Below are 144,179 nucleotides of genomic sequence, written 5' to 3'. Positions count from 1 at the left end.
AGTTGCACTAAAACAGGAAACCTATGCCCATAATCTTGAAATTTGTCTCCATTTTGGTTTAAAAGTGCCATAATAAAACACAAGCTCTAATGTCTGGTGGAAATGCATAAATAATTACAGAACACTGCATTGTTTCTGTGGACAATTCTCACAACAGTAAAAACTACTTATTTGTTATTTGTAGATATAGAGTAACAGTTTCAAAAGCTCTGGCTGCTAAGGGCAGGTCTACAATTAAAATGCTGCACTGGTGTAGCTGTGCCGTTATAGCACTTCTGTGAAGATGTTACTCTGCAGATTGAAAAAAGCTGCTCCCATTGGCATAGTTAATCCACCTTCACAAGAAGCGGTAGCTATGTGAGAAGCACTCCCATCGACACAGTCCTGGGGGGTTAGGTCAGTACAACTGCATTGCCAGGGGTGTGGATTTTTCACATTCCTAAACAATGTAGCTATACAGATGTAAGTTTATAGTGTAGACTGGGCCTATGTCACTTAAGTCTCATTTTCAAAGGTGACCTAGGCATTTAGGAGCTTAAGACCATGGGGTCTGAACAATAACTAGAGGTTTAAAACAATAGACTAAAGTCAGCTTTGAAAGTGAGATATAGGCTCCTAAGTCACTTAGGGGGACTACTGAACACTACCCTAAGACAAAATACTGAAATAAATATAATGAACAATTACCAATATGATATCAAAGACAAATAATGCTGGGCAAATGGCATGATGTCTTTAAGAACTAGTAAGTTGATGTAACTTTTTGGTGAGCAATCCTATTTACATGTTTTACATCTTTGGTCATCAGAACAACTTAAAGTTGGACCCTCAAAGAGACCAATTGCTGCACTTTTTATTTTTAATATAGAAGAAGCTTAAACATGATGCGTGAGATGTAATGCAACACAGAAAGCACAGTAATCAGTTAAAAATTTACCAATCTTATATCATGAGTATATGATATTTATTAATTCATTAGCATATTTTATGCAAATATTTTGATAAGTTGTTTCTCTCCTACAGTAGTTCTTTGTTCCTCAACACACAACTATCATTTTGAAAGATCTGAAATCATAGTTTTTATAGATTCTAGTCTACTAAATGTGTAATTTATTTTAAAATAATATATAATATTGTAAATTCAGCAAATCTGTCTGTCTCACAAAGGAGCATCCTTTTGAAACATGCACACAACTCCCTGCTGACACTATTGGAGGCTTTGCACAAGTAAATGAGGGCAGAATTTTGCCCACAATGATATTTTGATTCTCTATTAAAAATAGAACAGTAGTCCATGGCGCACAGAATATATGCACGAAAGGTAAGATTATCCCCACCACTATGGCCTTTTTTTGCCGCTATGAGAGCATAAAAGAGCCAGTAGCACCCTGGATTTGTCCAAGGGAGACCTTTCTCAGGTATGGGCTTCATCCAAAGCAGCTTGGCACAAGAGGCTGGTCTGGGGATGGGAGGGATGAATCAAGAAGGGGGAAAGCTGCAGCACAGCAGGGATTCCTTAGGCAGTTGGGGACAGGTTGCTGGCAGTCAAAGTTACTTTGAGGGTCACGTCAGCTCTGACAGCAGCTTAGATTAGAATCAGGAGATTAGCTGAACTTCCCCTCATGCTGGGTTGACAGTTTTGTGCTTCTGGACATACACTTCTACCTGGATATAATGCGACCCGATATAACATGAATTCGGATATAACGCAGTAAAGTAGTGCTCTGAGGTGGAGGGGGGGGAGGCTGCACACTTTGTGAATCAAAGCAAGTTCAATATAACGCGGTTAGATTTTTTGGTTCCTGAGGACAGCATTATATTGAGGTAAAGGTGTACCTCACAAAACCTCATCCAAAATGTCTACTCAAATAATTTGAAGCAGCAATAGTCAACCATGGTTTCTTATACTGTATGGGGCTTTCTTCCAAACTTTCACAATGGTGTGATAGTGGCCTAAGGAAAACTAAGAATTTAAAATAAAAACTGAATATCACAGTTAAGAGAGGCAGATAAGAGATCCACAGATACATTTTTTTGTGTCTCTGGGACACCATTCCATAGCTAAGTGCCACTGATTTAAAAGGTGAAGGTGGGGTAGATTTTGCCTACCTTATTTTGAATCAAATATAACATGATCTTTACCAGGACTGTAAAATGGCTCTGTGCACACGTTTACGAGTCATGTTTCACCTACTTACATCCAGATATTGCCTTCACAGAGTAATTACAGTTTATTACCTCAATAATACCAACATCTGTGAAGCAGGTGGCATGAAAAATCAATTATTTGATGTATATTTATTTAAATGATCCTTTATAAAGCACATACCAAAACCAAATCTATACACAAATACAAGCAACTAAAATCAGGTATCAAAAAACTGATAGCGCAGACCAAAAAAGCAGACACCTTCAAAACATTGCCCCAGATAACACCGATATAACACTGCCAGAATTAAAAGATCTGAAACAACAGGTAAGTCTTGTGCATCTTAAACTTTGTTTCTACTATGAAAAGTGGCCATGACTCTGTAAAAATAGCAATTTTATTCCATGGAGCTGTTCCTTTTCTGAGTTGTACCTGCTGACTTTAGTGACAAAAAGCTTTTACTGCTTTTTATGCAGAATGGACCTGCAGAATGAACACAGCTAAGAGAGAAAGATTAGAATCTATTCCTTCTTGTTCATCTTCAATAGAATTCTTTAAAATTCCAACCACCTATGCTTGTATATAACAACCATCATCTTGGTAGTCAGGGAAGCTTGAACCCAGAAGCTCCATAGCACGAACTTCAGCTAATGCTGCAATCATACTTATATGTTTGGAGGACTGTGGCATTATCCCCTGCTTGTAGCAAACCCATATCCTGCATGGATTAGGCACAGAAGGGAACATGTAACACACATTGAACAGCAGTTATATATGCAAACTAACTGATAGTAATGAGATTGCACTAGGAATTTTCATTGGCTATTTCCAGCCAGAATCCTTAGTGATGCAAAGTGGCCAGAATGACTCCAGCCCATCAGTTTATTTGTAACCGTAGAACAGGGCTTGGACTCAAGTTTTACCATGAAATCACACCAGGACAGTCCTTAAGGTAAAGTAGAGCAGAGTCAGGATCTCCTTTGGGAATATGTTTAGAGTAAACCTGGTTAAACTGTAGAAGTCCGGCATAGTCTTGTTTCTCTGCTAATGCTGACTGCCAGGTCAGCCAGATTGCTCAGGCTCCCCCCTACCTCAAACAACTGTCCCTAATGCTGCCTCACCAGGAATCTACACTGTAAGATTTCCAGGTAGAACTGAAGATTCCTTAGGCCTTAGCCTATACATTCTTAAATAGTTTGGGTCTGGCGGCCTGGGAGATTGCTTCACTCCCCATTTGATGCTGTCACAGTTCAGTTCAGTCAAAATGCTTGATACGGAGGTCCCCCAATACAAAAGAGAGGTAGCTGCTGGCAGGGCACTTTCCATAAGAGACCCTCTGTCATAAGCTTAGTCCCAGATTTGGACCTTAGCGTCCAAAATATGGGGGTTAGCATGAAAACCTCCAAGCTTAGTTACCAGCTTGGACCTGGTACTTGCTGCCACCACCCAAAAAATTAGAGTGTTTTGGGGCACTCTGGTCCCCCTGAAAAACCTTCCCTGGGGACCCCAAGACCCAAATCCCTTGAGTCTCACAACAAAGGGAAATAATCCTTTTTCCCTTCCCCCCTGCAGGTGCTCCTGGAGAGATACACAGACACAAGCTCTGTGAAACTACACAGAGTGACTCCCCCTTTCTGTTCCCAGTCCTGGAAACAAAAAGTACTTTCCTATTCACCCAGAGGGAATGCAAAATCAGGCTAGCAAATCCAACGCACACAGATTTCCCCTGATTTCTTCCTCCCACCAATTCCCTGGTGAGTACAGACTCAATTTCCCTGAAGTAAAGAAAAACTCCAACAGGTCTTAAAACAAAGCTTTATATAAAAAGAAAGAAAAAATACATACAAATGGTCTCTCTGTATTAAGGTGACAACACAGGGTCGATTGCTTAAAAGAATATTGAATAAACAGCCTTATTCAAAAAGAATACAAATCAAAGCACTCCAGCACTTATATCCATGCAAATACAAAAGAAAAGAAACCATATAACTTACTATCTGATCTCTTTGTCCTTACACTTAGAAACAGAAGATTAGAAAACAGAACTACTTCTCCAAAGCTCAGAGAAAGCAGGCAGACAGCAAAAAAAAACTTCAGACACAAACTTCCCTCCACCCAGAGTTGAAAAAATCCGGTTTCCTGATTGGTCCTCTGGTCAGGTGCTTCAGGTGGAAGAGACATTAACCCTTAGCTATCTGTTTATGACACGCCCCCCAAATTGCAGACAGTGGGGAAGCTCACTGGCGGCGATTTCCTTCTAGAACTTGAAAATAAACAGATTAATACAACACATGCACCTTTACATATACTCCTAAGTATATAACTAACAGACTTCTACATTTTAAGAACACTTTTTAACTACTGAATTCTGGGAAACTCTCATGGGAGAGTGCATCAGCTACTTTGTTAGAAGCTCCTGTGATGTGCTGAATTTCAAAATCAAAATCTTGGAGAGCTAAACTCCAACGAAGAAGTTTCTTGTTGTTCCCCTTGGCAGTATGAAGCCACTTTAGTGCAGCATGGTCAGTTTGTAGTTTGAACCGCCGTCCCCAAACATATGGGCGTAGCTTTTCCAGGGCGTACACAATGGCATAGCATTCCTTTTCACTGACTGACCAGTGACTTTCCCTCTCAGACAGTTTCTTGCTGAGAAACACGACAGGATGGAAGTTGTGATCTGTTGCTTCCTGCATGAGCACTGCTCCTATACCACGCTCAGATGCATCTGTGGTTACTAGGAATGGCTTGTCAAAGTCCGGGGTCCTGAGCACAGGGTCAGACATGAGCATCGCCTTAAGCTGGGTAAAGGCCTTTTGACACTCATCAGTCCACTTAACGGCATTTGGCTGGGTCTTTTTGGTCAGGTCGGTCAATGGGGCAGCGATTTGGCTGTAGTGTGGTACAAATCGCCTGTAGTATCCGGCCAAGCCTAAGAAGGATTGGACCTGTTTCTTTGACCTTGGGACAGGCCACTTTTGGATAGCATCCACTTTGGCCTGTAGGGGGTTTATGGTTCCTCGACCCACCTGGTGCCCCAGGTAAGTCACTCTGTTTTGGCCTATTTGACACTTTTTGGCCTTAACAGTTAGTCCTGCCTGCCTGATGCGCTCAAAGACCTTTTCCAGGTGTAGTAGGTGTTCGGGCCAGGAGTCTGAAAAAATGGCCACATCATCGAGGTAGGCAACTGCAAATTCTCCCAGTCCAGCTAGTAGACCATCTACCAGCCTCTGGAAGGTGGCGGGTGCATTTCGAAGGCCGAAAGGAAGGACATTGAATTCATACACCCCCACATGGGTGACGAATGCTGACCTCTCCTTGGCAGGTTCATCTAGCGGTACTTGCCAGTACCCCTTGGTTAAGTCTATTGTAGAGATGAACTGGGCACGTCCCAACTTCTCCAATAGCTCATCAGTGCGTGGCATTGGATAGTTGTCCGGACGAGTTACCGCATTTAGCTTACGGTAGTCCACGCAAAAGCGTATTTCCCCATCTGGTTTGGGTACCAGAACCACTGGAGATGCCCATGCACTGGTAGATGAGCGGATTATACCCATCTGTAGCATGTTCTGGATCTCCCGTTCTATAGCAGCTTGGGCATGAGGAGACACCCGGTAGGGTGGGGTTCTGATTGGGTGAGCATTACCTGTATCAATGGAGTGGTATGCCCGTTCAGTCCGTCCTGGGGTGGCTGAGAACAATGGGGCGAAGCTAGTGCACAGCTCCTTGATTTGTCGCCGCTGCAGACGTTCCAGGGTGGTTGAGAGGTTCACCTCTTCCACGCCACCGTCTTTTTTCCCATCGTAGTAGACACCGTCAGGCCACTCAGCCTCATCTCCCTGGACTGTAAACTGACAAACCTGTAAGTCTCTGGAATAGAAAGGCTTGAGAGAATTAACATGGTACACTTTAGGCTTTAGTGAGGAATTGGGAAATGCTATGAGGTAGTTTACAGTTCCCAGGCGCTCTTGGACCGTGAATGGCCCTTCCCATGATGCTTCCATCTTATGGGCCTGTTGCGCCTTCAAGACCATAACCTGGTCTCCTACCTTGAAGGAACGTTCTCTGGCATGTCTGTCATACCAGGCCTTTTGCTCTTCCTGAGCATTCTTTAGGTTCTCTCTAGCAAGGGCTAAAGAGCGTTGGAGGGTGCTTTGTAGGTTGCTTACAAAGTCCAGAATGTTAGTTCCTGGAGAAGGCGTAAACCCCTCCCATTGCTGCTTCACCAACTGTAATGGTCCCTTAACCTCGTGACCATACACAAGTTCAAATGGTGAAAACCCTAAACTGGGATGTGGTACAGCCCTGTAGGCAAACAGCAACTGCTGCAACACTAGGTCCCAATTATTGGAGAATTCGTTGATGAATTTTCGTATCATGGCCCCCAAAGTTCCATTGAACCTTTCCACCAGGCCATTGGTTTGATGGTGGTACGGGGTGGCAACCAAGTGATTCACCCCATGAGTTTCCCACAGTTTTTCCATGGTCCCTGCCAGGAAATTAGACCCTGAATCTGTAAGGATGTCGGAGGGCCAACCTACCCTGGCAAAGATGTCTGTTAGGGCCAGGCACACAGTGTTAGCCCTGGTGTTGCCTAGAGCTACTGCTTCTGGCCATCGGGTAGCAAAGTCCACTAAAGTCAGTACGTACTGCTTTCCTCTGGGCATCTTTTTTGGGAAAGGGCCCAGAATATCCACAGCTACTCGCTGAAATGGGACCTCAATTATGGGGAGTGGCTGGAGAGGGGCCTTGACCTGGTCTTGAGGCTTTCCCACTCTTTGGCATACCTCACAAGACCGGACATACTTGGCAATGTCCTTGCCCATCCCCTCCCAGTGGAAGGACTTCCCCAACCGGTCCTTGGTTCTGTTCACCCCAGCATGGCCACTGGGATGATCATGGGCTAAGCTTAAGAGCTTCCCCCGGTACTTAGTTGGAACCACCAACTGTTTTTGCGGCTGCCATTCTTCCCGGTGTCCACCAGAAAGAATTTCCTTGTATAAAAGTCCTTGGTCTATAACAAACCGGGATCGATTAGAAGAGCTGAGAGGCGGTGGGGTGCTCTGTGCCGCCGCCCAAGCTTTCTGAAGACTGTCATCTGCTTCCTGCTCAGTCTGGAACTGTTCCCTTGAGGCTGGGGTCACCAGTTCTTCCTCAGACTGTGGACTTGGGCTTGGTCCCTCTGGAAGCGATGTAGGTGATGGGGTTGTTTCCGTTGCTGGTGAACCGCTCTCCGCTGGTGCACCTGAGGGTATTTCAGGCTCTGGCTGAGCCTTTTGGGTATGGCTGTCTGTTGTTTCTGCCAGTTCTGGCTCGCTGGCGCCCACTGGCGTTGAGTTTGAAGATGGGGTTGCAATTGCTGGTGCTGGGTGTTGTTCCAGTTCCGGGCCTGGGACTGGAGATGCTGTGGCTGTTTCAGTGGTAGGCATGGAATCCAGGTCCACTACCTCTGTCTGGGTCTCTGGTAACACAGACGGGGCCTCTGTGGACGGCTCAGGAACAGGAATGGGTCTGGAAGCTTGCCTGGTTTGGCTACGGGTAACCATTCCCACTCTCTTGGCCCGCCTCACCTGGTTGGCCAAGTCTTCAGTCAAAATGCTTGATACGGAGGTCCCCCAATACAAAAGAGAGGTAGCTGCTGGCAGGGCACTTTCCATAAGAGACCCTCCACTTTGGAACTTGCCCCTCTGTCTGCCACAACCTGGATGTGTTAACCTTCTGGTTATGTTGCAAAGCCCATTGGTTTCCCCAGGTTTTTGGGAAGGGGTTGGGCTTGGGTTGGAGGGATCTATTATGTTTGCTACGGGCTGGTTTGTTTTATTTATACTATATTTGCTTGTGGATATTTATCTGTTCTTTGAAGTGGGAGAAGCAATTCATGGTATTAGATTGCATGATTGATATTGTTAATGCTACTTTGTCTAAAAAGCACCCAGAGCACCTATAGAGGTGGGCACCTATTGAGACTTCTAGCAATCAAAAATAAATAAAATATTAATTTCTAAAAAGACACACACCCAAGTACCGACCCATACACAGAGATGCAATTTGTTGCACCTCTTATAAAATCATGTAACTGCATTTCATTTTAAAAACTGGCTTTAATTGATTTTCATATTTCAAGCTTCCTCCATAAGGATCTATTTTTATTTTATTGCATTGGCTTCTACTTTATTGTTTCATTCAACGCTAGTCTACTGAGATCTCTTTATACATGGTATTTTCTTCTTAGCCATATTTTATTGAAATGTCAACTAGTACTGGAGTTCTTCTTTCCATGGATTTTTGAAACTTAGAGATATCTTGGTTCTTACATGATACTTTAATAATGTTGCCAATCCTCTGATAAGTTGTTCACATCAGATATTTAGCCCCAATACCTAATGCTTGAGAATCCACACTGATTCTCTTCACGTTCTGCCTCTGCATTCCAAGATTTATGAATATTAAGCTGTGCTTGCCCCAAAGCAAAAGTATACTCGCTAAGATATTTGCTGAGATCAGGAGTCTCTATGCCCCATTTTTAAAACAAAGGCATTAATAAGAAAGCACTATAAAATGTACAACATTCAAAAAATAAGGAAAACAGGAATTCAGTATTTTTTAATCAAGTGGGGGGAAAAATCAGTTCAAAGCACCCTATTCTGAGCTAACCTGAATAATGCAAAAGAGCAATATTTATGAGATTGGTACAAACTTATCTCTGCTAAGAAATGTGAGTAAATCCTTGAGCTCTACAGCTATGACCCTTGCTTTTAAAACCATGGTCATCTACCATAAAAAGGCATCCTTCACTATAATTTTAACCCTTTCAGACACCAGAGGAATAACAATATATGGTTGCATCTAACAACATGGAAATCTTATATAACATGTTGCTTAATGCCTTTAAGAAAACAGCACAAAAAATCTCCTCCTCTTAACTATCCAGCAAGACAAAATAGCCAATAGTCATTGTTTTCACACCAGTGTCAGAAAAGTCTCCAAACTAGACCGTATACATATTTCTGCAAACTAGATAGCAATACCTCCTACGTAGAGGATTTGCAGAAACAGTGATGGACAGTAATTATTGTGTCTTATCCAGACCTATGTCAGAACCATAGTCTTCATTATGTGTGATCTGGAGACACTTGTGACCAGTCTCTGAAAACAAATGGCATAATGAAAGTTAGGAGTTAAGTGACCTAGCCACAAGTTTGGCACATCAGGACCAATTAAATGAAATTAGATTTACTCCTTCTCTCTTTTGGGGGTGTGTGGGGGCGGGGGTCTAATTTCTTCTTAACCATGAGGGAAAAGTACAGAAAATACATAGTCATCTCAGAACACGTAAGAATATTAAGGCATGCTAATCAGACATGGTTTCCACTCAGGACATTGAGCCCATGTATCTAAACTTTTACCTTGGTTCATATTTACTTCTTAGTCCACTAAATCTCAGTGATAAATCAATCTCTGAGCTCTCACCCATCAACTCCTGTACTCCAGCTTGGCAAGAGGTGCAGGCAGAGTTGACGGGGGAGCAGTGGCAGTTGACTCACCATAGCAAAGACATTGCAGTAAGTAGATCTAAGTACGTCAACTTCAGCTATGTTATTCATGTAGCTGAAGTAGTGTAACTTAGATCGATCCCCCCCCACCCCACCCCCAGTGTAGACCAGGCCAAAGTTTCAGCACTAAATTCACCCATGGGGTTGCCAGTACAGCTTCAAAGTTTTAAATACATGTACATACACAATTAAAAAAATTAAAAGTAATAGTATACCAGTAACAGATTTTTTTCCCAAAATGAATACCTTTCTCCAGATCCTTTCCAAAAGTACTCACTATATCTGGAGAGTTGGCCCATTCTTATTTGATTGTGGAAATAAGCATTCTGTATTGCAAACAAGTTGCAAAAAAACCCAATCATATGCAGGAAAGAATATAAATAGCTGCTGGCAGAGTTAACAGTGGATTACAGGCTTACTAAAAGGTGGAATACACACGTAATCACAAAACCATTGCATTGAGACAAGCACAGAACCAAACCAATACTAATCATTTATGGAGACATATATTAAGATATTCAAGGTTCAATTTATAAACTGTGACTGCATAACATGACTTCTGCCCCTCTGTTTGTAATTACATCACTTTCAGTTATATGTATTAAATGGTCCCCAAGCTGCTCTTTAGAAAATAATAAATTGCTTAATTTTAAAAGCAGCCCCATATGGTTAAGATAATTCAAGAGATACAACTGAGTAATATAATTCATAATTTTTTATTTAAACCTTTATATTAAACTAAAAATAGAGATCTACAGTGTTTATTACAGTAAATACTCTTATTAAAAATAACAGCGCATGAGGAATTCCCAGCAGGCTCTGCATAAGTCGTCAATGAAATATCTCATTGTAATTATTTTTCAGCAGTTTCCTCCTACTGTGATGCACAATGTTATTAGTAAGGTGCCACAAGTACTCCTGTTCTTTTTGCGGATATAGACTAATATGGCTGCTACCCTGAAATTGTTATTATATATACTCCAGAACACTGCAACAAAACAAGATGTTGGTACTTCTCAGTCTTCTGATGAAGGAGTTTCAATGTAACTTTTATTTGCTTATAATTAAATGGGGAGGGGGCGGACGGAGAGGCACCCTATTGAAAACCAGCTCCATCCTCAGGAAGCTGGTGGAATCCACAAACCTTTTTTCCTAGATGTACAACGGCCTCATTGAATATCAGCATGAAAGCTGATCCAAGTGAGGTTTCAGCACAAAGGCCTTCTTACTAAGTGGCAGAGTGAGGAAAACGCCTTGGGTTGTCCCACACTACACAAGGCTACTCTAGATAAACTGAGGATGAAATACTGACACATTACACAGATTGCCTGATAGTATTGGGGGCCACATTTTCTTTAACCTGCAGCTGGTGAGGAGAATGTAATCTCTTTTTAAAAGATACCAGTTAGCCATGCTTTTATCACTCTCCAGGCTGGATTACTGTGGAGTGCCCTGGATGATGGTGTGCAGTACAAAGAGAGACTCTCTCGTCCTGACAGTCCTCCAGCTGGTATCTCTTAGGGGATAGCAGAAGACAACCCTTAACTTTGGAATTCATTTCCCCCACCCTCTTTGCCCAACAGAGCGTGTGTGGTGACCAACTGGCCTCTGGTTTTATTCATACTCTTTCATTTGTTTGGAGAAGCAGTTTTGTTGCATTTGCTAATTAACAAAGGTTTGTTTAGCTGACATCTTGTTATTCATATTACTGTATTATTTGTATTGCAATAGCACCTAGGGATCCTGATGATTGTCCAGAAGCCCATTGCGCTAGGTGCTGTACAAACTCAGAACAAAAAGGCAGCGCCTTCCCCAAGGAGTCTGCAATATACCTTAGGTTGTGTTTTCTATTATGACCATTGTAAATACAACTAGAGGCTCGGATATGTATCTTATACATGGAAAAAATGAAAGATGCACCAGTCTGAATAGTCAAAAGTGAACTTTACCTGCTTCCAGACCAAAAGCTACATTTTGCTCCAGAATAGAATTGAACATGTGAAAAACAAGCGGAACATAATTTGAAAATAATCACTTAGATTTGGTTTCTGCCACTCTTACCTTGTTGTACCTTATTCCTTGAGTAGTCTCACTGAAATGAATGGGGCTACTTAAGAAGTATAGGTACTACGCATTGTGATTAACGGTGGCAGAATCTAGTCTTCAATTTGAACAGGCTGCCTTTGAGAAACTGACCTTTGCCAATATAACAGGAGCCTTCTGAATCTGCAAAGATCTATAAGAACAACTAACAGTCACTGCATGCTAACTCTATAATATAATGCAAGTGCTAAGGAAGGGTGAATATTACTGATATTACTGATATCAGTAAACTAATTTTCTCATTATCCGTGATATAATAGATCCTAAATGAATTACTAATGTAATAGAACCACTTTTGTAAGGTGTAGGCGGGGGAGGGGGAACCCTAAGGCACTTCAAAAATTATAGTGGTTTTTATTTTGTACTATCAAGGAAAGAAGGAATAAAACACTGGAGGAAATATATTCATTAACGTCCCTGGAGAAAATATATTAATTATCAACAAAGGCTCAGCCAAAATGCTAAGACAACTTACGCAGTGCATTAGACAAAATATGCCAACTAATCAAAACCCAAGATACACAAGATTAGGCTTGTGCAGATTGTCTCCCTGACATGCAGCGTTCTAGACAAGCAAAGTGAACATGCTACCAGACAAGCAAGTGAACATATTACACAAGAACCTAAGAAAACTACAAAACGATCAAAGAAGTCTTCAATATCATAATGTAAAAATATAATGGGAAGGTAGACAGGATGATATAAAGAAACAGATCTCTTTGATATGCAAGAATATGAAAAAATGACAGGCTCATAGAATTTTCAGATAAGGATTTAAGATTGTCGTGCTTTCCACAAGAGCAGCCTAGGAAGTGAACATGAAATGCCCAGCTTTTAAAATGAGATTAGTATACTTTTGACAAACTATATTATTCCAATATTGTAAAATTCAGCCAGTGCCAGAAAGGAAGGTATCACAGAACTCAGTGATGTAACATCTAATTAAATACAACGCTAGAGAGAGCAATGCAGTTAAAGGAAGAGTCAGAGTGAGGGTCTGCCCTCACTGCATGAATTGCAGAGAGACCCTGCTGTGAAATAATAGGACCAGGCTCTGCTGATTTCCCCACCAGCCCTCCAGAAAGAAGGAAGCTGCAAAAAAAAAAAAGTAGGGGCTTTTGGCAAGTCTGTGCTGAGGAGTCATTACTCAGTTTAACTGGAAATGGAGCATCACTATCCCAAAGGCAAGAGCGCTTTCAGAAACGCAGGCTGCAGCACTAAATACACATTGGAAGACTGGCTGCAGGAAACCTCTTGTAACATTAAGATTTCAGCTGCAGGAAGCCTTATATTTTTATTTGTTTTAAAGCTGGCTGTGAGAAGTCATTTATTCTTTTTCCAAACATTGGTCACGTGAGGAACTGCTTTAGCCCTGCAGCTGGAAAAAGAAGGAAGGGCCAGTTATCATCTACCTGTGCTTGACTGGTCAGTGTATTGTAATTAGAATAGAGGCAGCAACTCTGCAAAGTAGACACTGGACATCATCTGCAGCAGCCAAAACATTTGGAAAATGGAGGGAAGAGAGCAAAAGAGATTAACAATAGAAATAAGATAATCAGACAATCAAACATCCTCTGGGAAAGGACAGGAAGAGTGAGATTACAAACCCTTTGTTGGCATGCTCACTGCTTCTTGTTTGGCGTGGATCATTGGTACTTTAGAGGTACAATAGACAAATAATTCTATATATAATTTATCTAAACTATGTGCAAGAAGGGGCTCCCTAAGGCCCTGGCTAAAATTGTCAGTAAAAGTTTGGGATGATCTCTTGTTTCTGATAGAGTTCACCCTACTTGAATACAGCTATGTCACTCCTGCCAGAGGTGTAATATTCATAGGGTTCTAATAATATTTCTGAAGAGTAAATCTTTACAGTAGGAACTGACAAATTACATCAAAGGGCAGGTATACTTAAAAACTTTGCACAAGGACTGCCCAGTTCCATCATGTTGACAAGCACCTTCTCTCCCAGTACATGAGGATTAGAACAGGTTAGTGCGGAGATTTTTTGCAAAAGCCTCTTTTTAAAACATGTTGATAGCTCATCTCTTGGGACTTGACCCCTATTGACTTCAGTGGGCATTGACTCAGGCCCTATATATGTAAATACGTCAAGAGACAAAAGGAAGATAAAGGGCAAACATATTTACTGAATGAAAAAAAAACCCTAACATTTTTAAACAGGGAGTGTGTGTGTGTGTGTGTGTGTGTGTGTGTGTGTGTTAGTTAAATTTCAGCACTTCCGATGATACGGCAAATGGGGAGAAGGAAAACAAGGGAATTTACAAATTTGGTCAAGAGTGAAATTTTTCTCTGACAGTTTTTTCTATTTTATGTTATTTTTATTTTTGTTTGTTTTGGTTTTTGTCTGACAAATCTGTCATTGAATAAATCATGAATTTTCATGAATGTCACCAGTTTTAAACATAGCCATTCCCAGAGAGGAAGATTACCCTTTTGACCTCCAAAACTTGGCTGTGTTTGTTTGTTTGGAGGCAGTTGCTGAAAAGTGCAAAACAACCCAAAAAAAATTGATTGAATGTCTCGCTCTTTGCGTACTGCTCAAAAATGTGTTTTTTTTTCACCTGGTCGGCTGGTGGTGTGAATATTTTTTGCACAGCTCTGTAAGATTCCCCCTGCACTAGGAACAGAACAACAAGTTAAGAAAATGGTCAGAGGAGTGCCTGGGGAAGAAAGCACTGCACTATGTAAAAATTCCCAGAAAACTCAAACACCTCTATTGTCATTTTCAAAACAAGAAAGCTAAAAAAGGTGACAAAAGGGACCTGAGACAATACAGATTATAAGTAGTATGGAAAGATTTTATCATGACATTTTGACATCAAACAACAGAAATAATAGATTTCAAGTCCAATCAAGAGAATAATCTGTCCTTTAATCAAAATTCTCTATAATAGACCATCTCTATATATGATGAACAAAGCTGCTAAATATGCACACGTAATCTACCACTGTGTATGGAACTCATTGACTATAAGAGAGCTTTTGATTTAAATAAAAATAGATTTGTTATGAGTGGTTCAGCACCAACGCACATACCAAAAAAAAAAGTTATATCCAGCCTTTGAGAAATAAACATGAAAATGAGCCTTCCGCATACACTTAGACCAGTAAAGGGAATAATTGCCAAAACAAAGAATGAGAGACAAGACAGAGCCATCTCTTTTGAATGTATTCAGCATCAGATAGACAATAAATACTTAACTTGAACTAGTTCAGTGCTGCATATCTTGCCAATTGACAACATAATAAAATATAAGAATTGATAGAATATCTAATATGTGAGAGCCAAGAGAACCGAAAACCTAATTTGAGAAAAATTAATCTTATGCTCACAATAGGTAGCAGAAAATAGCAACATCACAAAACAAATATACCTGAAAATGGACAGAAACTAGAAGACATCAAGGACCAGGCTTAATGAGTTTGAAAATCATTCTAAAAGTCTGGACATCATAGACACCCAATTAGGTCCTGTTCCTGCTGCTGCATAGCAGCCATTGGGCAAAATTCTGAGCTCAATTACACCAGTGTAAATCAAAGTTGGGGGGCTGATGCTCTAGGTTTTGGGTAGCAAGCCAGGTGCAGAATTTATTCCACTGACTTCAGTGGGGATGGGATCAGGTCCTATCACTTGTTCTGAAGTAAAATTAAGAGTTTCAAAGTTTGGTGCTTTTCTTAAAAACCCAGTTACTGGAATCAAGAGTTTTCAGGAGAATCTCTCTTTTTTTTTTTTTTAAATTAAGGTTCTAGCCCCCTTGGTTGAAGGGAAAAACTTGAAAATGTGAAAGCAAATGTTATGCGTCAAATACCAGTGGAGCACTCTGGCATTCAAAGTTCAGATAGCTATAATGAAACCTTCTAGATTATGTTTTCAATTATCTCTGTGACTGACAATATTCTGAGATCTAATAATGTGTGAAGAGGCAGGCCTACATGTAGTTTCATTGTTATATGTCTGGACCCCAGGTGGAAGCCTAGCTGGTGGTATCCTGCTGTGAGATTTAGCTTGGGAAAAGGAAACTGGGCTACATTTAGGACTGGAATTACATTGTCCCTGGGACAGATGATATGGTTTACATTTTGTTGCATTGTTTGGGAGCTGCACATCAGCATAGATTTGACTCTTTCCCCAATGCTTTGGCTTCTGAGCTATCACAGTAGGAGTGATATGTGGGCCTTCCACATGCTCAGTTCTGAGCTTCCCTGGGTGCATTAGCTCTTCTTCCATTAATTTCCTAATGTGGAACGGGATTTCCTCTGTGTGACAAAACCACAGGGTGAACTCTGTTATCTGTGTAATTCAATTTGATGTCCTTTGAGTTTTCCAGTGCTCTGGAATAGGGCAGCATACATTTGGAGTAGCTGATTCAACTTGTCAGATAGCACACTGTGTAACATGTGTATCAATCTTAATTCAGCTGTAGAAGAATAGGGTGTATTTCTTGTCAGTCACTCTGTATATTGGGCTATTCACAAGAGCACTGCTGAAATAGATGTCATCTGTGAATGCTCTAGACAAGGATATTTATTTTGATGTATTAAAAAGGACCCATGCGAACCCTGGTACAAATATTAAAACTTACAATCAAGAAATAATGTTCTTTATGCAAATAACTTCAGGGGCTGTGGACTTCTGTAAGGATAATTCATAATTCAGGAGTGTTCCAGGATTCTTCCCTAACATTGAACACCTAGGAATAAGGATTTCAACCATTTCCAGACGCCAAAGAAACTCCATCACATCCTGAGACTCAATGACCGGGCCTCAGAGGGTTGAGAGTCTTGAATAGTCATCATGCTGCGGTTAGCAAGATCTAAATGGCTTTAGAATTTATTCTTCTTGCTGATGTGACTTGGGGGAGGAAGGTAGGAGGCAGGAGGTAGCAGCTGGAGGACCAAGCAGAGGAAATACAATTTGCATCCCACCAAATGCAGAAACCTCCTATCCTATGGTGCATAACAAGCAATTGCCACTGTGTTGTAGGCTTCCACACATGATGTTCAGACCCAGTTTAACAAAAGAGGAATATCTATAATGGAGCAAACCCCTTCCTTTAATTACTAAATATATTCTTATTATTAGCCACAACCAGGGCCGGCTCCAGGCACCAGCTTAGCAAGCAGGTGCTTGAGGCGGCCACTCAGGAGAGGGGCCGCACGTAGACTCATAGACTCATAGACTTTAGGGTCAGAAGGGACCAATATGATCATCTAGTCTGACCTCCTGCACAAAGCAGGCCACAGAACCCTACCCATCCACTTCTATAACAAACCCCTAACCTATGTCCGAGTTACTGAAGTCTTCAAATTGTGGTTTGAAGACCTCAAGCTGCAGAGAATCCACCAGCAAGTGACCCATGCCCCACGCTGCAGGGGAAGGTGAAAGACCTCCAGGGCCTCTGCCAATCTGCCCTGGAGGAAAATTCCCTCCCGACCCCAAATATGGTGATCAGCTAAACCCTGAGCATGTGGGCAAGACTCACCAGCCAGCACTCAGGAAAGAATTCTCTGCAGTAACTCAGATCCCATCCCATTTAACATCCCATCATAGACCACTGGGCATACTTACCTGCTGATAATCAAAGATCAATTGCCAAAATTAAGCTATCCGATCATACCATCCCTTCCATAAACTTATCAAGCTTAGTCTTAAAGCCAGATATGTCTTTTGCCCCCACTACTCCCCTTGGAAGGCTGTTCCAGAACTTCACTCCTCTAATGGTTAGAAACCTTCATCTAATTTCAAGTCTAAACTTCCTAGTGTCCAGTTTATACCCATCTGTTCTTGTGTCTAGATTGGTACTAAGCTTAAATAATTCCTCTCCCTCCCTAATATTAATCCCTCTGATCTATTTATAAAGAGCAAGCATATTCCCCCCTCAATCTTCTTTTGGCTAAACTAAACAAGCCAAGCTCTTTGAATCTGCTTTCATAAGACAGGTTTTCCATTCCTCGGATCATCCTAGTAGCCCATCTCTGAACCTGTTCCAGTTTGAATTCATCCTTCTTAAACATGGGAGACCAGAACCGCACACAGTATTCCAGATGAGGTCTCACCAGAGCCTTATATAATGGTACTAACACCTCCTTATCTTTGCTGGAAATACCTCACCTGATGCATCCTAAAACTGCATTAGCTTTTTTAATGGCCATATCACGTTGGCGGCTCATAGTCATCCTGTGATCAACCAATACTCCAAGGTCCTTCTCCTCCTCTGTTGCTTCCAACTGATGTGTCCCTAATTTATAACTAAAATTCTTATTATTAATCCTTAAATGCATGACCTTGCACTTTTCACTATTAAATTTCATCCTATTACTATTACTCCAGTTTACAAGGTCATCCAGATCTTCCTGTATGATATCCCGGTCCTTCTCTGTGTTAGCAATACCTCCCAGCTTTGTGTCATCCGCAAACTTTATTAGCACATTCCCACTTTTTGTGCCAAGTTCAGTAATAAAAAGGTTAAATAAGATTGGTCCCAAAACTGATCCTTGAGGAACTCCACTAGTAACCTCCCTTCCAGCCTGACAGTTCACCCTTCAGTATGACACGTTGGAGTCTCCTCTTTAACCAGTTCCTTATCCATCTTTCAATTCTCATATTGATCCCCATCTTTTCCAATTTAACTAATAATTCCCCATGTGGAACCGTGTCAAATGCCTTACTGAAATCGAGGTAAATTAGATCTACTGCATTTCCTTTGTCTAAATAATCTGTCACCTTCTCAAAGAAGGCAATCAGGTTGGTTTGGCACGATCTACCTTTTGTAAAACCATGTTGTAATTTGTCCCAATTACCATTGACCTCAATGTCAATGTACTTTCTCCTTCAAATTTTTTTCCAAGACCTTACATACTACAGATGTCAAACTAACAGGCCTATAGTTACTCGGATCACTTTTTTTCCCTTTCTTAAAGATAGGAACTATGTTAGCAATTCTCCAGTCATACGGTACAACCCCTGAGTTTACCGATTCATTAAAAATTCTTGCTAATGGGCTTGCAATTTCATGTGCCAAATCCTTTAATATTCTTGGATGAAGATTGTCTGGGCCCTCCGATTTTGTCCCAGTAAGCTGTTCAAGTTTGGCTTCTACCTCAGATGTGGTAATATCCACCTCCATATCCTCATTCCCATTTGTCATCCTTCCATTATCCCTAAGCTCCTTATTAGCCTTATTAAAGACTGAGGCAAAGTATTTATTTAGATATTGGGCCATGCCTAGGTTATCCTTAACCTCCATTCCATCCTCAGTGTTTAGCGGTCCCACTTCTTCTTTCTTTGTTTTCTTCTTATTTATATGGCTATAGAACCTTTTACTATTGGTTTTAATTTCCTTTGCAAGGTCCAACTCTACATGGCTTTTAGCCTTTCTCACTTTATCCCTACATGTTCTGACCTCACAAAGATAGTTTTCCTTGCTAACCCCACCCTTCTTCCGCTCCTTGTAGGCTTTCTGCTTTTTCTTAATCACCTCTCTGAGATGCTTGCTCATCCAGCTTGGTCTACAACTCCTGCTTATTTGGTGGCAATTTGGTGGCGGGTCCTTCACTCCCGCTTGGAGCGAAGGATCTCCCGCTGAATTGCTGCAGATCGTGATCACAGCTTTTTTTTTTTTTTGGCCGCTTGGGGCGGCAAAACCCCAGCCAGCCCTGGCCACAACACACACCCACACACACCAAATAAAAAAACATTTCCCACAGATGAGAAATCTAAAGAGAATCAAATATCTGGATGATGCCCTGGCATTCAGGATTTAACTGAAAGATGTGTAGCCATTAAGGTGGGTAGACAAATAGTTGGCCTAACTATACAGCTGAATACATCCACATACTTTAAAAAAAACCAACAAAACATTATATACAGAATGTTTTATACAAGGTATATTAACAAATACATTAATATGAATGTGATACATGCACAGATCATGCTTCTTGTCTATTTGGAAAATGCCCAGCACACCACTGACTCCTACTGAAAAGAAGAAAAATAAGCTCACCTGAGAAAACAGTGAGACATCCTACATTTTTTCAAATCACATCCCATTTTGATGACTCTTCAAACACAGATGCAGAAAACACACTCTCTTTTCCTCAGATGCCATTTTCAAAACTTCAAGGTCTCAGAGAATTACAGTTACGTGTGTAGACAGCAACATGCCGTTCAGACACTCATATTATGCCTCATATGTATCTGAGCTTAGAACTGGGCCCAACTAGCATATTAACCCAAACAGTGCAGCCTGGTAGCACCTCATACATAATTAGTTCTATATCAAGCATCTATGTATTACACTCCCCATGGAGGACCACTGATAAACAGAGCATATGCACTTCATATGCTAATTTCTATAAAAGGCTCAACAATGGATTGCACTTTAAAAAGTCCTTATGCTTTCGTGTAATGGAATGCCCTTTGTGTGCTAGCATCCTTGATGCGGTGCTGATAGCCTAGTTGTATCACCCAGTCAACAATATCTTTCCTTTCACCATACTGATTAAATGAGTGACATTTGCTATTGGGGAATTCCCCAAGGAACAACAGGAGCTCATATGCACCTAGCCACAATACTAGTAATGATATGATTCTGAGGGAATCTGAAACCCTACCTCAACAAATTTATTTTTGTTTTTCAAACTATATTCAAACCAATACTTCGGCATTGTAATGTGATTCTTGACAGGGCTAGGGTAAATTCATCATGCTAAACTGAAATGTTTCTGGCAGATGTCTACTTTGCAACAATCAGACTGTGTGTACTATAATATGGGACAACCACAGTGCTACTTCTAGCTGTAAAATTACAAGTATAATACTTTATTATTCCTAAGTCTCAATATAATTATGATATGCATTTTTAATTAGGTAACTTTTTTTGCAGAAAAGCATTTCTGTACTTTATTTATATACAGTATATGCAAAAGAGATTTGGTTTTAAAAGTAAATATTGAGGGAAAATGTACTATTACAAAGACACTAAAGATTTTTTTATACTTACCAAAATTATTTTTCTCACTCAGTTTACACCCCTGAGAAATTTGAAATAGATTTTTTTCTCTCCAATCCTTATCAAACTTTCTACTTCACTACCTCTCACTGCTCATTTGTGACTGGACCATTACTCTTGAATGACAGAATCCAGAAGCTGCTCTGGAAACAGACTGTGACTCTGAGAGGTTCTGAGTATTGGGCTCCTGATGCTCCAGGGAGGAAGTACATTGTGCTGAACCAGCAGCAGAAGCACCAGTCGATGGGTAACATACATTGTGCCAAGTCACAATCTGTTTCCCTGGCTGATCCTGAGATAGTAAAACTCTGTGCTGTTCCTTGATAGGGTCAAATCATAAAGCGACAGTCTAGCCCTAAATGAATATGTACACTGAGACACCTTAAATTTGAAATGTTTAGAGAAGTCTGCGGATTTTGTAAATAAGAACATTGACAAAAAATGTCATGCTCTTTAATTTTTCCAAATAGCTTCTTGACTGCATCATTCAAGGGTAGCCACCCAGCCCCAAAGACTGTCCCAAGCCCCTTCCACCACCATATTCCCTGCTTCTTCCAGTCCTGTGCTGCACCCTGAGGTATGAGTAGCTCACAAGAGATCAAGGCAGTGTCTTTTGCATAGGCACACAGGACTAGTGACCAGCTAGTCCCTAGTTTTGTTCTTTTACACTTTTTGAGTATATTTGTTAAGGTTGTGATTGAAGCCATGCTGACACCTCCTGAGACTGAAATCCCAGTGACCCTCTCTTTAATACATCAGGCTGCATTTTGTCTTGTGAACTTTCAGTAAACCCCTATAGTATGGATGAACTTTCACATTTTATTTCACTGACAGAGGACTATTTAGCCATTCCTCTTCTCCCCCCCCCACTCCCATTTTATTAACTTTTGTATATTGAGTAAATTCACTTTTTATCTATGATGTTTGTTTTACAGGTAGTTCATCTAATTTAGAGTATTTTCTCAGGGACTTCAATTTAGCATTGCCCTTAAATCATCGTTTTATGTGTTTTACATTTTTGCAATAGAAATTAATCTTAATTTGCATTATTAGTCCAGAACCATATCCTACACCCATCCTATTTGATATTAGTATTGAAAACATCTGCCTCTGTCCTGTAATCCCAGGGAGCCCCTTAAAGACACATGTCTGTGATTTGGTGAACTTACACCTACCTTAAACCTACATTCCAGGTGTAATTTAAATGGATTAAAAATTTGCAAAAAAAAGTTACCTAGGTTTTATAGGTTCTTCAAGATGAGTTGCTCATGTCCATTCCATTCTAGGTGTGCATACACCCATGTGCGCAGCCGTCAGGAGATTTGTGCCCTAGCGGTATCCCTAGGATCAGCTGTGGCACCCTCAAGTGCCGTGCTCATGCGTAGATATATTAGGCACCTCTCAGTTCCTTCTTGCTGACAACTCCAACAGAAGGGTGGGTAATGGAATGGACATGAGCAAAACATCTCAAAGAACAACAGTTACGAAAGGTAGGTATCAGTTTTTTCTTCTTCGAGTGCTTGCTCATGCCGATTCTATTCTAGGTGACTCGCAAGCAGTATACCGGGAGGCAGGCTCGGAGTTCACGGTCGTGCGGCTTATGACACTGCTCTACCAAAGCCAGCATCTTCTCGGGCCTGCTGGGTAAGTGTGTAATGTGACGTAAACATGAGGATAGACAACCAGGTAATGGCCCTGCAGATATCCTGAATCAGCACTTGAGCCAGGAAGGCTGCCGATGAAACCTGTGCCCTAATTGAATGGGCAGTCACAGTCGCTGGTGGAGGCACCTTTGCCAGGCCATAGCAGTAATGGATGCAGGCTGTGATCCAGGATGAAATCCTCTGCGCAGACACTGGGCGACCTTTCATCCTGTCCTCCACTGCAACGAACACCTGTGTTGATCTGCGAAATGGCTTAGTCCTGTCGATGTAGGAGGAAAGTGCTCTCCTGATGTCCAGGGCACGCAATTTGTGCTTCTCTTCCAATTCATGAGACTTCAGAAAGAAGACCGGTAAATATACATCTTGGCTGGTATGAAATTGTGAAACTACTTTGGGCAAGAACACTGAGTGTGGCTGCAGCTGAACCTTGTCCTTGTAGAACATCATACAGGGCGGCTCTGAAGTAAGCACCCTGATCTCAGACGGGCGGATGTTATCGTGACCAAGAAAGAAACTTTCCAGGAGAGGAGGAGAAGATAACAGGAAGCTAGAGGCTCAAAAGGGAAGACCCATGAGCCATGACAGCATGAGGTTCAGGTCCCAGGGAGGGATGGGATTCCTGTCGTGTGGGTAGAGATGCTCCAGACCTTTCAAAAATTAGATCATCATGTTGTGAGCAAAGACTGACCTGCCCTGGAGCAGAGGGTGGAAGGCAGAAATAGTGGCTAAATAGACTTTGATCGATGACAAGGACTACCCTCAGAACTTGAGGTGCAGAAGATAGTCCAGGATCACTTGCAGCAAAGACTGTTCAGCCCAAATGCCACGGTCTGAGGACCAGCACATGAACCTCCTCTCACTTGGACAGGTAGGTCACTCTGCTAGAGGACTTTCTGCTACCCAATAAGACCTGTTGGACATAGGCCAAGCATTTCCATTCCTCCTCATTCAGCCATGCAGCAGCCATACTGTCAAGTGCAATGCCATCAGGTTTGGGTGCAGAAGACTGCCAGGGTTCTGGGACAGGCAGAGACCACTCTAACCGCTGAAGAATAAATGTTGCATTTGGACCTAGAAAGGACCTAGAAAGAGCGTGACATCTGTCTGAGGGCCCTTCTCCTGGAGGCTGCTCTCTGCCCAGCTTCTGAGCCTTCCCAGCCGGACTCTACCCCTTATACCTCAGCCTTGATGAGTAGCGCACCCCTGGCACTGGGCTCTGCCTGGCACCACTCTCAGTCACTGGTGCCCCAAAAGAAGGCTAAGAAGCATAGCTCCCAAGCTCCAGGGAAGAAATGCCATGGGATTTGAAGGGAGCACCTTGCTGTTGCAGTACCCTCTTCCGCCAGGGTGCCAAACTCGCGGGCCAAATCCTGAGGCAGGGACTCCTTTAACTTATGAGGGAGTCCCGTAAATTAAAATTATATCTGCCCAAGAGAAGCTGGTGGTTTGCCATCCGGAACTGAAGGCTGGCTGTTGAATAAATTTTCTTCCCAAAAAGGTCTAGCCTCTTGGCCTCTTTATTTTTGGGGGTTGAACTGGTCTGCCCCTGCTTGTCCTTTTAATTGGCTGCAGAGATGACCAACGAGTGTGAAGGCATGTGGGTATACAAAAGTACTCGAACCCCTTGGCTGGGATGAAGTACTTTTTTTCAGACCTCTTGTGGGTGGGCAGGATGGATGACAGGGTTTGCCAGAGGGCCTTGGCAGTTTTCAAGACCCCATCATGCACTGGTAGTGCAACATGGGCACTGGTAGACACCAAGAGTACACTGAACAGGGTGTCTGCCTGCTCGGCCATCTCCTCTATCTCTAGGCCCAAGTCTTTGGCCACCCCTCGAAGCAGAACCTGGTGATCTTTAAAATTGTCTGGCAAACTGGCACTCAAAGGTCCCGCCACCACCTCATCTGGGCATGAGGATGATAACTGTGCTGCCAAGGGAGGCCCCAGGCATCATCCCCTGCGGGGGAAGGGAGTTTCGGGTTGGGCACTTGTTCCTCTACCCTGACCACCAAGTGTGCTTCACACACCAGTCCCAGTGCTGCTAGTGTGGTCAGCTGTTGCTCCAAGACCATAAGGGGCATCAGCATCACAGGCGTGCCCAACACACTCCAATAGGGCCACTGTGGTGGCTACTGGCTGTGTTGCCAAGGTCGTATCGCAGAAGTCGACGTAGCCTCAGGTGCCCAATCGTGCAGTGATACCTTGGTGAGGAGTTGAACTCCTCTCCTTGCCGGAGGAATCCCCTTCTGGTGACAATGGTAGGGCTGTTGATGTCTCTGTCTGATGGCTAACCATTGACACTGGAGACCAGTGCTTTGAATAGGATGACTAGGGTCAAGGGAACTGGTACTGCAATGGAGATCATTCCCACGGTGCAGAAGACAGGGATCTGCACAGACACAATGACCGGCGGGAGGATGAATGGTACCGGTGATACAGTGACCAGCGCCTCCCCATAGCCGACTTGCATCAATTGGGTGGAGACTGCAATCACGGTGCAGGTGGTCTTGGGTGAGCCACAGAGAACCTAGGCTGCAAAGCCAGAGATCTTCAGCACAGAGTCAGAGAGTGCTGCCTTGGCTCTGGGGATCAGCGGTGCTCAACTGCCCTCTGAGGATTCCTGATGGCTGGCTTACCCTCATAAGGAGCCTTTGATGCTTGATGCAGCATACGTAGTGCTGGCGGCACTGGTAGAGGTCTCTGATTTCTAGACACTGGGAAAGCCTGGGAAGGCATTGGCCCTGCCACAAGTCTGAGTCCTCTAGTGCTTCCGGGAGTGGGTGGCAGATCCCTTGGGGATTAGAGGCCCGGACTGGGGACACAGGTCCATGTGGCTCTGGTGGTGGGGAGGGTGGCCCGAACTGGGTCCTTTGCCTGAAACCTCATGGCCTTTCTTCCATGGTGCCAGGGAGCCATGCTTCTTGGCCTTCTTTTTGGGCATCAGTGATGGAGAGCGGTGCTGGGCAGAGCCCAGTAGCAGGGGTGCGCTACGCACTGAGGCTGAGGTACGAGGTAGAGTCTAGCCGGGAAAGTCTGGAAACCGGGTGGAGAGCAGCCTCCATGAGGAGGGCCCTCAGATGGATGTCATGCTCTTTCTACGTTCTGAGTTGAAAGTTTTTGCAAATGCAAAACTTCTCCTTCACATGTGACTCCTCCAAGCACTTCAGGCAGCTGTTATGGGGGTCAGTAACAGGTATAGCCCTATTTTAATCAGAGCAGGGCTTAAACCCTGGAGAAAAGGGCATGCCGCGCCTGGGGCAAAGTCCCTGTTGGGATTCTAACTTCTAACTATACTTAACAACACCAATTACTAACTACTGTAAACAAACTATTCACAATGCTCAAAGTCAGAAGAGACAAAAACTGCTAGTAAGGAAAAGCACTTGACTAACCACCACGGGCGGTAAGAAGGAACTGAGAGGGCATAGGGCTGCAGGTGCCTAATATACCAACACATGAGCGCGGCATTCCAGCGGGTATCGCAGCCAACTCTATGGATACTGGTAAGGAAAAAATTTCCAACAGCCACACAAGTGAGCACACAACCACCTAGAATGGAATTGACATGAGCAAGCACTTGAAGAAGAACTCATATTCCCTGTGCCCTTATCATTTACTGTTAGAATGGAAACAGGAAAGTACAAAGACATTGTAGAAACCATTAGAGTAAATCAGGTAAGAAATAATTCACATTTTGGACATAATCTATCTCTAGACCTTGATATTGTAGCACCCTTGTATTCAGCCCAATAACTTGTGTTTCACTAAAGCAGGGGTAGACAACCTGCGGCACGTGAGCTGATTTTCAGTGGCACTCACACTGCGCGGGTCCTGGCCACCAGTCTGGGGGGCTCTGCATTTTAATTAAATTTTAAATGAAGCTTCTTAAACATTTTAAAAACCTTATTTACTTTACATACAACAATAGTTTAATTATATATTATAGACTTATAGAAAGAGGTCTTCTAAAAACGTTAAAATGTATTACTGGCATGCAAAACCTTAAATTAGAGGGAATAAATGAAGACTCGGCACACCACTTCTGAAAGGTTGCCAACCCCTGCACTAAAGCATAATGTGTGTATGGCGAAAACATGGGAGAAACATACTTCCTTTGAATGAGCCCAGCTTAACTGACCTCCCTCATAATAAATTATCAGTGTTCCAATCTTTTTGTCATCCACAGATTTTTATCACATCTTTAATAATGATCTAGATCAGGGGTCGGCAACCTTTCAGCAGTGGTGTGCCGAGTCTTCATTTATACACTCTAATTTAAGACTTCGTGTGCCAGTAATACATTTTAATGTTTTTTAGAAGGTCTCTCTATGTCTATATTATATAACCAAACTACTATTATATGTAAAGTAAACAAGGTTTTCAAAATATTTCAGAAGCTTTATTTAAAATTAAATTAAAATGCAGATCTAATCATTTTAGTGTGATCCTTGCCCTTGCTTTTCCTTGCTGAGTTTTCCAATGTCTGGCAAGTATTTGGATACTTTAAGCTGCACACAGGCTTCTGAGTGATCAGTTGTTAACCAGCTCCAAGAGGGACAGAGGACAGATTTCACATGTGAAAATACCTGTTCACACAGGTATGTAGATCCAAACGCTGAAAGCATTGCAAATGCAATTTTCTTTAAAACAGTTAAATTTCACTGGCAGGGACATTCAGCAGATCAGAATAAAGGCCCCATGATCTCTCTTGGTAGCTTCAAGTGCGCTCCACAGATCCACAAACTTTGAGGTCCACAATTCTGAACTTTTTAACTGAACGAGTTGCATTTCAAAATCTTCAATACCAATCCGCTGAAATACAGACAAATCCAAGTCGCTTTCATTGAACTTTTCAGGTTTAATTAGAAAAGAAAAAGCATTGGGCCAAATTGCTGGAAATCTTGAAATCTGTCAGAAAATTCTGATTCCTGTTCTTGCATGTACTTTCCAATCTCATCGACATTGACAGTGCAATGTGTCAATAGCTCTTTCATGAGTTGGAAGTAGCGGAAAGTAGAAGTCTGAATATCCCTGGAAAAAACTGCTAATTTCACAACAAATGCTTTCCAGGCTTCATAAAGATCCAGAACTGTTTGCCCTGCACCCTGGAGACAGAGGTTGAGTTCATTTAGGTGAGCGGTGATATCAGTTAGAAACATGCGCTTACACAGCCATTTGTCATCATCCAGCTCAGGGTAGTTTTGTTCTTTTTCTGACAAAAAGGCCTTGATTGCATCAAAACAGTTTACAAAGCACACCAAAACCTTGCCACGACTTAGCCATCGAATGTTACTGTGAAGTGAGATGTCATTATAAGCACTGTCCATCTCTTCTAGCAATGCTTGAAATTGTCTGTGAGTCAAAGCCGATCGAGCAACAAGGACATTCACAATTAGCACCACTGTATTCATCATATTATTAAGCTCTGCATTAGAAATTCTGGCAAACAAGTTTTCTTGTTGGATGATACAGTGAAATTTGACTGTCAGATGGCCAATTTGATCTTCAAGTAATTTTACAAATCCCTTCTGTTTTCCGACCATGGCAGGAGCACCATCTGTTGCAGCACAAAATATTTTTCTGATATCAACTCCTCGTTCTTCAAAATGGTTTACAAAACTTTCCAGTATATATTCCCCCTTCGTTGTGCCATGCAGGGGTTTTAAGCAATAAAGTTCCTCTTGGATTTCATCGGAAGCACAATATCTTGCAACAACTGCCAAACGTGGAACATTGTTTATATCCATGCTCTAATCAACTGCAACACTAAACACTGCTGTGTCTTTCAATGCAGTCATCTGCTTTTCCTTAATGTTTTCTGCCATTTCACTTATGCGTCTCTCAACTGTTCTGGCAGAGATGGGCAGTTCTTTTATTCTAGATATGATTGTATCTTTATTTGGCAAATCATTGAACAAAATCTCCGAACTGCTGAGAAAAACTTCTTTTATATATTCCCCATCTGTAAACGGCTTTCCAGTTTTTACATTGCACGGTGCAATCTTATAACTTCCTTCTGTAACTTGATTTGTACTTACTCTTAAGCTTTTTAAAAACACTGCTTTGCTTCTCAGAGGCTGCTACTGCCTTTTTGATTGATTCAGTCGTCTGCTTCATCAAGAAAGGTTTTCTCGTGCTTCGTTTCAAAATGTCGAACACTTGGTGTGCGACAAACAACACTTTCATAACAGAAAGCACAACTTCTTTTCAATAACTCCAAGTGCATCTGTCCAAGCAGGCTGAAATGATTGGACATCTAGCTTCACTTTCTTAGGAACTGCCATTTTGTCAAATGTTCCCTTCAACTCTCAGTGGGAAAAAAAACGGCGATAGAAAGCAGGCACAAAGTCAAACACAATGTGGTCTGATATAAGCAATTTTAAGATGGGGGTGCTGAGCTGCACCCCCTCTTGCCTTGTGTGCAACTCTCACTGTCCCAGGCTCGGAACAGTGGGCCACAGCAGGGAGGCTGCAAAGCGGTGATCCAAGGCCAGGAGCAGAGCCCAGGGTGGCCTGCTGAGACTTCAGGCCAGAAAGTAGGCTGAGCAAGGCCAGAGATCCAGACTGCAGCTGGCAGGAGGTCAGCGACTGGAACCCAAGATCAGAAGCTGAGGTGGGTGGAGCTGGCGGCTGGTAGGGCTGAGAAGGGCTGGAGGCCTGGACCCTGTCTGGCAGGGGCCCTGCACAAGGTGAGTGGGGCTGTGGTGGGGGGGACCCCAGCTGGCAAGGGGCCAGCAGCCGGAACCCCAGAGCAGCAACTGAGCAGCTCACCCTGCCCCGCTCTGGGGTTTTGGCCACTGGCTCCTGCCAGCCAGGGTCTCAGCCCCCTGCCAGCCTGGGGTTCCTTCACCCAGGCCGGCAGTGGGTGCTGAGTGGGACTGACGGTGGGACCCCGGCTGGCAGGAGCTGGTGGCGGAAAGCCCCAGAGCGATGGGGGGCTGAGCGACTCAGCCTGCCCCACATGCCATCAAAAAATTGGCTCACGTGTCACCTTTGGCATGCCTGCCGTAGGTTGCTGACCCCTAATCTAGATGATGGCATGGATTACACCCTCAGCAAGTTCACGGATGACACTAAGCTAGAGGGAGAGGTAGATATGCTGGAGGATAGGGATAGGGTCCAGAGCGACCTAGACAAATTGGAGGATTGGACCCAAAAAATCTGATGAGGTTCAATAAGGAGAAGTGCAGAGTCCTGCTCTTAGGACCAAAGATTCGCATGCACCACTACAGTTTGGGGACTGACTGGCTAAGCAGCAGTTCTGCAGAAAAGGACCTGGAGTTTACAGTGGATGAGAAGCTGGATATGAGTCAGCAGTGTGCCCTTGTTGCCAAGAAGGCTAATGGGATTTTGGGCTGCATTAGTAGGAGCACTGCCAGCAGACTGAGGGAAGTGATTATTCCCCTCTATTCAGCACTGGTGAGGCCAAATCTGGAGTATTGCGTCCAGTTTTGGGCCTCCCACTACAGAAAGGATGTGGACAAATTGGAGAGAGTCCAGCAGAGGGCAACAAAGATGATTAGGGGTCTGGGGCACATGACTTACAAAAAGAGGCTAAGGGAATTGGGTTTGTTTAATCTGCAGAAGAAGAGTGAAGGTGGATTTGATAGAAGCCTTCAACTACCTGAAGGGGGGGTCCAAAGAGGATGGAGCTAGGCTGTTCTCAGTGGTGGCAGATGACAGAAGCAGCAGCAACGGTCTCAAGTTGCAGTGGGGGAAGTCTACGTTGGATATTAGGAAACACTATTTCATTAGGAGGGTGGTGAAGCACTGGCATGGGTTACCTAGGGAAGTGGTGGAATCTCCATCCTTAGAAGTTTTTAATGCCCAACTTGACAAAGCCCTGGCTGGGATGATTTAGATGGTGTTGGTCCTGCTTTGAACAGGGAGTTGGACTAGATGACCTCCTGAGGTCTTGTCCAACCCTAATCTTCTATGATTCTATGATCAACAGTGATTTCATATTTGCTTCCAGATCTGTCATGAATATATATGTTGACTAGCAAACAGCTTAAAATGATGCCTGCAGAACCCCACTAGAAACACACCTTGCCATGATGATTCTCCATTGACAGCTACTTTTTGAGATCTGTCAATTATCCAGTAACTTAATCCGTTTAATGTGTGCTTAGTTGATATTATATAGTGCTAACATATTAATCTGAAAGTCATGCACTAAGTCAAATGCCTTACAAAAGTCTAAGAATATATCATCTACAGTTACCTTTATCAACCAAATTTGTAGTCTCACCAAAGAATGGAATCAAGTTTGTTTGACAAGACCTATTGTTTATAAAACCATAACGATTTTTAAAATTAATTACATTCCTATCCTTTAATTCTTCATCAATCTCATATCAGTTTTTCCATTATTTTGCCCGAAATTGATGTCAGGCTCACCTGAGGCATTCCACTTGCCCTTTTTGAATATTGGCACAATACTGGCACTCTAATCTTTTTGGAACAGTAAGTTCTACAATAGAAACATACCTCACAATCGTAAATTTAATTATCAAATTGGCCAAACTGTTGCAGCCACATCATAAGGCTGAAATTTATACTGACACACTTACTTAGCAATTACTTTTATGCACAAATGGGTATAAGGCAGTAGAAAACAATGCAATAAAAAAAGGGTAAAGACATTTGGAGAATAGGTGAAGGTTGGTCTGTAAGGAAGAAAATATAGAAGAGGTAAAAACAGTGAGAAGCTTAAGGGCTGGGCAGGAATAGAAAAATGGGAATGGGCCAAAAAAAATGTGTACATACACTTTCTGTCCCTACTCCCATTAGATAATATAGGTCTCCACCCCCAGAAAGCCTGCAGTGTGATTTGTGTTTGAGAGCTGTATACATAAATCAGTAATAAGGTGGAGTCTTCGGACTACTTCCAGCCCTTCCAAAAGTAAGAGTGCAACAGAATTACTGTTTTAGTTTCATTGCAATAAAGGCCTATTCAATTTTCCAAATGAGTGTTCCTGTACCTGTATACTTTGCCCTGCCCTCTCTTCCATTCAAAATGCAACAGTTCCAAATCCCAACACCAAGCATGTCCTCTCCATGAGGTCTATTTACTTCAGCTTTGTTCCAATAGACCAAGTTTTGACACTTAGGATGGTGGAACATTTATGACTCACGGTATGTTACATCTACGGTATGTGTTTATTTTCATACCATTGTATATTATTTTTACAGTATTTGGGGATTTAATCTTTTCTATTCTAACCTCATTTAAGCTTACTCTTCTGCTCCATATAGTAATAAAAGTAATAAATAACGCAACTTAGAAATGTAGCATGTTTAAGCACGTACCAAACAATTTGTGTAATGTTTTGATACATACCCGATAGTATAATTTGTCCTTATTTTTATGTTTCTATTTTAGAAACTTGAGTAGTTCTGGTTTTACATACTGTATTAAAAAAATTGATACAACTCTTAAAGGATAGTAAAATAAAAACATTATTTCAACAAACAAAAAAATACATATTTACCAAAGGCCTCGTCTAACAAGTCTTGCAATTTAAAAATCATGTTGGTGCATTATAAATCACCTGTAAATAAATAAATAAATAAAATAAGTGAAGACATTCTAGATTTTAGTAAATATTTATAGAGCCAAACAATATGAAGTATACGTAACAATCACATTTCTAGTGAAAATGTGTGCAAGTGGGTTTATTTTGAAAGGAAAATTCCTACTCCCAGTGTCATACCCAATTAAATTCTCCAGGTAATGACCCCATTTGCATAGAGAGCTGAACCCACAAGTGGGAATTTTAATGGGCACACCACCTGAGTACATTAATTGAGAGTGACACTACTTGAACTAGTTTTGTGCTTACCCCACTGAAAATTCTACTCATATTATTTTTAATGTCAAGCTACAAGTCAAATTTCAAGATGATGGATTTGTTCTTTTTTAAGCATTGAATTTGAATAAAAGAACGCTTTAAATCTGTTATGTATTGCATAGCTTTGCTTTAACTAATCTGTAGTTCTGATTCTCACAATTGCTTCATTTTTTCAGTGACTGGAATTTAATTTTCTTCATTAATTTGTGAATAATTAGATACAAAATAATGTCTTCAGCAGCTAAATTGCTTTTGGATTGCTGTTTAATGTACTTTTACTGGAATATGTGCTACAGTTAAGCTGGCATAATAGTTTACTAAAATGTAATTGCGTAAATATGACTAATTATTCTTTCTGATGTAACAAGATTGAATATAAAAATTTCAGTCAGAGATGACGTCCCTTTTCTCAAACGTAACTTCACCAAAGCATAGCTGCCAAAAAGTGATCACTGATGCAAAGAGATTAGTTGTCATTTATGGTGGTTTCTTTGCATGGTGGTTCTCTTTATCCTTCAGACAATGTTCATAATGACCTTGAAGTTATTGTGGATTCTAAGCCATCACTTAAAGCCTTCATTAATTATGTAATCAAGATGTCTTACCACCACATCAAGAAACAGACAAATGGAGAGTTATGTTTTCTAGACAGGCTAGCAAAACCTTGTCGTTTAATCATATCTCACCTCTTACAGTTCTGCTTGCAGGTCTTCCACTTACCAGTCCTAAACAGCTGTAATTGTTACAGAATTCAGCAGCTAGACTACATCATTCCACTGTATTATCTACCAAGTTTAGAAAAATGTGCAGGCCATACAGTAGAAACAACTGTTTCAAGACTGTCAACTTTATATTATAAATGATATAAAAATTATATAGAGCTTGGTTCAGATTATGAGATCTGTTGGTTCTTTAAGTGAAAATATATTGATCAAGCAGAGATTGACCAGGATTTTTATAAAGTACTAATTATTATTTGGCACTTATGTGAAGTAATTTATATGAAAAATATCAAAGATAATGATGGATTAACATATTTTGAATTCAAATACACTATTACAGTTGAAACCTCTTAAATGAAGTAATTTTTTCCCTTCCATGTGACAACTTCACTATGGCCCAGATTCAGGAAGCAGTAGTCCATTATTCCATGGTTAATCCCACTGATTTCAAAAGCAGCAAAGAATCCTGTGGCACCTTATAGACTAGCAGACGTTTTGGAGCATGAGCTTTCGTGGGTGAATACCCACTTCCTCAGATGCATGTAATGGAAATTTCCAGGGGCAGGTATACATATGCTAGCAAGCAAGCTAGAGATAACGAGGTCGGTTCAATCAGGGAGGATGAGGCCCTGTTCTAGCAGTTGAGGTGTGAAAACCAAGAGAGGAGAAACTGGTTCTGTAATTGGCAAGCCATTCACAGTCTTTGTTCAATCCTGAGCTGATGGTGTCAAATTTGCAGATGAACTGAAGCTCAGCAGTTTCTCTTTGAAGTCTGGTCCTGAAGTTTTTTTGCTGCAGGATGGCCACCTTAAGGTCTGCTATAGTGTGGCCAGGGAGGCTGAAGTGCTCTCCTACAGGTTTTTGTATATTGCCATTCCTAATGTCTGATTTGTGTCCATTTATCCTTTTCCGTAGAGACTGTCCAGTTTGGCCAATGTACATTGCAGAGGGGCATTGCTGGCATATGATGGCGTATATTACATTGGTGGATGTGCAGGTGAATGAACCAGTGATGGCCAGTCCTTGCCCACAGACAACCTGCCAACCTGAAACATATTCTCACCAGTAACTGCACACCGCACCATAATAACTCTAGCTCAGGAACCAATCCATGCAACAAACCTCGATGCCAACTCTGCCCACATATCTACACCAGCGACACCATCACAGGACCTAACCAGATCAGCCACACCATCACTGGTTCATTCACCTGCACATCCACCAATGTAATATACGCCATCATATGCCAGCAATGCCCCTCTGCTATGTACATTGGCCAAACTGGACAGTCTCTACGGAAAAGGATAAATGGACACAAATCAGACATTAGGAATGGCAATATACAAAAACCTGTAGGAGAGCACTTCAACCTCCCTGGCCACACTATAGCAGACCTTAAGGTGGCCATCCTGCAGCAAAAAAACTTCAGGACCAGACTTCAAAGAGAAACTGCTGAGCTTCAGTTCATCTGCAAATTTGACACCATCAGCTCAGGATTGAACAAAGACTGTGAATGGCTTGCCAATTACAGAACCAGTTTCTCCTCTCTTGGTTTTCACACCTCAACTGCTAGAACAGGGCCTCATCCTCCCTGATTGAACCGACCTCGTTATCTCTAGCTTGCTTGCTAGCATATATATACCTGCCCCTGGAAATTTCCATTACATGCATCTGAGGAAGTGGGTATTCACCCACGAAAGCTCATGCTCCAAAACGTCTGCTAGTCTATAAGGTGCCACAGGATTCTTTGCTGCTTTTACAGATCCAGACTAATACGGCTACCCCTCTGATACCTGATTTCAAAGAAACCACTCATGCAGTGGGATACTACTCAGCAGGAGTAAGAGAGGCCAAATGCGGTCATAGAAAGAACTCCATTATGAATCCAATGCTGCAATTCTACTCAAGTGAGTGTAGTATTTCAAGTGCATATATTTTTAGAGACCTATGCATTGGTAGCATTATCTATTACTGTATATGGGTGATACATTTTCTCCTTTACATGTTCTACATGTAAAAATAGCTGAGTTACAGTTGCTGTAGGAAACCCAATAATAACTGGAGATCTCCAAATATATTACCTTCAGAAGTCTATTTTCTTGGAATTGGATATAGTACAAATATGGACAATATAAGAATGTAATCTACCATAGGACAAATACCTTGACATGTCAAAAGGGTCCAAGACATCTACAAAGGAAGAATGTGTCCTTCCCTGTTCTCTTCTTTGGAGTAAAAATATTTAAAATAGACGGAGATCAGGTTAAACAAGCAAAGGCAGGCATTGGGGAATGTTTGATGTATGAAATCATGCTATTTTTGTTTCGTTTTGTGTATGGTTGATTCCAGCATTTTTAAATATAGTTTTAATATGCAGTGAAACACTTTATAATTAGGTAGTGTCAAAAGTTTGCTAAACATTTGAAAAAGACCCACAGAAGGAACTGTGCGCTGCATTTATCATTTAAATAGAATACATACGGATGAAGAATGGGAAATATCAAAATCCAGGAAGATGAGTTGGAATGTTTAGCACATATTTTGTTCCATGTATTTAAGCTTGCTTTTGTTTTGTTATATTTAAAGTTGCATTGGTTTGCTTTAACTAAAGTTGCATACATATTTTCATTTTTATCCACTGTTTTTAATCATTTAACTCTGAAAATTTGATTATTTGGACTACAATTTTACAGACTTGGTCTCTGCTCAAAGGTAAGTTTCTTTGGAAAGTTTAATCTTTCTTTGGAAAGTTCAGACATTTTGGAGTACACACAAGTTCCTTTTTTTTTTTTTAAATCCAGTTCTAACACCAAAACACACAAGGGTACAAAGTTGAAATGTGGCCTTTCTTAATGAGTTTTCTGGTGGAAACTCCTTAATGAATTTGTCCAAGTTAGTAGGTGTTGAAAATTACACTCTCTGCAACCTCAGTACATTTTGCCCAGTCTCTCATTTGGGGCCTGATCTAAAACTCAATGAAGTAAAGAAAAATCTTTGGATCAGGTAATAAATTCTCTAACGATGCAACTGAAAAGACCATAGTGTATTTGAATGCATGGCTGATAGAGCATGGCTAACTTAGCTACAGAATGAAAACTTTAATGGAGGTGCATAACGAGGGAGTCAAAGACTTCACAGAAATGCCATACACTCTGAAGTAGTGCAGGAGAGGGGCTCTAAAAAGATTTGCTAAGGTTAATAGGATGCTCCTGGAAACCTAATAAGATGCCTGGGCCTCTATTTTCTATATTTTCTTTTGAAAAAAGAAGGGGGGAATGAGAATGGTAAAGTTGCATGGTTAAGCACTCAAAAGTCAGAAAATGCTAAAGTCTGGCTGCACAATAAAACTTCACTCTGCTTCTTTCTACATATAAATATAATCTCATTACATGATCACATGCTATTTCTCAACTAATATACATTTTTCCTCAATAATTTAAGTTCCAATCTGAACGTTTATTCTGCCTATGCTGGACAAACAGTCCATTAAATTGTTTTTTTCACTCAGCATATTACAGACTAAATAATCACATACAGAAAAGAAACGGTTACCTACCTTATGTAACTGTTGTTGTTCGAGATGTATTGCTCAGGTCCATTCCATTCTAGGTATGTGCGCGCCCATATGCACAGTGAGAGATTTTTGTCTTAGCGGTATCTGTAGGGTCAGCTGAGGCGCTCCCTTGAGTGCCGTGCCCATGCACTGGTATGTTAGACGCAGCTGACCCTATACCCTCTCAGTTCCTTTTTGCCAGCAACTTGGACAGAGGGGTAATGGAATGGACATGAGCAACACATCTCAAAGAACAAGTTACAAAAGGTAGGTAACTGTTTTCTTCTTCAAGTGCTTCCTCATGTTGATTTTATTCTAGGTGACTCACAAGCAGTATCCTCGGAGATGGGCTCAAAAGTTCAGAATCTAGAGAGACTTGCACTTTTGCTCTACCGAAGCCAGCATCATCCAGATCCTTCTGGGTAAGTGCGTAATGGAATGTGAACGTATTGACGGACAACTAGGGGCACCCTACAGATATCCTGGATAGGCACTTAGGCTAGGAAAGCTGCCGAAGTGGCTTGCACCTGGTTGAGTGGGCGGTGACAATCGCTGGAGGTGGCATCTTCGCTTGATCATAGCAGCAGCAGATGCAAGCAGTGATCCAAGAAAAGTTCTTTGAGCGGACATTGGATGACCTTTCATCCTATCAGCCACTGCAATGAACAATTGTGTCGACTTGTGAAATGACTTGGTCCTTTCAATGTAGAAGTCTAGCACCCTCCTGACATCTACGAAATGCAACCTACACTCCTTCTCTGACTTATGCGGCTTTGAAAAAAAGACAGGTAAGTACACGTCCTGGCCCATATGAAACTGTGAGACTACCTTGGGTAGGAAAGCTGGGTGAGGCCGCAGCTGGACCTTGTCTTTGTAAAAGACCATATAGGGTGGTTCCGCAGTAAGCACCCTAATCTCAGAGATACGGCGAGATGTTGTTATTGCAACCAAGAATGTGACCTTTCAGGAAAGAAGAAGGAGAGAGCAGGAAACCAGAGGCTTGAAGCGGGGCCCTGTGAGCTGTGACAGCACAAGACTCCCATGGAGGGACGAGTTCCCTGATGTGTGGGTAGAGGTGCTCGAGGTCCTTGAGGAACCTGGCAGTCATGTCCTGGGTGAACACCGTCCTACCCTTGAGCGGCAGATGGAAGGCCAAGATCGTGGCCAAGTAGATCTTGGTAGATGAAAGGGATAGGCCTTAGAGCTTGAGATGCAGAAGGTAGTTCAGGATTAACTGCAGCGAGGCCCACTCAGGTCGAATGCCTTTATCCGGGGTCCAACAAGCAAACCATTTCAATTTGGCCAGGTAGGTCACTCTGGTGGGCAGCAGAAAGCCTCCCAACAGGACCTGTTGGACACCAACTGAGCACTCCTGCTTCTCTGCATTTAACTATGCAGCAGCCAAGCAGCTAGGTGCAGCACCGCCAGATTCAGATGCAGAAGACTGCCGTGGTTTGGGGGCAGCAGGTCCGGCCTGAGTGGTAGCTGTAATGCAGCAGACACCGAGAGGTCCAGCAAGCATGCTGAACCAGTGCTGGTGCAGCCAAACTGGCACTATGAGGATCACCTTCACCTGTCCTGCTTGATCTTCATGAGGACCCTGTGAATTAACGGCACTGGGGGGGAGGCGTAAAACAGAGCCCCTAACCACAGGAGTAGAAAAGCATCCAACAGGGAGCCTCTGTCGATCCCTTGAATCGAGCAGAAAATGTGGCATTTCCTGTTCTGCCTGGGTGTGAACAGGTCCACCTGGGGAGTCTCTCACCTCTGGAAGATGATGCTGATCACTTCCAGATGAAGAGACCACTCATGGAGAGATGAGAAGGTCCTGCTGAGGCGATCTGCTAAAGCGTTCCTGGCCCCAGTGGGTGGCTACGAGATGAATGTCGTGTTGTACACAGAAGTCCCAGAGCCTGAGGGCTTCTTGGCAAAGGGCAGACGATCTGGCTCTGCCTTGCTTGTTGATATAGAAGATAGCTGCTGTATTGTCTGTCAGGACCTGGACCACCCTGCTTTCTATGTGAGGTAGGAAGGCTTGGCAGGCCAGGCGAACTGCTCTGAGCTTCCTGACATTGATGTATAGGAAGCGATTGTGACATAACCAACGGCCTTGCATGCTGAGATCGCCCAGGTGTGCTTCCCACTCCGGGTCTGCGGCATTGGCGACAAGGGTCACCTACGGAGACGGAGCCGTGAAGGAACTCCCTCCAACACCAACGCAGGATTCTACCATCAGGTGAGTGATGACAGTATGTGGTTCAGGACCCTGACCATCTGGTCCATGCTGTGTCTGTGGGGGATGTAGACTGGCGCCAGCCACACCTGCAGGGGCTTGAGACAGAGCTGTGTGTGTCAGACCATTGGGCTGCCATGTGGCCCAATAATCACAGGCACATGTGAGCGGTGGTGAGAAAGTGATCTTGTATGCATGAGATGAGGTCTGTCATGGTTTGGAACTGAGCCTCCGGGAGAGGCTCTGACCTGAGTAGAGTCAAGGATCACTCCAATGAACTCTGTGTTGCATTGGACTTAAGGTCAACTTTTTCTTATTTGTTAATAGCTCCAAGTCGCAACAGGTGGAGCAAACTCTTGGGGCTAACAAGAGACCAAATGGCAGTTCTATGAACTGGAAGTGGTGCTGGCCCAGCACAAAACGGAGGAAGCTCCTATGCCCTGGGAAAATTGAAATATGGAAGTATGTGTCCTTCAAGTCGAGGGCAGCATACTAGTGTCCCGGATCCAAGGAGGAGATGATGGAGGCTAGGGAGACCATGTGAAAATTCAACTTCTTGAGAGATTTGTTGAGGCGACACAGGTCCAAAATGGGTCTGAGGACCCCTTTTGCTTTTGGGATTAGGAAGTAGCGGGAGAAGAACCCTTTTCTTTTCATAACCCGAGGGACCTCCTCCACCACCCCCAGGTGCAGGATGTGACCTGAAGATATTACTTCGAGCACCCAATGGCCTGAGGTCAGCCGAGACCAGGATGACCAGAAGAGGCACAGTCAGTTGAGGAAAGAGTGGGATGGTGGATCCTGGGAAGTGACTGGGGCAACATCCTCGAGCACACCCTCAGAATGCTTTCTTCTGGCTTCCTTGGCTCCTGAAAGGGCCAGGCTGAACAGACATACTGGAAGATGACAGGTGTCGTCGCTTAGACCCCTTGTCTCTATCCTTTCTCCTGTAGGTGCTCAGCCAGGGAGTCCCCCAGGACCTAGACTGGGGAGGTGGAGGATAGGACAGCTTCCTGTGCTGCTGAGGAGTATGAAGGCCCAAGGAATGGAGGTGACATGGGAGTCTTTAAGGCCAAAGAGCCTTGAGTCTGTGAGCACGGAGAAGAGCCCAGCCCCCTCAGATGGGAGTGCCTTAAAGGTGGCCTGCATCTCCTGGGATAACCTGGAAGGGTGCAGCCAGGAGCTGTGCCTCATGTCCACCACCAAGATGACCACCCTAGTCACTGAGTCTGTAGCATCCCAGGCCATCTGGAGGCCTCCTCTCACCACCGCTGTGCCTTAAGTCCACCAAAGGGCAAACTTCTGGGCTCGGTCCTGTGAGAGGGCCCTCTTGAATTTGTTAAGGGAGCTCCACCGATTAAAATGGTACCTTCCTAACAGGGCATGGTGGTTAGACACCCGAAATTCCAGGCTGGACGTCGAATAAACATTTTCTGCCAAACAAATCCAGTCTCTTGGCCCTGCCTGTCCCTTTCATTAACAGCAGACACGACCAGTGACGCTGCTGGAGGGTGCGTGTACAGATATTCGAACCCTCTTGCAGGAAAAGACGGTTACTCACCTTTGTAACTGTTGTTCTTCGAGATGTGTTGCTCATATCCATTCCAATTAGGTGTGCACGCGCCGCGTGCATGTTCGTTGGAGACTTTTTGCCCTAACAACACTCGGTGGGCCGGCAGGTCGCCCCCTGGAGTGGCGCTGGTATGGTGTCTGATATATACCCCTGCTGGCCCGCCCGCTCCTCAGTTCCTTCTTGCCGGCTAGTCCGACAGTGGGGAAGGAGGGCGGGTGTGGAATGGATATGAGCAACACATCTCGAAGAACAACAGTTACAAAGGTGAGTAACCATTTTTTCTTCTTCGAGTGCTTGCTCATATCCATTCCAATTAGGTGATTCCCAAGCCTTACCTAGGCGGTGGGGTCGGAGCGAGATGTTGCAGAATGTAAAACCGCTGCGCCGAAGGTGGCATCATCTCTAGCCCGCTGGATCAGTGCATAGTGTGATGCAAAGGTGTGTACAGAAGACCAGGTGGCTGTGTGGCAGATTTCCTGTATGGGGACATGGGCCAAAAACGCAGCAGATGAAGCTTGAGCCCGGGTAGAATGGGCGGTAAGAGGTCCCGTCGGAACATGGGCCAAGTCGTAACATGCCCGAATGCAGGATGTCACCCAGGCTGCGACACGCTGGGAGGAGATTGCCATGCCCTTCATGCGTTCCGCCACTGCCACAAACAATTGAGGTGAATGGCGGAAGGGTTTGGTCCTCTCAATGTAGAAGGTGAGAGCCCTTCGGACACCTAAAGAATGGAGCTGTTGCTCTCGTCTGGAGGAATGCGGCTTTGGGCAAAAGACTGGCAGGAAGACGTCCTGGTTAACATGAAAGGCGGAGACGACCTTAGGGAGGAACGCCGGGTGTGGTCACAGCTGTACCTTGTCCTTATGGAATACAGTATATGGAGGGTCCACAGTCAGTGCCCAAAGCTCCGAGACTCGTCTAGCCGAGGTGATAGCGACTAGGAAGGCCACTTTTCAGGACAGGTACAGCAGCGAGCATGTGGCTAAAGGTTCGAAGGGGGGTGCCATGAGCCTGGTTAAGACAACGTTTAGATTCCAGGTAGGGGTAGGCCGTTTAACCTGAGGGTATAGTCGCTCCAAGCCCTTGATGAATCTTGACACCATAGGGTGGGAAAAAACTGACTTGCCAGTCTTGCCCGGATGGAAGATGGATATAGCCGCGAGGTGCCCTCATAGAGAAGAGATCGCCAATCCCTGCTGCTTGAGAGACCACACGTAGTCCAGAATAGTGGGGACTAATACGGAATGTGGAGAATGGCCGTGCTGGTTGCACCAGTGGGAGAAGCGCTTCCATTTCGCGAGGTAGGTTGAACGCGTGGAAGGCTTCCTGCTGCCCAGCAATACTTGCTGTACTGCTGCGGAGCAGCACAACTCCGACTGGCTTAACCAGCCAGGAGCCATGCAGTCAGATGGAGGGACTGCAGGTCCGGATAGTGCATCCTGCCGAAGTCTTGTGTGATCAGATCTGGCCAAAGAGGCAGGGGAATTGGGTCCGCCAGGGACAGGTCGAGCAGCATGGTGTACCAGGGCTGCCGCGGCCAAGCCAGAGCGACCAGGATGAGGCGGTCTCTGTCTCTCCGGAGCTTGATCAGGACTATGTGGACGAGAGGAAAGGGTGGAAAGGCGTAACAAAGATGTCCTGTCCACGGGATCAGGAACGCGTCCAACAGGGAGCCCGGGGAGCAACCCTGTAGAGAGCAGAACACCTGGCATTTCCTGTTCAACCCGGAGGCAAACAGGTCTATGCGGGGAAACCCTCACCTCGGGAAAATCGAATAAAGGATGTCCGTACAGATGGACCATTCGTGGGACAGAAAGGATCTGCTCAGGTGATCCGCGAGGGTGTTCCGTACTCCCGGGAGAAAGAAGGCCACTAGATGTATAGAGTGGGCTATACATAAGTCCCACAGGCGTATTGCTTCCTGACACAGCGGTGAGGACCGAGTCCCGCCCTGCTTGTTGATGTAATACATGGCTGTTGTGTTGTCTGTGAACACCACAACACAACGGCCGTGTAAATGGCGTTGAAACGCTTGGCATGCCAATCGGACTGCCCGCAGCTCACGCACATTGATGTGGAGCGTTAGCTCCCTTGGCGACCAGAGACCCTGTGTGCGCAAGGTCCCCAGGTGGGCACCCCAGCCCAGCGAGGACGCGTCCGTTGTCAGGGACACAGAGGGCCGGGGGGTGTTTGTGTGTGAAACGGTAGGCCCACACACACTTGGGAGGACGTCGTCCACCAGCCGAGGGAGCCTAGAACATTCGGTGGAATCGTTATGATTGTGTCTATGGCGGGCATCCCTGCCTGGCTGATAGACCAACGCGAGCCAGGTCTGCAGCAAGCGCATGCACAGTCTTGCATGCCTCATGACGAAGGTGCATGCCGCCATGTGCCCCAGGAGAGTGAGGCAAGTTCGAGCAGAAGTGGTTGGAAAGGCTTGTAGACTTTTGACCAGGGAAACTATGGCTTGGAACCGGTGCAGGGGTAAACTGGCTGTAGCAAGGTTGGAGTCCAGCATTGCCCCCGATGAACTCTAACCTCTGTGTAGGCACCAGAGTGGACTTGTCTGGGTTGATGGTCAAGCCTAGACTCACAAACAGCTCCCTGATGATGGCGATGTGGCCAATCACCTGCACCTCTGAAGTGTTTCGGATAAGCCAGTCGTCGAGGTAAGGGAAGACGTGAATATGACAACGGCGCAGGGAAACAGCGATGACCGCCATACATTTGGTGAATACCCGAGGGGCCGAGGAGAGACCAAAGGGGAGGACAGTGAATTGGTAGTGATCCTGATTTACCACAAAGCGCAGATACCTCCTGTGCAGAGGAAAAATTGCAATGTGGAAGTATGCGTCCTTCATGTAGAGAGCGGCGTACCAATCTCCGGGATCCAGGGAAGGAATGATGGTTCCTAAGGATACCATGCGGAACTTGAACTTTTTGATGAATTTGTTCAGTCCTCGCAGGTCCAGGATGGGTCAGAGGCCCCCTTTTGACTTGGAGATTAAGAAATACCTGGAATAAAACCCCTTGCCCCTTAACTCCTCCGGCACCTCCTCTATAGCTCTGATGAATAGGAGCTTGCGAACCTCTTGGATGATAAGTTGCTCATGAGAGGGGTCCCTGAAGAGGGACGAGGAGGGAGGATGGGAGGGGGGTGGAGAAATAAACTGAAGACGGTATCCAAACTCCACCGTGGTAGGACCCAATGGTCCAAGGTCAGTTGGGACCATGCCGGCAGGAAAGGTGGAGGCGGTTGAGAAAATGAAGAGGATCCAGGGAGGGGATTGGTATACTGCTCTCGGGCGCGCCCTCAAAAGTTTGCTTTGGGCCCTTGCGGTGGTTTGGCAGACCCAGAATTGTTACCCCCTTGAGAACCCGACTGACGTCTGTGGTTCGGGCGGCCTCATCTCCGGGTAAAATCCTGTCTGGGTCGAGGCGGGGGGTAAGGGCGCTGAGGTTGTGGGCGGAATGGCCATCTCTGAGTCTGGGGTGTGTGCATTCCCAGTGAACGCATGATAACCTGGTTATCCTTCAGACTCTGTAGTCTGGGATCTGTTTTCTCAGAGAAAAGACCCTGCTCGTCGAATGGCAGGTCTTGGATTGTATACTGCAACTTGGGCGGTAGTCCGGAAGCCTGAAGCCACGATATGCGACGCATAGCTACACTAGATGACAGCGTTCTGGCTGCCGAATCTGCGGCATCTAAGGATGCTTGCAGTGTGGTCTGGCGACCCTCTTCCCCTCTTCCAGGAGAGCTGAAAATTCCTGACGTGAGTCCTGGGGAACTAATTCAGTGAACTTGCCGACAGCCTCCCAGGTGTTGTAGCTGTATCGGCTCAAGAGGGCCTGTTGGTTCGCCACACGGAGCTGAAGGCCTCCCGCAGAGTAAATCTTGTGGCCCAGCAAGTCCATGCGCCTGGCTTCTCTGGATTTTGGTGCCGGAGCTTGCTGGCCGTGGTGCTCCCTTTAGTTGACTGATTGTACCACCAACGAGCAGGGGACGGGGTGTACGTAGAGGTACTCATACCCCTTGGATGGCACTTTCCACTCCGCAGGCTATGGGTGGGATGGAGGACGGGGACTGCCATATGGTGTCTGCCTTTGCCTGGATGGATTTGATGAAGGGGAGGGCCACCCTGGTCGGTGCTTCTGCAGAGAGTATGCTGACCACTGGGTCCTCCACTTCAGGAAGTTCCTCTACAGGAAGGTTTATATTTTGGGCAACGTGCCGCAGAAGGTCCTGATGTGCCCGGAGATCAATCGGCGGGGGCCCCAATGATGATGTGCCCGCTACCGCCTCATCCGGGGAAGAGGAAGAAGATAACCCAGGGAGGAGTGGTTCTTGTACGGAAGCCTCATCCTGAGGGACCTCTGTCTCTGGGACATCCTGCTGTGCCAGGGGATGTGCAGGGTCTTCCTCTGTACCCGAGGGGGGAGGCCGGCTGACTGTGGCCTCTGGTGCACGGTGCTCCGAACAGTTGGAGCATGCTGGGCCCAATGGCTCGCCCTGGGCTTGGTGGTAGGCCCAAGACGTCCAAAAGGACCATTGCAGTGGTCCATGGTCCAGGTGGGCCTGTGCATCAGAACCCCCGTAGGAGGCGCTGTCCGCGTGTGGAGAGGCAGACGAGTGACATGAAGGCCATGGAGGAGTTGACGATGACTGTGCCAGGCCTCTGCGCCCATAGATCTCACCTCTGCGCGGTGCCGGTGAGCGGTACCGGGAGTCGTGGTGGTATTTCGATCGGGACCGGGACCTGCTACCAGCTCGGTGCTGGGAGGTCGACCGGTGCCATGTGCTGTCGTGCTGGGAATGGCTGTGGTAGGAGCATCGGTGCCGCGATCTGGACCGGTGCCGAGAGTAGCACGACGGCGACCAGGATCTCGAGCAGTGCCGCGAGTATGACCGGTGCCGCGGGGAACGGTACCGGGACTGCGAGCGGCGCCGAGATCTTGAGCGACGACGCTGAGAGTAGTCTCTATATCTGGAGCGAGACCAACGGTGGTCGGTAGTGCCAGGCAAACGCAGCCGCACCATGGTGGGCTTGCCCATCGACTGAATAACCCGCACCGGCGGTGCCGGGGGTTGGGGCAATTCGGGCTCAGTGAGAGCGATGAGGTCGTGTGCCACGGAGAAGGTCTCCGGTGTAGAGGGCGCGACAAGCTCAACCGCAGGTCGTGCTGGGGACCTGAGAGGCACCGGACTCAACGGCTCCTGAGGAGCTGGAATCGACGGTGCAGAGATACTCGGTGCCGCAGCAGATGACAGTGCTGGGCGGTCCGGTTTCGAAGTATGCTCCAACTGCGGTGCAGTTGCAGGGGCCGCAGGAGCCTTGTGTTTCTTGCTCCTTAAGGAGAGGGAGCGGTGCTGGCTGGGGTGTTGGGCTGGTGAAGGGCGGGGAAGCAAAGCCCTTGTCGGTGCCGGGCGGTCCGGAGCGGAGGAAACGCTTGGTCCCAGTGCCGGAGTCGGTGCCGACGATGGGGGAGTCAGCGCTGCCTCCATCAAGAGCTGCTTTAAGCGACTGTCCCGCTCTTTCTTTGTCCGGGGTTTAAACGCCTTGCAGATCCGGCACTTGTCCGCAAGGTGGGACTCGCCTAGGCACCTCAGACAGGAGTCGTGCGGATCTCCTGTGGGCATCAGCCGATGACAGGCCGCACAAGGTTTGAAGCCCGGTGAACCGGGCATGGGCCCCGGTACCGGGGGGAGGAAAAGGGGCGAACCCCTGATCCTCTATAACTATATACAGAACTATAAATTACTAATTTTAAACACTAACTAAAACTACAATAAAAGAACTATATACACGATACTACACAGGAGTGAAACACTAGGGAAGTGGAGAACAGTTAGCCGTGCTCCACAGTTCCAACGACCGACACAGGCGGTAAGAAGGAACTGACGAGTGGGCGGGCCAGCAGGGGTATATATCAGGCGCCATACCGGCGCCACTCTAGGGGGCAACCTGCCGGCCCACCGAGTGTTGCTAGGGTAAAAAGTCTCCGACAAACGTGCACATGGCGCGCCCACACCTAATTGGAATGGATATGAGCAAGCACTCGAAGAAGAACATAGTACTTCTTTTTCGCTGTCTTAGAAATAGGCAGCATAGAAGAGGGGGTCTGCCATAGCGATTTGCCAATCTTAAGGACCCCTGGGTGGATGGGCACTAGAGGAGGATATAATATTAGAGAGATTGTTGGATTCCTCCATGAACTCTTCAATTTTTAAGTTAAAATTGGAAGCCACACTTTAAAGGAGGGCCTGGTGCTCCTGGAAGTTGTCTGGGGGGACTCCCACCGCTTCGTCTGAAGGTGATGATGATTGCACTGCCGCAGAAGGAGCAGGTTCATCTTGCCTCTCTGGGGATGGCTCCTTGGGTGTTGGAGCCTGCTGTGCTGTCCCCGCGTTGTATTTGGTGCCATGATCTGACAGCGGTGCCAGAGGCAGTTTGTCCGAGGCAGCCAAGGAGGAATGGTGGGAATATGGGACTAGCATTATGGGCACACCCCACAGGATCCAGCATGGCCATTGAGTGGGCCACTGTCCCTGCTGACATGCTGCAGCTGCAGATGCTGCACTGGTCTCGCGGATCGGCAGTGAATCACCCCTCCTCGGTGATGGGCTGAACTCCGGGTCCGACTTCAACCACTGCCCTTCCAGTGACCAGAGTGGGGCTATCAAGACCTCAGATTGCCAACTGACCCTGGTCGGCGATCAGTGAGATGAGGGCAAGGATCGGTGCCTACTAGGGAGGGGAGACTGGTATCGTGATGGGGAGCAATCCTGCCCCGGTGTGGGACTGATTTCTGAGAGACTGTCTAGGCGAACATGACCGGCGCCGCAGCAATCTTTGGTGTACTATGGGTACCGCATGGGCAGTCGGCTTCCCCTGCTGCTGCCGTGGCCATCAGACCCCCAATTGTGGGGTTTTGAGGGGAAGTTTTTGCTTTATTATGCCCCATGCAGGATCTGGGGCAGCTGAGGAGACGGTATGTGCTATCGCCTCCTCAGCCGCTCCGGAACCTGCATGGGACATAGCAAAAGCTTTGTCTGGAGAAGAGAAACACATGCTTTTCTCCAGGCGGCTTGGGGTCTGTGGAGGTGATAGGAGTGAAGTGGAGATGAAGCTGCAGCTGGCCCTGGAGGATTCCTCCAGGCAGGTGGGTGCGGAGGTGCCCGTCAGCTTACTTGTTCCTTAGCCGCTAGGTCCACTTCAGGCAACAAGTGCCGTAGGAGAAGCCAGGATCCCCTGCTGCTCCCAGGAGTTGGAGTTGAATCCCTGGCCAGACTGGGGGGTCTAACCACATCAGCACCCCCAGGAAGCCCTGAGGCAGGTCACATAGCTTAACATAGGTCCTTTGCCTGAAGCCCCTTTCTCCTCTGGTGCTGGAGCGCTCTTCTTCTTGTGCTGCTTCTTAGACATTGGCAAGGAGGAACAGTGCTGAGAAGAGCGCGCCACACTGATGCTGAGGTATTCGGTATGGGGTATGAGTGGGAGGGCTCTAACACAGGACGAAGTGCAGCCTCCATGTGGAGGGCCCTCAAGAGGATGTCCTGCTCCTTTTGGGGTCTACGAAAAATTTTTTGCAGATTCAGCACTTGTCCTTTCTATGGGACTCTCCCAAGCACTTCAAAAAGCTGTCGTGGGGGTCACTAATAGACATCAGCCTGTTGCACGATGATCATGGTTTGAAGCGGGGTAACAGGGCATGCCCCACTCTGAGGTGAAGTCCCAACAGGGACCCAACTATCAAAACAAATCTGACCCTTAACTTAATGGCTAAGTACCTACAAATTATATACAAAGAAGAGAGACAATGGGCTGTAAAGAACCACTAATGCGCTTGCAATGCAAGACGAGGCACTCCGACCAACCATCACAGGCGGTAATAAGAAACTGAGAGGGCACGGGGTAAGCTGTACCTAATATACCAGTGCGTGGACTCAAGGGGGTGCCACAGCTGACTCTATGGATATTGCTAAGGTAAAAATATCTGACGACTGTGAACGTGGATGTGCACACACCTAGAATGGAATCTACATGACTCAAAGAATAGTGATATTTGCTAACATATATAGGCCACCTGAGGTCTAGACTTTTCAAACATTTAAGCAGGTGTGCAACACCACTGATATCAAAAGGCAGAGCCTCAACTGTATAAATGGTCATAGTTCCAGTGCTATAACAATTTACGCCAGCCTGTTCCCAGAAGTCTATGCAGTAACTATCCTATCTTCTGCAATGTACCTCCATTAGGTATGTAACTTAGATATGCTGTCTGTTTAGTGCACATAAAGTAGCTTTTTAGTTAGGTGAAACTCAAGGATGAAGTAGCTGAGGAAGACTGCATCGTTGGTTGAAAACAAATTGTAATAGTATTTGGCTGCTGACTACACGCTTCAGAGGGTCATGTAAAAAAGATGCCCAATTATCCCAGACTATTACAGTAATGAAATCAGTGAATGCATTCCAGAATAAAAATAAATAAAATGCTACATGTGTACTAAAAGTTATAGAAAAATATTGTGTACTATTTTGTATTTCAGTAAAGCGATAATTAATTTTAGACTGTACTGTAATGCATAGGCACAAGGGGGCAAAATTAGTTTGCCTGCAGATAATTTAAACACAAAGGTAATCATCATACTAAAAAGACAGCCCATATACAGGCTCTCATCCTGTAATCAAATCCTACATCTGCCCCTATCTTGCAGAGCGGAGATGGTACTCCTCTCAAACTGTGGTGGAAATAGTTCACCATGGCAAAAGCTGATAAGGGAGGAAAGACTATTCTATCAGCTAGTCAGTGCCAAATATCACTGTCAAAGATTTGGTGAATGCTCATGACAAAGCTCCTAGATGAATCGGTAGATCTCTGTACAGGTAGTCAACTTCATCTTCTAGAAAGCTGAGTGCTCTGAACAAGTCCAAGTTGGTGCAGGAGAACTTCTATGGCTACTTTAAGGAAACTTTTCCATTTCCTAATGTCCAGATTGGGCCAAAATCATCCTGCTACCTTTGGAATTGGAAAGTATTTGCAGCATACAAATACCAGGCGGCTTAGTTAGGAGGGGATAATGATTACTCTCTACATAATGAATCCTCATTTTTTTTGTAGGGCCCCTCAGGTCACTATTTTCTTGAGTCAAGCTGAACTCAGCTGCTCTGAAGAGTATTCCAAATGCCTGCGTCACTGTTGGTTCGGAGATAGAATTCTCTGATTTGCCTTCTCTCACTCCTAACAAGAACATATGATGACAATTTTGACAGGGTTTTCCAAATGTCTAAACAAGTTCTAAGCACAGGCAGAGAGCTCTTTGCCATCTTTGGGACTGAGAGAAGCAAGAAATTTCAGATTAACAGAAGTTTTGCAGAAAGTTGTAAGGTATCTGATAAGAGCTTGTAATGGATTTGCCTCAGTGTAACCATAGTGTTGGTCTCCAAACACACACACACACACTCTCTCTCTCTCTCTCTCTCTATTGTTGTGAATATTATTTGGGCATCACATAATAAAATAGTTAGACCTACAATGAAAAAGCTTTTCCCTTTAGAAATGTATTCTTTTCTTAAAAGATGGCTATTCCCTTTGAGTTTAACTAACCGTTCTTACTATAAATTACTAGTGTTAAAATACAGTTATTATGCACACAGAAGTTCTTAAATGTGCATCAGGTCTCCTCTTGACTGAAGAAATTGCTCTCTAGATGTTATTGTTTATAGCCATCTACTATTATATATGAATAGCTGGAGTAAACCTCAAGCAGCTGCTATTTGTAAAGGTTTTTATTACTGTTTTTATATGAACAATTATTTTCTACTAGAAATTTAGCTATTGTCCCAAATGCAAAATTTCATTCATTGGAACTAAAATATTAGTAGCATTTGGTAGTCAGTCTTTAGAATTATTTTTGATTTTCTAAGGCCTCATGTATACAGGAGGTTGTATCACTTTTAAAAAAATGATTTAGTAAAACCATTGTAAAAGGCCACACAGACACTCTTCATTCAGTTTGAGAGGTTTATTTAGCTTAACCCTGTTCCCACTCAATTTGAGCGAAACTGAAATAACCTTAGTTTAAACCACAGTAGGTGCCACGCAGCCTTTCACACTGGTTTAGTTAAACTGGTTTAAAAAAAAAAATCACACCTTAAATTAAAGCGATGCTTCTTTCTTGAGTGGATGAACCCTAAGCTTTTGCAGTCTCGTGAGTCCATTAATCTTACTGCCACTTAAATAATTTTGTGAACCAACTACTCCATGTTTAGTGTAGCTTTTTCGTAATTTGAAAGGGATATGTCAGTGAATATATTAAAAATACAATAATTCATCCTTAGTGTAATCAATGGAGTTACACAAGGGATAAATTTGTCCCACTAGAGTTTAATTTACACAAAATGTATTTTAAATATATTCCATATTACGAAGTCCCAAGTTATTTCTTCGGAAATTTTAAAGTCTAAATCTGCTATGTTGTGCAAAACTGAACATAGTGATACAGGTTCACTCACACTGAGAGTCACCCAAAGATCACAAGCTGTAGCAGGAACTCTGGCATAAAGCAATGTCTGTATGCAGAAACTTCCACATGATGTTAAAATGCAAAACAGTAATATGACAGTAACATAATAACAAAGTAGTCCAAAGTTTTAAAATAAAGTTCTTTTATTTCAAAATAGTGTTTTACAATTACACAGATCCAGTTAATATAAAATACAAATAGTAACTTACCAATTTGTAAAAAACAGGGCCAGTTTGCAGAATTATAAACTATAAAACTGAAACACTGTGAATGTCCACCAGAAATTTTACAAACTTGACAAGTACTGATTTTTTATTTAAACTACATTTTCACATTGTCTACTTTTAGTTCTGCTTGTTTTTATTACACAAGATGCTCATAAGAATGCCTACAGAGCGGACATAACAAAAGAGAATTTTAAGAATATAAATATAAAAAAGAAGTTATTTAAACTACTCACTAATATTCTCTGCTGCAGAGATAAATATTACAAAAGTGCTAATATTTCTATGACAGAGTAGCAGAATAGATTTAAATGTTAAATCATACAGTTAAAATTTTCAGAATTAAATCTGCAATAATCTGATGATAGTTCCAAGTCATTGGCAGGCTTTATATGTCCTATAACCTGCCAGTATTTCCACTTCCTAATATTTCACAAATCAAGTGGGCACAAGAGAAGTATTAAAATTAGGTATATATAAATATCCAGATTCTGATTATATATAAATTATAAACAGAGCTCTTCTTGGTTTTGGTTTAACAATATGGGAACTATACTCTTCAGAAAAAAGAATGAAAAGTAAAGTATCCTACAAGCAGAAACATTTGTGTATATAACAATCTAAGTGAACAAGCAAACCTTAAACTATGAAAAAGTAGTTTGCATAGACCATAATTGTTTGCCCATCTATAGCAGCCTGTGGCATAGTAATTTATTTTCAAGAGCAATACTAAACAATTCTTAAAATTTAATATTTACTAAAAGCTTAATAATGCAGATGTTCAGTTTTCCAGAAACCTATAAACCAAAATGTGACTCCTCTGGTACAAGGAGAAGACATAGGAAGCCCTTCTCCCCTGACTCACAAGCGCATTGAAAACAAGGGACAGCCATAGCTTATTTGGCTCTGCTAAGCAACACGGGACGGGACAGCTAACACAGTCTTCAGTGGTATGTGGTCCCAGAGAACATTTCCCCAACACCACTGTGGTGATATCCACCAACGTTGTGCTGGGGGAAGGTGCACCAAGTCCCACTGCTCACTGTGATGCCCCCAGTTTCCCCAGAGGCGTTATATCTTACAAAGGCAAAACACCTCCAGGCACTGCCACTCAGCCAGAATGCCTCTTCCCCCCGTCCCAGTGTGGTTCAGACTCTAAGGAGTCATAAATAAGCCCCATGGGCCTGATTCTAAGCTCAGTGATTTTATCAATTTAACTATATAGTTTTTTAGTATAGTGTCCATTACCATAATAGCTGAGCACTTCCTTAATGAAGTTACACCACTGGAAAATGCTGACAGTGGAGAAACACCTGGTTCACCTTAATGTGAGATCAGAATCTGGATCTATCTATGCAGCAAAAACAGATGGGAATAGTTACTGTAGTTACTGTCAAAAATGGATAAAGATACCTGCTGAATAAATTTGCATTGAACTGGAATATACCACAATCCTGGAGAGGTCAAGGCAGAAGGAAACACCTCCCTGGTTCAACAGAATTGTGAAAGATACAGCTATTTTAAGGTTATCATTTTCCATAGAATATTAGGGTTGGAAGGGACCTCAGAAGATCATCTAGTCCAACCCCCTCTTCAAAACAGGACCAATTCCCAATTAAATCCCCAAATGGCCCCCTGAAGGACTGAACTCACAACCCTGGGTTTAGAAAGCCAATGCTCAAACCACTGAGCTCTCTCTCCCTACCCCCTGTGGGGAGAACTCACAGTAGTAAGCACTACTAGTCAGTGTTCGCAGAACCAGGTCCTAGGTAAGAACAATGTGTTGACAGCGAATTTCACATTTCCATGCTCTTTCAGGTTTGTCACATTTGCATAAATTGAAAAGAACTGTTTTAGGGTCAATTCACTTTAAGGAAATGTGATATTACCCATCAAGGACTGTTGTAGTGAGACCTAAATCAACTAGGACCAACAAACTACAAACAGGAAATATGGAGTCTAGATAGCAAAGTTAAACATGTGAGATCAAGACGTACAGGTAGTTTACATTACAGAACAAATGAGGCAGAGGTATTGAGGGGAGGAACTAGCAGATGCTAAGGTAAATGGGCACCATTATTTCCCAACATCTGGAAATTGCGTAATCAAACTGGGTCAGAATCTGTTCTCAATTATACTGAGAAAATATAGATTTACATGGTGTAATTAAGAGAAAAATTTGGCCCATTGAATCCTATGTGTTTTTTAAAGACATTACTATAGTTCCTTCTGTTTTAAAGAGACACTGTTAGCTTAAAAGTAACTATTTGAAAATTCTTTACATACTGTTTATAAGTAACACTTAAAAGAACCAATATTTGAGAATAAGATATTTACTTTCTGCAAATGATAGTACTTCCCGCCTAGTTGGTTTCACTATTTTCTCTGACTGCTCATTCCCCCTATTTGTGTGGTCTTTCCTACAGCAGAGGAAGGGGGTGGCAGAGGAGGGGGGAGAACATTAAATTAGGAAATATGGTTGTAAAGCCACAAAAACTGGTTGGTTTAGAATCTGAAATTATTTTTGATGATATTCCTTTAAAAAACTAGAGTGATTTTGACTATCTAGTCCAACTGAGAAATGGTATGTTTCATGTTTACCTAGGCTTTCAAAACCTTGTTCTAAAATTGATCATTTCAAGTAACATTAATACTGAAGGGAAATACAGGTCCCATATAAAAAGTTTCTTCTGGTTTGGAAGACAGTGGGTGAAATCCTGACCCTTTTAAAGTCAATGACAAAACTCTCATTGACTTAATATGCCTGGTATTTCACCTATTACCAGTATTCACCCTTATAAGTACAGGGAATCTCTCTCAAACCAATGGAATATTTCAAAAGAGAAGAAACATTTCAATGTGACCACTGCACCAAGACCAATTGTAGATTCCCATTGCATATTTTAATTTCACTTTAAAATATAATAGGCCAGGGTTACTTCAAACCATAAAAGGTTGAAATAAAGACATTTTGCTTTCAAGACTTCCTGCAAAGTGTGTTAGGTATGGAAGACAATTCAAGCATTTAAGCATTAAAGTAGGTGAGGGGGAAATATTTAGACTACTTTGCAGTCTTTTCTCTGGCCAAAACCTTTGCTATTTTAACCAAGAAAGGCCTGTTGCATCAGGCCTTTAAGTTGATTGCAGCCAACTGTCCCATTTGCAAAGCCAAAAGAGGGTTGGAAAGTAACTAAAATTTCACATACTAAATCATAAAACATTTGTTAGCGTACAGGTTTTTTGTTTTCTCTAAAGAATCTTTAAACACAGCAAGTTAACAGTGCAAATACTAGGTTACTGTGTGAGACTCTTACCTTATTTATCTTCAAAAGTATTTTAAAAAGCTCTCCAGTTTTTAAACAGAATTTAAAAAAAAAAAGAGATACAAATATTTCATGTTGGGAAACAAATCCCACAGCATTCCATACAGATTTCCAAGCAGTCTGATGATTCGCAACAAGTGTCCATTATGCCACAATCCATGTCACATGGGCAGTTACAGTCATCCCCCATTTCATCCCCACAGCAACAACAGCAAGTCTCCGATGTACAGATGCCACAGGAAGCTTGTCCCAGAACAATATTACAGAGGGTGAGAAACTCACAAAACAAGCAAGCCAGGATACAGTGAACACAGCAATCTTCGGAAGTACCAGTTTAGTAGTGCGCCGCATATTAAAAAAAAAAAAAAGAAAGAAAAAAAGGACAAATCAGTATTTCATTTTATGTGCAAATATGTCACATAATAATTACTAGCACTGCTTTAAAATCGGCAAAGCTTCCCCTCCCTTGCAACATGAAGTTCAAATTTTGTGTCCTCCTCTTCAAGGTCACAATACAGCCAGCTTAAATCTTGGATCTCATCTTCTACGTCTCCCTCCATTAGTCAATTATGCTAGCCTCGATGCCAGACTGCATGTCCTTTCTCTACTCTTGATTTCATATTATCCTCTGCATCTCTCTATCATCTCCTCATTCAAATTTGTCTTCAGACTCACTTCTTCCACAACACCCATAAATTACCAGATTATGAAAGAAATATCCAGGTTATCTAAAGTGACTGCTTCCTTTTGGTCCACCTTTGCACCTGTCTTCTAGATTATAAACTCACCATATTTTATATCTGTGCCCGATGTGGTACCAACCATAGAGCTGGCATATGAACATGTTAGTTTCTTGTTGCAGGATCAGTTTGTGTGGCAAAGGTACAACACAATTTCTGTATTGTTTACTTTTACTGTTCATACTATATTGGGAACCTTTGTTACTTGTAATTTATAGTTGTGTGACTAAGGACGGGAGAACTGGTGCTGGGGGAAAGAATGGAATTAAGAACCATACCTCAACCCACATTTCAAGTCAAATCAAACCCACCTATTTTGAGAATTACCTTCATGAGACATAATTCATAAGAGAAACAAAATCTCAAGAGACAAAATAAAAAACAGAACACTGAGACTTTATGAATTGAAAGTTGGTCACAGCTGCCTATAATTTATGCATAAATTATGTGCTTGCTTGTTTTGTTGATATTTATGGAAAAAAGTAGTTATAGCAAAGGAGATGCCATCACAGCATGAAGATCTTGTTTTCTCTGTGATATCAGGCTAATCTCAAAAACAGCCATATCAACATGCCAGATATACATCTACATTTTCAACAATGAAAAAAAAATCTGTTCTGATCCCACATTTTAAATTATTCCTCTGCACAATTCTCTTATTAGTCTTAGATTTAATTAATTTTTAAAGCTAACTGGAAATTAGAACTAAACCTGAACTGAAATACCCTGCTGTCATAGGCACTGGTAAGTCACACATGGTAAATGAGAAAGTGCACTCGAGTAGTACCCCACACATTATCAGTTGGAGAGATGGCACCCAAACAATGAATACATGGAATTAAATCAAATAATTGTCATTGATATTTTGCTCTAATTCTATGATAAAGGATGGGGAAACACACAAAGATTGGAAGAATAGCAAAGCATTGAGCAATGAGAAGAAAATTATAGTATTGAGGCATACATTTATCAGATTTTCATCAAAAACAATGCAAAGGAAACCCAGTTACATACAGTATGTTCTGAAATGCTCAGCAGAACCCCCTCCCCAGATATAGCTGCATATATCATGCACACAAGTTTAATTTTGTGTTCCTCATTCAGCAACAGATATTATTTGGGGAGGAGGATATTTAAATTGTGAGAGACAGGAATACTTAGAACACAAATGAAAATTTTAAAGTTGCAAGACTTTTTCCAGCAAAAGGTCACTATAGGGTAACATCTTTAAAGCTGTGGAATATTTGTTGTAAGGAACGAATGGTTCACTTGGACACAAAACAAATCTGATCAGAGTGGGTAATCAGTTTTGAAAATTAGACAGACTAAAATCTAAATTAGATTAACAATATTTATAACTCAATCGAGAAAATAATAGTCCAAGTGGTTTTTCTACTGGTACACTTGTAAGTTAGTTTGTCCTTTCAAAAACATTTGATGCCAAACTGCTTAGCTACTGATAAACAGTTATTGCAAGGTGATTTTCATGCTAACCTACAAATGTAACCAGAGGCAATAGTGATGACAATATAGTGCTCAAGAATACAGTTACAATTTTAGATGCTTGCTTATAGGCCATGTCACATTTTGAAAGGCTTTATGTAAAAACTTGACCAAAACTATATCTGTGAAGTCCAGATGTGGTAAAATAAATGAGCTTACTAACTTATTTATAGTAGGCAGCGTCCAAACCGATGTACTAACTTTGGACGAAATCTTAAGTCAGTGTACGTACTAAAGATACATCTACACTGTAAGTAAAGGTGTGATTGTAAGCACATCCATGCTATCTTTAATTTAGCCCAACTCAGAAACCTGAGTATCTACCCAGAGTTCCTGGCGGGCTTGTACTGGCGCAGCTAACCCATGCCAAAGCCCATACTGCCAATCACATCTTCATTTGCAGCATAGATATACCCTGAGTGATTGTGATCAAGCAAGACTTATGGGTCTTTACACACATTTAATACCTGAGAAATTAAAATGATAAATGTATATTTTTGAAATTAAAGGCCAATCAGAATTTTTGGTATGAAACAGCAAAGCTGCAGTTCTCATGTTTACAAAATAAATGAATGAGGTGATTTTCATTGAGCCAGCTGACCCAGGAAAGCCAGGAAAGTGTTGACAAGAGGATTATCAGTTGCAGTAGGCAAGAACATTGTCATCTGCATACATAAATATCTTAGGTTAGGTGCAGTACTTAAGCCAAGAAATGAATTTATATAAATAATGAATAGAAGTGGCCCAGAATAAACCCTCAAGATGCAGTAAAGCCAGAGAGCAAGAAAAACAAAACAACTTTCTCAGAAATTCCTTATCATTGTGTGGGAAGGAGAACTGGAAGAGGCAAATGATGATATGCTTCAGCAATTTTTTTTTTAAACCAACAACAATGCTTATGTCTGTTAAAGTGGCTTCTTTATAAGAAAAAAACCCTATACCTATATCAGTGACCTTCCTCCAAAACTCAGCAGATATGTGAAATGAAGTTGGGAAATATTAGCTGAGTGAAGATGACCCAAAGCCACACTGATGGTGATTAATTAGCTTGTTGTCATGGAGATGTTAGATTTGTTCAGGTACAATTTCCTCTCTGATTTTTGATGTAAAGGAACTAGAGGTAGAAGACAACAGTCATAGGAGTCTAAGGAGTGTCCACATTTGAGAAACTGGAGTTATTTTTTACTATTCTCTACCCTCAAGACAGGCAGATAGACAGAGGTTAATAATGAAAGAAAACTGGTGTGTAGAACACAGAATTTGTTAACAAAGCATCAACAAAATCAAAATCTAATGATTTTGAGTAGACTGCAGGACATTTCACAATTGTCACACAGAGAGATAAAGACCAAAATAAAGAAACACATACACTGATCTTCATCACTGCCTCCTTTTCCAGCGATGTGTAAATCAGAGACAGAAGCAGGCAGACACACAAACTCATGATATAGCACTACATTGATATACTGGCTTTTAAAGCAAGAGGCAAAACTCACTAGAGTCTACTTTTCAGTTCTCAGTGTAGTGAAAGACAGTCCGTGGAACCTGCGAAGCTTTCCATTATGTAGATATTTACTGAAGCAGACCAATTGCGTTGGTCTAAATAAAGCTACTTCACTCTTGGCTAATTATCAAAGGCCAAAGCTATCCATGTATGCTCAATTACACAAAGAAATGATGCACTATTAATTTTGGCTGATGGTTCTATTATGGGTGTCACTATGGATGTTTTTTCTTTCAGCTCTTCTTCACAGGAGTGAAGCAGAAACTTATGCACATACTGTTTATTCTGATTTACGCTGCCCTGATAGCAAACTCACACATTCTCCACTCAGAAGATATTTTGTTTCCTATGGGGTTTATTTAGCCTACATAGATTTCAGAGAATGAAAAGAAAAAAGGCATAACATCTGTGTTACTTTCCTTATCCTTTCAGTGACCAGTGACTCATCTGTATGATGAACAAAAATTTTGGGCCATGTTTCAAGGGCAAAGTTGAAACATTAATGAAACCTTTTTCCCTCTGTGCTACTGATTTTACATCTGGACTCTGAACAGCTGTTGGACTAGAAGATTAAACAATATGTTGTGATGGGCAAGTTATCGTCACCACATCCACCTAACGTCAGATTTTTGGTGACTCTCAGTAGTTTCTCCAAAATCCCTACACTTTGGTTGGTGCCAAAGGTACTACAGACCTGGAGGTTATGTTGAACAGAACACACTAGTAAGAGTGGGGTTCCAGCTGTATTAATTTAGATGGAATATGGGGATCAGAGGTATTAACATAACCAAGTCACTGTCCAACATTAAACAACTTTAAACAAGGTTCAGGATTTGGTACACAGAGACCTCAGCCTGCTTAGTACCATGGCAAGCAAAGTATTAGAAATCCTTTCAACCTTTTATGAAAGATACAAAAAAGGAAGGAAAAGCAGTTAAAGCATTTGAATGTAAAGCATTGAATAAAGTTTTCATTTTAGCAACTTTCTTTGCTCCCTCTCCCTTTAGCTGGGGAGCATTTTTAGAAGGGAAAATTCTCTTGTCAGTCTCTTAGATAGCATTACAGATAACCATACTTTGGGAGACAAGAGAAGTTTGTAGAGATAGTTTGTAGCGAGCTGTTGTTAAAGTCTGATCTGTTTCATAGAAGACAAAAGACAAACACTTGCAAAAGGAGAGAGAAAAAACCCGGAAAGATAGAAATGCAGCTTCTGTCTCTGGTGTTGTCTCCCACGTGCAACCTCACTGTTGGAAAAAAGAGACGGATTGGAAAGAGAAGAAATAAAGTAGGAAAGAAAAAAGGGGAGGCACAAGAAAGAGACAAGTCTCACATTCAAAGTGATATCTAGGATTTAGCCAAAGCCATTGGAGGCAGTGATGTCGCCAGGCTCCCCACTCTCTGGCCCAGTCTGGCAGGACAATTTTCTGAATCAGGATGACAAAGATTTGGGGCCCCAGAGACAGTAGAGTAGCAGCCATGATGGCGAAGCTCATTCCAATAGCCACATTTTTCCACCCAGTCTCTTTCTTTAAGGACCCACAATTTTGGTTCACTGATGTGACTCACACACAGTTCTTGTTTACCAGGCATGATCTTAACACAGTCCTTCAGTTATATCAGTAGGACTTTTTGTTGGGACTAATTCAGTCTGTCTCGCTTTTGTAGTTTTCTCATCAATGTTTGTTGTTATAGATTATTGTGACATCTTATGAATTTACATTCACTTCTTACAGCTGAGCTCATAATTAGGGTAAATTTGTAGGCACAATTATTGCAACATCCCATCTAAGCATGTCATGAGACAATATTTCTTAACTTCTTTAAAATGGAGACCGACAGAGAAGTAGAGGAGACATTTCATGTTGTATTTTCTAATGGCAATAAGAAACCTTGGGTTTATGAGCACGTGCAACAGATCAATGTGGTGCAGAAACCACACACATGCCCAACTGTAGTATTAGCAGACGTAGCCTAGTTTTTCATCTCCAAAACTATTAAGTATCTCTGTCACTTGGCCTAGATGAACTCTCTCTTAGCAGATAGTAGAGGGTCCCTTATCTTCTTTGGAAGCCAGTTACTTAAAGGCAACAGGAAACACACCACAGTATATTGCACAGGATTCAGTCATAAAGGTAATTTCATGTTTTCCAAAATCCCTTTGCAGACAGTTACGTTCCTACTCCTTTCATAAGATTCAGAAACTTTTTCCCAGGCTCCAAAACCAAATCCTTATAGATTACTTAACTAGAACATCTTGGATAAGCACAAATATTTTTGATATTACTTGTATGAAAGATTGTTTCCAATGGAGTTTATTTCCACTTACATAAAAAAACATAGCAGGTGCTTCAGATGAGTCAGAAGTGGAACACATTAAGCCAACATCTGGAACATGAGTTTCATTTTATATTCCCAAAGATGAGTGAAGATTATGGAAAAAGAATAAAGTCAGCAACCTGGAGGTGGAGGGTATCTTTTTGCAACTTTTTAAACACCTATTCTTTTCTGTTGCAGAGACAGACAGTCTTCTTCATACTGTAATACAAAAGTAGGGCTGCTGGACCTAAAACTGTCTCCTAATAATCCACAGAAGCCGAAGGTTTGAACTAAAGCCACTGTTCACCTCAGTGACATGCTAACTTCAATAATCTATTTCTTTGTGCAGAAAAACTCTCCCTTCATTCATCCATTTTTAAAAATCGGACATTTCCTAACATAGTGTAGGCTGGAGAAACTGGGGTCTGCACTGTCACAATAGCATTACTTAGTTCTTCATCTTCCAGTTTCCCATCCCACATACCAGTGACCCTTTCCCATAAACCAAGATATATTTGCCTTAAAGTTAATGGTGAAGGATTTTTGATAAAGGATTTTCCTCTATTTTTGATCAGGGTAGAAATTGCTCTATAACAGACTGTCAGAGAGCTGGGCAACAGCAACTCTACAGCACTCTGATCACTGTATCACCAATTAAATCACCCATAGTAAGCTGGGCAGGCAAAGATAGATTGGAATGGCCTGGAGAGAGTTAAAGTGCTTAAATTATCCCATTAGCCCAGGGAGTAGAAGAAGAAACAGAAAAGAAGTAGAAAGAGGGAGGGCAGGGCAGGCAACTTTGAGAGCCAGGGCCAAGATAGATCTCAGAGGGAGAGACTTCCCTCTCCTCTCTTCTCCTCAGGCTAAATGGCTGAGGAATTATATACTATTCTATATAAGGTGCTGCACAACATTGTAAAGTTGGGAGGGGGGAGGATTGTAAATACTGCACGTGTTGTTTACTAGCGGAGAGTCTCCAAGTGGTCTGGGTGTACAGAGGAAGACAGGAGCAAAGAGAGAGCCTTGTTACATAGACCTTTTCTCTTTCACTCTCCTACCCACGAATCTAAAACAATTTCTAATGTCTCAACATCCTTTTTAAAAGTGTGGACACCAGAACTGGACAAAGTATTTCAGTAAAGATCTCATTAATGCAATATGCAGAAGAAACATCACCTCCTTCCTCTTACTCAATATTACCCTGATCATACATCCTAGGATTGCATTTACTTTCTTTGCCTCTGCACTGGACTGGGGGCTTATGTTCTGTTGGTTTCGCACTACAACTCTTAAGCCCTTTTGAGATTCATTATTTGCCAAGATACTGTCCCCATCCTGTAAGTGTGACCTACATTCATTGTCCCTAGATGTATGAACTTGCTTCTGGCTGCATTAAAACTTCCATTACTCAAATCAACCCAGTTCACAAAGTGATTCAGATTGCTCTGTGGAAGTGACCTGTCCTTACCATTATTTACTACATCTCTATCTCGATATAACGCTATCCTCGGGAGCCAAAAAAATCTTACCGCATTATCGGCGAAACCGCATTATAGCGAACTTGATTTGATAAGCCGGAGCACGCATCCCCCCTTCTCCCCCCGGAGCGCTGCTTTATCATGTTATATCCGAATTTGTGCTATATCAGGGTAGAAGTGTACTTCATCAAAGTTACTGTCTCTTGCAAACTAGCAATGATTTTGTGTTTTCCTCCATATTGTTGAAAAGAATATTGAAGAACATTGGGCCATCCAGTGGGATGCCACAACAAACACTGCTGCTGGACAACAATTCCTCATTTACAGTTACTTTTTGAGACATATCAGTTAGTCATGTGCTACATTGATTCTGAATAGTGCTGTTTTCGTAATCAGATTATTGTGTAGTGCAAAATCTTACAGAAGACTAAGAATGATGTAGTTCCTTTATGAACCAAACTTGTAATCTTATCAAAACACAATATCAAGTTCAACCAGACCTATTTTCTAAAGCCATGTCAATTGGCATTAATTATTATACCATTCTTTAATTATTTACTAATTACATCCCGAATTAGCCTTTCCATGATTTTGCCTGGAATCAACATTAGGCTAACCAGCCTGAAGTTACCCAGGTCATTCCATTGAGCTTTTGTTAACTATTAGGACACTAGAAACTTTTTTCTCCCCTCAGTCCTCTGGAACATCTCCCTGTATTTTAAGATTTCTTGGACAGCGTTCTAAAAAATTCTTGTCAGTGTCAGAGCAAATAGGCAATAAATACCATAAGCTAGTCAAGGTTCTGCAGCTCAGACAGTGCATATGCACAAAGTTACTTTCGGTAGATTTGGCAAGAGAAGGTTAACATATAAACGTTGTACCCAACCAATACATATTTTGTAGTAGCTTAATTTGCTTATAAATGATACCTTAGGCAAAACCCATGCAGGTTTTAAGTGCCATAATCTGTTTAACAGCTGTTTCCTTGAGAGATTTAAGGCCCAAATGGCTTCTTCCTCCTTCCCTCCCAATTATAATATTTATGCTCATTTAGTCTGGGAACAGAAACAACAATAGCTTGAATTTTCTAGAGTAAAATTTTCACAGCAAACTATTCTAAAGCAAGTCACACTGTTAAAAAAATTGCAAAATGTTGCTGAAAACTTTTGAAAAATTAATGCATTTGAGGAAATCATGATCTCCTTATGGAACCTGTGTAAGCAAAAGAAATTCCGAATTTATGGAGAACATTATTCATGGGAAATTATTCATAAACTTCTATCATTCTTCCAGATGAGGATGTAGAAGACTTTCTTCAAAGCTCATCAATGCTTCTTAACTTGATTGAAAGAGTGTACTGTTGAATGGCAAAGATCCAAGCTAGGTTTGGACCTGGCAGTCTTAATTTCTTATTATTCTTTTTTTTCCAAATGAGAGGTTCATCGCTCACAATTTAGGGAGCAAAAGGCCCCAAAATGAACAAAACTCAACCAGGGCTCCCACAAAAATTATATTTAACAGCAAACTTTGGTTTAAAAACAACTCTTTCTCAATTTGAACTATACTTTCTGAAGACAAATGGTCCCTTTATCAATATTTCTTTTAAGAAAGTGTTCAGTATCTTCGTGGTTGCATACATGCAGCGCATTGCTGCAACTGGGTAACTCCTTAAAAAAAAAAAAAGTAACTTTAGCTACATACAAACAGCAAGGATCTAAGTTAGGGTAAAGCCTTGCAGCCTGAACTTAGCTTTCCGTAACCAAAGTTTGTCAAATCATTCCTCATTTTTAGTTATATATTTTAATGTCATTTTGTTTTTAAAGGTCACAATAATTATTATAAATAGTAGTATTAGCACAACATTTTTCATCTTCCTTATACCCATTACTCCTTCCTTATACCCAATTACTCAGTATCCAAGTTAAATATTAAAGTCTGAAACAAGCATTTATTCAGGTTGGCTTCCCTTCTGCTATCTCCACCCACTTCTTTTATTTAAACTGGGTAGATCTGTATAACAAATAGATTTTAAGAGATCCATTACATGACCATCTAAATGGCACAAGATCAGCCAAAGTTAAATTGCAGCACGTAAAGAAAAAACACACATGAAGGCTGATCTTTGCTTCTTTTGTAATACTTGACACTAACCTGTCACAAACTGACCCAATAAGCTTTCATACCAAGCAGGCAGGTCACATATGATAAAAGGTTTTCATGTCTGTAATGGTAAATAAGCTCACTTACAGAATGCTGACCTTGGTCAGCTTTTTAGCTAACTATATTCAGAGTTCAGACAACTCAAAACAAATTTCCCAAGCACTCTGCTGTCTCGCAGCAAGAATCAAAAAGGGCAAAACCGCAATCAAAGTGGCAGTTGAGGTCCTCAGCAGGGGTTTGCTCAAGGCCCATACAGAGAGATGAACAGAAGTCTCAGCAGGTGTTACAGGTCTCATGCAGATAGGAGGAGCAGACCTGGGGAAAGCCAAGGATAAACACTAAGCACTGTCAGAAAAGACAGGCCACAACCAAAGCAGCACAGCAGTCTGAGACAAACAAGAGACAAGCTGAAGAGAAGCCAGCTGAGCAAAAGTAAAATAATGATAATAATAATTAAATTAAATAGAGATATGGTGTACATTTACAGAGCAGTGTACAAGAGGTAACAGCATAAACCCTGTTATCTATGTGAACAAACTCCTCTGCAGCTGCTGTGCAAACCACCTTGAAAATATTCAATATTCCTAAGCAAAATACTGAACTAAAATTTTAAAAATACAAATGGGCCACATACACAGCACAGTTCTCCCTAGTTTGGGGAAAAAATATAAAAATGCAAAACATGAGAAGACACATGATAATATAAGCATTTTAAAGCTAACAAAAGTCATTTCTCTTCTTCAGGAAAATTAAAAAGCTACCTGAAACAAACAGGCATATAACCTTCGCAACAAAAGAAAGCTTTCACGAGGGCCCAGAATATGAGCTCTTGAAACACATAATCTGATAAGGAAAATGATCCAATTTTTAAATATTGCCAGTTTAAAGTAGATAAGGATACCTTGGAAGCTGCAGTATGCCCTCCCTCTGTTTATCCTACTACCAGTACTTAGAGCTACCAAAGCTACTGCAATTGGTAGGCCCTGATCTGTAATAGGTTAGTCTGAGCCAGCTGGCCTAGCAATGGCTCCAGAATTTTCCTCTGCCATAGGATATCATGATTGGAAGAGACTTCAAGAAGCCATCTAGTCCAACTCCCTGCTCAAAGCAGGACTAATTCCCAGACAGATTTTTGCCCCAGGTCCCTAAATGGTCCCCTTTAAGGATTGAATTTACAACCCTGGGTTTAGCAGGCCAATACGCAAACCACTGAGCTATCCCTCCCCTCCTCATTCTAGAATCTAGATCAGTGTTTCTCAAACTGAAGTCACTGCTGGTGTAGGGAAAACCCCTGGCGGGCCGGGTGGGTTTTTGTTACCTGCTGCGTCTGCAGGTCCAGCTGATCACGGCTCTCACTGACTGCGATTCGCCGCTGCAGGCCAATGGGAGCTGCTGGAAGCGGCAAACCGTGGCCAATAGGAACCATGATTGGCCGGACCTGCGGATAGGGTAGCCCAGCCCACCAGGGGTTTTCCCTACACAAGCCGCGACCCCAGTTTGAGAAACATTGATCTAGAGGGAGTCCTGCCGGGTTGTATACAGCACACCTCTCCCTCCAGCGTATCCTCTCTCCTCCCCTTGGTATTCTGTCATGAATAGAGGGGGACCTGGGTCCCAACCCAGGGTCCTGAAGAGGAGTTCCAGTGTCCACCCCACTTGTTGGTCCACCCCAAATTGCACACCCCTGTAGATCACTTCCTAATGGGCTGTGGCTCTTCTGTTTGGGGCACAGTCACAGGCTCAGCAATATCAGTGTAGTCTGCTGGGGGACAATGTCCTCTGCTTCAGGGCCTCTCTTGGGTTCCCAGGTCAAAAGGTGTGTGTTAGAGTTACCACTTTTGAAAGGAAAAAAAAAAAAAAAAAAAAAAGCGCCCCCCCCCCCCCAAGGCAAGCCTGCTGCAACTTAACCACAAGTCAACTCCACAACTCCCCTCCCCCCTCAACAGCCAGTTATAGTATCTAGAGAGAGAACACATCTAGATAAGACTGATAACTCTATTTTTTATTTTTACACTGTGATCCTATTAATCCAAACTGTCTTGTTTGTGTGCATCATCATTGAGATTATTTTTCCCAAACTGCATTGAGTTTATATTTTACCTATACACCTGAATGTGAACGTTCTGGAACTTTATACATAAAACAAATCCATTGAATCTATTTCTTGAATTTGTATTTACCATTTCATTTTGCCATTTCCAGCCATTTCTTATTTTTAATGGCAGCATCGTAGAATTCCAGACAGAAATAGCAGAGGTTGCGTCTAATGCAAAGCTCATTTTTAACCACTTCAACACTGAGGTGATTCCACTCATCAGTCCAAAGGTTTGGTAGTGGGCAGACAGCTATTGTATTTTCAACAGTTTTGATCTGTCATCACTTAAACTGAGGAAGTGGGAACACTGCAGCATCTGTAGCTGGATACTAACTTTTAACATTAGATATCCCAGTGTATTGTGCTGATAATGCAAATCTTTGGACCCAGGTAAAAATAAAAACCTGGCAGATTAATTTATTTTTCTGGCAACTGGCAAATCCATATAAAAAAAGCCAGGCTGGTCAAATACCAGCCAGGTGGTAACCCTAGTGTGTGCGAGGTGGGAGAGAATATGGATCACAGTTTCCAGAGTGGCTGTGCCAATGCTGTATTCACTTTTCCCACTATAACACCTGATCTATAACACCACTCCCCTGTCCCTGGGCTACCAAAACCATTTTAAAAACCATTCCTCCACCTGCTGAGGGGCAGGCCTCCCTGACCTAGTACTGCTCCCCATGCCTTGCCGTGATTTAGCATAATGTCTGTAAACCCCTTCATACACTCTTCCCCTCAGCTCTGGATCCGCCAGGTGGACTTGTGTTGACAGACCACCACATCCTGTGAAAAGAGATCTCTGCCAACTCCAGGTAGCACTTTAAAGCAGTACATTTGCAGAGATGTACACCACCGTAGGATTTCTGAGTTGTGGTTCTTTATAGACTGTTGCCATTGTAGGGCTGTACGATCGATCACCAGCTGGAATGGGTGACCCCACAGGCATACCTACAATCCACTTTAGCACGAGGTCCTCCTTCTCCATCACCAAATAGGCAACTTCCTGGAGAGGAGAAGGGAAAGACAACTTCCTGCTAAAATAAAGGATAGGATGTTCCACCTTTTCCCCCACTCCTTGTGACAGTAAGGGCAACGTCAGATGTATTTGCAAAATGCAAGGTTTTGAGAACTTGTGGTGAAACCAGACAGGTTCCGGGTCAGTCATTTTAATACCTGGAAGGCTTTGCCGTTGCTTGAGTTCAGTAGATTTTTCTTAATGAGGTAATCTTCCTTGGAGATTGTTAAGAGGGCCCAAACTGTGGCAAAGTAGGAGATGAACTACCTATGGTATTCCGCTAGCCTCAGGAGCGACATACTTGTTTCTTTCTAAAAGGGATTGGGTATTCTGACAAGGCCTTCACCTTTCCCAATGGGAGTAACCACCTCCCACCTTCACCACCAATAGGAGTAACACCCTCTGCCCACAATATATCCCAGGAAGTTTAATCTATGGTTGGCCAATTGACATTTAGTAGAGTTGGCTGTCAGACTGGCTTCCTGGAGCGCCTGTAAGATAAGTGTGAGGTGCTTCCTGTGATCGTTCCAGGTCTTGCTATAAATGGGTCTCTTCCCATTGTGTCCACAGACTCCCCACTTTCTTCCTCCAGGGCCTTCCTAGGGCATACTTCTATCAATTCCCCAAAACTGTCAGTCCTGACTAATTATAAAAGGGCAGGCTAGATTCGTGGTCACCCCCACACGGGCCATGTCTGTGTGGTTCTGAATTGTTAACTATACCCACCTTGTGAGATATGAGGCATATATCCCCCAGAATGCACAGTGGAAATGTGGCATCTAATGGCTCTCCCTTGATGCCAGCCTGGTATCCTCTTGACCATCATCTGATTACACTCAGTCTATTAAGCCTTGGAACTGATCCCATTAACTTGCACTGGACCACCATTTTTTCTGTTCTCTTCTTACGGGCGCTAGATTCTGCCACACAGACCTACCCATATTTGCAATCCATACTTGGGAAAACCTGTCAGAAACTGCCTAGCTGCCCACACACAAAGCAGTTACCTGAGAGTGGAAGGGTCTTGGCTGCTTATGCTCTCAGATTCAACAGTGTTCCTGTGAAGGAGCCTCTTACCAGGCTGGAACCTCCTTCCTTACTCATCCCTCCAGGAGCATTAACTCCTGAAGGCGCTCTGCTCAGCTGGTCTTCCTCCCCTTGGATAGGGAGGTTTCTTTCACACCACCCCTCCTTGCCCTTCCTCCAGTCACCTGAGTTGCTTATGGCTGGGCTGTGTACCCCTCCCTGCAGTGTTTCTTGGACAGGCCCAATGATCAGTATATAGCTCTTAATCAGTGTCACTGCTTCTCACAGTCTCTGGTCAGTGTCTGGATACTCATTCATACACTCCGAGCAGGATAACGTAGAGGAACTGTTCTAACATGATCTTCTCAGCCATTTGTACTCCCATTCTTTCATCAGACCAGACTCACCACCAACAGTGATCCTTTAAAGTCTGGGCTACCACCGTGGGTCAAGCTCCACCCACAAATTTCTCTGCCTGCAACCTTCCTATAACATCACTACTGTAACTATAACAATTGCTTCGACTGAAAAGCAATAGAAAATATTTTTAGTTATTGTCAGTATAATAAATGTCTTGCATCCTATCTATTCCATTTCTTTTTTCCCTTCACTCTTCTGCACATGGTTCTCTGCTGCCTGGTCGCCTGACATCACCCTACATATCCTTTCTTGCTACTTGATTCTCTTCTCCCTTGCTCCCCTGTACATGCTGATCTGCTCTCTGTTCCTCTTCACCACCTATTCCCTGGCAATGATGCAGCTGGGCAGTAATTCCAAGCTCTCCTGGACACTGTTCCTTCCTAGTCTACTCAATGAATACTGATGTCTCCTTTACCTATGTAGCGAAAGGCCTTTAGAGGCAGTGGCTATACTCCCACCTAGTTACTCATTTCAAGTTGTTTATACAGGCCTCAAAGTGTGTGTTTGTAAAGAACAACCTATCCACATATAGTAGTAGCTGAAAACAATTAAGAGAGTCAGTGCTCCCAAGCAAGAGTTCTGCACAGCTCAATCTGGGAATATCAGTATAAAGAACACTAAATACAATGTTAAATGCAGTACTACTCATCCACAAAAAGATTAGCAGAGGACCATACAGAATGGGCTACAACTGAGATGCTACTTTAAGAAGAAGAAATACAATGCTGCCAACAATCTGCACAAAAGACTTTCTTTGAATCAACATAAGAAAAGTTAACAGAGAAGTTACCATTTTTAGTTCCAATGTGGCTATTTCAATTAGTAAAAGCAAGTGTGTATTCATGCTTTTGGAAAAAATGAGCCAATCTAGCATGCAATGGTCACCACTGTGACATCCCACCTAATCACCACCCTCTTCAGCTAGGTAAGTTACTATATTTCCAACAAAAAAGCTTTAGTTCTGACCTGTAGCTCAAAAATTACATTTTCAAGAGATACAAAGTATTGTCTTACCCTTTGAGAGTTTCTACTGTGTTTGCAGCGGATGCAGGGGTGGCTCCAGGCCCCAGCATGCCAAGTGTGTGCTTGGGGCGGTAAGCCGCGGGAGGCGCTCTGCCGGTCGCCAGGAGGGCAGCAGGCAGGGTGCCTTCGACGGCATGCCTGCGGAGGGTCTGCTGGTCCCGCAGCTCCAGTGGACCTCCCACAAGCACGCCTGCAGGAGGTCCACTGGATCCGCAGGACCAGCAGAGCGCCCCCCCACGGCATGCCGCCGTGCTTGGGGCGGCGAAATGTCTAGAGCCGACCCTGAGGGGATGGTATGGAGTAAAGCATGGTTTCTTCAGGGACAGCATGAATTAATAATGGATGCAAAGTAAGTACAGGAATAGTGAGTACATTTATGCCCTTAAGTCTGGATGTGAAAGTATTTCTAAATTGCATATTCTAACAAGCTGTCCCAAAGATACGTTATCTAATTCTTTAAAATAGCAAAATTTAAAGGTTTCTACTATTTCTACTGAACTGCATGGTCACATTGTGTTGAGCAGGCTGAATAGCAACTCCTAAAATCACAGGGACAGACTCTGGCCTATTGCAGTATCAGTGCATTCAGAGGTGGAATGGTTAGTGAAAAGGACTATGAGATGTTTTCCCCTTTGCTGGCACCAGGGCAGGATCTCAATTTAGCACTTCAGAGAGCGCCAGCAGTAGTGTCAAACTTCTCTATGAGAAGATGTGGTCTGTTGGGTAGAGTGAGGTGCGGGAAGGTGTTGGCTTTAGCTTTCTACTGGATATACTGAGGTCTGGAGCACATGCTAACAGGTGCTGCATGCTGCTTCTTTTCTAGTGATCAGTGAAGTATGCCCTGTAGTGGACACCTCCATCCCCTTCTTCCTTGACTGATGGACCTTGTTCTGGGTGAGTAGTCAATATGGGTCTTCACCCTTCTGTGCTGCTCCAAAGCACCATCATGTAAGTGTAAGGTTTTGTCCACAGATATTAGATTTGGTAGTGAACTGATGGACTACCTGGCATGAACAGATTAATGTACTCTGAAAGACATATTCAGCACATCATAAACCCAGTAGCCCAGCTATAATTGTCTCCTGCCTTTATATAAAAAGAATTCTTAAATAACACGGAGTGAGGGGAGAGTATACCACACCATCCAATTTCTTTCATCCTGTTGCTGTGGAAATATGGAATTTTACAAGGCTCAATCTATTGTGCTGTGATTTCTGTAAAACAATACTTTCCTCTTCCCCATGGCCCACGCCAATACCTTAGGATTTAAAATCTCCACTTAACTCCCACAAGAGAAACCCTGTCTCCAGTTCACTTCCTCCTTGGAAGTTGTACACCTTGTGAAAACTATTACTGTACTTTCATTAATAACTCATTTTCTGTCATTACTATTATTTAAATTATCTTTGCATTCTTCCCAGTGCATGGTTCATTCGGATTTTTATCTTCCTAAAGCTCACCGGGGCCTCTTCCTCTGCTCTTGGGGTTCCCTGGGCTCATCTCTCTGACTCATTTTTACTCCCTTTCAACGAACTCCAACCTTGATCCCTTTTTGAGTTTCCTCCATTTATCCTTGCTAATGTGATATTTTCCCCCCCTTTATATGAGCCCTTCTTATCAGCCACATCTGTCCTCTTCCCCCTGCCATTTCCACTCCTGCATATTATACCACTCCTGTGCCATCCCTGTCACTCATGCACACACTCTTTCTGCAGGCTAAGTAACTACAATTGATTAAACCAACATTTCCTGTATTAATGGTGTTGGCAAAGCCATCCTGATAGATGGTTTTAGTGATATGATACGTTCTGATGCTGCAAGGGCACATTTGACTGTGGGTTCTAATGAGTTTTTGACTGCAACGCCCACTCCATGTTCACAGTGATCTTGTTTGCTTTTTCCATGCCAGAAAAAGGTGTCATGCATCTTGTGTTAGCTAGTCTGATTTCAGAGAAAGCAGCTATGTTGATTCCAAGCTTCTCCAGCTCTCTGTCAAAGACAGCATAATTTCCTAGAGTCAATGACCTCCTTTAGATTGTCTGACATGCCCATGCACATTGTCCTCACATTCTAACAAGCAAGTTTGAAGAGGGCATCCATTGAACCTTCAGTGTGTATACCTAGGCAGAAATAAAACAAAGAAGAAGACTAACACTTGGAACCAGAGCTCTCCTCTCCATAGTACTGACTAGGCCCAAGATGTTTCGAAGGCAGCACAGTTGCAGGAGATGCCAGAGGGCATGGCTGAGTACCAGCCTCTTGATGTTTTCTCCATAAGGGATTTGGTTCAGGCTTTGTTCAACCAAGAACTAGTGGCAAGACAGCAGCACCAGATGGACGTTTTTGGACATTGCTTTTCATTCCAATAGGTAGCTGGCATACTCCCACGCATCGCCAAGCACTCAAATGCATGGCAGGTTGTACTGGATATGTGATACCAGTAGCCGGGCCTTATATGCTTGACCTGACAAACATTTCCTAACGTTACTTTTCTATGTAAACGATTGCTATCATTGTGACATGATTGTCAACTGCGCAGAAGAGAGAAGGGGGTGTTCACAAGACAATATCTTTGTTAGGAAAGATATGGTTCACAATATGAAAAGGTTTTAGAAACTATGCTCAAAATTTGTGCACCCCACTGCTAGGTGTATAAATGTACAATGTTAGTTACAGCACTGAGGAATGTGAACCTATATAATTGTATGTTTTACTATATTTGTTACTTTGAATATAGTTAAAGTAGATTGAACATGCATTTGATTAATCATAAGCAAACTAGCCTTCTATAAGAAGTTACGAAAGAGTAACATTTTCATAACTGCCTTCAGAGCTGGGCAGCTCAAAAGCAGCGGCTGCGGGATGGGCACCCAGCTCTGAAGGCACAGCAGAGGTTGTTGGCCTGGTGCTCAGCTCTGAAGGCAGTGCCACTGCCAGCCGCAGTGCTGAAATTGCTTTCCTTGCTACCCTTGCTTCTCCACTGCTGCTGGCTGGGGTGCTGCTTTCAGAGCTGAGTGCCCGGCCAGCAGCCACCACTCTCAGCTCTGCCTTCACACAGCAGGGGAGCATGATCAAATAAAGTTGAGAACCACTGCTCTCGATAAATGTTCTTTTCTGAAGTGGTGATTTATTCCCTGTGCATTATTTCAGATGACCAGTACCAGTGTGTCCACTTGCGGGTTTAATCAACAAAATGAGTGATGAGAGGGCAAGATGAATATTTCCTGCATAATAAGGACTTAATACAAACATCATCAACAGTGTCCAGAACTCCACCTCTACTTCCAGCAGAATAAACTATTCAAGTGCTGAAAAAGTTGCCAGCAGGTTTATCCTATTTTTTGACAAAGATGCAGAAGTGTCCACTATAGGATCACAATGCAGAATAAACCAAGTTATGGAAGAGAAAAGAAACATTTTTCACAGATGTGTATTCACCACCTGATACCTCCATACAGTTTAATTACAACACAATAAAGCTATGCTGCATTCAAACTGAAAACAGGTGAACCTGAGCAACAATTTCAGCAGCTGTCTTAGATCATACTATACAGAGCCAATACAAATGTTCCCACCTCCAAAAACCATAGTATTAAGCACCAAATTAAACATGTCTAATTTCAGCTGTTGGATAATTCTGTATCTAGAGATTATACATGATAGTATTATACGTGACTATATAGGGAGTGTACTGTATTTTTAATTTACGGGACTTGAGTAAGAAATTACCTCAATTTATCAATGGTGACATGAAGTGAAGCAACAACTGTATCAAGCAGAATGACTCAAACAATGAAAACAGTAAAGTACCTGCTAACAGTTCTGCAGTAATTTTTATATATCATATAGATACGTTTTCACATATGAACAATTACTTTATATTTTAAGCCCTATCAGGTAGGACTTAGCTCATTAGTTTAAGCCCAAAGTAACTTGGGAGATCCCGACAACTAAGAGGAGTAAAAATTAGCCCTCTCTGCCCCCCTCCTTTTTTTAAAGAACACTCGAAGTCCACCGAATGGATCATACAGAAGGGTCCTCCTGCTTGCCCCCTGCTCCCCCTGGGGAGTAAACAATAGAGGAAGCAAAGGGCAAGCGGGAGGACACTTCTATTTGATCTGTTCAGTTGACTTGGGAGTGTTTAGGGGAAAAAAAAAAAAGGCTGACAGGACTTCCTTTACTACTGATTTCCCCAGGACAGACTGTACATAGCTGAGGCAGGATCTCTTTGGTGCTGCCCCACAGGCAGTGTTGCTCTGTGCCACCTCTGCACAGGATTGGATTGTGCAGTTTGCACAAAGGCCTAACTATACAGTGTCATTTCTAAGCATACACAGAACAGTATGTGTCATTATTGAAACTTTCCATGCTCTATGTGTTTACAGTGTATTCAGGGTCTATGTTGAACTACAAAGCAGCAAATCTACAGGGAATCCCCTGAAGTTTCATTTGGGCCAGGAAATGGGAGCACAATGACTGGAGGGAAAATAGGACTCAATTTAAACACACATCTGAAGGGTTTATTTTGCTTTGTAATTGATTTTGAAAAGAGAATTAAGTTACTGAGAAGTTGTGTCTGCACATAGGACTCTTGTTCAATACTTCAAAAGACATTTCAGGGCCTGAATTGCTGTTGTTTAGTGTTAAATTAAAAAAAAGTAATACTTCTGCCCATTTTATTTTGAAGATTTACAATTAGCTGTTGAAGACAGAATTGAGAGAAAGGATTTCCTGGTTATGTTCTCAGCTATGCCAATGACTTCCTGCAAACGTGGGTAGTTAAAAGAACAACTGCATGCACGTTGGGTTTTTTTTGCATATTAAATATCCACTAATTTGAGTGCCCAATTTGAGACACATTGAACCTGGTTTTCAGAGAGGATAAGTGCATTCACAATCTTAAATAGGTAAGTGGAGACTTAGGCCTGGTCCACACTACAGCGTTAAATCGATTTAACGCTGTACCCATCCACACTACAAGGCACTTAAAATCGATTTTAAGGGGTCTTAAAATCGATTTCTGTACTCCTGCTCAACGAGAGGAGTAACCCTAAAATCGATATTACTATATCGATTTAGGGTTAGTGTGGACGGAAATCGAAGTTATTGGTCCCATTCTTTTACTGAGCTACCCAGAGTGCACCGCTCCGGAAATCGATGGTAGCCTGGGACCATGGACGCACACCACCGAAGTAATGTGCCCTAGTGTGGACGCGTAAAATCGATTTTATAAAACCTGTTTTATAAAATCGATTTTATTAATTTCGATTTTACTCTGTAGTGTGGACGTGGCCTCAGGTGTTTAGCATCTCTGAAAAGCAACCTGGGGGTGTCAAACTGAACAAAAAATTGACACCCTCTATGTTTATAAGTGGTGAGTCAGTTTCTTCACTTGTATCAATGTGTTGACTTTCAAACAGTAGTAATTCTGGAATTATACAGCACAGGCAGAAGTAGAGCAAACTTCCTCATGTGCACTGTGAATGTGCCTCAACATTGACTCAGGGTTACCACCGCCAGGGATAAGAGAATCTAACCTCATTCCATCTTTGCTGAAGTTGTCAATAAAGGGTACTTGTTATTGTGCCAATATGACCGTGGCTTTTAGTCCCATGATTGACATTAAATCTTGAATTGGAATTTTAGTTCTACCTGCCTCTCTTAGCAGTCAGTTTTCCCCTGAACACCAGTCATGATTCATTTTTTGCCAGTAATGTGATTTACTTAAGTAGCAGTTACAGTCTTACAAATTCACACTGTACACTTTTCCCTACCCACCAACAGGAGCACCAGTTTTTAGGAATACTAAAACATCCTTTTAAGAGTCTGAATTTTCTAAACTCGGCAAATGTTCAGTCCATGTGAGCCACATAAAAAGACAATATGAAAAATGAGTATGAGGAAAATATTGGGTAGGGAGGTGAAGTGGATTTAAAATGAAATAAAGCAGTAGAGGGGTCTAGCAAAGCAAAAGACAGTGCATTTGGCAGTAAATTTGAAAAGAATGAGAGGGTAACCAGAGAATAGCAGCAGGTAGTTGAAAATATCATATGAAAATATCATATGAAAATAAATTCACAGTAACCAGAATGAGCCCCACAGTACCAGTATAAGTGACTCTACCCCTGAAGTAATTACACATGTTCACTCAAAAGGAAAGGCCACTGAAGTCAAAGGGAATCATTCCACAGCTGTAACAGGCTTTGGTTTAGGCCTGATATGTACATATTTTCTGATCCTCTTCTCCTTAATCCTCCTTATGCCTCCTCTCCTCCCATCCAGAATGAGAGTCTCCATGTCTCTGAACAAAATGACCCCCCAGTCCCTGTCCCCTACGATTCTGTGTTTTTACCTGTGTTCCCAGACTGCTTAAGCCTGTTCCAACTTCCTCCCCACAACAGTGCACGAAAGTCTGCTTCAACATCAATAAAACTAAGAGCTTCTAGCGTAGCTCCTGCTATAACAGGCAGAAAAGCTTTGAGTATATTAATACTAATGGAAAGGCAGTGAATTGAAAATGGGCTCAGGAACCTGGGGCCATTAGAGTAATTGTGGGCAGTGAAAAATAAACACAGCTAAACATAAGGAAAAAATTTACTTTTATTTATTTAAGCTGTGCATAGGGAAGAGAGGGTAAGAAGCAATTGTTCCATGCAAATTATTTACAGACTAAATATAGTGAGATGCATGATAAATAAATAAGTAAATCAAAATAAAACAATGGTCCAATTTTAACTTCTGATGTTCAGATCACACAGGAACTCAGGAAATCTGCTAACAGCACATTTTCAGCAACAAATCTTGCCCTGGGAAAATCTGCCATTACAGGAATTAAATGTTTACTAATCTCCCAAACCAATGCTTGTACACCATTTGTGGTGTATTTGTGAGGACATTGCCAATTTAGAATTGCAACTATTCAGTCTGAAATTATCATTCAGCTATGGTAGAGAAATGTTTGAAAGCAGGAAATCAACTATTACTTCAATTTCCTTCAAATACTTAATATTTTCCTTTGGGGAAGTAACTTGTGCTTTATCATAATTTTTTCTATTTGCTTCTCAAGCATGAGCCATGCTCTTCAATTATTTTTAGTTGATTGTGTAATTATGAGAGAAAATGGGTTTTGGTTAGTCTGTGTTTGATCTGGTGTGGGGGTTTTTTGTTTTTGTTTGTTTGTTTGTTTTTATAATAAGAATTTCATCTTACCTTCAGGAGAAGAACCAGGTTTTTGAGAATATGCAGAGCTTATTTTACTTTTCTTGCTGCTATCACTGTTGACGGACAAGCTGGACTGAATTTTTCTGTGCATTTTTTGTGAAACAGGAACTGAACATTTTCTGTTATCTGTAGCTACATGTTTGACCCCGTTGTGAATTCCATTTCCATTACTCAGACCTGCATGACCATTCTGTATCTTGCCAGTTTCTTCCTCGCTCTTTTCCAATGCTGAAGTATTTGGCTGAGGAAAGTGTTGAGGTTGTGCTTAAAACCAAAAAGAGAAAGAGTTAATATAATTGTCAACTGGTATCTGAAAAGACTAAGACCTGACTGGGGACATAGCTATTTATTGCCTTTATTCAGCGACCAGAGAGAAAGTGGAAAAGTAAGTAAATGAAAAAAAAAATTTCTAGACTAAAAATTATGGAGATTAGTGCAATTTAAACATTCATATAATGCCATAAATATATGACACTTACAAAGTCAAAAATAAGACATGGTCCTTACCCTGAACAGTTTACAATTCAGCATGCGTTAGAGGGAAACAGCAGGAAGAACAGAGAAGAAAGGAGAGAAGACCTGGGCAGATGGAAAGAAATGGGAAGAGAGGGAGAACAGGAAGCTGAAAAAAGGGAAGGAAGATACAGGAATGGAAAGAAAAGGTATTAGAATGTGGTAACAGTAAAAAGGATATTGGAAGATAATGGGGCAAATGAGACAGAAGAGGAAAGGAAGGAGAGCAGGGGAATGAATGAGAGTATACAAGCATGACAGTACAGAAGTGAAATAGGAGGAAGGCAGCTAGGCTGTTCGAAATATCCCAGATGACAAGGAAAGGGAGGATAGACAGACAGCAAAATTCTGAGCTGAAACCCGTGAAGGCCAATGTTTCTTGGGAAGGACTAAAGCACAGACTTTGGGGAGTGGGGCAGTTGGTTCAACTTACAGGCGCAGCATTTTCAAAAGCAATATGCCAACTGATCTGTCTGGCAACCAACAGCCCATGCTAAAAACCAGATCCTCCCAATTCAAAGTCACAATTTAAAAAATGTTTGTAATGGATCAATTCAAATTCTAACTGATACAAATTTAAACCTTCAAAAGAACAGTTGCCTAAACTGTGTCTAGGACAAACTAACACAAATTCACAATGCTCTGGTTAAGATTATTCAAATACTTGTTATAAAAGTCCTACTAATAGGATGTCTATCACCGATTAAAAATTCTCTCTGGTCTAAAACTTGACATACAATATCTCAAAGCAGCAGAAAATATTTGTGGACAATATCTATGCCAAGGATTTTTAAGTTTATATGTAAGGAAAAGAGCAGTTAGGGTTTTTAAATATGCTTTTTATGCTCCTAATTTTAAAAATGTTTGTGTTTTTAAATAGAAATATTAGTCCCTAGTGTGAACTAGTCACATTACCTTAAAAAATTGATACCTATGGAGTTTTAAAATGGGTGAAGTCATATTACAGTGACATAATGAGGTTTGATCATGTACAAAGCACCAGCTTGAGGCCACAAATGCACATACATGAGCACTGCAGAATCTAAAACACCTCTAAATTCCAATCTTGCATAACAAAGAGTGGACAGGTTCCTTTTATCTAATATAGGTCTTCTAGGTGCTTCCCCTATACTGACACTGACTCAGTCTTTTCCAGATTAAATCTCACTCAGGCACCAAATCAGCCATTTTGCATTTAATGAATCACAACATCAGATTTCTTATTAACATTTCATCTAATTGCAATTAGATTATACTAAAACATACAGATTGAAATCAGGGAATAATTTTAATGTGCCCCTGAACCAGATGATGTTTTCCTCCATAGTAATCCCAAATGAAGCTACTATAGATAAGTGAACATTGCTAGGGCGATTTAAAAAAAGAGGGGTAGTGGTTTACTTTCTCCCTTCTCTTTACAAATACATTTCCCATTTTTCAGAATGTTTCTGCCTATCTCCGACATATGCCTGCCTCACTATGCTGACTCAAGATCAAAGCTTCAATGATAGAAAACAGTGGAATTGTTCCTATTACTTAACTATCTCCCCTTTCTTGGTCCTTTAGATCATGACTTAAAAAATTTACCAGACACTAAAATACTACCTGGAGGTCTAACCCTACTAAGACTGAGCAGACCAAAAATTCAGAGGGTGACAGGTTCACATGCACACCGTGGAGAGCTCCAGGGACACTGCCAGGTGAGAAGATCAGCTCCCTGTCCTCTTTTCATTCAGGAGAGGAGCCACAAGGTTTTGTCCCCAGCTTGGAGTCTCCATTTTGTATCAGACTTCATTTAGTATATCTAATATATCTGAAACCCAATCACCCACACTGCTGTAAGGGAAAAGGTCTGCAGTGTTGTAGCCATGTTGGTTCAAGAATATTAGAAAGACAAGATGAGGTAGTACCTTTTTTCTGGACTATCTTCTGCTGGTGAGAGAGATAAGCTTTTGAGCTTACACAGAGCTCTTCTCCAGATAAGAGACAAGCAGCTTCTCTCTCTCTTTTCCCCCTCATCTCCAGAATCTGCCTGATGGTCGAGTTGGCAGGCCTTCATTACTGTACATGTTGCCTGCTTCCTGGTCGGTGCAGCAATGGAGAGAGAGTGGGGATGGAGACAAAGAAGGCTCTATTATTCTACCAATCACCCTGCCTTTGTTTATTGGTTACTTCTTCCTCTAATAGCTTTGCCAAGTGCATCAGCTTGAAACGGGCCTCATTCCTGACCATTTCACTGTTGCCTGCAGGTTTGGAATAAAAATACTGAAATTGACTCGTGTTTTGAAACTTGGAAGATCTAGGAACAACGGCACAAGCACTTAGGCTGTCTTCTCTACAGACTCTGGAGAGTCTTGTTATACACTCTGTTAACACTGAAAACTTGTCTCCGTAACTATAAAAAGGTCTAGAAACAATTTTTGGGGAAAGGAAAACTTGGAAAGAACCCATCTGAAACAGGATTAGACAGGGAATTACAAATATACTTTAGGGAACAATCTACATAAATTTCACCTACATAATAGTAAAACTGTACACATATATGGCTAAGTTCATCCAATGGTCTCAAACCACTATCCAATTATATTGGTTCTATTTTGAAAATGGGGAAACAGAAACACATGTTAAATGGCTTGCTCATGGTCCCACAGCAAACTATTAGCAAAGTAAGAAATAGAATTCCTACTTCTCAATTTCTAGTTGCTCTAACTAGAAGCATTATGTCCCAATAGTTCTTTTCCATCTCTAATGTATATAATTAGGAAAACTGAAGTGATCCTTTCCAGATCTCAGAGGAAACTAAACTTGCTTTGCCCACTCAAATTCTGCTGGTAAGTATTTTGCTTAGAATGCAATGCTACCAAGTGTTACAGCAGCACACCAATAGCCTAAGGTTGCTGAGGGAGTGGGCAACCTTCCTCAATAGATGAAAACAAGGGAAGAGGGTAAGAATTCTGTGTGTCTAGACACAAAATTACTAAAATTGACAGTTCTGACCTTTTCCAAGCTAGCTAAATTGGTGGTGGCTTACAATTGTTTGTGCATGTTTGGAGCTTTACTACAATACAATAACTTGACAAATTATCCAATCTTCAAAATTATGTCTGTTTCTGTCAATTTCTGGGTGAATGGGAAGTCTTGAGGTAACTAAGCTATACTCAGTTATTTGTTTTAGCTTTATTTTATTATTATTTTTACTAAGGTTTTTTTTTAATAATTCTGTTCTCAAAGTACCCTTACTTAAGCCTTTTAACATTAACATACAATTTTTTAGCTGACTGGCTTTACAGTATTCACATATGATATGTAGGTCAAATCTGAATAAAACCCCCAAATGTATTAGTTCTCAATTTAAATTTATTTTAACTTTATTGATAATTTTTCACCAGGGAGACTTGAATCTTATGGTTAAAATACACTTGAAACCAATTAGGAACCATAGGACTGCATTCCAGCATAAAGAACAAAAGCACTTGACAGTTCTAAGATTAAGCCACAATCATTTGGTTTAAAACAGAAATATTTTACCTTTTTTAAAAAAAAGGTTGTGTATATCTTAAAAAAAAAAACGTAATATGGGAAATGACACAATGCTTCTTAAAACACAGTGATACCCAGGGACCCTCACTCTCCCTTTAATGATCCACAGCTCTCATTCAGCTGTCTTTCTTTTTTCAAATCTTTACATATGTGACAGCTCTCAAAAGTAGACCATAGACCATCTGGCACTTTCAGAGGTGTAACTTGTGCAAATTCAGCTCTACTGGGAACACAATGCTATCTTCTGCCTGCGTTATAAAAGATACAATAGAATATAGAACTCATGAGTTGTTTTGAATTATTCATTTTTTGCCTGTATATTCAAGAAATTTTACAAACTCTGCATTTTGTACTACATAATCACATGCGTTAAAGGTACAAAGAAACTTTTTGACACCTCTTTTCTACAGAAAGATGGCATTTTGTTTGATATGTGAACATTCAGCGTCTGTTATATCATTCTAAACAGGCCGCATGCTACTACAAAAGACCTCATTTTATACTCTATGTATGAGCAAAAATTTTATTCTTGATATTCAGTAACTAATGCAATACACATTAAAATTTCAAATACCAGGTATATGAACATTCAGTATCTTAAAATCAGAATGGCACTGCACTGGTCACCTACTATATGTTAAAGGCATTGGGGCGGGGGGAGAAAGAGGAAAAAACATTTCCTTGCACAACACAGAAATATTGTAATTTTAATTATCCACAATGAATAGTTTCAAATGTCCTAAGAAATACTATGCTTTTTAGGTTAAAATGTTTTCAATGTATAGCAAAACCAGTAAATTTAGATCAATATTTTATACAGTGCTAACGCTAGTGAATTTTCAATAAGAATGATAAATACTGGATTAATGATTCAATAGAGTGAATCTCTTGATAGAAAACTTGTAGATAATGTAGCTAGGAATAACTGTACATGAATCTGCTGTCTGTGGAAAAGCAATAAAAAAGGCAATATATTGCTATAACATATAATCTATTAGTGTGTTTCACTGCTGCCCTGTCAGGAGGCTCTTTACAAAGTGGGCCTTAATACAGTAACTGTGTTATTTAACCAACTTTATATAATAATTTAATTGTAAAGTGAGTAAATGGTAACAAAGTATTCCAGTATTTGACCATTTACTATGCTTTTGATAATTTTGAAGTGATTATTTGCGTTCTTATTCAGATTTTGAATGCAAGCCAGTTGTCAAGGTCACAAAAAAAGCTTACTTGAATATACCTATAAACACATACCCCTATACACAAAGAATATGACTTTTGTAATGATTTGGATAGATTTAGAAAACTACAATATACATTTATTGTACCTGTGACTAAACCTTTATTCATCTAAAGAGAAAATATATGCAAACATAGTGAAATTCCCTTTTTTAGCATAAAAAGATCTGTGTAAAGACATTTGGGATTCTACACAAACTTTTTTACTAATATATACGTAGATTACACAAAATTCCTCAGAGCTGAAGGGAGTCAAATGACGTCAAACATCAGGGGAAAGAAAACCTGAGACCACGCATTAGCAGCCTAATTACGTTTCAAAACAACTCCAAGGCTGGCAACACAATGTGGAGTTTACCAAGCAGCCCATCTAAGGAAAAGTGTCCTCCAATTTATTAACTGAGTCATTGGATTATTATCCAGAAAGAAGATTCAACACTATGTGGTGGTTCAGGACATGGCACCACAATACTCATAAGAGCAACATTTTTTAAATACACCTCTACCCTGATATAACGCTGTCCTCGGGAGCCAAAAAAATCTTACCGCACTATAGGGGAAACTGCATTATATTGAACTTGCTTTGATCCGCCGGTGTGTAGCCCCGCCCCCCGGAGCGCTGCTTTACCGCGTTATATCCGAATTCGTGTTATATTGGGTCACGTTATATCGGGTATAGGTGTAATGTAAAAAAAAGTAATGTAGATACACTAAGAGATCTGATTTCTGCAATGTATTCTTTAAGAAAAAATGATGTCTTCTGGAGGGTACTGAGAAAATATGAAGGACTATTGCAATTCAAAAATGTACTTGTCACTTGTTTTTCTCCCTACTTTAAATGCAGCAAGTGGGGAAATCATCTTTTTGGAGACAGGAAGGTCCTGCTTTGGTCCACTAACATCAAAGGACTGGCTCTCCACTGCTTTGTATGGTAACTGTATACACCCACTGTGCACAGGCTGAAATGACAAAGACAAACAGCAAAGCAGTGAAAAGTCAGACCCCTAGTTTCTAGTCTACTCATCTTCATGACACAAATCTGGTCTTGAGAAAAAACACATTGCAACTAACCATGGATTATTAAAAAAAAAAATCCCACAACTGTAATTGTCTCTATTTAAAGTAAAACTAAGATGACTGTACAACTGCTTCTAAGAAAATCTTGATGTAAAAGGCAACATTCCAAATGACTGTTGCACAAAAGCTTATATTTTAAAAATTACAAATTGACTGTGTTCATACCTTCCATGAGCATATCATTTTAGTAAAGCTTGTAGGACTCAAAGACCTGAGTAGTTTCCCCTCCTTCTCCTTTTAAACTAAAATCCTTACTAGCCTCTACATGAATCTTCAAACTACATCAATAGGTAGCTCTGCATAGCTATCTAGAATATTAATATTCAGATTACAAGACGAACCCTTTGAGTCAACCTGTGAAGTGGCTTTTGTCAGCAATTATTTTTGAATATTTTCTAGGAAATAAATAGCATATATTGCACCTTCTGTATCAAAGAAAGCATACATTAACTAAATAATAAGGTACCATCAAGGTACAATCTATCTTTTAAAATCAATTTTTCACACTGAATTTTTTATACCATGCTGACTTTAAAAGGAAAACAAAGTACCAACTAACAGCATCAACCATTTTTTTTTAGAAATGTCTTCATGTTTTACAAGAAGCATCTTCAAAATGAATACAATATATTACTATGAAACAGGATTTCTTTGTAAAGAAAATACTTTAGTGAAATTGCTGGTAGAAGTTTTACAAGACCCACACTGAGAACAGTTTGTTAGAATGTGTCAGAAAACACATCCACAGAACACCAAACATAATAGGAGGGGAAAAATAAATTTTATAAACATCAGTTTTCAACCTGGGGAGAGAGAGACGAGCCTTTGGCAATTGTGTGCAAATCTGAGAGGTGAAAAGGTGTCACAAAGCTGTTCCCATCAGGCTGGATAAAATATTTAAAAAAATTATTTAAAAATCAAATTTTATTTACATTAAATACATTTTTCTTTTTAAAAATAAACCCACTTACAATTAAATCTGAAATTGACAACCTATGTTAAGACCTAAGCTCCTTATAATCTATTACAATAATTTAAAGTAAATATAAAAAACAGTATCAAGCAGTACAAGTACTTGCTGGGTACTTGAAATTTTAAAGAAAGTCAAACCATTGAACTGGTGGAAGTCACTGGCTAACCATCTGGAATCAGTCTGTTGAAGTGCTAAACTAGCTTTTGACAGAAGTATTCTCTTCTGTAGGTGCAGGGAGAACATTAACTGCAGTTCAGTTCATTCAGCTAGTTCAGTTCAATGACTAGCTTATTCAAAGTTGAGAAATCAACAGAGTTGGGGGGGAAGGGGGTGGGGAAAAGGCAGGAAATCTTGCTTTCCTCTTCCAATCTATGAATCAAAACTACGTGTGAGAGGATAAGATCTACTAAGTCTAAAGTCTGAATGGTCACCATGTCCATTAAATTCACTAACTAGAGATAATGTTTCCTTTGTTTAATAAATCAGGTTGTTTTATATGCAAAACATGTCTTCATAAAAACTTGATTTTCCCCTTATATATCTGGCACCTTTAAAGGTAGTTTCATTTCGCTTATACAAACAAATTTAAAATACTGTTTTGTGCATTTTAATTGAATTCAAAATTTCTATCCAAATGCAGTCTGACCCAAATCATGAGTAAAAAACAAAAAATTCTAGTAAATAAGAAATGTGCTAGTCACCATTTCCTAACAATAAAAACCATAAAAATTAAGAATCTGAATGTGTGTTAAGATATCGAATTTATTTAATCAATGTGTATTGATACAGGGCAATACCAGATTATACCAATCATTATCTTTCTTAAGAGCTATAACTAAAAAGTACAAATGTAAAACAGGACTAAAATTGACAATTTAAATCTAGGTTTCCTGGTTACCAATTTAAATCATGATTAAAATCAGTTATTTAAATTACTTTTATTTAAATTGATCCACCCTGGTTCCCATTCCATTTTGAACCTTTTGTGGAACTTCATTTCCTCACTCACTTGGAACCAGTTCTTCAGATGCCAGAGTTATTCTCAAATATGTGTATGCATGCCTATAGCACTTCCTCTGGAAGTACTGCAGGATCCTGCACCTCCTTTGAAGGGCAGCAGGAACTTGTTCAAATGATTCTTTGATATATCCAAAAGAAGGCAGTTATAAATTCCATGGAAAAGGTTGAGAATTACAAATTCATACAGTTGACCAGTATTCCCACTGAAATAATGTTAAATATTCCATTTATGAATCCTCTTTCTTCAAATGGAGTTTCAAATGTTGACGGAGTCACCATCTAAGAAATGCCTATTCAATTTTTTCATTAAAAATAGCAAGTTATGAACTTTTGCTGAATTATTCTATTCAATTTTTTAAAATTGTCCATATCTTAATATTCTAACTTTAGGATATTTTCCTGCCCTTTCCTTACCTTCAACTGTCCAAGAGGTTTTTCGTTCCTTCTCAAATGCTAATCATGCCATCATCATCCACATTTGTGTGTGTTTAGGCTAAATCACACTATGCTGCTACCTGGGATTAACTTTAAAGGCAACTTGGAAGCTCTCAACAGAGCACAAAGTAGCTAGCAACCTCCAGAGCAGGGAAGACCTTTGAAGACATAGTGCATCTCTGGTTTGCACACTGCAGCAACTGTCAATCCATTTATAGACACACACACACACACACACACACACACACACACGGTTGCTATAAGGCCCTAAATGGCCAGGCCTCAAGTTACTTAGAGGGAAAGCCAGTTTCTTACTGTCTGAGCCACAATATGATAGCTTGTCAGGAAAATCAGACAAAGCCAGAACAGTCTAAAGTGGAATTTGCACTGATCCCCCTCCCGCCCTCTGAACCCCTCGATCCCAGCCCAGAATCCCCTTTTGAATCTCAAGCTCTTCATTCCCAGCCTGAGCCCGCACTTCCAGCTAAAGCCCTCATCCACCTCCCATGCCCCAACAGCCTGCCCCATCCATGATCCCTTCCACCCTCCGAACTCATTGGTCCCAGCCTGGAGTACTCTCCTGCACCCCAAACCCTTCATCCCCAGCCCAACTCCAGAGCCCTCACCCCCTGCACCCCAACCCAGAGCCCCCTCCTGCACCCTGAACTAATTTCTGGTCCCATCCCAGTGCCCACACCCCTTCCTACTCCTACCCCCAATTTTGTGAGCATTCATGGCCCACCATACAATTTCTGTACCCCAATGTGTCCCTCAAGCCAAAAAGTTTGCCCGTCCCTGCGCTTGAGAGTATACAAATGATGGATCAAAATAATGCCCTAATTAGAGGTCACAGAAATTAAGCTCTTGTGTGTGTTTTTGCACCACTGAAAATTCTCTACTACACTTACAGTTGTACAGCGCTGGGAGTTACAGCTGTCTTCGTACAGCTGTGTAGGGAGAGCGCTGCAGTGTGGCCACACTGACAGCTACCAGCGCTGCAGTGTGGCCACATTTGCAGCACTGTTGGGAGTGGTGCATTATGGGCAGCTATCCCAGCATTCAAGTGGCTGCAACATGCTTTTCAAAAGGGGGGGTGTTGCAGTGTGACAGGGAGCGTGGGGGAGACAGAGAGAGTGAATTTTTGGAGGTGACACTGCATCAGTTCCTTGCCTTGCAAGTTCTAAGGACAGGAAGATACACAGCACCAACCTGCAATCAATTTAAAAGTTTCGAGCCCTTCCCCCACCCCTCTTATTTACTAAATGCAAATTGTGCACTCCTAAATAGCCTTCAGACCACATAAGCAGCTGCTCAACACGGACTCCCTCCGCCCCCTCTGCCATGTGAGCAGGACCGGCGCTAGGGTTTTGCGCGCCCTAGGCGGACGGCAATTTCGCCACCCCGCGCGCTGATCCAGCAGCTCCGGTGGAGCTGCCGCAGTGGTGTCTGTGGGAGGTCCACCGGAGCCACGCGAGCAGCCAACCGTCCGCAGGCACGACGGCGGCAGCTCCACGGGAGCTGCCTGCCGCCCCCTCCGGACTCCCTGGGCTGCCAGCTGCCGCGGTGGCACCCTGACCCAGGGGATCCCCTGGGCTGCGGGCTGCCGCCGGCAGCTCAGACTCCCTCTCCGTCCCAGCAGCAGCAGCTGCTCAATCATTTTAAAAAAAATTGGGGGACACTTTTTGGCACCCTCAAATCTCGGCGCCCTAGGCAACCGCCTAGTCCGCCTAAATGGTTGCACCGACCTGCGTGTGACTTTTCTCTTCAAGCAAACAGCTGTGAACCTTCCAAAGCAATTCCCCTGCCTGCCTCCGCTGGATCGAGCAAACAGGAGCTGTGTTTGTTTTTTTAGATACGCAACTCGGGGGAGCTCGGAATTCAGCCATTCTTTCGGTTTGTTGTGAGCAGGCATTCTGGGATACCTCCTAATACCCTGGAGGCCAACAACAGCACTTTTGGTGGCCACACTTGATGAGCAGCGCTGCATCACCAGTGCTGCAATCATTACACCCCAAGCAGACCACGTGTACAGCCAGCGCTGCAGCCAGGGAGTTGCAGCGCTGGATGTGCCTTGCAGTTGTGGACAGTTACTAAGTTGCAGTGCTGTAAACCCACCACTAGCGCTGCAACTCTCCAGTGTAGCCAAGCCCTTAGTCAAGGGTTGTCAATCTTTTTCTTTCTGAGGCCCCCCACAACATGCTATAAAAACTCCATGGCCCACCTATGCCACAACAACTGGTTTTCTGCTTATAAAACCCAGGGATGGCATTAAGAGGTAACAAGCAGGACAAGTGCCCGGGACCCCATGCCACAGGGCCTCCCTTGAAGCTAAGTTGCTCAGGCTTCGGCTTCAGCCCTAGCCACGGGTGGCAGGGCTTAGGGACCTGGGCTTCAGCCCAATGCGGTGGGGCTTTGGCTTTCTGCCCAGGACCCCAGCGAGTCTAATGCTGCCCCTGCTTGGCAGACTCCCTGAAACCTGCTCGCCCTCCCCTCCCCCAGGGGGCCCCAGACCCCTGCTTGAGAACCACTGCTCTGAGTCAAATATCGAGACTATATTTGTAATAGATTAAAAGAGACTTACCCAAAAAGTATACAGGAAAATTCTTGAATTTATGCTTAACAGAAGATCCTAACACACCAATATGATCAACTGTTTCACTGAGAAACAGAGCTTGCTTCTAGATTTATACTTTTATAAAGAAGACAAGTGTACCACTAGGCACCAAAAAGTAAACTGCGCAATTGGAATGACAATTACAGCAATCATGTAATTAGTACATATTACAACACATGGTCATACCACTACAAAAACACACACTGGTGTCCAATGAGACTTAGATATACTAAACCAAGTAGTTAGAACAATTTTGATGCTGCCCACTATTCTACCTGGAGGCTCTCAAAGAGTGTTTAAACAGAGGACACCAAAGACAGGATACTGGCTGCTAGTTGTCACCTACTAAGCTGCGCTACAGAATTGTACAAAACAGGACTAATGACCCCACCCAAAGAGAGAGTGGAGTTTCTCATTCTCATCAGCGACCCTACACACAAACCAAAACAAACAAAAAAATAAAAATAAATAAATACCACAGTTGAAAAATTAGTTGGAAAATAGCCATTTCCATCCTCTGTCAGGACTGACTGTGGAGACAGTAAAGGCAGGCTAATGCCATTCCATAGGGTTGTCAGTATTCTCCCCACTCTTGCCATTTACACCCCTCACCCCACAGAAATGATCATCAGGATTATTCACAGTGTGACTTGTGTATTTAACTTTCATATGACTGGGGCTTCACAAACACATACATGCACACACACGTTCAAAAAACAGTCAACAAAGCAAAAATTCAGGAGCTTCTTTAAAATTTGTATCTCCCTTGATTGCTAGGATTGCATCGTCATTGCTACTCATACTAGACTTAGACCCCTAAAGTTGTTTCTCATGTCAGTAGTGGACTTCAACAGAGTCACACTTTGGGGGTGAATTTAGCCCCGTTTCCAATTTTAGTTTTCCTCATTTCGATCATGCTATGTATTAACCAACACTGAATGTCTCAGACCTAACAATAAGATTCAGAAAGAGCTAAGTAGTGCAAAAATAGAAAGAGTAAAGGCAGAGAAAAGGAAATATCTTCAAGAGCAGGGGAAATGGAAACAGATCATCAGTGAAAATTTTAAAAATGGGGAGGGGGTGCAGTTGATCCTCTGATGTGTGTTTCTGACACCTTTGCTGCACCAATTTTCTCCCTTTTTTGTCTCTTATGTATCAGCGGACAGAGAAAGATGCAGCAAATGTACAGTAGAAATGAAAATGAAACAAGAGGAAAGCAAAGGGGTCAGGAACCACAAGCAGCAGAAAGAGACTTGATTTTTTCATTATTCAAACAAGATACCAGAGTTGTGGAGGAGACAAAATAATGTGAGAAAATAGTGGCAGCCATCTGACAATTCAGGAGAAGACAGTATCAGAAGAGGAAGCAGACAGAACGATTTTCTGGGTTTTTCTGCGGTAAAAAGCAGCATAACAATTGTAAGAAGCCCCTCAAAAGCAAAACAAAAATCCAAAAGATGTAAAAAGCTATATGGAGACAGCTAAACGATTTCCTAGAATTTTTAAATGCAATGGAAATACCAAAGATAAGTCAGCAGTCATCTTAACACTGCGAGAAACACAGATGGTAATAAATAGGCATTACTTGGAACAGCACAGTGATCTAATAGCAGCACAACGCTTTCCTCTTATGCAGGGCCAGTGTTTAATTCCAGATCGTCAGGCTGGAAGTCAGCCACACTGTGTTCCCGTGGGGAGACATAAAATGGAGACCTGGGGAAGAGATAGGAAAAGGAGGAGAGGGGGATACAAGGCGCAGTTCATGATGCTTTAACATCCAGTCTTCCTCTTCTAGAGGACTAGCTCCAATTTTGAGAGATGGGAGGGTGGGTGACAGGGGAGGGAGGAGGAGGAGAACACTGGAAGGGGGAGGTGTCCTTAAGACTCCCAACTAGAGCATTTCCTAAGGTGAAGGATCAAGAGATGGGGAGGTAGAGAAGCAGCATGTTCTTGAACTTATTATGCTGACATATTGGAAGGAATTCTCCTCCATGACAGCCCCTGTACATTACTAGAGTCCCTTCACCAGGAACATTCCCCAGCGCAGGTACTGGATAAGGGACCTGGATTGCCGCCCTCAAGCTCCATTGCAGCAGATATGCCTGGGGCCACAGCAGGCGTAGGAGGGAGATCTCCATGGCAAAGAGCACTCTGGGGACTCCAGGGAAGCTTTGGGTTTTGGAACTATGCACAGCAAGTCCAGGTAGGGATGTCATAATGCTGAGCAGCTCCCTCAGCTGTGTTATGTCAAGGGCTGCACCAGCTCGGCATCAGAATGGTAAAAAGGTGGCTGTCCCTGCTGCCCTTGGGCTGCAGCTGTTCATGTGGTATGTTCTCGAGTTGCAGCACTGAAACTCACCCACTATATTTACTTTGTGTGCAAAAAGCACAAGTACGTGGGGGAAGAAGAAAAATAGATAGAATCTTTGAGCTCATGTCCACACAGTTTTTGTACTGACTTAAACAACTGTTTCTAAACTGATACAATTAAAATGAGTGCAAAAAATGCATGTAGATAAACTCTTGTTTCATGATGAGTTTCAAATGCTTTAAAATGTTATTTTTCAGCACTGAAAACAAACAGGAAAAATAAATTATCTGCCATGTCTCTGGACATTTAACTGCAGATACAACTTTGATTTGATCAATCTGATATTCAGCACATCTGAAAGCAGGTTTTCTTACTTTTGATTTACTGTACTCTACCAGAGAAAAATATAATGAACTAGAAAGAATTCTTATTTGACTGCACTATTACAGTGCTCATCCATCCTGGCAATCCTTTCATACATGAGATTCATTGCATGGAAATGAAAGACAAAAACTGTTTTACTAATAAGTTAACAGTTTTTTGTCTATCAGCTGTAAACTGCCCTCTGTAAGACTGTAGAAAGTGGGATGACTGATCAGGTCCTGTGAAGACTGAACTTCCTGTAAAAGTGACGCACTCAGTTTCCTGAGAGGAAGTAAAGCACAAGATGCTAGAAACCAGTGCCAAACAAACAATTTGGGAGCAGCACTGATATATGAATCAAATAACTGGCAGCAAGGATACAGTACCGGTTAAGATGTCACATCAGCTCGAGCAGAGGCAGCAAAGCACAAAAACTGGAGAGAAACAAAAATACAAATTCACAGGACAAGATGAGTAATAGAACATTCACTGAGGAGGTAGGGCAGACTGCTGTAATGGGATGAAATTACCAATACAACTTTTTTTTTCCAGCGAGTTAAAATTCTGATCCTCCTTGCAGTTCATGGAACAAGATATAAATCTCTATGAAATCATTATGCTCACACATTTTCAATACAGCTGAGGCCAGTGGCACTCACAAGTCTTTATCTTGTGGAATTAACTGAGTGGCAGCAGAATACTGTTTTTTATCTTTAACATACTAACAGACTATAGTAGTCTTATTATAACATTATAAAAAGCATTTAGCAATAAAAATGAGAGTTTATTGTCATTATAAATTGAAGATTTTTCCATTAATTTGTAAAACTAATTTGGCCCTGCTTCAGCTTATTTAGTGAACCTCATGTTTAAAAATATTCCTAGCTAATGTTTGAAATCTACTAATGTTCAGCTTTTGAATGATTCTCACTCAAGGGCTTCTTGTAACATGGATCTTTTTCTGAAAAATACCTCAGCTGGAGTGTGTTTAGAAGGCAGAAGCTGTAAGATTTGTACGAACTCTTTCCCATTTTCAAAAAACATCTGGTTTTCTTCTCTTCAACAGTGATTATTCTCTTAACACAAAGTGCAGACACATTAGTGAAACCTTTATTATAGTAGCATTATTTGTGATACTGTGGTAAGCATATCAGAATTTCCATTACAAAACCCTTGCTTACAGGATTTTATAACTCAGCTGTAAGATTTCACAGCCAAGGAACACTGTTTTAAGTTGAAGTGCTAAACTCTCTAGTCAAACTCCTTTTTCTGTACCTGTCCAGTTCTGGAGCTAAAAAGACAGTTAAAAACACTGCCTCTGACTTACCTACCAGGACCAAGCTCTAGTGCAGACCCCTCTACCCACATCAGAGAAAGCAGCTGCCTCCCACGCAGACAGCCTTCCTCCCTACAGAGGTTATAAAAGCCCCCACAATCTCCACAAAAACACTCTGATCATCACCAATAATAGTTGCTCAATCAGGCTCCTATTTAATAATCCAACTCTGTTGCCCTCCTTCCCATTGTCTCCAAAGGACTAAACAGCTGCACCAGACATCTCAGCCCTCCTCCTTGCACTTCTTGGCCCAATTATAAAAGCCCACAGCCCTGTACTGCAACTACTGCCAGAGGGACAGAGCTCCAGCTTCTTGCCACTTTCTCATCTGCAGCACTCAAGGTTCATATGCTCTGCCATTTCGTTCTTGCCTTGTCAAGCCAGTTTTAATTAATTCCACCATCCTTTATTTTGCATTAAGCTATTTCATAGTAGCCAGTTCTCTAATTCTACCATACTGCCCCATGTCATCTCCCTTTGCCGCTGGAATCCTGCCATTTTACCAACCTTTGTTTTCTACCATGTCTTTGCTAACAAGCATCTTTTACCTTCACTTTCCCTACAACAGACTTCTGCAGGTCTCGCTTGAATTTTCACTTCCATCTGCTTTTCCATATCCATGCATCTGTCCCTGCTCTTCTTTTTTTCACCATTGTTCACTGTCCTCTCTTCTGTCTATCCCATGAGCTCCATTTTCAATTTCCCCCTTTAATGCCTTCTCTCACCACTCTATGCTGGCTAGACTGAGAGTTAGTTGGATGTATGAACTCCTATTTCTTATTTATTTGCTCTTTTATTCACTCTACCCCCCATCCCAACATCTATTCCATTTCAGGCCCAGAAGCACACCCTATCTTAAATTTCTACTCCTTCAACCTCTTCTCCTTCCAACTCACTATTATTGTTGCTTCCCCACCAATCTCTCTCTTCTTTAGCCTCATTCACTAAACCTTCAAACATGCTCTCCAGTATCTCCTCTCCTAAACCCTCCCCCCTCTCCTTTCTAGATAGATTCTTATAACCAGGACTCCATGTGTTCTGTGGCCATGGATTTCACCAGAGAATTGTACTGCATAATTTCAGCTTTTGTTTTTGTAACAAAGGATTGAATTTCTAGTCCTTTTTTAACAAAGGATTGAGTTTCTAGTCCAAAACCTCAAAAATATGAACCAAATGTAAACAGATGTAGTGTCACAACCTGAATCTGCAGAGAGCCTGAATCTACAGCTATCAAAGGTGTGACTTGCCCCATTCACCTCACTCAGAGCCTCCTGGCCTTCACAATTCTGCAGCTGCATAATTTGGCATTTTTCCAAGATGACAGAATTAATTTTGCTGAAGCCAGACATTCGACATTTTGTTTTCTGCCTCTTTCTTATGCCATGACCTACCTAAACTGCCTCTTGCTCAGCAGATTTCCCCACAGAAGAAGTTAATAGGATTATAATGCATACTCCCTGCACTGAACCACAGAAGTAGGCAGAAGAGGGTCGAGGAGCAACAGCGGGAGTCCAGCTACCAGCCAGGGAGAGGGAGACACAAATGGCGTCTGGCAACTTAGGAGAACAGTGCAGCAGTTGAGGCCTGCGAGCTGGGGAATTAAGCAGTTGATGTCTGCTACCGTTTCACTCCTACCCTGGCACACATGAGGACAAGAAGTTCTAGGCTGCGCTGCCTGGACAACATAAAGGGAGCCAACCCCTGCGGAGTGGAGCCAACTGCCTGGAGACCATAATTAATCACCCATTCTTGAAAATCGTCATCATCATAAACAGAATTTACATCAATGAACATTTTAAATTGTAAGCTACCGCTGGGCATATTTTCATGGGGTTTGAGGGATAGGAATGAAGGCTATTCTATAGCAAGAGAATAATGTAATGCTGCTGCAGAATTTCAGAGCTATTGCCACAATATCTGGTCCCACTATGCTGTGGCGTGCACAGGGCCCTGATTATAAACAGAATGAATAATCTTAGTACTAGAACAACTCCTTAGAAATAATTACCCAAATCTTTTGCTTCCAAGTTCCTCCAGGCTTGCATTCTGCTCCTGCTGTATTAAATTTTCCAACACCAACTGGCCTCCACCCAGTATTTAGTCAGTGTTATACTGTCTAATTTCAACTGTGACTTTTCTGTGGACCAAGAACTGTTGCCATTTGCTATACCCTGCAGTATTACAAACCCCAAGCATAAAAAAAAAAGAGTCAGTCCCATCCCCCACAAAATTACAATACTGGCATAAAAAACAGTGGATTTAAAAAATAGATTTTTTTTCCCTTATTGTCTCGGTTTTGAGCCTTTAGGGTTCATATTGTCAAGTTTTCTCAGCAACCATAGAGGACTAGAATTTTTTTTTCTAAATGAAAATTGAAATTCTCACGTAATTGATCACCTGATTCTAGGTAGGGATGCCAGGCATCCGGTTTTCGACCAGAATGCCCAGTCGAAAAGGGACCCTAATAGTTCCAGTCAGTACAGCTGACCAGACTGCTAAAAGTCCAGTTAGCCACAGCTGGTCAGGCAGTCTCCATGTCCGGCTTCACAGGGCTTCCGGGAAATAGCTGGCATGTCCCTCTGGTTCCTAGGTGGAAGGGCAGCCGAGGGGCTCCGCGCACTGCCCCTGCCCACAGGCGCCACCCTAAGCACCAGCTCCAAGAAGCGTGGCCAAACGAGCTGCAGGGGCAGCACCAGCAGGCTGGGGGTGGCACACAGAGCCCCCTGGCTGCTCCTCCACCTAGGAGCCAGAAGGACATGTTGCCACTTCCTAGGAGCTGCCTGTGGTCACTGTTGCCCAGAACCCGCCCCCCAAACCTTTCCTGTGCCCCAACCCTCGCCCCCTCTCTGAGCCCCTCCCACACTCCAAACTCCTTGGCCCCACATCTCAGCCAGAAGCCCCTTCCTGCACCCCAAGACCCTCATCTCCAGCCCCATCCCAGAGTCCACACCCGAACCCCCTGTCCCAGTCCCGGAGCTCCCTCCCATACTCTGAACCCCTCAGCCCATACCCCCAGCTGAAGTCCTCACCCCCTCCTGTACGCCAATCCCCTACCCAGTCTGGTGAAAATGCACAAGTGAGGGAGGATGGGAAAAGGTGCAAGGGATGGAGGGGGGATGGAGTGAGTAGGGGCAGGGCGTCAACAATAGAGAAGGAGATGAGGAAGAGAGGCAGAGGGAGGCACAAAAACTTTCCAGTGATCAATGGAGAGAGACTAGCAGGAGATAGTAGGGAGGAAACAAAAAGAAGTGTCCAGAAAAACTGAAGAAAAAAAAAAAAGCTAGCAAATCAGGGGAAAGACGACAGACTGGATGCAGTAATCGTAACAGTGCTGGAACCATGGCTAACCATGACTAAAGGAAACAAACTACTAAGAAAGATCAGTGAGATGACTGTGTGTACGGTGTGTGTGTCATGATATGTGATTTTAAATTATCTATATCCACATGCGCGCGCACATCCACAAGGCTAAGATGAGAGTAAAATAAAGGGGGAGCAAGAAGAATGCACTCATAGAAAAGGATTAAACACAAGCAGCTAGTTAAGGTATTTTTATAAAATAATTTACTGTGCATTTACAAATCATCAGCTATTTGGTATCAAGTATCAGGGGGTAGCCGTGTTAATCTGGATCTGTAAAAGCAGCAAAGAATCCTGTGGCACCTTATAGGCTAACAGATGTTTTGGAGCATGAGCTTTCGTGGGTGAATACCCACTTCGTCAGATGCATGTAGTGGAAATTTCCAGGGGCAGGTATATATATTGTGACAAAGTTCCTCCTTTACCTTGGTGGGTCCTGCGCTTATTGGAGGATTTGCCCACCTCAGTGATCTTCCCCGCTGATGGAACCCACAGTCTGGGTCAACTCCTCCTGTGTCTGATCAGGAGTTGGGAGGTTTGGGGGGAACCCAGGACAGCCCTCTACTCCGGATTCCAGCCCAGGGCCCTGTGGATTGCAGCTGTGTATAGTGCCTCCTGTAACAGGTGCATGACAGTTACAACTCCCTGGGCTACTTCCCCATGGCCTCCTCCAAACACCTTCTTTATCCTCACCACAGGACCTTCCTCCTAGTGTCTGATAATGCTTGATTGTCTGATAATTCCTCAATCCTTCAGTAGCACACACTCTCAGTCTCAGCTCCCAGCGCCTCCTGCTCCCAGCTCTCGCACACACTTCCTTTCTTCTGGCTCCTCCCCACCTGACTGGAGTGAGCTCCTTTTTAAACCCAGGTGCCCTGATTAGCCTGCCTTGATTGGCTGCGGGTGTTCTAATCAATGTAGCTATCTCCACTGCCTTCTAGACAGATCTTAATTGGCCCTAGGTGCCTTGATTAACCTGGAGCAACTGCCATTTGGTTACCATGCTACTAGGGATTTGTTTAGCCTGGGGTTAACATACCTGCTCCTCAGTACTTTACTGTAGCCATCTGGCCTTGCCCCATCACAATATTCAAGAAAGCTAGAGATAACGGCCAAACCGGACAGTCTCTACGGAAATGGACACAAATCAGATATCAGGAATGGCAATATACAAAAATCTGTAGGAAAACACTTCAACCTCCCTGGCCACACTAGAGCCGACCTTAAGGTGGCCATCCTGCAGCAAAAAAACTTCAGGACCAGACTTCAAAGTGAAACTGCTGAGCTTCAGTTCATCTGCAAATTTGACACCATCAGCTCAGGATTAAACAAAGACTGTGCATGGCTTGCCAACTACAAAACCAGTTTCTCCTCCCTTGGTTTTCATACCTCAACTGTTAGAACAGGGTCTCATCCTCCCTGATTGAACTAACCTCGTTATCTCTAGCTTGTTTGCATATATATACCTGCCCCTGGAAATTTCCACTACATGCATCTGACGAAGTGGGTATTCACCCATGAAAGCTCATCGTCCAAAACGTCTGTTAGTCTATAAGGTGCCACAGGATTCTTTGCTGCTTTTACAGCTATTTGGTAGCATAGCTTCTATACCGTTTCTTCATATGACAAATGTATCTGATTAATTTTAAATGGCAGAATATTACCAAAAATAAATAAATGAATAAATAAATAAGCTTAAAAACCATTTTAAAGCAATGTGATTGGTATAGAGTATTATTTCAGTTTCAAAATGCTGGAGGACCCAAATAAAGTGAGCTGTGAGAAGTAGAGGAAGGCTGGGATTGGACATATAGCAAATGGAAGGATTGTAATTATGGAGAGAACTCTCTCTCCCCTCCACCCCCTCTTGCAACTATGGTAACCATTATTCTGCAACTACCTTGTTTATGCTCCGTATCCTATCCCCTATTTCTTCCAAAATTTGCATAAATGCTTTTTAAAGAAAATTATCTGTATAATCAAAACATTCAAATGCTGTTTTATATGACAAAGAATTTAGTTCTGACTCTTGGTCTGCATTTTAAGAGGCAGAGCAGACTACTGTATTGGACCTTTGCCCATGTTATTGGAAGGGCTATCCAAGCAACAGCTCCACCTTTTCAACATGTCTTGTGTTCTATGACCATCTATCAGAGGATCAGGGAACAGAGCACCAATAATAAGGGCTGTAGATAAACAAACTGCAATGCTGGGCAACTCAAGTCTACTTTAGAATCACTCATAAAGCCTAAAACCTGCACCCCTGTCATCACCATCCAGTATATCTAATACATAATGAAACTTCTATGAGAGACTCAGTCTTACCATTCAGACCCACAATCCATAGCAGACTGGCCCCAAATCCTCTACTATCACTAACGACGTTCTTTGGAAATTCAAGCAAAATGAACATTGTCCATTAATTCAGACTACTAATATATATTATATATTTACAATATTTTCACGCATCACATTCTGGGTTTAAATTGTATTTAATGACAAATCATGCTTGACCTAAGGCTATTTTAAATAGTTCAACTAGAAAAACATGGATTTTATTGATTAGAATTTACAGGTGACAGAATGCAGTAAAAAAGTTGGTAGGATCTGTAATTTTTTCCACTCACATTATTTTCTCTTGCTCCCAATAAGGAGGGGGAAGAGGGATTTTTAGTGGGTTATGTCAAGGATTTTTCATAGACATATATAAAACTATGTTATGCAACTTATCCCAGCAAACTCTGGGCAGAGAAAATATACATTGTATGCTACAAATTGGGTAAAGATCATTAGGTTCCAGAAATTTTTTTAGCTATATCTTCAATATTTAAAGTCCATTATGATGTTAACCAAGACTGAGAAGCGATTTTACAATCACGTATCAAAATCTAGACAATTCCTATCTCTCCTAAAAAACTTGGTCAGAAACATATGAATGAAAATTTCAGGTCAGCCAATCTGAGTCATTTTTGTGAAAAAATGATAATTTATTTTAAATATTGGAAGTATTTTGTCAGCCTCAAATAATTTAGAAATCACTCAGATTTTTCTCTAACTTCCCAAAAAATTAACACTCACCCACTCAAGAGACACCCCCACATACACATACACCCTTCCACAGGGACCAAGCATGGACATTTTTAAGATCCAATGGAGAATATTAAGGGATAACAAGAAAGTTTAGTTTAGACTAAGGGTCTCAAACTCAGTTGGCCTTAGGGCCAGTGCCAGTCCTCAAATCCTCCCAGCAGACCAATAATGTCACTGAAGATGGTGTTCAGAAAATAAAATGTTTATACTGTATTTTTTTTCCAAATTTCTTAAAGATAATAAAAACTGTCATACAACTTTATACAATTCTTCACTTGCCAGACATCTGGCAATGCTTCAGTTCTGTCAGTTTGTTGATGTTTGGCCTCAGTGACTGAGCAGCTGAAACCTTCAGGATTGCAGCAAGGTGTGCATCAGACAGTTGTGTTCGGTATTTTGGCTTGTTTATATTCACTTTTTTTCACAATGATGCTGCCTCATGGTTGACACTGCCCAGCAACTAATGATGTTTCCTCCATGGCTGCCTGGCAACTAGTGATGATATCTCTGTCCCTCTCCCCCAGCCAATGGGAGCTGCAGGGGGTGGTGCCTGCAGCAAACATTGCTGGCAGCATGTCTGCATGCATCTTTCCTCTGCGGGCACAGTGGAGAGGTTCTCAGGCTGCAGCTGGCCCACAGGCTGGGACTTTGAGACCCCTGGTTTAGACTGTTTTGCAACCTGACCTATAGTGCCTATTATCAAGCAAACAATGAAATACTGCTACATACAGTCCTCCCAGAGAGTAATTTAGCAGCTTATGTGGAATGCCACATCTAACATATTTGCAAGTTGAGTAACACGTCAGGGAGAACAGCTCAAATTTTTCTGTTGTAGTAATGCACATTCTGAGTTAAAAGTAGTCCCAATTGGTTAACAGGCAAGCTGGAGTTAAAGCCCTATTCAAATATTATAGCTTTTTAATTTTTTTTAAAATCTCATTATAGTCTTAACACCTTTTAAGGCTATATTTTCCTGAACATGAAAATAACTTCTCATTCTTTTTAGTAATTATATTGATACTAATTTTAAAGAGAGATACATTAATAGGTTAAGAATTATTCTTTAAAACTAAATTCTCTAATATTTTTTGAAGCAAATTCACTTATTAAACCTGAAAGAGCCTTTAATATCTAATTCACTTTTCACAATTTATGTTGAATACTTTTTGTAACTCAGTTGCCTTAGAAAATTAAAATGGAATAGTCAGTTTCCCTTTTGTGTATAGGCTGTTTCCAATCAATTTTACATTTAACTTCTCATGTATTAGCACAGTGCTGCAATGTCTGGGTTGCAAACACTGGAGAGGAATCGTAATTTGTTTTTGTTTTTTTTTAATTTATTAGATTTATTTTTTTATGCAAGCATTTTTATGGGACTTGGCCTTTAAAAAAGTTTATTTTTACAATAGGCTAAAGTTTGAGCTAAATTTGATCTGAGAGTGTATCTCTAATGACAGTCAGATTTTATTTTAAATGTATTACTTGCACTGCAGATGACTACAGACATCATCACACTTTTACAAGCAAATAGATTAGTTGTCTATGGTCTCAGACAAATAGATATTTCAAGTCGGTTGATATCTGAAAATACAAAAACAACAGCCTGCTCTCACTTGCCTACATATATCCACATAAATAGTGATCAACATTGGGCTACACCTCATATTTTGCTACTCTAAGCAGGCTGTTTCTAAAGTTAGTTTTATATAACTAAGACATCCTGCATCTTAATTGGAAATCACAAAAAACACACCACACAAGTACAGCCTTAATGAACATGAGCAATAATAACTGAGTAGTCAAAGACACAAAGGGGACCTGGGCACCCACAGACTTTCCTAGAAGACCAGAGGACATCCAGTCTTCATAGATCACAAGCTCTTCAGGGTAGGCACCTTGTCTTCCTGCATGTGTAGGCAGTGCATCAGATATTGCGGACACTACCAGAATACAAAATAAATAATGTTCAGAGACCTTCTTTCCTCTGGACAGTTAGAATACAGATTAATATAATCATTCATTGACTTGCAGTGTGAGCTTGCAGTCAAAGCTGTATATAGCCCTACTCAATCTGCCTTGATACCACTAATAGAATCATAGAATATCAGGGTTGGAAGGGACCTCAGGAGGTCATCTAGTGCAACTCCCTGCTCAAAACAGGGCCAACACCAACTAAATCATCCCAGACAGGGTTTTGTCAAGCCTGACCTTATAAACCTCTAAGGAAGGAGATTCCACCACTTCCCTAGGTAACCCATTCCAGTGCTTCGCCACCCTCCTAGTGAAAAAGTTTTTCCTAATATCCAACCTAAATCTCCTCCCCTGCAACTTGAGGCCATTACTGCTTGTTCTGTCATCTGCTACCACTGAGAACAGTCTAGATCCATTCTCTTTGGAACCCCCTTTCAGGTAGTGGAAAGCATGTATCAAATCCTCCCTCATGCGTCTCTTCTGCAGACTAAATAAGCCCAGTTCCCTCAGCCTCTCCTCATAAGTCATGTGCTCCAGACCCCTAATCATTTTTGTTGCCCTCCCCTGGACTCTTTCCAATTTTTCCACATCCTTCTTGTAGTGGAGGGGGGGCCCCAAAACTGGACACAGTACTCCAGATGAGGCCTCACCAATGTCGAATAGAAGAGAATGATCACGTCCCTTAATCTGCTGGCAATGATCCTACTCATACAGCCCAAAATGCTGTTACCCTTCTTGGGAACAAGGGCACACTGTTGACTCATATCCAGCTTCTCATCAGCTGTAACCTCTAGGCCCTTTTCTGCAGAACTGCTGCCTAGCCATTCGGTCCCTAGTCTGTAAGAGTGAATGGGATTCTTCCGTTCTAAGTGCAGAACTCTGCACTTGTCCTTGTTGAATCTCATCAGATTTCTTTTGGCCCAATCCTCCAGTTTGTCTAGGTCCCTTTGTATCCTATCCCTACTCTCCAGCGTATCTCCAATTCCTCTCAGTTTAGTGTCATCTGCAAACTCGCTGAGGGTGCAGTCCACACCATCCTCTAGATCACTAATGAAGATATTGAACAAAACCAGGACTGAACACATAACCAGGCACTCCACTTGATACCGGCTGCCAACTAGACCTGGAGCCATTGATCACTACCCGACAATCTAGCCAGCTTTCTATCCACCTTTAAGTCCATTTATCCAGCTCACATTTCTTTAACTTGCCAGCAAGAATACTGTGGAAGACCATATCAAAAGCTTTGCTAAAGTCAAGGAATAACACGTCCACTACTTTCCCCTTATCCACAGAGCCACTTATCTCCTCATAGAAGAAAACTGGGTTAGTCAGGCATGACTTGCCCTTGGTGAATCCATGCTGATTGTTCCTGATCACTTTCTTCTCCTCTAAGTGCTTCAGAATTGATTCCTTGAGGACCTGCTCCATGATTTTTCCAGGCACTGAGCTGAGGCTGACTGGCCTGTAGTTCCCTGGATCCTCCTCCTTCCCTTTTATAAAGATGGGCACTACATTAGCCTTTTTCCAGTCATTCGGGACCTTCCCTGATCGCCATAAGTTTTCAAAGATAATGACTAATGGCTTTGCAATCACATCCACCAACTCCTTTAGCACCCTCGGATGCAGCACATCCGGCCCCATGGACTTGTGCTCGTCCAGCTTTTCTAAATAGTCCTGAACCACTTCTTTCTCCACAGAGGGAGAGTCACCTCCTCTCCATGCTTTGCTGCCCAGTGCAGCAGTCTGGGAGCTGACCAGAGGCAAAAAAAGCATTGGGTAAATTAGCTTTTTCCACATCCTCTGTCACTAGGTTGCCTCCCCCATTCAGTAAAGGGCCCACACTTTCCTTGACTTTCTTCTTGTTGCTAATATACTTGAAGAAACCTTTCTTGTTACTCTTAACATCTCTTGCTAGCTGCAACTCCAACTGTAATTTGGCCTTCCTGATTTCACTCCTGCATGCCTGAGCAATATTTTCATATTCCTCCCTGGTCATTTGTCTAAGCTTACACTTCTTGTAAGCTTCTTTTTTGTGTTTAAGATAAGCAAGGATTTCACTGTTAAGCCAAGCTGGTTGCCTGCCATATTTACTATTCTTTCCACACATCTAATGCATTTGCCAATCCATCCCCATGAGCTGAGGTGCTGAAGGCTGTCCAAGCAATTGAAAAACAGCAAATTTGTTCCTAATGCCATTCCAGCTGAAGTTTTCACACATGGAAGAAATCTTCACATTGACAAACTTCACACATATCTGGCCTCAAGAAATCATACCATGACAACTGAAAAATGCCAACATTGTCATATCTATAAGCGCAAAGGCTTAAAGAGCAACTCTGATAACTATCATGGCATCTCCTTGCTCTCCACAGCGAGTAAGATTCTTGCATGAATCCTCTTTAACTAGCTCCTGGACCAAATTACCGATAAAATTCTATCTGAGTCACAGTGTAACTTTCATGTTCAGTAGTACTATTGACATGATTTGCATAATCCAACAATTACAGGAAAAATCTTGCAAACAGTATCAACCTTTGCACATTGTGTTTCTTGATCTAACCAAAGCTTTCAATATGGTCAAATACACAGTCCTCTGGCAACTGCTCTCTAAATCTGGATGTCCAGATAAAATTTTATGATCATTTGGCAATGTCACAAGCCACATTTAGAAGAGTTAATGTTGATAGTGATCTAACAAACCCATTTCCAATCACAAATGGGGCAAAGCAAGGATGTATCCTTGCTCCTAGTTTTTTGGTTTATTCTTCACTGTAATGCTAGAGGAACTCTCCAAGACTCTTCAAATGGAGTCTTTATCCACTTTCACACTGGCAAACTCTTTAATCTCTATCGTCTACATGTGAATACCAAGGTGAGAGAAGCATTGATCCAGAAACTACTCTACCCCAATAACTGTGACTTCGTAGCACATTCTGAAGCAGCACTACAAGACCTTACAAGCTGCTTTGCTGTGGCAGCTCAGAACTCTGGCCTTACCATCACTCAAATAAAAACTATGTACTAGCCAGCTCCTCAACGACCTTGTCAAGATCCACATACGAGTCTGGAAGGTACCATGCTCCAAGTCATCAGACAGTTTAGTAATCTCAGCAGCATGTTAATCATTGATATGATGATCAATCACAAAGTGGATACGCAAATAAAGAAAGCCAGTGCCGCAATATGGTTTCCTTTGTCACTGAATCAGAAAGCAACATGGAATCTCTGTAAAAAAGACAAAAATTTTAGCGTATAATGCTGTTGTCATAATGACACTGCTCTACGGGGTGAAACATGGATCTGTTATTAATGGCACATTAAAAACCTTGACAGTTTCCATTTACAACACTTATGATGACTGCTGGGCATCAAATGGTAGGACCAGCTGTCCAACAGGGAAGTCTTGGCAAAAGATAGTTTGGTTGGTATTGAGGCTCATTTGATTTGCACCCAACTGAGATGAAATGGTCATGTAATTTGTATGCCTGAGAATCATCTAGCAAAACAAATTTTACATTCTGAATTATGCTCCAGCAACCGTAACTATGAAGAGCAGATGAAACACTTCAAAGATACTTAGTCAAAATCTGCACAAGATGAATATTTCTGATTCGACCGTTGATAAACTGGCATCTGACCACATCAGATGGCACCACACTGTGTGAGTGTGATGAACTGTATTGTGGAAAATGGTGTGATATGCTTCATGGGAATGAACAGAATAGGGCAATTATCGAGTGATCCATCTCCTGTCATCCAGTCCTACCTTCTGGCAGTCAGAGGTTTAGGGACACACAAAGCATGGGGTTGGCTAATAGCCTTTGGGGGGATCTACTCTTCAGGGACTAATCTAATTCTTTTTTGACCCCAGTTATACTTTTGACCTTTGCAAAATCCCTTGGCAATGAGTTCCACAGTTGACTGTGTGTGTTGTATGAAGCAGTACTTCCTTATATATGTTTTAAGCCTGCTGCCTACTAATTTCATTGGGTGACCCAGTTTCTCACTCCGTGCCATCGTGATTGTATAGACCTCTATCATATCACCCTTTAGTTGACTCTTTTCTGAGCTGAACAGTCCCACTCATTTTAATCTCTCCTCACATGGAAGCTGTTCCATACCACTAACAACATTTGTTGCCTTTCATTGTACCTTTTCCAATTCAAATATATCTTTTTTGAGATGGGGCAACCAGAACTGCATGCAGTATTCAAGGTATGGGCATATCTCAGATTTACATAATGACATATAATAAGACAAAAAATATCACTCTCTTACGTAATGGTTCCTAGCACTGTTTACTCAATGTTCAGCAAGAGTCTAAAAAGCTGATTTTTCAGAGAACTGTTCACAATGACTCCAAGGTCTCATTCTTGAATAGCAACAGCTAGTTTAGATCCCATCATTTTGTATGTATAATTGAGATTATGTTTTCCAGTGTGCATTACTTTGCATTTATCAACACTTACTTTCATCTGCTATTTTGTTGCGTAGTCACCTAGTTTTCTGAGATCCTTTTGTTACTCTTCGCACTCAGCTTTGGATTTCATAAGTAATTCTGTATCGGCTGCGATCTCTGCCACCTCACTATTTACCCCCTTTTGCAGATCATTTATGAATATGCTGAACAGCACCGGTCCCAAAACAGGTCCTGGGGAAACCCCAAAATTTATCTCTCCCCATTCTAAAAAAATGACCATTTATTCCTAACCTTTGTTTTCTATGTTTTAACCAGTTACTAATCCATGATCCCTCTTATCCCATGACTGCTCCCTCTGTTTAAGAGACTTTGTCAGACGCTTTCTGAAAGTCCAAGTACACTATAAAACTGGATCATCATTGTTCATGTGCTTGTTGAGTCAACCCAAATAATTCTAATAGATTGTGAGGCATTATTTCCTCTTGTCCAACATATCATGTTCATCTACATATCTAATAATTCTGTTCTTTACTATAGTTTCAACCAATTTGCCTGGTAGTGAAGTTGGCTTGCCAGCCTGTAATTGCTAGAATCGCCTTTGGAGGCTTTTTTTAAAAAAAATTGGCATTACATTTAGCTATCTTCCAGTCATCTGTATAGAGGCTGATTTAAGTGATAGAGAAAATTCACCGTGATATGTAACCTATATGTACATGCACGCACACACATATTATATGGAAGATGCATTAATACTCTTCAGCCATGCAGCCTACACCAAGTTGTGCTATAAAACACACCAAAAATACATAGAAATTAAAATGAGAAATGCTAACCATTTCTCCAATGGTTCACATTCATGGGGGGGGGACGGGGTTGGGGGGGTGAAGGGGTTGACAAAAATGTATTCTAAAAAAGTACAAACCATGTATGATCATGTTTTTGTACTGTATGTAATTTGTTGTTGCAATGCTAAATATGGCTAACTGAAACCAGTATTACTGAAAATAGCAGGGTGAAGCCATACTTACTCAGGGACTCCATAATATTTCACACTGAATTTGGTCACACTTATTCCTCTTTCACTTTAAAAGCACAACACAAATATACATGATATTTTCTAATTAAGAGAAGTAATAACAATTATAGTGAACTATTTTTAAAACCAATTCAGCATATAACAGTTTTGGATTAAGTTTATCTGACATGGTACCAACAACAACAGACACTATTCTGAAATGTAGCTAGAATTTATTTTATATTCAAAATATGGCTTCTTTAAATTTATCTGGAAATTACAAACTATATACAGAATTTATGATTGTCATCCTAGCAACCAAGTAAAGTGCTGTTGGGGCGGGAATGCAAATATACAAAAACAAAAGACCTTAAATAATCTTGGCCATTGGTATACGTAACATACGTGCATCAACACTGTGATCACCCAGCACAGCATCTAAGGTTCCTGTTGGAATCATGACTGCTGCTACATATGCAAGTAGTGGCCATAGCAAAAAACAAAAAAAATCTTCTTCCACATTCAGTCACCCAGGATGTTACACACTATGAAAAAGTAGCCATGGTGGTTAAACCACTGCAACTCATACTATCTGGGGTTGTGGATTAAAAACAAAGACATTTTCAATTCATACAGAATGCAGCAGCCCCCCCCCCTTTTTTTTTTTAAGCAAAAAAGGCTACAAAGTGCACATCACTGGCACTTTGCTGATCCTACTAGCTTCTAATATCGGGTTCAGTTCAAAGTCCTGGTTCTAACCTTCAAGGACCTTGACTGATAAGGGCCTGGTTATCTCAGATACTGTCTTACCGAGTAAGGGGCAGAACATGCTCAGCTGAGGGACCTTGGAATATCTGACAGCAAAAAATAAGAATGATCCCCAAATGGACACTTTCCAGGGACAATCTAAATCCTATCTTTTTGCAAAAGCCCTCCTCACAATAGGAAAGACCAACTCATCCACATTTCTCATTAGAAGAAGAGGGGATGGGGGAGAGAATCTAAACAATCAGAGCTCAATCATCAGCGAGTAGTGGTGAATAGTATCCATTATGGAGAAATATAATGTGATTCGACTGGTTGTGCTACCTCAGAACTGTGATGAGCATATTAGGAATAGTCAAGATTGTTATTCTGTCTGTGTACTGCTAGTAATGGCTTACAGATTTCTCACTTGCATTTACCAGTTTACAGCAACTGCACATGTATTCAAATCTTCTAAATTCTCCTTCTCTAGGCTTGATGCATCTGAATCAGGACTAAACTCAAGTGCTATAGAAAGGACCAGTTAAGAACCCACTCTAGAATACAAGCAGCACATAATGCAGTGACCTGCCCCAAACTGACTAAGCCCTTAAACTTCTCATTCAAGATTAGAATTCCCACAACTGGCATACAATCTAAGACCAAGCTTATCAGAATAACTGTACATAGTACAAGATGTATAACTTGTCCTGTGTTGTCTTTTTAAAATAAGTTAAATAATCAAAATTAATGTTTTGGTACCTACTGGCTGAAAACTGTCACAACAGGTCACATTATTCATCCTTATTTAGTGCTGAAAGGATTAGCTTATGCTCAACATTTTGAAATACAGTGATTTCAAAAGTATGCACTTTGTGAGCAATCTTAATATTTGGTAGGTTATCAGCCTTTTGGGTGCCAAACTCTTTTCTCCACTTCACTGTAATAGTTCACTTGAATAAACAATATACTAGATTTAGTTTCAGATAAGGAATTAAACAACCGGCTAGGAAGAACAAGTTAAAATACACATGGCATTAGGCCAGTCAGTATATACTGGAGGAGATCTGAGAGTTGAGAAAAAGGAAGCATATTAGAGGGAAAAGCAGAAGTTAGTAAAGGAGGCGTATGGTAGATGGGTGAGAGGTTAGGGTGATCTGGCTGAAGGAGAAATTGCTTTGGGACAAATTGTCCCAAAATGTGGCTACACATAAAGGTGCTCCTAGATACAACTACTAAATCTATTGTCTGGACACACTTCCTCTGAAAATGTGTTAAACGTCTCAAAGAGGATCAAACATTCAAGATCATATCCTAGATGCCTTTGTTTGAATGTCAGGGCATTGAAATAAACAAAGCTGCGCTGTTTATTTAGACACGCTTCTAGTCACATGTCTGCTCGTGCACTGCATCTATCCCATTTGGAATATTATGCAATTATGTATTTAAAGGATGAGGAAGGCTTACTTAGGATCAGTATGCTATTTTCATTCATTTCTATTAATCGAATTTTTAAAGCATTTTAGACTTACAAAGTAACTAGCCATCATAGAGGCTTTGCCAACTCTGAAGTTTGAAAACAGCCATTTAAGTTACTTCAAGCACTGACATTTTTTAAACAGAAAAGATTTTTCATTCTCATAACTTTAAGACGGTTTAATACCCTATAAGATTTCTATGAAAAATTCATCCTCGGACTGAAATCAAGCAGAAGGGATCATTCTAAACTCAGATACTATAACAAGCTATAAAAATAACTTACCAAAAAACAAAAATACTGCAAATACCAAAATAGACCTTTTCCTATAGCAGTTGTTTTCATTAATTAACTGTAGAAAATAAAATCTGTGTACACTTGAGTAACAGAGAAGATCATAAATCTCCTACAGTAATATAATCACAGCACCTTCCTTACCTCCTTTTCTTTAATTAAGATAGTGGGCACAATGTAAATGGTAGTTTATCCCCCCAGAGATGGATGAAGTATCCCTTTCCCAAGAGAAGAACCCTTATGCAGGATGCTGGTTAGTAGAGGAGAAAGAGGCAATTGAAGCAGAGAAATGATGGATAGCAATGACCTTTCTATCTGTAAAACATGGGCATATTTTAGGCTATTTAATTCTCAGAATTGGATTATTATTAATCAATTATTTATGACAATTTGAATCTATGGGAGATGATTTTTGTTTTCTTAAATATCACAAAGCTAAGGTCCTTCTTGAGAACGAGAACGGATATTAAATCCTCACAAGTAAATAGCGCTCAAGTCACTGAAACTCTCTCCCCATCACACACACATTCTTTTTCCTACATAAAACGTACATTAATGATGGCTTTTCACTTTCTGTAAGACTTGTGTCTAAAATCTACCTACTTAATCCTTTTGAATGTTGTTTTGACTATTAAAAAAAAAAAGACGTTTTCAGTGCCAGTATAGTTTGAGTATTAAACTGCAGAAGCCACTGCAGTTTGGGATCGGTAAAAGAATGTACACCCCATCTCCAACTGGGGGAGAGAAGCACTGCTACAAGGAGTGGTGTTGCATCATGGCCTTTTCCACAGACACTAGTTAAAGTAAATGCGGTTAAACTTAAGCACCTTCTTTAATTTCAGCTTAACAGGGGAAAAAACATACAGAGCCTTTGAAAGGTGTGGGTGCACAGCAACAGGCGGACAGAATGGGATTAATGGGCTCAGCATATACAGCTATGGGGTGTATGTGAAGGGGCGAGAGTGCTTGTGAAAGTGTCTTTTTTCCTGCCTGGCCCAGGCTATTTTCTGCATACCTGGATAGCGGAATTTCTGTTTCCAGAGCTCTCATGTTCCATCAGGCACCCCTCCCCCACGTATCAAAGAAGGCTTGCAGCAGAAGTAGAGTCTCCATAAAGGATGCCTGACTGTACTAGGATGAGGGGGGAAAGAGCTATTAGCTGGTATTTAAACTCACAGCTAAGGAAGAAGGCAAACCCGGTAAGAGGCTGGCTTTAGAACAGCTTCATTAGAGGAATAGTATCCTGAATGCTTGCAGAATCCTGAAATAAGAAGGCCGAGGGTGATTCTCTGTGGAAGGAAAAAGGTTTATAATAGTTTCTGGGATTTTTCAAAGCTATAAAATCCTGGCTGATCAAAAACTTTAGTTGCTGCTGGTGCAGAGAGAATTGTCTTACAACAGGAGCCATACACAGCTACCAAATTGAAGGCTGGAGCAGGCTGATTACAGGAAATTACCAACTGAAGGATGAAATCCAGAGAAGGGCCTCAAAACCAAACACTTGGTGTGAGAGGGTTGCAATATGGTAATACAGAGTCCTTGGCCTGCCTCAGAACAAGACAATGGTTCTTCCAGGTTCTGAGGCTAGGTTCAAACATTCTGATATCTGCCTAGCTAATTATACTAGAAGAACTATAGCTATGTTTTGACCTACTGGGCAATGTGTTGCAGATGCAAATACTAACTATTGGGTGACTAACTACTTGATAAGCACCACATACTTGTGAGAACACACAACATGTGCGTGCAAAAAATGCACTCACAACAGAAATGGTGGGCTGATACTCTCTTCCAGACCACTCATGCTTGGATGCTTTCCTTCCCACTACTGTTTGTATGTTTGTCTTCACAGAGACATTGAGCTTCTTCTGCAAGCTCCTTGGACCGGACCCTTTGGCCTCCTGCACACATGGGCAGTACCTAGCACACTACTGGCAGTATGGAATGCAAAAACAAACAAACAAGGTTGGGCTCCTTCCTTCCTCCAGGCAATTAAAGAATTCACATTAATCTCTCACTGCCTCTAATGATTATCAGTTAGATTAATTTGTATTATTCTCTTCCAGTGAGAATGAAACTGAAGAAACTAAAGAAAGAAAAAAAGTATGTCACAGCATACATTTCATAACCTTTCACTGTTAGATAGCTAACTTCACACACGTGTTAATAGATTATGTAGCCAGAAGTGACCACTGTGATCATCTAGTTTGACCTCCTGTACTACACAGGCCATAAAACTTCATTGAATTGATTCCTGTTGGAACTACAGCATATCTTTAAGGAAAGCATCCAAGCTTGATCTAAAAATTTCCAGTGATTGAGAATCCACCACAACCTTTGGTAAATTGTTCCTATGGTTAATTACTCTCACTCATAAAAAATGTATGCCTTTCTTCTAATGTGAATTTGTCTAGCTTCAATTTTCATCCACTGGATCTTGTTATACCTTCATCTGCCAGCTTGAAAAGCCCTCCATTACCAAATTTCTATTTCCCATGTAAGTATTTATAAACTGTGATCACATCACCCTTAACATTATCTTTGTTAAGATATATAGATTGAGCCCCTGGAGTTTCTCACTATAAGGCATATTTTCCAATCCTTTAATCTTTCTCATGGCTTTCCCCTGAACCATCTCTAATTTATTAACATAACCTTGTGTGGACACCAAAACTGGACACAGTATGCAAGTACTGCCAAATACAGATGCAATAGGACCTCCCAACTCCTACCTAAAATTCTCCCACTCATGAATCCAAGGATTGTAATAACCCTTTTGGCCACAGCAGTGCAGTGGGAACTCATGGTCACCTGATTATCCATCATGACATCCAGGTCCTTTTAAGAGTCACTGCTTTCCACAATACAGTTCATCTTGTAAGTATGCCTACACTACGCCCTGAATGATCATCAACTGGGAGAAAGATGCATGCTGGGGGTAGGCCACTTGTCAGGGGTAGTATGATTGTGTTCATTACTGGTTTCTGAGACTTGGGTTTGAGGATTCTGGGGTGGGGGGGCGGTCAAAGAGTGATGTGTGGGAGTCCAAGCATGTAAAGGTGCAGCAAAACCAGTTAGGCAGCTGGTTTGGGGAACGGGCTGCAAGCTAAGGGATGTGAAGGGGTTTGTATGAGACAGTGAGTGGATTAGATATTTCAATTACACATACAATATGATGGGGGCTAATTTAGCTACAACTACTCAAGAAAGAGATCTTGGAGTCATCGTGGATAGTTCTCTGAAGACGGCCACACATGTGCAGCGGCAGTTAAAAAAGCAAACAGGATGTTAGGAATCATTTAAAAAGGGATAGAGAATAAGACAGAGAATGTCTTATTGTCCTTATATAAATCCATGGTATGCCCACATCTTGAATATTGCATACAGATGTGGTCTCTTCATCTCAAAAGAGATATACTGGCACTAGAAAAGGTACAGAGAAGGGCAACTAAAATGATTAGGGGTTTGGAACGGGTCCCATATGAGGAGAGATTAAAGAGGCTTGGAAAAGAGGAGACTAAGGGGGGATACGATAGAGGTGTATAAAAATCATGAGTGATGCGGAGAAATTGAATAAGGAAAAGATATTTACTTGTTTCTATAATATAAGAAATAGGGGCCACCAAATCAAATTAATGGGCAGCAGGTTTAAAACAAATAAAAGGAAGTTCTTGTTCACACAGCGCACAGTCAACCTGTGGAACTCCTTGCCTGAGGAAGTGGTGAAGGCTAGGACTATAACAGGGTTTAAAAGAGAATTAAATAAATTCATGGAGGTTAAGTCCATTAATGGCTATTAGCCAGGGTGGGTAAGGAATGGTGTCCCTAGCCTCTGTTTGTCAGAGGGTGGAGATGTATGGCAGAAGAGAGATCACTTGATCATTACCTGTTAGGTTCACTCCCTCTGGGGCACTTGGCATTGGTCACTGTCGATAGACAGGATACCGTGCTGGATGGACCTTTGGTCTGACCTAGTATGGCCATTCTTCTGTTCAGTTTATTAATTCTGCCAGGTAACGTGAATTTACAAATGCAAATGAGCAATGATAAAAATAGTGAACTCGTTACACAGAGTCTCTAAAATTCGAATCTATTGTACTATATGTGGATCAGTAAAACTGACGGATGAATTTAGTTACATACACCAGGATAACAAACATCTGTAAAAAAGAAAAACTTGGAAAATTAACAGATGGAAACATTTATAATATGAAAACTAAAAGGTTCTTATTACAAAAGGAGACACGTATCAACTGCGTGGGTGGACAAAACAATCCATATGGAAAAAGAGAAACTGAATCATTAGGACAGTGGTAAATAGATGGCAAGACTCTTGAACAAAAATTACAATGTGTCCTTTGTTTAAAATTAAATTAAAACACAAAAAGCTAATTATTTGACTAGGCAGTATAATGTAAATTTTCTTATTTAAAATATAACTATATGCCAAAACACTGTTTACTTCTAGTCCCAGACTTATTTTTATATACAATATTTCTTGAATTGACTTGAATACTACAGTATACTTGGCTGAATCATTGTTATGCTTAGCTGAAGTGCTTATTATTCAGATGATAAACAATGTTTTAGACATACAAGGTTCTCTTTATTGTACTTGGTCTGTTATTCAAGCTTCAGTTATCAAGACGACCAATGTGTTAAACTTTTACAAATAGCACTTGCGGTATGTAATTGAGTCAAATACTGTTCATGCGATGTAAAAGCTATGTCTCTCCTCATGCCCACAACTGATGAACAGTGAGAAAATCTGCTTCAGTATTATGATTTTTACTACTTTTTCTTGGAGGATCACTTTGCTCTGCATTAAGAAAATTAAAGGAGAAAAACAATGGTGAAATAGAAAATGAGTATTCATTATCTCACAACAGTTATTCACACATGCTTCATCATAAGGCAGCACTTTACCGCTATATGAAACTCAAATAGAAAGGATGGGAGTTTTAGAGGTATTCAGCACTGACCTAACTCTGCTGTCACTGAAGTCAATGGTAAAACTGATATTGACTTCAATGGGAGCAATTAGGCCAATGCCAAATCCCTTTTGAAAATCCTAATAAATATTTTGGTGGGTGTTTATCCTATTCCAGCCTCATCAACGATGAGATGATCCCTCCCATTACTCAGCCTTTCAATCATGGTGTCATTTTAGACTCCTTACTTCCACGCACTTGCTAATTCCTGCTGCTTCTTACTATACCGTATCTAGAAAAAAAAAAATCACCCTTCTGTCTCCAATCCAACTGCCAAGAACAGAATTCATGCACTACTTTTTATATCTTGACTACTACAACCTTCTGCTATACCATTCTCTCTCCACTGCAGTTCAGTCCATCTAAAATATTGCTACCAAGTGATTTTACTTTCCCAGAACTCTATGCCTTCCTCCCCAATCTCTTTTCTAATCCCACATAAAATTCAAACTACTTCTCTTAACCTACAAGGATCCTCATACCCCTCCTTCTGTGCACAATTCTACTCTCATCTCCTCCACTATACCCATCTCTCTCTTTGCTCACTCTCAACTCTGCATCTTCTTGCCTGTAGCCATTACATTTCGAACATCGCTCTCTTCCTTTCCAAAATCTTTTAACATCCACTTTTTCCAAAGAGCTTTTTTCCAGTTATGGTTACCAGCTACTCTGCTTTTCTAAGGCCTCAAACTTAGGTCTACACCTAAAACTTAGGTCGACCTAGCTACATCACTCAAGGGTGTGAAAAATTCACACCCTGAAAGACGGAATTATGACGACCTCACCCCCAATATGGACACCACTAGGTCCAGAGGAGAATTCTTCCATTGATCTACCTCTCAGAGGAAGGGGGAGGAACTTCCTAAGGCAATGGAAAAATCTCTCCCATTACTGTAGCAAATGTCCGCACTACAGGGGTGCAGCTGCAGTTTTGCCTCTGTAGAGCTTGTAGTGCAGACACACCTTAATACTCGGTACAGTATTTTGAACTGCCCTAGCTTATGCCCTTAGACTGATAGTCCTCTGGGATAAGGAACCTGTTAATTGTGGCACAGCTCTCCTACCATACTGCTTTACATACATTTATGTCACCATATATGACAGTGGTTCTCAAACTACTGTACCCCTTTCACAGAGCAAGCCTCTGAGTGTGACCCCCCCTTTTAAATTAAAAACACTTGTTTATATATTTAACACCATTATAAATGCTGGAGACAAAGCGTGGTTTGGGGTGGAGGCTGACAGCTCACAACCCCCCATGTAATAACCTCACGACCTCCTGAGGGGTCCCGACCCCCAGTTTGAGAACCCCTGATATATTACAACTATTACCCCAAACTATGAAAAATGTACAGATTTACCTTTAGGTAAATTTAAGCTTTTCTAAGAAACATCTAACTAGTAATACAATACATCCAAGACACAGCAAAATATTTATGGAGTTATCCAAAAAAGAGAGAAGCTGATATTTCAAAAAGACTTTTATTCAGCTGCTCAGAGAGGGTAGGAGTTGGAACCCCACAAGGGAAAAGAAATGCTTAATTATGGAGAGTTCTGAGGACTAGAGTACCACAAATTTATCCTACTGAAACTTCGCTGAAGAAGGACAATACATGCAGACTGTGATGCAAATCTGACCTTTAAGTGGACAGTCAGTCCACATTGCTCAGGTTGAAAGTAGATGCAAAAAGCTGCTTCAAGCTTATTCACTTTATGAATATACCTTGTAATTAAAAACATTTCCCCATGCTACCACTCCCTTGACTTTCAAAAGCTCAACTATTCACAGAATGTTAAAGTAAACATAGTATTAGCACTAACAATTATTAGCAAAACATTTTATCTTTAAACATGTGCAATTTTCAGGATACACTGGGCAGTGCATAAACACTGATTGATAAGAGAAAATGGAAATAGCTTTTACAAGGTGCACCCCAGTCTATAATTTATTTTAAATAAAGAATGTAAGGCTATCAAGTGTTAATCCCTTACCAATCATGCTTTAAGATATGTTTTACAACATTCTTTTAGTTCTGGGTCTGCCAAGGCTACATTTTGTTATGCAAGACCTTTCTGCAAATGTGCTACTTTAGGACTTGAAATTTCTTATAAACTTGTAGAATGCTGTTGCTCAGTGTATCTGAATGGAAGCTCTAGCTTTACAGAAAGCTGCGCTGAGCCTAGTTTACTCTGCCACTTAAACATGTAACTTGATAAACCTACGGTGATAGTACTTAGTAAAGTTGCACACTGCAACTAGTTTGTCTGCTACATAAACTCATCTTGTCATAAACTTATAGGCAAAGTACATCACATCACATAATATTATGTCTTAAAGAGGTAAACTGTACAGGAGTTTCTTATTATACTGTTATGCAGCAACACTCAAATCACCAAAACATCTTGTTTATGTCTTGGTTTCAACCTCTTGCTGATAATGCTGACAGGAATCATTTCAGGGAAGAAATTCTGTTGACATACATTATGGTTGCAACATAATTGATTTGACACACATTTAACTGAGTCAACAGTCAGTACCGCATTACACTAGTAAAGCAAGCCTAAACGACAGCAATTTGTTCTGGAAATACTTACTTCTGATGAGGTCACCATCAGTGCGATTTCCCCAGACGGACTGGTCTTGTATCTCTGGTTGTATGCTTTGGTTATTGGAAGGTGGTGTTATGTCTCTCTCTCCTGCAGCTGTATTCACTTTGTCACATTTTTCTAAATCAAAGAAAAACATATTGTAATTTCAAATCACTGATAACAGTACTGTCTACTGTTATTTCCCCCTTTCAAATAATGCAAAATAATGTTAGTTTTCCACTAGTTTTCCCATCATTTTTGCTCATCTAATCAGATTAGTTCTTTAACGAAAGTCTTTCAGTGGGCTTGTAAAAGCAGCAAAGAATCCTGTGGCACCTTATAGACTAACAGACGTTTTGGAGCATGAGCTCATCTGAGGAAGTCGGTATTCACCCACGAAAGCTCATGCTCCAAAACGTCTGTTAGTCTATAAGGTGCCACAGGATTCTTTGCTGCTTTTAAAGATCCAGACTAACACGGCTACCCCTCTGATACTTTCAGTGGGCTTGCATTTTACATGTTCACATGCAAACATTCCTTAAGAGGACAGTTTAACGGCAAACTGTGTTTTGAGTTTAACAAAATTTATTTACCTTCCAAAACAACATTTTCAGCCAAAATCTCTAAATGACACGCAAAATCTGGTATTTTTGCCCATGCAGACGTGCATCTCATGTACAAACTACTTGCTACTTGGGAATTTCATAAAAGCTATAGGAACTGTGTCAAAGGTCTGAGATTCAACATATGACTAAGGACTTTTATTGACTAATAGCCAAAAGTGATGGAGACAAAAATCCCCTGGTAACAGAACTTTCAGCTGTTGTTTTCTTAAAGATATGAAAAGTCATTGTTGCATTAAAATGAATTCCTAATCAAATTTACAAAATGCTTTTCTTTTTGTAATAAACATACTCCAAACGAAGGAAGCTTACTTCACAGTGTTGGCCAAGAGACTTTTAAGCCTTCTTTACAAGTACTGTGGAATTCAACAGTAATATGTTCACATGTAGTTTCCCATATAAAGTTTCTTCCTGCTGACAAGCACTCACCCATATTTTCACTCTCCAAAATAAATGAAATCTTTCATAAGTATCTACCATAGGCAATTATTTTATTTACAACACGTCACTGACAGATCACCAGTTTAAAAATCTATACTCCATGTTAAAATAGTACATAAAATACTGCACTTGGAGTTCAAGTTGAAATAATATTTCACACTACATAACATTTTTAAATGAGTTTTATAATGTGTGCTATTTAAAGCTATTTTAAAATAAAGTGAACTACTTGTTGAATAGTGGGGGGAAAGGGCATGAAATTCTTAATGTTACCTTTATTAATTTACTGTATCTCTAGCACACAGATAACAATTTAAATCATTTTAAAAGATTTTGCTCTTAAACTAACCAGAAGAACAAAATTAAGAAGATTATCATACCAATCCTAAATTGCTGGAAAACAATTGATGTTTCACTGTGCAACGGTAACTGTTTTGTATAAGATGTGATGGTGCACAACCCTATTTAGAATCTTGATGTAGTAGATGATATTAAACAACAGTCCTACTGAAAGAACTGTATTTTGGGGCAGTCAAAATTCCAAATTAAATTTTAATCAAGTGAACTAGAATTCTGAGTGTAGAAGCAACCATAAGAGTCAAATTTCCTTAGATGTCATCACACCAGAGCAGTTATCATTCAGTCTTAAGTAGACAGCTTCCCAATATCTAAAGTCTGCTATAGTCAGTGAAATAGTTCATAATTCATAACCTTTAATTTTACTTTTCTATTAGTTTTATACTCATTTCCCAACTTCTTTTCATTGCTGTGGATTAAACCATACTTGAATTCTCTCATTTTTGTTTCCTGTTTGAAAAACTATGACTGTATATACAGTACGCTGCTAGCCAGCACTACTTAATTGGCTATTCTGTGAACCAATCCTGAAATTGTGATAAAACTGTTAACATCAGGAGAATAAAGGTGCAACATTTAAGAAAGGAGTGTGGCAATTAACCATAAAATAACTCTTGATTTGAGGATTATCCAAAAATGAATATCTTAAATTGCTGAAGGGATATCAAAGGACAGATGTGCAGCATAACACCATTAACTTCCAAGCAAGGATCTGCTCCCAAATGTCCATAGACAAAAGTCTATCTCAACATTTTTTCAGATTTCACAGTGAAAATAATAACCAGTGATTTACCCTCTCATTTCCCTCTCCTTCCTACCCCACCCCCCACTCCAGCAGAATATCTAAATTTATTTTTTTTAATGGGAATTTTCCCCATAATTGACATTTTAGGCTTCTTGGATTTCATTATTAGACTTCAAATAATGGAGAAAAAATTTGGATTCTATATTAGACTAACACCTGTCAGGAATGGTCTAGATAATACTTAGTCCTATCATGAGTGCAGGGGACATGATTAGATCTCTCAAGGTCCCTTCCAGTCCTATGATTATTTTCTTGATTCAAGAAGTGCTGACACAATGTGCTAGTTGCTGTCCAAGCACGCATGAAGACGAACATTGCCTCCATTTGTAGGGGTTAAAAAAAATTGTATTTGTAGGTATTTTGTTATGAAACATGCCTGAAAGCAAGGTCAATAAAGTAAAGCATTACAATGACTATTAGCAACAATCCAAGCAAATGCTTGAACCTTGGCTGATGTGTCATACCTGCTCAGAAAGTTTTCCCAACAGAGCCTAAAGATGATATGAGAGCAATGACATGCTCAGGCAGTAAACAGGTGCACTCCTTTTTCATGGGTTTTCTGTAGGAACTTATAACACTTCTCTTGTTCAAAGAAGTTTGGTCTTTAGATATCTCTCTCTGTGTACTAGCTTTCTCTTCTCCATTACATCTTTCTGCCTACATGAAATTACCCTCAAAATTGACAGTGAGTAGGAAAAAGAGACGCAGTTCAACTCAGATTATTTCCAAACTCTAACATCCTAGATATTTTGTTTGATATTCATTAGAATGTGTTCATCCAAAAAACCACTCTCTCTTCAAAACTTCCATACGTTTTTTCAAATGATACAGTAAAAGCATCATACCCTTTCCTTGGTTATTACTGTTATTCAATTGTATTACCGTACTGACTCAGGATCAAGTCCTTCTTGTACTAGGAACTGCTGCTTTTAAAAAAACAGTCCCTAGGAGCTCAGAACTAGACCCACAAAAGTACTTATCCATTACAACTTTTAGCTGACCCACTTCTCAGTTGAATCCTTGGATTTAGGCAGCAAAACTGGCGTTCAGGTGCCTAAATCCCCTTGTTGATCTATCAGCTAACTACAGTCTAAGGCCCTGACAGAAGCATAGAAACAAAGGACTAGAAGGGATCTTGAGGTGTCATCTAGTCCAGTTTCCTGCACTCATGGCAGGACTAAGTATTATCTAGACTAGTGTTTCCCAAACTTGGGACGTCGCTTGTGTAGCAAAAGTCCCTGGTGGGCCGGGCCAGTTTGTTTATCTGCCCCGTCCATAGGACCGGCTGATCGCGGCTCCAAGTGGCCGCAGTTCGCTGCTCGTGGCCAGTGGGAGCTGCTGGAAGCAACAGCCAATACATCACTCAGACTACGCTGCTTCCAGCGGCTCCCATTGGCCTGAAGCAGTGAACCGTGGCCAGTAGGAGCCACAATCGGCCAGACCTGCGGATGGGGCAGGTAAACAAATCGGCCCAGCCCGCCAGGGGCTTTCCCTACACAAGTGGCAACCCAAGTTTGGGAAATACTGATCTAGACTATCCCTGACAGATGTTTGTCTAACCTGCTCTTAAAAATCTCCAGTGATGGAGATTCCACAACCTCCCTAGGCAATTTATTTGAGTTTTTAACCACCCTTACAGTTAGGAATTTTCTTCTAATGTCCCGCCCAAACCACCCTTGCTGCAATTTAAGCCCATTGCTTCTTGTTCTATCCTCAGAGGTTAAGGAGAACAATTTTTTCTCCCTCCTCCTTGTAACAACCTTTTATGTACTTGAAAACTATTCGCTTGTCCTCTCTCAGTCTTCTCTTATCCAGAGTAAACAAACACATTTTTTTCAATCTTCCCTAACTGGTCATGTTTGCTAGACCTTTAATCATTTTTGTTGCTCTTCTCTTGACTTTTTCCCAATTTGTCCACATCTTTCCTGATTGTTCCTTCCTAAGGGGAGTACTTTGCATTTGTCCTTATTGAATTTCATCCTATTTACTTCAGACCATTTTCCAGTTTGTCCAGATCATTTTGAATTTTAATCTTATCTCTCATAAGCACTTGCAACCCCTCCCAGCTTGGTATCATCCGCAAAGCTTTATAAATGTATCCCAGCCCTGTGGACATGAATCATTTCACTGGTACTATGCATATGAAACTGAAAGCTGAAGTAGGTTTACAGGAAAAGCTACAGTTAGGCATTTATGAATTTCTGCTTTTCATTTGGTGTTACTTTAGAACCAATGCTGACAACTATGAAGTATACCAATTTCACAAAAATAATAAGCCAGATATAAAATTATCTGGAAACACGAAGTAAGTACTTAACTAGTTTGGGAAAAAATAACTATAATTGCCCAACAATTGAAAAAAAAAATCCCCATTACTCATAACATTCAGAAACTGCTGGTAAAGTGTAACTATTACGGCAACTGGAGCAGCTAGCTGTAAACCTTAAGAAATTCTAGGAGTACCAGTGAAGCAGGATTACTACAGTCCAAGTCCAATCTGGATGCAGTATTCTTTTATGGCCCCAGGATAGCATCCCTATTCACATTAAGGACTAAAGCATGCAAAGTCAATGGGACTTTGAGCACATGCTTGAAGTTGAGAATGTGCTTAAGTGCTTTCCCGAGGTACTGAACATTAATTCTTTTTTCAAATCCTAAATTAATTTCATACTTTGAATTTGGATGGAAGTATATTTCGCAGGGAAAGAGGAGGCTGCTGGATGTCATTTTCTGAATTTTTCTCTTTATTTCTTCTATTTTTTTCAGCCGAAGTGTTTGAATCGGTTTCAACACTCTAAATCTTCTTTAGATATCTGTTACTCTCTGAAGCGCAGTTATTATTCTTCCTTTCATACTAACACTGGTTGTTTCTCTATTTTGCAAACATTTAGGCAATGTTCACTAATTGTTATTCTAGATTATTTTTAGTTAACAACAGGTCAAGGCAAAAGCTTATTCAGTACTCTTAGATGATACTCCAAAACAGTCGAAGACATGGCCTGATTATTCAGCTGGAATTCTGTGCAAGATCAACCTTTTAATAGTGTACAGTTTATTTAAATGCACAGGATTTAATATAAAAAGTCTATCCATGGGTAAAAGTAATAAACAGCACCAGGTCAGTGCTAACATTTTTAGACATTTTACTTCAAAGGGAGCTACTGGTGGTCAGAAATGCTGAGTCAGACTTCTTATTTAGGTGCATTAGGTGTCCTTCAGAGTCCAATCTACATCCCACAGAACACGAATACAGGGGGCAGTCAGGCAGCTGGGGAGCACAGGAGGTGAGAGATACTAATACTGGTCGTTCAACAACTACAAGGGACCTGTCCAGACAGGATCATGGCCCCACCCAAGCAGACCTAATCTTTATTGGGGGAGGAAATGCACAAGCACCTTCAAAGGTATATCAAAGGTGCATTCTTAGGGCTCTCCTCAGAGCCAGGTATACCTCATTGGTACCAATGAGGTACCTCAGGGCTTGTCTACATCAGAAAGTTGCAGCGCTGGTGAGGGAGTTACAGCGCTGCAACTTTGAAGGTGTACACATCTGCAGGGCACCACCAGCGCTGCAACTCCCTGTTTGCAGCGCTGGCCGTACTCCCATTTTGTCTCGGGTGTAGAGGATCCAGCGCTGGTGATCCAGCGCTGGTAATCCAATGTAGACAGTTACCAGCGCTTTTCTTGACCTCCGTGGAAGGAGGAAGCCTCTGGTAATCAAGCTGGTTTCCTTTCCCGGTTTGCTCTCTCGGTCCCGGAGCCACCCAGCAAACCGCAGGGAAGGAGACCTGCTTGCTCGGGGTTCCGGGACCGAGAGAGCAAACCGGGAAAGGAGACCAGCTTCGCCGCGGTTTGCTCTCGCGTTCCCGGAGCCACCCAGCAAACCGCAGGGAAGGAGACCTGCTTGCTCGGGGTTCCGGGACCGAGAGAGCAAACCGGGAACGCCGCGGTTTGCTCTCTCGGTCCCGGAGCCACCCAGCAAACCGCAGGGAAGGAGACCTGCTTGCTCGGGGTTCTGGGACCGAGAGAGCAAACCGGGAAAGGGAAAGGAAACCAGCTTCGCCGCGGTTTGCTCTCTCGGTCCCGGAACCCCGAGCAAGCAGGTCTCCTTCCCTGCGGTTTGCTGGGTGGCTCCGGGACCGAGAGAGCAAACCGCGGCGTTCCCGGTTTGCTCTCTCGGTCCCGGAACCCCGAGCAAGCAGGTCTCCTTCCCTGCGGTTTGCTGGCTGGCTCCGGGACCGAGAGAGCAAACCGCGGCGTTCCCGGTTTGCTCTCTCGGTCCCGGAACCCCAAGCAAGCAGGTCTCCTTCCCTGCGGTTTGCTGGCTGGCTCCGGGACCGAGAGAGCAAACCGCGGGGAAGCTGGTTTCCTTTCCCGGTTTGCTCTCTCGTCCCGGAACCCCCCTTGAAGCCGCCCAACAGCGCTGCAGTGTGGCCACATCTAACACCACTTGCAGCGCTGGTTGCTGTAAGTGTGGCCACTCTGCAGCGCTGGCCCTATACAGCTGTACTAATACAGCTGTAACAACCAGCGCTGCAAAATTTTAGATGTAGACATGGCCTCACTGATGCCGATGAGGCTCTCAGGATTCAAAACTAAACATTCAAATGACTCCATTTCAAAAGGGACGACACTACTAATTCATTTGCTACTGACGGTAAGTCCAGCAATATGAAGACCCAAATTCCAATTACCTTAATCACATAAATATTTACCAATTAATTTTAAAATGGTCTAATAAGAAAGGTGATTGGAGAGATGCTCCGATGCCATGTTGGTGAGCATGGTGAAATAAATAAATAATATATTTGGTCCAGTATATACTTCACAACTTTTGCTGCCATCATCATCTTTCTTTCCCACAATTTGCATGGGTATTCCCAGCTAGTTGCTGAAGCTATTTTCTTCCACTTGTTTTTTTATAGTCACATAACTGTGGCATTTTTCAGACATTTAAACCTTAAATAGTTCTTCCTTATAAAGAGTCTTGTTTTAACAGGGAAAGCACATTTAGTCTTCAGCTCTCTATCTGACAGTGCAACTGGAAATATAAGTAGTTGAGTGAGGAGAACACCACTGGAGAGTCTGTTCTCCTTGCAATGCACTGCAGAATTATGGAAGAGAAGAAATGGACGTCCTCAAGAAGTGAGAGTCTCTGCAAATAGTTGGAAAACATTTTTGAAGGTTGTATTATAGATTTTCTGACTGAAGTGTACTTAATATTTTCTATTCTACACAAGAAGCCAGCTATATCTAATTGATGAAACTTTTGTCAGTTTTCCCAGGCAAACAGAGATTCAGTTAATGCTCTTTATTGCAAATATATGGAGTCCTATTTCAAAAATAAAGAAATTTCAACAAAATAGCTAGAACTTTGAAATTAATTACTCAAATTATCTCCATGAACCCCCTGACCTACCCCAAAAAACATTTTGATCTTTCAGTACACTAAACAAAAGCTTTTCAAGAAACCTACAACTTCCAGCAAAATCAGTGGACTCATAGGTGTTTAGCAGCACCTAACAGGGTCAGGCCACATGGAAATCGCTCTACAGAATATTGCACATGTTCATTGCTATTTCCCCGCAAGTCTTGTTGCTCAAAATAAAATTCATACAAATTGATTTGCTAATATTCAGAGTTATTGGGAAAACTAGAACTCCACTTCCATGCATTCCTCTGTTTCCTAACAAAGCAAACAGTATTTTAGAGGTATTTCTTCTTAAGTACTGATTTAAAAAGCAACAACTTCCTCTATTTAAAACAAATGCTGTAAATATTTCACAAAGGTCTTGATCTGAACGTGAGGTGGATACTGTTTTCTTTACATTATATACAATATACCTTTAGACATCATAGAACTAATCTCTTTAATTGAATCTACAAGATCTACAAACTAGCAGCGGAAGTATACTTCATTTTTCTTCAGTTTTTAAATATTTACTAGAGCACACACTGTACTGGGATCACATTTATAAAAGGCATAACATTAGTTTATGTACGCTTCCCCCAAAACAATGTTATTCATCTAAAAACAGCAGTTTTCAACCTTTTTTTCATTTGCGGACCATGAAAAAAATTTAAATGGCAGTACAGACCCTTTTGGAAATCTTAGACACAGGCTGTGGACCACCAGGGGTTTGCAGACCACAGGTTGAAAACCACTGATCTAAAACCTAACACTGAGTAAGAACTTACTAAGCAACAGGAGATTAATATGTGAAAGGCCTAAATATTTTCCTAAACCTTCAATTCTCTAATTCCTGAATTACCCTGGCTTTGTAACCATATACTGCTAAACTGACTGAAGCGCCGGAATAATGATTAACAGTGATACAAACTCACCTCTTTCCTTTTCCCCTCCCCTCCAAAACAGATTTAGGCTAAAAGAAAGTAATAAATATCCACAAATACTACACAAGTGTAGGTTCATTATCAAAATAAATCACGTTTTAAAGTTGTAGCAAATAAGACCCCAATCCATCAATGGAACTTCTTACATGCTTAAAGTTGAGCATGTCCTTAAGAGTTTGCAGGGGCTGTAATGCTGTTCTTGACAAGGTGTAGGTGTCAGCTGAGAATTGACAAATTCGTATTTGAAAACCAGACCACCTCACCTGTATGTTAGTATTGTTTAAGATAGATGTAAAACTTGTAAGGATGTGTTTAGACTCTATAAATTGGTTATAAATTGCCGCATGCATTAATCTCATTGTAATCTCTGTATCCCATGCTATAAGGTCATCTTTTACCTTATAACTGTAAAAATGCCTGCTCTGAGCTTGAGAACTCAGACAAGAGGTGGTTCCCCCACCCATCAAGGAAGACTATGAGACTAAATGTGCCATACAAAGACTTTGCTAATTACGCCAACAAAGGCTACATGCAGAAGGCCTTGTCCCATCACTTTGAATTTTGAAAGAGGGAAATAAAGATAGCTAACATGAAAATTTTTCATCTCTGGAGTCTGGATTCTCTCGGGGCCATAGACACTAAACTGAAGCAGAGATCTCCAGGGTTACCACTGGGTCTACCTTGAAAGACATTCTGAATTGACAGATTACAATAGCTCTGTCACATTTTTGGAACCATAGATTCATTTTTGTATATGTCTGCTTGTTTTAACCTGTAAATAACTCTCTCACTTCTTTTCTTAGTTAATATAGCCTGAGTTATATCGGAGAGTGGTGAAGCACTGGAATGGGTTACCTAGGGAGGTGGTGGAATCTCCCTTCCTTAGAGGTTTTTAAGGTCAGGCTTGACAAAGCCCTGGCTGGGATGATTTAGTTGGAATTGGTCCTGCTTTGAGCAGGAGGTTGGACTAGATGACCTCCTGAGGTCCCTTCCAACCCTGATATTCTATGAGTCAGTTCACTGTATGATTGGTTACCAGCATTGTCTTTGGTGTGAGATCTAAGGTACAAACTGATCTGGGGTGAGTGACTGGTCTCTTGGGACTGGGAACAACCTGAATATTTTGTGATCTTTGGTGTAAGTGACCATTTATCACTAAATCCAGCTCGCCTAAGTGGCACGATAGACTGCAGTGCCCAAGGGGACTGTGGGAATTCTTGGTAAGACTGGTATAATGCTTCAGGACTGGGTTGGTGAAATCTAATTATAGAACATACAACCAGTTACAGATGTCTGCCCTGAGGCTGGTATTTACAGTCGTGAACCACTTCAAAGTGTGTGGCAGACCCCAACCAGTGAACAAATCTAAATCAAAGTACTTACAATGCTTGTGATTCATTGGCTCTTCAGAATATGAACATATAATCCTTTAAAATGATAGTTACACATGTAATAGATGTCATTCAAATTTCTTCCTACACATAGTTTGCCCATGACAAAATTAGTGTCATATTTTGTCCCAGGTCATTAAATAAATAGCCTAATATTTTGGAAGCTAAATGATTTTATTTCATATTAATAAAATACAAAAACCCAATTCAAAGCCTCAAATCTTAAAAATAAAGTCATGTTCCTAAATCAATTACTTCACTGACCAAACTTCAATAATTTCTACATATGGCCTACATGTAAAGTTTAACCAGTATGGACATTTGATTACGAGACACAATAAAGGTGACACCTAATGCTCAAAAAAGTATGTTGACAATAAATAGGTATTACAGACATTGGTTCTTCTGGCAAAAACATGGTTCTAACAGTTCAGTTCTGCATGGTTGATCTTCTGTATCTAATTTAAAAAAAAAGTTTGCTGTTTAGCAGTTATGAGTCACTCTCTAGGACAAGAAAACAATAAGATCAGTATAAGCCAATTTAACATTTCTACATGCCAGAACATTTTTATTTAGTTTTGGATACTTTCTGGTTTCTCAAACGAGACTTCAACTTCGATTCCATGTAGCTATTGATTTAAAGATGTTGCCAAAGAAGAGAGTGTGGCTTTATTATACAGTTGTACAACTGTGTTATCATGCTGTGTAACTTTATACATAGCTGGTAAAGTGAAGCAATTTTAAATTAGATTCTTCCTTTCTATTCTTCAGAGACTTATTTTATATCACTATCAGAATTCTTTAAATCAAAACTGCCAGCTGTAAAAGAAAAAGATAAAGCCTGATTGCCACAGACCAAAAGTATGTACAGTAAATGACCACATCCTCCTGTATGTTATCTTCAGAAGATAAGTTGTCAAACTAATTTACATGCAGGTTTTCCAGAAATCAACTCATTTGGCTGCCAAACTAAAAATAAAAATCAGATTTAATTCTGAGAGTGTGTACTAAGATGAAAACAAATGATATGCATCCCTTTGAATAGTGGATTAAAAATAAGTTAATAAAAGCACAGTATCTCAGGGTAGCCTCAAAGGGAAAACAAAGTGACCTCCAACCTGAGCAAGTCATGGTCACAGACCTGCTGCCTATCTCAGTTTGCTCGGAGCACACCTTGGGAATTTGAGAGGCATTATAGAGAAGAGTTTACAAACAAAACCACAAGACTGAGAAGTGAAAGAAAGGGAACGTTTAGGAACTTGGGTGGTGGGGGGTGAGACCCACCCACTTTTTTTCTGTTGGCTGCAGAGAGACTAGGATGACCAGACAGCAAATATGAAAAAGCCGGACCGGGGTGCGTGGGTGGGGGAAATAGGAGCCTATATAAGAAAAAGATGCAAACATCAGGACTGTCCCTATAAAATCGGGACATCTGGTCACCCTAACAGAGACACATTTTAAGTAACAAGCGGCGTCCAGAGGAACAGCAGAGACCAGGGCTGAGCACCCCACTCCCTACACACACCGAGTGAACCAGGGAACGTACCAGAGGCGCAACAATTGGAGAAAAACTTGAAAGCAACTCACCGCGAGGCAGCGAGACCAGAAGGCTGCGTTCAGTCGGAGCTGCAGGCGCCGGCCCGTCAGGCCCCGGGGGAAGGGGTTCCCTCGCTTGGGACATCTGCCAGCTCTCTCCTCCCGTCCTAGGAGCTTGCACCCCCCGACCAGCCTAAACCGTCACCCTGAAGGGACGAACACACGAGAGGCCTTTTGAGTGCATTGCTCCGCCGCACACACTGCTCCGGGGCGAGGGCTTGGGGAGGGGCCTGCCCCAAAGAAGCAACAACTTTGCAACTCCGCGGCAGACGCGTCCCTCCGCCCCTGCCCTCCCCGCTGCATGCGGAGGGCGCCTTTGAGTGCACGGGCTCGGAGTGCTTGGAGCGGAGCCCCCGGGGTTCCGGGGCTCGGGGGGCTCAACGCCCCATAGCCAGCAGAAGCCACCCGCCATACCTCGGCTTTGCCTTCTGCTCGGCTCTGCACGCGCCCCTCCGCCACCTCCTGTGGCGGGATGTCCCTTTCCTCCCCCGGGGCAGAGGAAACTTACCGGGGCTCCCAAAGCAGCAGCAGCATCTCCCCGGCCGGTGCGGCCGTCTCTTCGCCTCCCCTCTCCAACTGCGGCTGCTGCCTCCTCTCGCCTGTGCAGCCCCTAGCACCCCGCCCCGCCACCGCGCGGGCTCTCGCCCTCTCCAGCCAGCGCGTTGCACACACCAAACGGGGACTTATTTCGTCCTTCTCCCGCCCCCCAACGCTTCTTCTTTTTCATCATTTCCGGAGACTGAACACATCCAGCCATGGCAGCGATCGAGGCTCGGGGGCGGTGGCTCCCCAGGTCCCGCTGCCCGACCGGTTCTCCAAAGGCTGGGGCAGGGACGGTGGACCAGAAGGAGGCATGGGCCTCATGCCCAACCTGGGAGCATCCTCTTACTCATGTGGCTGCAACTGGGTATGGGCCATGCTGGGGTTGTAATCCTGCAAGTGCCCTGATTAAACAAGGTGGCAGCAGAGGGGGAGGGAGAGACCCCACTTCCAAAAAGGAGGCTTTCATACCTGAGCTGTGTTTGCAGTTGTAGCATAGGGCTGAGGAGAATAGCACTTTAACAGGGCTAACCTCTGACTTGGCATTAGTCACTTTGGTTTGAAAAACTTAGGCTACTTTTCAGGTTCAACCAGTTTGCAAGTAGCAAGGTGGCTGAGGTGACTAATCTGCAAACTCAGAGACACACGAGGCCCTAAAGCCCAAAGTCTTCCATCAACAGCAGAGATTTACTTTAAAAAAGGCACTGCAACATTTATATATTATTGCAAAGGTAAGATACATATTATCTTTAGTGATTTTAAACACTTATACAAAACTATTCAAAAGGTCTGCACACAAGAAGAAACAAGCAAAAAATTTACAGAGCAGATACCTAGAAAGCTAAACCACTTCCTTCCACCCGCACCTCTTTAATAATCTAATGCACTTCTCACATGCAGGTCTATTTTCATCCATATAGAAAAGAAATTCTTGTCAGTCTTAGGGCTTGTACACACCAGCACTTACTTTGGTATAAGTCGCTCAGGGAAAAGTGGAAAAGCACGATCATGGTGTGGGCAGCACTATGTCAGCAGGAGAAGCAATCCCACCAATGTAGCTACCACTGCTTGGGCAGGTGGAGTAATTATTGCTGACACAAGAGCTCTCTCCCATTGGCACAGAGCATCTGCACTCAGGGCCAGCTCTAGAAACCACGGGGCTCGATTCGAAGGAGCTGCCACCAAAGTCCCACCACTGTCTTCGGCAGCAGCTCAATCACTGCCACACAGGAAGGTCCCTCCACCGAAATGCCACCGAAGACAGTGGCAACGATTGAGTTGCTGCTGCCAACAGTGGTGGCACTTCGGTGGCAGGTCCTTTGGGACATTGTGGGGCCTGATTCCAGGGAATCAGCTGAATCGCCCTAAAGCAGCGCTACAGTGGTGCAGCTACATCAGTACAGCTGCCCCACCATAGCATTTCTATAGCCCTTAGGCCCTGATTCTGAATGTGCTTAGCTTTATTACCATAAGCATTCCATTGACTGCATTGGGACTGTACTTGATAGTAAAATGAAGCACATGTATTAAGTGCTTGTAGGATTGAGGGCCTTAATATGCTCCTAGAAAGCAATTCAAACTTCTAAAACAGAAGCAATTTGTATGATTTAAAAGAAATTACAATAAACTCACTAGCAGATCTTAAACCGTGGTTCAGTCCCCATATTTGAACTTTATCTTTCATCAAAGCATATTTTCACCTCTGTCTCTGAGAAAGTGAAAAAGCACAGGTAGGAAATATGTAACCAAGAACAAAATAATCTAGTTAAAATTTTGAGAGCAGGTGAGAGGTAGATGCTAGTTTTGATACTGTAAGCACTAAAAGATGTGGCTCAAGTGTTCTAGACAGAAGTTTCATTTTAAAGAAACATTTCTCTGCAGTGTTTGCAAACCAACCATTATAGATTGTAAATTCCTGGGGTTAGAAGCCATCCTTATGTGCCTGCAAAGCACCATGTAGCTTTGGTGCCCAACCTTATTCCAACAGACATAAATGGAAGTTTTGCATTTGATTTCAATTAGAACAAAGTTGCATTCCTATGATGCTATTGTATAATCATTGTCATCAATGAAAAGATTGCACATGCTATCAGTTGCCTCACACTGGTATCCAAGACATCACAGTTTCTCTCTGTCTTTGAATAGGAAATAACTTAATTGTAGTGTCTCCTGGAAAATACAGATGTAATGACAACCACTATAAGTAATAATTAATAGTGCTGGTGCATGAGAATTTGAAAGTGAAACTTACTAAAGAGAAATTGATCGCTGTATTGTTTATTGACAAGATGAGGAATAAAAAGGAAAAAAAATACAGCTAGTGAAATTTAAATTCAATTTTATACAATTTTCTTTCAATTTTAATAATTTAAAGTAGATTTAACAACCCAACAATATATGTTTAAAGCTTTTCATAACAAAATGACTGAACTGAAAAGAAGTATGTTGCCAGAAGCTCAGAATGAGCGACAGGGAATGGATCACTTGCTGATTACTTGTTCGTTCCCTCTGGGGCACCTGGCAGTGGCCACTGTCGGAAGACAGAATACTGGCCTAGATGGACCTTTGGTCTGACCCAGTATGGCCATTTTTATGTTCTTAACATGGTTTTTCTTTGTTTTTCTACAAAGATATTATTTATATTTGCATTCTATTATTTGTATAACTTTATTAAATCAATCCAGATAATATTTTACATTTATTTGGAAAAATGTTTTATCCTGAATCATCCCAGAGCACTTCAGAAACTATATGTATAAAGTCACCTTTGGGATGGTGGGTGTGATGGGGTTCCCAGGGTGCAACCTTGATTGTGCCCTGGGAACCCCATCTAAACATGCCAACCTGGGCTACCTCTCACGCTGTGATGCTAATGTCAAGCTTCAAGCCTCTGACTGGCACTCCACTTAAACAGCCATCCACAGGCAGGGACATGGCCAGTTGAGTTGATCTCTTGGCCACTCATGAACCATCAATAGAGAGGATTCAGCCAATTCCCCCTAGCTTCCCAATCTTGCACCCGAGAACTGTAGCATCTTGCACTGGTCAGAGGTGTGGCCCATGTAAATTCATTACCTAGTTTGCCACTTATTCATAGGAAAGTGGATATTCACCAGCCTTTGTAATCTGAGCTGAGATTTCCCAAGATCTTTCACCAAAACACACAGTTTCAGATAAAATATGAAAAAGATTTATTCACTACAGAAAGATAGATTTTAAGTGATTATAAGGAACAGGCATAGATCAAAGTTGGTTACCCAAGAAACTAAAATAGAGATGCAGCCTCAATTCTTACTTAAACAGACTAATCAAGATTTGAATCAAGCAATGTCTCACCCTAACAGATAATACAAGCAGGTTCCAGTTCCTCAGTACACAGACTGGACCACTTTCCAGCCTGGGACCAAACTTCCCCAGTTCAAAACCTTTTTCTTACAGATGCTTTTCCAGGTGAGATGTGGAGGGGAGGGAGGAGTCCAAATGATGACATCACTTCCCTCTTCTATACTTTTTTCCAGCTGCTAGAAAGTGGATACCAGCCAACTGGTGCATAGTATATAAAACTTCATATCTATACAGCATCATGTAGAAATATTACTCAGAACACTCCTGTGAAGTAGATGTGAAAGTATCATTATCCTCATTTCACAGACAAGGAAATTGAGACAGAAAAGTAAAATAACTTAGCTAAGGCGATAAAGCAAATCAGTGGCAAAGCAGGGGTTAGAACTCAAAGCTTCTTGTCTCCTAGTTTATGCTAATTCTTCCAGTAGACACACTGCAAAATTTTAGCCAAGTACACTGTGACAAACTCCTACTTCTTCAAAACATGCCATTGGCTCATAAATGTCAATGCGGAGCAGACATATCAATTTTTCAAGTCTTACAATAAACTTGATGGATGACAGTACGAGTTTACTCTGCCAACTTTCAAGTTGCAGGGAGTCTACATGTTTTAGATTGAATCCATTACAACAGTTTGAAACAAATGAATAAAAGCAAGAAATATTCTCAGTTGAGACTGGCATACTGTAATTAATTGAGCTGTGATATAGCTATAAGAAATTTGCCCGGTGAGAAAGATAACTTAAATTCAAGGGTGCAAAAAGTTCCTATTCAGCTCAGTGAGGTATTTACTAGAATGTGCATACCACGCTTCACATATGGTATGGGACACAGAGATATGACAAAGTCCTCCATCCCACTCCTGTTACCACAGCAACCTTAGCTCTGGGCTGTTGCACATATATATTTCAATGTGTTCTTTCATTATATGATAATAAAATCTCTGCATACTCTTGCAGCCCATAATGACAGTCTATGACATGGGTAGGAAGGGGAGTTTAAAATGTTCAAGAGATTAGATGGAAGGTGGGCATGATCATTGTTCAGATCTAGACAGCTGCTGGAGGGTGGGGATGGGGGGGACACTATTACAAGGATAGTGGTCTGTGTTTCATACAGAGCTGGTGTAAAAGATGTAGTCTACAACTGATACCAAGATGATGAATTTGGGAAATAAGGCAATTTTTCTGAGGCATTATATGAGTTTCATCAGTTTCCTTTTTCGGTGAAAACTGTAAAAAATACAAAATTCCTTTTTGTTATTCAATGACTTTAAGGCTAGAGTAGACTAATGATAATCAAGTCAGCCTCTCTTCCACAGGAAGTCAATCGAATCACCATTGAATCGAGCCCAAAAACATGTGGTCGAACTGGAGCATATCTTTTAGAAAGACATCCTGTGTTGATTTGAAGATTTCAGGTAAATCCACCATATCTCATATTAAATTGTTCAAATAGTTGATCGCCCACACTGTTAAAAATTTTGCTTTATTCCTAATTTGACTCTGTCAAGCTTCAGCTTCTAGCCAGTGAACCTTATTGGATATTGGTTTGTTTGTTTTTTGAAAGGTAGATTTAGGTAGCAGTGAAACCATTTACTGCAGTGCTCTTAAGATGTTTATGCATAACCGTACCCTGGTTGGTTTCAAATTAGGGCTTTCAAGTGATTAAAAAATTGCTATTAATTGTACGATAAAAAAGATATGATTAATTGCACTGTTAAACAACAATAGAATACCATTTATATAAATATTTTTGGAAGTTTCCTACATTTTAAAATTTATTGATTTCAATTACAACACAAAATACAAAGTCTACAATACTCACTTTATATTTCTTTATTATAAATATTTGCACTGTAAAAACACAAATTGTATTTTTCAATTCACTTAATACAAGTACTGTAGTGCAATCCTTTATCACGAAAGTAGAGCTTACAAATGTAGAATTATGTAAAAAAAAAGTGGCATTCAAAAATAAAACAACATAAAACTTTAGGAGTTTACAAGTCCACTCAGTCCTATTTCCTGTTCAGGCAATCACTCAGACAAACAAGTTTGTTTACATTTGCAGAAAATAATGCTGTTCACAATGTTCCTCTTGTTCACACTGTCACCTGAAAGTGAGAACAGGCATTCTCATGACACTGTTGCAGCCAGCATTGCAAGATATTTACATGCCAGATGCGCTTCATGCTTCATCCATCATTCTAGAGGATATGCATCCATGCTGATGACAGGTTCTGCTCGATAACGATTCAAAGCAGTACGGACAGACACATGTTCATTTTTATAATCTGACCCAGATGCCACCAGCAGAAGGTTGATTTTCTTTTTTGGTGGTTCGAGTTCTGTAGTTTCTGAATCGGAGTGTTGCTCCTTTAAGACTTCTGAAAAGATGCTCCACGCCTCATCCCACTCAGATTTTGGAAGGCACTTCAGATTCTTAAACCTTGGGTCGACTGCTGTAGCTATCTTCAGAAATCTCATATTGGCACCTTCTTTGTGTTTTGTCAAATCTGCAGCAAAAGTGTTCTTAAAATGAACAACATATGCTGAGCCATCATCCAAGACTACTGTAACGTAAAATATATGGCAGAATGCAGGTAAAACAGAGCCAGAGACATACAGTTCTCTCCCAAGGAGTTCAATCACAAATTAACACATTTTTTTAACGAGCACCCTCAGCATGGAAGCATGTCCTCTGGAATGGTGGCCAAAGCGTGAAGGGGCATATGAATGTTTAGCATATCTGGCATGTAAATACCTTGCATTGCCAGCTACAAAAGTTCCAGGAGAACGCCTGTTCTCACTTTCTGGTGACATCGCAAATAAGAAGTAGGCAGCATTATCTCCCATAAATGTAAACAAACTTGTTTGTCTTAGCGATTGGCTAAACAAGCAGGAGGACTAAGTGGACTTGTATGGTCTAAAGTTTTGCATTGTTTTGTTTTTCACTACAGTTGTATAACAAAAAAAATCTACAGTTGTAAGTTGCACTTTCAGGATAAAGAGATTGCATTACAGTACTTGTATGAGGTGAATTGACAAATACTATTTATTTTGTGTATCATTTTTGCAGTGCAAATATTAGTAATAAAAATAATATAAAATGAGTAGTGTACACTTTGCATTCTGCGTTGTAATTGAAATCAATATTTGAAAATGTAGAAAAACATCCAAATATATTTAATACATTTAAAACAGTATTCTGTTGCTTAACAGTGCAATTAAAACTGATTAATCACAATTAATTTTTTGAGTTAATTGCGTGAGTTAGCTGTGATTAATTGACAGCCCTATTTCAAACATAAGAAAACAAAATGTAAACAGAATAATGATGTAGTCTTCACCTTGGGAACTTTATAATGTACCAAGCCAAATGTAGAAAAAGAATATCACAGATAAAAAAAGGGGAGGTAAGGAAGAGAGAGAGAGAGAGATGAAAGTTAAAGCAAAAACTGTTATTCTGTAAAAGAATATGAGGTTGCAAGTGAAGTTTACAATTTCTGATGTTGTATTCTTTTAAATTTAATATGAGATAGGGAGTATACAGCATGTAAGTGGAGATCAGTAGTGAAAAAGCAAGGTAAAAAGTGAGTATTGAAAAGGAATTTGAAGGAGAATAAGGGTGCTTGGTACAGTGGGAGTGGATGCCATTGGCTCTTGGAATTCAAGGCCTACTTTCCACAACATAGCTTTTTGTTTTGGATTGTTTTTTCCCCCCCCAAATGATCTGAAATTCTTGTAGGGCTTTTTTAAAAGGCTCCTTGCCCTAAATTGCCATACTTTAGAGTGAATCAAAATACAGTAAAGCCAGTCAACCCATATCATATATTCCTGAAATTAAGTTTTACTGCTATAAGTTCAGTGCAATCATGTTCCATTTAAGTGAAGCAATTGATCTCTGCTGTACTCTTAATAAGGTCATGAGAATGTGTAGGCCTACTTGTGGTGGTACCCACATTTTTACTCAATTATGCCATCCACTAGACTTGACCAAGACAAATTAGTGTTGCCCTCTGGTTTCAATTCCCCAATCTTCACCGCCATTGAGTTATTCAATGAGTTCATTCCTCACCAGCATTGAAATTACAATTGGTGCAGCTGTGAAGAATGGTGCAGGCCCTAAACTATCTTTCCTAGGCTTCTATACAGTTGAAATAACCAGGTGTGACCTAAAGCAGCGTAAGGACTGCTCTAAGTTATATTAGCTGAAATAGTCTCACAAAGGTCTACTGTACTGACTAATACTAGGCACCATGTGCCACCTTTCCCTGTCCCCATCATGGCCCCTTTGAGGGGAGGAGCAGGTAGCATAGAGCAGACTATGATGGCTCTATGCCACTGGAGGATGGTCTCAGATGGAGGATTCCTTGGCTACCCATTTAAGGCAGTTTTCTGTATCCTTTTTGGTGTCTCAGGTCAGTGGTGGAGGATTGAACTCAATGTAAACAGCAATGGAAATCTGGACCTTTTCAATAAGTTTTATTGAAAAATAATTTTTTATCATTTCCTTTCCTGCATTTAATAAAACTATCTTTGTGTCTTCAGCGAAGATTAGAAATACTTTTAACATGTTCAGCAACATTATAATGTAATGAATGTAACTTACACTGTAAAGCAAAATAAAATGAGACAAATTCATTCCAGATGCAATTCAAATGAAGTCGAAGAATTTACACCAGAGATGAATTTGGCTCAAGAAACTTTATCCCACTTCTAGCAAAGTAAATCATATGGCATTGTTTGTGGTAGTTTCAGTTATTTCTGAGCAAGCTCAAGCAGGTAGTTCACTCGAGGTAAAAGATCTCATGTAAAAAAGGAATAAGTCATGTACTGAAGCATGCAAACTGACATTTCACCACAACAAATTGTCAACTAGCAATTCATTATATTCCCACAAATAAGTCAAGAAGAATTATTCAAGAATCAAGCAAAAGTAAGGGAGCTGGGTTGCAGCAATTAATTTATTTGCAGCATATACTCAGCATTCAACTTTTCACACTATAATACAACCTTAAAGAGAGCCTATCAATAAGGATTTTTAATTTCAATAAACATTCAGGTTTTTGAAAGAGCACCTTTGCCATACTGTATAATGATTTTTTATTAAATCCCTTCAGAACATTTTTAAAGGTTTTTCTGCTTCCCTGATGTTTATAAGGATCTTCTCAGAAAGAAGAGCAAATGGGCAACAACACAAAATAGCTTGTGAATGGGACAGGAAGTTCATAACAGTGCAGCTGACTGTACACAAAGCACCAAGTAAATAAACAATAAACAATTTTTTCCTCACATCTTCCAGGTATAGTAATCTTTGATGTTACTTTTATCTATAACAGGTAAAAGAAAGTTGAGACAAATGTTTCTCAAGTTGACTGTAATCCTTTCTCTTTTGTAACTCATTAAATATTTGGATGCACTGTCACTCACGATTTATATTTTACACACATACAATTGTAATTTTAATAAGTACTTACATTACAGTTTCACAACAGTATTATACTAATAATTTGTCACCATCAGGTAAAGCTAGTGAAAATACAATACACAGAATTACACACACACCTCCAAACACAAAAAGATTTCCATGTAAAAAAGGCTCTATAACCCTTTCAAAATATTAAAATGAAAAATATAAAAAATATGCCTATTATATAAATAGAATGAATAATGCATTGGAACAGAATATTGTACATTTTATTACTATGTTACATCAGGATATCACATCAAGGGATCCATAAAGATTTAGCCAAGTTTTTTGTGTGTAATTCTTAATATGCATTCATAACATACACCATAATGTCTCCTTCTGAGCTGTTATAGTGCATGGTATAAATGGATATTAACAATACTATGCATTCAGTATTATGGATTCATAATATAGAATAATCTTAGTTACATATTGTGTATTATTCCTAATACATATTCAGAGCATATCTTGTAACAGCTCCTTTGGAACCATTAATGTGTATACTGTGAATGCGTATTAACAGTAGAATGTATTTGCATATTATGAGTCCATAATATTGAATGCATAGTAAAATCTTTTATAAAAAGTAGTTACTATACATACACACAGAAGCTGTTCACTCATGCTTCTCACTCAGACACCTCTGCCATTTTGTAGAGTTGTTTCTCACTTATGTCTGTGCAACTGTTGAGGAAAACCAGTTCTGAATTGTAAGAATTCAATGAACTATTTTCTTACTGCAAGATATTTCAGGAAGTCATTTCTCTCTCTCTCTCACCCTGGGATAACTATGACCAAGATTTAAAAAATGGGTGCCTCAATTGTGTTCCTGAATTTGTATTTCAGCACCTAAGTGTTCTGATTCTCAAAAGTGCAGAGCAGCCAGAAGCTCACATTAATTATATATAATTAATAATGAGGTATCTCATTATATATATATAAATATATGAATGAGAGAGACTTCATCGAAATATTTTTGTCAAAAATAAAACAAACAAAAAAAACCAACTAGCCAACAAAACCACCCAGATTTTCAACAGAATAAAAAAATTCTGTGGAAAATTTTGAATGTAATGATTGTTTATTTCAAAATTATTTGCAAAAACATACTGAACATTTTCCCACCCTCTCTCACTGTACGCACACACTTACACACACACACTCCCTCTCTTCTGGCATTCTTACCCCAGCTCTGCCATTGGGGTGAAATTCATCTCTTACAACACAAAACTGTCTGACACTAATACAATATTTTGGTCGATAAAGTGACAGTATTACTATACTGATAAAGAGCATGATGAACTTGTGCAAACAATGTATTTGCATCGCTGTCTCCATAAAAAATTTGGTATTAGATTGTGCCTTCATCTTACTTGCCCAAGCAGAGGAATAAAGGAGAATTATGTTCTGCCTAATTCACTTGCTCAGCTAAGACCTACCTGGATCTTGGGTCCAGATCTGGTGTAAAGCACAGCCCATGCTCTCTGGATACTCTCCCCAATTTTGCAAGTGGATAGGACAGGTAGCCTTGGTTCTTCATGCCAATGACTGGCCAGAGTAACAAGCCAGATATGACAGGGGAAATAAGCTGCACTCTTTCAAAGACAGCAGTCACTCACTGCCCCTCCAATCCCCAGAAACAAGAGAGGAGCAGGTGAGGAATTGTTGCTTGCTGAGCCTCAGTTCATTCCCAGCATGGCTATGCACCACCCCTTACTCGGATTGAGCCTAAAAGCTCAACCTAACTCCCATAAATGTGTCTATGTAATTAGAGAGAAAACTCACAAAATCTTTAGCTTCTTGTAGAGATAAGAGCAGTGTATATACTTAATGCCCGAATATGAACTCCTTTTCCCATTGTTGAGCATTTACTTGAACAAGAAGAGTCACCAGAACCAGTTAGAGTGGTGTGAGTGACACTTCTCTTGGGGTACTCAGAATTGTGAGTCACTGTTTCCCCTCTCAGCCTCAGCAAGTGAGAGCTTTGCTGCTGCTGGACTATGTGTCAGCTCTCTGACACACCAGCTTGTCTGCCTTGCCAGCAAACTACTGCCAGTCCAAACCTTGCCTTGCAGGTAATAACCAGTGAACCCCAATTCCCCAGAGATATGTCTCCACAATGTCCTGTAATTCTCACTGCACAGTCACAGAAGTGATTACGTTCACTGCCTCCAGAGAGACAGTATGTACATTTAGCTGAGAACTCACTTTCCACTTTAATATACAGAACTGAGATGATTTTGTAATAAAACAAGAATAAGTTTATTAACAAAGAACAGAGCTTTAAGTGATAATAAATAAGAATGAAACAGGTATAGTTACAAGTAAAATAAAACAAAATGCTTTCTAGCAACTAAAACTTAATTTCAGCAAGTTACAATCTTTGTCTAAGCAGATTTCTTGCTTGTAGTCGGTTTCCAGCTACTGACTCCATGAACTCAGAGGGTGCTGCTCCTCATTGTCCCTAGGTGATAGATGATGCAAATTTCTCTTTGCCCCCTTTACATTTCCCCAAAGTTATTTGTGTCTGTTTCAAGAGCTAGGAAAACTTCCTGGGGATGCAGACTCTATCGTCCCATTGTGATCATTAGCGGTCATCTCTCCCAATTGCTAACTTGATGGCTTTATTTACCTTATATGTAAATATCCTTTTCACTGTGCACTGCAATGAAGCTGGTCAGAGAGGTAAATACACATTCCTTTGTCTAAGGCAGGCTCAGCTTTAGGCACTGCCTGCCAAAAACATTTTAGAACATATTTTCAGCATACATTTTTATCTCTTTTTATACACTCTACATTCATCACACAGTGTAACAAAGTGCTGTTTGTATATAATACTTTACACAACACCTTTACAATACAGACTGTGACAACAGTGAATTAGGGCAATGAATATGTCAGGCCTGATGTGAGTTGTAGTATGCTATGCCCTCTGCCAGTTGGCATGGAGGGATTCCAGGGTCACAAGTGTTCATGTGAGTAACTAGTCATGGGAGTAAAGGGTACCAGACCTGCTCTTAAAGCAATAAGACATAGAATATAGAGTTTTATTCTTCCACCCTTACTACTGTACTACTTAAGCAGTCCCATTGAGTACACCAAGGATTGTGATGTGATGGCATGAGTTGGGTTCCCAGGAATTTCCCCATGCAAAAAGAATCCTCAGCTGTTCTATTAGGTTTCGGCTGATTTGCACTGCAGGAAGGCCGAGGAACTGGATGCTTTTACTCCAACTGTTTGATTTCAGAGGGATCAAGGAAAATACTCCTCAAGATAACTAAGGGTGACAGTATCTAGTCTTGAGTGACTCTGGGCAGCTGATATGTGCAATAATCATCAGAAATATATGGACTAGATTATCCTATTTCCATTCAACTGGGAATCACTTTACAGAATACCTTGCTAGGAACGCTTATTTTTTAGTCATTTGTCGGATCACCTTTCTTAAAGAGTGGCAGCATTGCCATTCTCCACGTACTTCATCCTTCATCTGAATGAGATTAAATAGTTTGCAAAGGAGCATAACCATTCCTCTTCCACCATGTTTTAACACTTCAGGCAGTATACTATCTGGACCAAGTGCATTGTTGTTTTTCAGGGACTTGATTGCAGTTTCAATTCCTGCTTCTAGTATGTGTTGTTGTTCTTCATTGTTGCCTTTGCAGTTGATGGCCTCAAGGACAGCTGAGTTAAATTGACTATGCACGTTCAATAGCCGAGGAAACTATTCTTTCCATCTTTTGAACTTCTGATCCTTTTTCTGTTATATTATTCCCCTGAGAGTCTCATAGCTGACTTGATACAGGTGTTAATTTATTTGATAGTAATGAAGCTTTCCGAAAAAGCCTTCTGCACTGCTTTTTGGAAATTGTCTTTCAAACTTTTTGCCTTCTCTTTGAAGACAGTCTTTCTTAGCCTTTTTGACTCTTCATTTTAGTTCTTGAGCTGTATTTATTTGTTTTTCACCTAAGGACAGTCTTCGACTTTTCACGTGTTCTTGATACACTTCTTTTTTTCTTAACAGATTTTCAATCTCTGGTGTCACCTAGTATCTCATTTTTGGATTCAACTCTATCACTAAAACCTCCTTACTCAGGATATGCATGATGCCTCTCACCTCTGCCCAGAATTGTTCTACTATCGTGCCCTCTAGGTCTAAAGGGGAGCCAAGTGTCCACCGATTGTATTCTAAAAAATCACCACAATGTCTGTATTTTTCAAAACTTCAAACAATAAAATCTCATGTTTTTATTGTTGGTTTTTAGCAAATGTTGAAGTATTAAGAGCAGAGGAAATCCTTTCTGAGTCACAAACTGGCTTTAGACCTGGATGTTCCACCATAGATCAGAAATATGCTTTTTGTCAAATCTTATTGTGACACAGAATTCAACAAACCCGTTTTGTAGATTCATTCACTTGAGGAAAGCATTTGACTCTATCAGCAGAGAAAATCTGTAGCAAGTCATCGAGTGGTATGGTTTTAGCAGCAAACTGATTCAAATACTGCGGTCTGTGTAGCAGTGTGGCATGCAGTAAGAATCAATGGACAGATGACAGAGTGATTTGAAGTGAAAATTGGAGTCAAACAGGGATACATACTCAGTTCAGTACTTTTTGCTCTATATTTAGAAAACATCTTGTCCACCTTCCTTAGGAATATTGATGAAGACTGCATGATATCAGAGCAAATTATCAGTCACCTTGACTTTTCAGATCATATCCTAATGATAATGCCTATGGAGCGCTACAACCAAAAAGCAGCAATTAACCTGTACACTACAGCCAGAGAATGGGATTAAAATTGAATGAAAGAAACCACCAAACTAATAGTAACATCAAATATCAAGAAAGAGCAGGAGCGGCGCCAGGGTTTTTGGAGCCCTAGGTGGGGGTCCTTGCGCTCCTGGTCGTTGGCGGCAATTCTGCGGTGGGGGGGGGGTCCTTCCGTGCTCCCGGTCTTTGGGGCACTTCGGCAGCGGGTCCCGGAGTGAGTGAAGGACTCACCGCAGAATTGCCGACGACGACCCAGAACGCAGAAGGACCCCTCGCCACCGAATTGCCGCCCTCCCAAATCCTGGTGCCCTAGTGGTCACCTAAATGGAAGTGCTGGCCCTGAGAAAGAGGCTAAAGTAGTCATGACCTGTATAGATATTGAACAAGCAGACAGCTTCTGCTTCTTTGGCTCCATCATAACTTATGGCAACTGCTATGAAGGTGACATTGGCAAGCAGATACTTGCTGCCAGCAGAACATTCCTGTACCCGAAGAAAAACATTTGGAACCTTAAACCAGATTGTATACAATGCAAAACATGCATTCTGACAAAGTATGTGGAGCAAAAGAAGCATTTGAAATGAGGTGTTTGCATCATATCCTAGATTTCAGAAGGCTAGACAAACTAAGATATGATGACATCCATGGAAGACTGAAAGTGCAGTGAATGCCTTCAATCATCAAAAGGCGCTACCTACAATGGTTCAACCACATAGCCAAACTGTCCCCACACCAACTGCCTAAAACTGTTCTCTGTGGAAGAGTGCATGGTGAGGCCATGGATGTCCAAGAAGATAGTGGTAGAATACAGTATACAAAACCATCTGGGCAACCCCTGCCCCAACAATTTCAACAGAAGGATGAAAACAGATGTGAATGGAATCTGCCCAGCCCAACCCTAGTGTTGGAAAAAGGAGATGATTATGATGATTGCCCTATTAGTATTATTATTAGGCAATGCAATTTAATAATAAGGTAACAAACAATAACAATCAATCAATTAGAACTGTACATTTACTGAGCATGTTAATATGAGTGTGACCTCACTGACAGCCGGAAGTTTCGAAGTATGTTCTGATGTATTACTTTAATAAGCATTATTATTAACAAGTATTTCATACATAGTCTATAAGCTATTATAATCTTAATATTACTTTGGAGACAAGTATCAGAGGGGTAGCCGTGTTAGTCTGGATCTGTAAAAGCAGCAAAGAATCCTGTGGCACCTTATAGACTAACAGACGTTTTGGAGCATGAGCTTTCGTGGGTGAATACCCACTTCGTCAGAAACCCACAGGATTCTTTGCTGCTTTTACTTTGGAGACAGTATCTCCAATATGTTTTAATATTCTCTCAGGTAATTGATAGCAAGCATCAAATATCAACAACACAAGATGTTTATAAAACCACACATAAATGTAATAGTGCCTCAGCTGGAAAACTAAGAGGTCATAACATGGAAACTAGAACCAAGAAAGCCCCCAAATACAGCAGGAACAGTAAAATTAAGTTAATGTGGGGGAGGGTAATCCTGCATAGTAGAATGATCAAGTAAATGTCATGACATTATTATTTATCAAAGTTACAGCGGAGAAAAAAAACCCACTGAAATTTTAGTGTTTTCTAGTTTACAAAGTAAATGGTTACAATTATAGTTTAGTGAGTAAGGTTATTACTTTGTACAAATTCATTCATTTCTCTCTTCCTCTATATCTAATATATTTTATTCTTACCATTTTTGATGTATTAATGAAAATGCTGTAAAAGTTGTAATGTTAAAGTATCATTTTATTTAACTTTATGTTATCAAGCCTTATAAAACAGCTTTATGTAAACTTATACAAGCAGCTATTTGGGGGTTTGAGGTGCGCTTTTTTTAAACGGGTAATACACTACAAATAAAAAAAGATAGTATATGAGCCCATTTGTATCTAGAAACTTCACTCCAGGTGAAGCAGGTGTACCAATAAGAAATCTATGAATTGTGTCTTCCAGCAGTAGTGTTTCCATAGCTATTCAAAAGTCTGGGGTTCTAGGGTACTGTCAGACTTCAGGCCAGAAATAAATGCATGATCTTCTTCCCATTGAAGCC

General features: G+C 41.5%; 1 protein-coding gene across 5 annotated transcripts; it reads right to left on the bottom strand.

The window, feature by feature from the left end:
* Positions 1-52,815: 52,815 nt before the first annotated feature.
* Positions 52,816-128,641, bottom strand: MDFIC (MyoD family inhibitor domain containing). Of its 5 annotated transcripts, none has more exons than XM_030549048.1 (5): positions 128,463-128,641; positions 127,946-128,100; positions 116,394-116,525; positions 77,001-77,276; positions 52,816-54,829 (listed from the first exon to the last, which is right to left on the bottom strand). In XM_030549048.1, exons 2-5 carry the CDS (start codon positions 128,037-128,039, stop codon positions 54,582-54,584), a joined length of 750 nt encoding a protein of 249 aa, XP_030404908.1. In that variant the 5' UTR covers positions 128,040-128,100; positions 128,463-128,641; the 3' UTR covers positions 52,816-54,581. The 5 variants fall into 5 exon arrangements, with proteins under 5 accessions (XP_030404908.1, XP_030404909.1, XP_030404911.1 ...); XM_030549051.1 differs by lacking the exon at positions 52,816-54,829 and adding an exon at positions 60,585-63,719; XM_030549052.1 differs by lacking the exon at positions 52,816-54,829 and adding an exon at positions 64,310-64,527 and having other exon boundaries at positions 128,463-128,640.
* Between the last annotated feature and the right edge of the window lie 15,538 nt (positions 128,642-144,179).

This window comes from Gopherus evgoodei, chromosome 1 (assembly GCF_007399415.2).
Source record: "Gopherus evgoodei ecotype Sinaloan lineage chromosome 1, rGopEvg1_v1.p, whole genome shotgun sequence".
Classification (NCBI taxonomy): domain Eukaryota; kingdom Metazoa; phylum Chordata; order Testudines; family Testudinidae; genus Gopherus; species Gopherus evgoodei.
The sequence above is the reverse complement of the archived record's forward strand: the minus strand, read 5'-3'. Positions and strand labels throughout refer to the sequence as shown.

What these genes read in the sequence shown, in the direction of transcription:
- MDFIC (XM_030549048.1), bottom strand. Translation starts at nt 128,039, where the DNA reads ATGTCCCAAGCGAGGGAACCCCTTCCCCCGGGGCCTGACGGGCCGGCG. An exon ending in TCTGGTCTCGCTGCCTCGCG is followed by an intron (nt 116,526 to 127,945) that starts GTGAGTTGCTTT and finishes TCTTTGATTTAG; the next exon opens with AAAAATGTGACAAAGTGAAT. An exon ending in ACCTGGTTCTTCTCCTGAAG is followed by an intron (nt 54,830 to 77,000) that starts GTAAGATGAAAT and finishes GTACTTCCGAAG; the next exon opens with ATTGCTGTGTTCACTGTATC.